At 31.6% G+C, this 144,179-nt stretch overlaps 10 protein-coding genes and 1 long non-coding RNA gene across 32 annotated transcripts; 7 read left to right on the top strand and 4 right to left on the bottom strand.

Moving 5' to 3' along the window:
• The first annotated feature begins 5,648 nt into the window (after window positions 1-5,648).
• LOC106764200 (heat stress transcription factor A-2) lies at window positions 5,649-8,799 on the top strand. 5 transcript variants are annotated; one of them, XR_002668299.1, is made up of 3 exons: window positions 5,649-6,303; window positions 7,442-8,306; window positions 8,547-8,799. XR_002668299.1 is itself a non-coding variant. In XM_022782493.1 (2 exons), the coding sequence occupies exons 1-2, from the start codon at window positions 5,986-5,988 to the stop codon at window positions 8,225-8,227; spliced, it is 1,104 nt and encodes a 367-aa protein (XP_022638214.1). In that variant the 5' UTR covers window positions 5,649-5,985; the 3' UTR covers window positions 8,228-8,799. The 5 variants fall into 5 exon arrangements, 1 of the variants encoding a protein (XP_022638214.1); XR_002668297.1 differs by having other exon boundaries at window positions 8,389-8,799; XR_002668296.1 differs by having other exon boundaries at window positions 8,386-8,799.
• A 10,405-nt stretch (window positions 8,800-19,204) lies between these two features.
• On the top strand, window positions 19,205-22,118 carry LOC106764008 (cytochrome P450 711A1). 4 transcript variants are annotated; one of them, XM_014648201.2, is made up of 5 exons: window positions 19,205-19,540; window positions 19,777-19,929; window positions 20,308-21,097; window positions 21,188-21,283; window positions 21,476-22,118. In XM_014648201.2, the coding sequence occupies exons 1-5, from the start codon at window positions 19,326-19,328 to the stop codon at window positions 21,806-21,808; spliced, it is 1,587 nt and encodes a 528-aa protein (XP_014503687.1). In that variant the 5' UTR covers window positions 19,205-19,325; the 3' UTR covers window positions 21,809-22,118. The 4 variants fall into 4 exon arrangements, with proteins under 4 accessions (XP_014503687.1, XP_014503686.1, XP_022638212.1 ...); XM_014648200.2 differs by having other exon boundaries at window positions 19,774-19,929; XM_022782491.1 differs by lacking the exon at window positions 19,205-19,540 and adding an exon at window positions 19,556-19,691.
• Window positions 22,119-22,261: 143 nt separating this feature from the next.
• LOC106764012 (protein IQ-DOMAIN 1) lies at window positions 22,262-25,207 on the bottom strand. Its single transcript, XM_014648207.2, has 5 exons — window positions 24,718-25,207; window positions 24,412-24,615; window positions 23,993-24,220; window positions 23,274-23,387; window positions 22,262-23,190 (listed from the first exon to the last, which is right to left on the bottom strand). Exons 1-5 carry the CDS (start codon window positions 24,775-24,777, stop codon window positions 22,513-22,515), a joined length of 1,284 nt encoding a protein of 427 aa, XP_014503693.1. The 5' UTR covers window positions 24,778-25,207; the 3' UTR covers window positions 22,262-22,512.
• Window positions 25,208-33,067: 7,860 nt separating this feature from the next.
• LOC106763989 (cytokinin riboside 5'-monophosphate phosphoribohydrolase LOG8) lies at window positions 33,068-35,764 on the top strand. Its single transcript, XM_014648179.2, has 7 exons — window positions 33,068-33,243; window positions 33,718-33,815; window positions 33,967-33,997; window positions 34,478-34,577; window positions 34,752-34,822; window positions 34,894-35,037; window positions 35,519-35,764. Exons 1-7 carry the CDS (start codon window positions 33,130-33,132, stop codon window positions 35,609-35,611), a joined length of 651 nt encoding a protein of 216 aa, XP_014503665.1. The 5' UTR covers window positions 33,068-33,129; the 3' UTR covers window positions 35,612-35,764.
• Window positions 35,765-37,217: 1,453 nt separating this feature from the next.
• Window positions 37,218-42,674, bottom strand: LOC106763914 (probable magnesium transporter NIPA9). Of its 6 annotated transcripts, none has more exons than XM_022782487.1 (9): window positions 42,418-42,673; window positions 42,012-42,110; window positions 41,760-41,889; window positions 41,213-41,305; window positions 40,426-40,496; window positions 40,232-40,290; window positions 39,035-39,155; window positions 38,728-38,876; window positions 37,219-37,927 (listed from the first exon to the last, which is right to left on the bottom strand). In XM_022782487.1, exons 1-9 carry the CDS (start codon window positions 42,526-42,528, stop codon window positions 37,711-37,713), a joined length of 1,050 nt encoding a protein of 349 aa, XP_022638208.1. In that variant the 5' UTR covers window positions 42,529-42,673; the 3' UTR covers window positions 37,219-37,710. The 6 variants fall into 6 exon arrangements, with proteins under 6 accessions (XP_022638209.1, XP_022638211.1, XP_022638208.1 ...); XM_014648093.2 differs by having other exon boundaries at window positions 37,220-37,927; window positions 40,426-40,482; window positions 41,277-41,305; window positions 42,418-42,672; XM_014648092.2 differs by having other exon boundaries at window positions 37,221-37,927; window positions 40,426-40,482; window positions 41,217-41,305; window positions 42,418-42,671.
• A 6,595-nt stretch (window positions 42,675-49,269) lies between these two features.
• LOC111241891 lies at window positions 49,270-50,894 on the top strand. Of its 2 annotated transcripts, XR_002668294.1 has the most exons (3): window positions 49,270-49,991; window positions 50,184-50,239; window positions 50,834-50,894. It is a non-coding gene; the product is annotated as an uncharacterized LOC111241891 (long non-coding RNA). The 2 variants fall into 2 exon arrangements; XR_002668293.1 differs by having other exon boundaries at window positions 49,271-50,239.
• Window positions 50,895-52,575: 1,681 nt separating this feature from the next.
• Window positions 52,576-62,485, bottom strand: LOC106765272. 3 transcript variants are annotated; one of them, XM_014649840.2, is made up of 13 exons: window positions 62,385-62,485; window positions 62,177-62,292; window positions 62,041-62,102; window positions 61,814-61,864; window positions 61,705-61,731; window positions 61,274-61,378; window positions 55,617-55,724; window positions 55,367-55,438; window positions 55,234-55,284; window positions 54,569-54,631; window positions 54,359-54,483; window positions 53,923-54,130; window positions 52,576-53,554 (listed from the first exon to the last, which is right to left on the bottom strand). In XM_014649840.2, exons 2-13 carry the CDS (start codon window positions 62,265-62,267, stop codon window positions 52,838-52,840), a joined length of 1,680 nt encoding a protein of 559 aa, XP_014505326.1. In that variant the 5' UTR covers window positions 62,268-62,292; window positions 62,385-62,485; the 3' UTR covers window positions 52,576-52,837. The 3 variants fall into 3 exon arrangements, with proteins under 3 accessions (XP_014505326.1, XP_014505325.1, XP_014505324.1); XM_014649839.2 differs by having other exon boundaries at window positions 62,381-62,433; XM_014649838.2 differs by having other exon boundaries at window positions 62,177-62,426.
• A 7,990-nt stretch (window positions 62,486-70,475) lies between these two features.
• LOC106765131 (guanine nucleotide-binding protein alpha-2 subunit) lies at window positions 70,476-77,919 on the top strand. 5 transcript variants are annotated; one of them, XM_014649639.2, is made up of 15 exons: window positions 70,476-71,043; window positions 71,377-71,437; window positions 72,066-72,239; window positions 72,332-72,404; window positions 73,137-73,174; window positions 73,261-73,350; window positions 73,515-73,592; window positions 74,378-74,485; window positions 74,591-74,692; window positions 75,194-75,249; window positions 76,214-76,348; window positions 76,683-76,776; window positions 76,932-76,991; window positions 77,073-77,152; window positions 77,418-77,595. In XM_014649639.2, exons 3-15 carry the CDS (start codon window positions 72,153-72,155, stop codon window positions 77,593-77,595), a joined length of 1,179 nt encoding a protein of 392 aa, XP_014505125.1. In that variant the 5' UTR covers window positions 70,476-71,043; window positions 71,377-71,437; window positions 72,066-72,152. The 5 variants fall into 5 exon arrangements, with proteins under 5 accessions (XP_014505125.1, XP_014505124.1, XP_022638205.1 ...); XM_014649638.2 differs by lacking the exon at window positions 71,377-71,437 and having other exon boundaries at window positions 70,478-71,043; window positions 77,418-77,919; XM_022782484.1 differs by lacking the exons at window positions 70,476-71,043; window positions 71,377-71,437 and adding an exon at window positions 71,065-71,187.
• A 3,071-nt stretch (window positions 77,920-80,990) lies between these two features.
• On the top strand, window positions 80,991-86,969 carry LOC106763995 (fatty-acid-binding protein 2). Its single transcript, XM_014648187.2, has 10 exons — window positions 80,991-81,673; window positions 81,980-82,202; window positions 83,942-84,017; window positions 84,112-84,214; window positions 84,524-84,592; window positions 85,218-85,254; window positions 85,351-85,425; window positions 85,513-85,564; window positions 85,711-85,755; window positions 85,860-86,969. The coding sequence occupies exons 1-10, from the start codon at window positions 81,219-81,221 to the stop codon at window positions 85,955-85,957; spliced, it is 1,233 nt and encodes a 410-aa protein (XP_014503673.1). The 5' UTR covers window positions 80,991-81,218; the 3' UTR covers window positions 85,958-86,969.
• A 5,981-nt stretch (window positions 86,970-92,950) lies between these two features.
• Window positions 92,951-94,788, top strand: LOC106763046 (chitinase-like protein PB1E7.04c). Its single transcript, XM_014647207.2, has 2 exons — window positions 92,951-93,250; window positions 94,045-94,788. The coding sequence occupies exons 1-2, from the start codon at window positions 93,048-93,050 to the stop codon at window positions 94,565-94,567; spliced, it is 726 nt and encodes a 241-aa protein (XP_014502693.1). The 5' UTR covers window positions 92,951-93,047; the 3' UTR covers window positions 94,568-94,788.
• Window positions 94,789-95,450: 662 nt separating this feature from the next.
• Window positions 95,451-132,812, bottom strand: LOC106764636 (myosin-15). 3 transcript variants are annotated; one of them, XM_014648937.2, is made up of 38 exons: window positions 132,376-132,811; window positions 132,154-132,300; window positions 131,109-131,254; window positions 130,847-131,003; window positions 130,679-130,737; window positions 126,838-126,994; window positions 126,517-126,666; window positions 126,262-126,398; window positions 118,839-118,985; window positions 118,646-118,747; window positions 117,783-117,840; window positions 117,559-117,660; window positions 116,990-117,027; window positions 116,779-116,905; window positions 116,518-116,691; window positions 116,232-116,363; window positions 115,772-115,881; window positions 114,589-114,649; window positions 114,316-114,493; window positions 109,653-109,858; window positions 108,339-108,458; window positions 108,151-108,249; window positions 107,531-107,752; window positions 106,320-106,459; window positions 106,102-106,213; window positions 105,929-105,976; window positions 105,758-105,847; window positions 104,661-104,831; window positions 104,334-104,486; window positions 103,181-103,357; window positions 101,727-101,867; window positions 99,586-99,656; window positions 99,377-99,476; window positions 99,252-99,308; window positions 99,107-99,163; window positions 97,122-97,202; window positions 96,951-97,033; window positions 95,451-96,143 (listed from the first exon to the last, which is right to left on the bottom strand). In XM_014648937.2, exons 1-38 carry the CDS (start codon window positions 132,493-132,495, stop codon window positions 96,020-96,022), a joined length of 4,554 nt encoding a protein of 1,517 aa, XP_014504423.1. In that variant the 5' UTR covers window positions 132,496-132,811; the 3' UTR covers window positions 95,451-96,019. The 3 variants fall into 3 exon arrangements, with proteins under 3 accessions (XP_014504423.1, XP_014504424.1, XP_022638204.1); XM_014648938.2 differs by lacking the exons at window positions 132,154-132,300; window positions 132,376-132,811 and having other exon boundaries at window positions 130,847-130,986; window positions 131,109-131,224; XM_022782483.1 differs by lacking the exons at window positions 95,451-96,143; window positions 96,951-97,033; window positions 97,122-97,202 and adding an exon at window positions 98,403-98,570 and having other exon boundaries at window positions 132,376-132,812.
• Window positions 132,813-144,179: the final 11,367 nt, after the last annotated feature.

Raw genomic sequence — 144,179 nt, 5'->3', positions numbered from 1 at the left:
TATATCTTCATACTACTAATTTAACTTTATGTATTTAGAAAAATCAAATTTATTTGCATTAGTACTAAGTGTATTCAATTTGATTTGTTGTCATTCCTACTTCTATGTCAATTTCTATCAATGTATTTGTATGTAATTCAATTACAACAACATAAATCAGTACAACAATACTAACTATGATCACAAGTTTATTTCATCCATACATAGAGTATGTATATAATTTTAATAATATATATCTAAAGATCTAACACTCTAATCCATTTATTGGTATCTACTCTAGGTTTGTTTTAGAACATCTAACACTTATATTAAGGACATTCTTAGTATGATAGAATGATGGGACGGACTTTTGAAAGATAACCCTCTTAGATAACATTCATTAATAACCCTTAGAAGGATAACTTGACCACTGTATCATCAATCAATGTACTTTAGATCCATTAAAAACAAAAATAATTTGAATAATGCATAAAGGATATTAATATAATAAGAGTGTCCATGGCCTTGGTGTGCGGAAGCGACACTTATCACCATGCACGCACTATTATTACGTATAAGACTTGTTTCGTGTCTGGAGTTAGTATCAATTGGTATTTTATATCTCGTCCAAAGTCCACATTCTATTCAGCAAGGGTTTCTCATGTGTTAAAACCGTTTGGATGGTACCTGCAAAAAATACTTTAATATCAAAGTTATATTGACAGATATCAATTAATGTTATAATGAACGTTTAACCTATTTTTTTATCTCAAATATTTATTTATATATTTTATTATAAATTTTTTTTATTAAAATCAATCTAATTACGGTCTAAACACGAATAATCATGTTTTAACCTTGAGTTAAGTGACCTTAGGATTAATTTGACTTTGGTCATGTTCAAATTAATTGATTGGTTACAAATGATCGTGTGACATTAAAATTGATTTACTTTGATCTTGTTTAGATTATGAAATCTAATGAATGATTGTAAGTTTGTTAGATGACTATTTAGACTTTTTAATTTATCATCCAAACTTATAACTTGTTGTAAACTTGATAATTGAGTAACTAACAAAATAAATTGACGATTAACCGAACTATTATCGAGTAAGTTACCTAATAATATATTATTGTAAAAACTTCAGTATCTTTAATGGAGATAAAATAGGAAATTATATAACGTTGAAGTTGAAGTTTATATTAAATTGATAATAATAATTTATTAGGAATGAGTTATAATGCAGGGGTGTCGGCGCCGCGGAAAGGTTGGAAGAAGATTGATTTGTGTGTTGTGTGTTGTGTTTGAGGTGGTTGACTAAGGTTGATAGGGAGTGAGACACGTGGCTGACGTAGGCTGAAGTCAGCCTGTCATGTCATCTTCTAAATCTCTGTCACTCTTCTTTTCTTTTCTCACAAGGAAATCTCTTCTTTTCTATTTTTTACATACAATATCTCTCATTGCCTCTTTCTATTATTAATACAACCAAACAAAATTTTTTATTTTTAAATATAACCCAATTATTTTTATTATATAAGTCTATGGGATGTGCCTCCAAAATTTTCTCATAATTGGTAATTAAACTTTATGATTAAGGGTTATAATTTGCTTATCTAAAAACACTTCCCTTTTCTCTAAGATTCTCTATTTATAAATTCTTCTAAGTATAGTAAATAAAATTACCTATTTTATTACACAACAACACACAGAAAACAATAATTGTACTTTGGTTGTTGTCTCATGATAATTGATATATACAGAAAACAATGAACATGTGTGGTGTTTCCCTTTAAGTTTCTGAAACATCTCCGTAATCATATTAGCACTGAATTCATTCAAGATCCATTTTTCGAATTATTTTATTTTTTTTGTGGGATGAATTTAATTATTTTTGTGTTTTTGGGTGGACAGAAAAAGTAAAGGTGAGAAGCAGCAAAGGAATTGGTTAGCATGAAAAGGGACATGTCATGCCTTAATTAGTTGAGCTTTGTTCACCACTCATCTCTTTCTCTGTTCTTCAAAGGGCTAACACTAGCATCAGATTCTTAATTTCACCAATCCACAACCTTCAAATTAATATTATTTATTAAAAGAATTAATTTTGAGTTATTATTAACTCGATTCATTATGAGAATTCAAATGTAAGAAATTTAAGTTATTATTAACTCAATTTATGATAAAAGTTCAATTAAGTGTAAGTTTCATATCAAATAAAGATGAGAAAGTTGAATCTTTTATAAAACTTTTATAAAACGAAAATTAGTAAATTCATTTTAAAAGTAATGATATTGTGACATATTATATTTATTTGACAAAACATCTTGGGAGTACAATAATAATGAAAAGTGAACTTTTGTATTTATAAGAGTAAAGGATAAAAAAAATAGTCTCAAATGAAATTAAAATGAGTATAAATTTGTTATGTGCCAAAGTATGGATACACTTATTTCATGATTTTGGATTAATTTCATCTATTCCTTTTCTTAATGCACATAAATTCTAAGAGAGTGAAAAATGATAAAAGGAAAATATTTTAAAAATTTGATATTTATAACTCAATATAACATTCATTAAAAATTAAAAAAACAAAACTTACAACTTCAAAAGTAAAATAATGTTAACAATAAAGTTTGAAAGGTGAAATTAATAAAACATTACATTATCTTTGAGACTTATTCAAATAAAAGACATTGATGGACTGACATAGAAATAGCAACGTAATATAAAAAAAATTCAATCTTTATTATTCTATTCTATGCAGAAAGTCTAAGAATGTTGAATATATATTAAATATATTGTACGAAACGAAAAAGAAGAAAAAAGAATTAGAGTCTGGTAACCCAGTAACAATAAACAAAAATATCTAGCCAGCTAATATAACAAGTATAACAAAAAAAGGGGTAGAAATGATATTTCTCACACCCTCCCTCAAGATGGGTGGTGAATGTTCAACAAACCCATCTTGCACAAGTTGATGTTGAAAGGCCCGAGATAAAGTGACTTAGTGAACATATCTGTCAGTTGATGCTTCGAAGGAACATAAGAAAGAATAATGAGCCCATCAAGAACCTTAGCACGAATAAGATGACAATCCACTTCAATATGTTTGGTACGTTCATGAAAGGATGAATTCTTAGTCAGTTGAATGGCAGATTGGTTATTACAAAATGTAGGCAAAGGAAGTGGAATTTTAAGGCATAAATCATCTACAACATAGTTCAACCATTACAATTCACAAGCAACAGAGGCTAAAGCTCTATATTCAGCTTCAGTAGAGCTCCTGGACACGATGGATTGCTTCTTTGATTTCCAAGAGATGAGACAATTCCCATAAAATACATAATAACCAGTGGTGGATTTTCTAGAAATGCAACAAGTAGCCCAATCTGAGTCAGAAAAAGCTTGAAGTTTGTGAGGATTGCTGGAAGGATAAAAAAGGCCTAATTTAGGACAACCTTTGAGGTATTTCAAGATCCTGAAAACAACATTGAGATAAGAGGATCTGGGCTTGGACATGAACTAACTAACTTGCTGGACAACAAAAGAAATATCAGGTCGAGTGTTTGTTAGATACTGCAGCTTGTCAATTAATCTCCTATAAGGAGTAGGATCTGGAAGAAGATCATCGTCATCATCCTTAAGCTTATCGGTAGGAATTAAAGGAGAAGGTGTGGTTTGCAACCAGTGAGACCAAATTCTGCTAAAATTTCTAAGCAATATTTTTGTTGATTCAAGATAAGACCCTGCCATGATCTAGCAACTTCGAAACCAAAAAAATATTTGAGATTGCCCAAGTCTTCGAAACCTGGCTCTGATACCATGACAGAAAAATGATAATGTAATATAAAAGAAATTTCAATACTCATTATTCCATTCTATGCAAAAAGTTTACGAATGTTGAATATATATTCAGCATATTGAACAAAACAAAAAAGAAAAAAAAAAGAAATTACAGCTTGGCCACCCAGTAACAGTAAAAAAAATATCTAGCCAATTAAAATAACAAACATAACAAAAAAGGAGTAAAAACGATATTTCTCACATGGACAGTATGAATTCACTATAGACAATGAAAGGTCCATTAAAAATCGAAACAATTAATCCAAGCAATGATGGAAGAACCAAATTTGCACAACAATTTGCATAGTTTATGTAACCCTTGGACTCGATCACCATAGAAAAATATAACAAAATCAAAAAAATGTTACCTAAAAGATAAATCAAGAATGAAATCCAATAATGACAATTTCAAAATAAAATAATGTTAACAATAAAGTTTGAAAGGTGAAATTAATGAAACATTATGTTATCTTGAGACTTATTCAACCCCACAAAACTGATTTATAAGATGAGGTTTGTACCTCACTTATATATTATAAATTAGCCTTATTTCTAGTTGATGTGGGACTTCCAACAATAACTAATAAAAATTTCATTTGTATTATATTTCTCTTTATCAATTCATAAATAATATAAAAGAGCAATATTTAATCTATTTTTCACCATTGTGGTAGTTATTTATACCCTCCACATGGCTTGCTTTATTATATTAGATGAAGAAGGAATAATTACAAAAGAATACATGCATGGAAGGTACTAAAATTATTATATGGTGGGAGATTTTCTTTGAACTTTTGAATGTTCCTTTATTTATGTTTATGATCATTGTTTAATCTCTAAGGAATATAATTATAATAAGTTTAATTTAAAAATAATTAATAAATTTAGCTGTATCACCAGATTGAACGAAATAACAACTAAGTGTGAACACATTTTTACTTACTTCATAGGCTACCTCATTTTAAAAAGCATTATATTTGTGCTGAATATAAAATTGAGTTATGCACATGAAAAATTAATGGCACCACAAAATAAAAAATCGTTTTCTCGATCTACTCCACCATACTTTACTGTTCTTCAGCTTAGTTCTCTGTGTCAACTTGTCACATATCATTAGAAAATTTCTTTGTCAAATAATAAAACAATGTTTTCGTGTGAACATGATGGATCCAACGTAGGATCATGTGGATGTACTTCTAGGTTGCTACATCTGCACCCCAATTTTTTCTTCCTGCACCTTAGTGATTCTCAGAATATCCTTCATCAAAAATATAATAAAATTATTTATATCTTCTTATTTTTAATATTTTCGGATTAAAAATACTTTCTAAAACATCTCGAAATATATAAAAAAAACATATTTTGAAATCTGAAAATACCTTTCGAAACACTTATTTCAAAAAAAAATATTTTAAACATATCCAATCTAGAATATAAAAGAAAAAATCAAAACAAGTGTTACGGAAAATAATTGGGTTTTAATTTGAAAACATGGGTTCGGACTAAGCCCACTTAATTTTAAAAAAGGAATTAGAATTTTTGATGGAGTGTTGGACACTACTATTGGAACCTCCCACGTCCCACCTTGATTATTCAAACTCTCCACTAAGTCAAAAGACGTATCTATCCTCACATCCCTCACAAAGTTCTTTATAGATAGATTCTGAAAATAATACAACATAGACAAGTGAGAAATAATTTTACTTTATTATAAGTTTATTTTCTAGAAGAAAGTTAGATTCATACACAAATTATTTATAATAAAATTTTCAAATTTTACAATAATTATATTTACTCTAAACTTTAATTTACTTATAACATAAAAACTTATATACTGATATGTATAAAAACAACATTAATGATACCTCTCTAGAATTTTCCAGCACAATCCGAACATGTTCTGTCTCTAGCATCTTCTTCACACAACAAACCCCACCAACTAGTCTAAGCTCATAACTCAACTTTCCTGCAATATCATATGATTCCATGGCACCCTTTTGCAGCAGCATGCATCTTATCCAAATGCAGTGACAAAGTTAAACATATTCTTCACTTGAACAACATCGTAAAAAACAACCACTGACCATACTAGATTATTGTTTAGTACTTGTGCTTGTGTAACTCAAAACTTTCATCATTTTCCTTTATCTTCTTGTGTATGAAACATGGAGGGAATTGTGGTGAAGGAGGAAGAAACAGTGACGGGTGGTGGTGGTGGTGGTGGTGGTGGTTCATCATCATCATCTTCTTCTTTGAGCTTTACTCCACAACCAATGGAAGGGTTGAACGAAGTGGGTACACCACCCTTTTTGACAAAGATCTATGACATGGTCGAAGATCATTCCACAGATTCTGTTGTGTCTTGGAGCACTTCTTGCAATAGCTTTGTTGTGTGGGATTCTCACAAGTTTTCTACTAACATTCTTCCTCGTTACTTCAAGCACAACAATTTCTCCAGCTTCATTCGCCAGCTCAACACCTATGTAAGTAGTAAGTACTATGATGTTTGTGATTGCTTTTGCTTTCTGATTGTGTTTGAGTTGTGTCAGATCATTATTTTGTTCATGAACAGGTTTTCCTTCATTTTGACTGGTTTCATATGTTCAGCTCTTTGTGTGGTGGAGAATTTTCTTTTAAGGGAAATGTTTATATTAGGTCCTGAATTCAATTTTCTGACAAAACTTGTGGGATGTTAAACAATTATACATTCACATGTTTCTGGTGATTTCCATAACAGTATCATGTTATTGGATAAAGTGTTTGATAAGGATCTCTGGGACACCATTCCTAAACAATCTGAAAACATTTTTAGGTTGATCTGATTCAATGAGACTGGTGATATAAATAGATAATTAGATGACATATTATTTATATTATTACAGGAATAAATTCTCTCTTATGAAATGCACTCTAACAAAAGTTTAAATGGATTGATGTTCTTATATTTTACTGCCCCAGTAACTTCTTATCTGTAATTTGTTATCAGATTAATTCCTTGAAACAAATGCATATACTAAGAAAGTTACTTCACAAAAATTGTTCCAAAGAGTGGTATATTCATTGTTATTTGTGTAAAACTCTTAAAGTATACTTGTGGGACGAAAGTGACAATAAATTTACTTAAGCAATCTCTAAAGTTTTGGCTATCTTTCACCATAGTTCAGAGAGTAATCTAAATGGTTTTTCATTATTTAACAGACTATTTGGTCAATGTTTTTAAGACTATTTGAATAAGATGTGCATGCAATAATATCTCATTCAAAGTGTGTTAAATAAGATGTTTTTAAGACTTTGAATAAGATATTATTATAACATGGTTTCTAATGTTTTTAAGACAATTTGAATAGATTTTGATGTTTTGAAATTGGTTAGCAAAAGAAAACAATGCTTCAAGATCAAATTACCAGCCATCCTTGAATTAAGTAATCAGATCATTTGTAAACAAACACCCTTTTGACTTATGGTTTGGCCAAACATATTCTGGCTCCTCAATCTCTTGTCATCGAATAAGATGTGCATGCAAACTTTGAATGAGATATTATTGATCATTTATCAACTTCCTTGGACTAATTTGATTCATCTTTGAATTCTTCCATTTTTTGTGTGTGGAAATGAACACAGGGCTTTAGGAAAGTTGATCCTGATAGATGGGAGTTTGCAAATGAAGGATTTTTGGCAGGACAGAGGCACTTATTGAAGAACATAAAGAGAAGAAGAAGAGTGTCACAGAGCATGCAAGAAAGAGGAGTAGGAGGAGCATGTGTTGAAGTGGGGGAGTTTGGACTAGAAGGTGAGTTGGAGAGGTTGAAAAGAGATAGGAACATTCTGATGGCAGAAATTGTGAGGTTGAGGCACCAACAGCTGAACTCAAGAGACCAATTGAGTGCCATGGAAACCAGATTGCAAACCATAGAGAAGAAACAACAAAAGATGACCATATTCCTTGCCAAAGCACTAAAAAATCCATCTTTCATGCAACAATTAGCCCACAAGACCCCCCAAAGTAGAGAAATCTTGGATGCTGAAATCAATAGGAAAAGGAGACTAATTGCTGCCCAGAGTTTGGAGAATCTGCAACAAGATGATCCTGTAACATTGATGGACTATTCAAACCAACAAGATTTGGCAACTATGGAGCCTGAGATTAACACTTTTTTCTCACCAGCTTTTGATAGTGAACTTGGTCATGAAATCAATGAGTCTGCACTAGATTCTGATATAGCAGCTAGTCAGAGTTATTTTGGAGATACAATATTGGAGGACTTGCTCATTGAAGACTTGGTCACTGGGGATCCAAAGGATGAAGTTATCATTGGTGATTGTTCCCAGATTGATGTTCCAGTGGAGGATTTGGTAGCAGACCCTGATGATTGGAATCATATGGACCATTCAGGATCAAAACCATAGGAATGAAAAGAGTGCTGTCATCCTCAACTAGTCATATCTCTCTAATTTCGTTCACACTGCATCATGGTGGCACAGTTTGGTAATGTTGTGAACTATTTCTGGTTTTGGTTTCAGTTTTATGTGTTGTTTGATGATTGATATGAACTGGTTTTATGCAGCAGGGAAGGTGGTAGTTGCAAAAGAAGCCAACAGATACTAGATGCAGCTCTTATTCAGATCATTTACTAAGTTTTCTATGAACATTCATTGTTCTAATGCTACAAATCATTTCATTCTTATTTGGATGACCTATTCTTCGTTTTCATTTTATGTTATGCAGGAGAGATCAAATGGAGGTGCTAGATCGTTGTGGTGCAAATAGTTTGCTGAGAATTGCAATTATCATTCTGCTACAGAAGATTAATGGAATGAGTTTCATTGTTGAAGAAGGTGAAAATTATTATCTAGTTCTTGTAAAATTATATATCCCATGAGACATGAAATACACTTTATTATTATACAAACATGTATCTAAAAAATAAAGTGTTTTTCCTTAGCATTCTTCTGTCTAAATGAACAAGTTACGAGAGGGTTCAACACTTTATTTATCCTTTTCTTTATTTCTCTTACATTTTGTTTAGTTGAGTTGAAAAAAAACAAAGATGAAAGAAACATAAAAGTATGTGACAAAAAGTTTTGGAGTTTTAGAAGAAAAGAATAGATTAAACATTGCATTTTTAATACTATGGTTGAAATTTAATAATAAAGAATAAAATCAAAATACATACTCTTTAAATAAGAAAGAATATAACATCTCTAGAACTATTAAATAAAATGTTATTAACAAGAAAATATAGAGATAGATTTCTAAAGAAAAAAGTTTATACATGATTGATTAATGAAAATTTAACCATGTTGTTGTCTTATTCACTTTCATTTTGTACATAATATTGAAAAACATTTTTATAAGTTTATATAATTTAAGGTGATTTTTATAAAAAAAAAAAAAGAAAAATAAACACAAATACATAATATAAGATGGATAAACTAATATTATAGAAGAAGAATTAAATCATATAGTTATAAAATAGTATACAATATAATTTATTTTTAAATTAAATCAAACTTAACTTTGAAGATAAATTTTAGATTTGATTAATCTGAATATATTTATTGATAATAAGTTGTACACTTATAATGGTAGAATAATTGGCTTTTTCCAAGTTACTACTCAAAAAAGGACACCAAATTATAGACTAAGACATTATGCTTCTTATTATATAATTTTCTTTTCTACCTAAGTTGAAGTGATTATTGAAGTGTCAGAATAATTTCCAAAGTTAAGTTTTTACATTAATACAACAACACTCGAGATGAAACAATCATTAAGAATTTCAATTTAAAAACTTTTTTCAAACTATGTTTCAATACAAACATAATCTCATACATAATTAAATCATTATAATATTCAATATTATTACCTACAAACTTTAAAATGATATATCTCTTTCATAAAAAATAAAAGAAAAGAAAGTAATAACTAAAACTGTAACCAGAGTGTCCAACGTCAAAACCCTAGCAATCAGTGTCATATCTACAGTAGACAAGTGGTTTAAACATTGGAAAATAATAATTTTAACACTAATTTTTTGACATCATTTTGACACTGTACACGTGTCAAAATGTGGTTGGACGAATGGTTTCAAAAAATGGTGTTAAAATATCATTTTCTTTAAACATTTGTTGCAAAACTAAAAATGGTTTAAGCATTTGTTGCTAAAACTAAAAATAATTTGTATTGTGAGTCTTCTCCAACGTGTTACGTTTTCTTGTCTTTCTTTATCATCAACCTTGCATTCTTTTATCATAACTTTATGAAAAATACGAGTCATTATTTTTTATAATCATTACCAGTTTTATAATCGACACTCATAAAAAATAATTTGGTTTAATTAAAGTATTAATGAATTCTAATTTATTTATTGTTTGCATTTTATGTTATCCCGGATGATTTAAAGGTTTAGTTGAATTTGGTTGTTTAAGAGGGTGAAAGCTATCATTTAGTTCTTCTTAGTAAAATTATCATTATGATATTTCTTTTCTTACAATAAAAATAGAAAAAAAGGATAAGATAACAGAAATAAATAAATAAAAAAGCAATCACTTGGAAAAGAAAAACGAACGTTATGTTTTATTATTTTGAATGAAAATATTTAAAAGTTTGATGTAAGAATGAAAAAGAGAGACAGGATCTTGGTATGATGTGAGTAATAAGATCTTGATTTGAAACAGTGGTTGACATTCTCTTCTTCTTATTTTTAATATAAATATCTGTCGCTTATTTTCTGCTTTCTTTTTCCTTAACCATCTTCTACTCATCTTCTACACTTTCATATCTAAATATATATATATATATATATATATATATATATATATATATATATATATATATATATATATATATATATATATATATATTCTTTTATAATGGCTATATAATTTATTATTGCATGTTTAATTAGAGATTATCTGAATAGGATCCGTTTAAGTTTGATAAATAATTTTTTTTATCATATCTTTCTCTTTCATGGAGAAATATACATGCTTATATCATGTTAGTATCCGCTTTTCTATTGTTCAAAATATTAATTAAATAATTTTTTCATTAAATATAAAATTTTAAAAAAATAATAAGATATTATCAAATATTTAATGTTAAAATAATATACTTCTTTTTTTAATTGAGAAAAAAATTATAATTATATAAATATAATATAAAAGTATCAAATAATAATTGCATAAAAAGATAATTATAAAAAAGAATAAAATAAAATATATACTTTAAAAAATTTATGAAACTAAAGATAAAAAAATTAATATATTTTTCTTATATTTCTTAACAAATTATATATATTTTAATAATTTAAAAAATATATATATATAGATAAACACGTATTAGAAATAAGTTATATATATAAATATAAATAAGTATATTTAAGCATGAACATTAAAATATCTATTATTCGTTATTTATGAATAATAAATATACGTAGATTAATTAGTAGTAAAGTCTTACCTTACAAAAGGTGTAAGCAAATAAAAAGTTAATATAATTTTTTTATATTAACAAATTAAATATATTTTAATAATTTAAAACGAAAATAAATATATAAATAACATAGATATTTTTGTTGTAAATACGTATAGATACGAATATTTTTGTTATTTTTAGTGGTTTGAAAAAAAAATTGTAATTGTTAGTGGCATGAAAATGATTAAGAAAAGAAGATATATATAATTGAGCATTTGTTATTGGAAAATTCATTATTTGAAATATTTATGTGTAGTACTATTTTTTGTTTAAATTCGTCTACAATACAATCATTGAATTCAATTTTTTATATTACTTTTGATGCTTACGCTTAAAGTAAAGCAATTTGCACACACATAGCATTGAAAATGCTCTTGATTCAATGGCTTGTGATTATTGTTTTTCTTTTATTATCATTTACTTTAAGTGCATTTAGTTCCATTCTCTCTGCAATTGGTTCAAATTTTAGTTGTCTTCCAACTAACTTCATCAATTATTAGAGATTATCATAAAACTAAATATTCAAGCTAACTACTAAAACATAAGTTCAATGACTTTTAGTTAAAATTCTTAAATAAATGAATTTTTGAAAATTGTATATATAATTCATTCCGCATCGAATATAAATATTAAATAGATTGTTGTTTTTAAATATTCAATAATAATTGAAGAGTTGAAATTTAAAGTAGTTTAAATATTTTTTAAGAATGAATTTATAATAGAGTTTTATGTTTCAAAACAAATAATATTTGAAAAGTATAGTGTTTTGGTTATATTGGATCGATGGACAATCGTCTCATTCTGGTTTGTCTTACGTTTTAACCGTTCACGTCCGTTCCTCAATTCAATTTAAGCCGATCGGGATGTTCAAGTCAAATGTCTCTCACAAAAACATCTAAATGTATTGAATTATGTCAAAATAATCTTTACCTCGACATCAAATTTATACTTATAGGTTTATAGTAATCAAACCTATTAACTGGTTATTAATAGCTATTAAGATGTCTGTTAATCTTTCATTAATGATCGTTACCCTATTAATAAGCTTTTAAAGAACTTCAATACTTGTAATTACTAATCTGATCAATTATGAACCATTGATAATCGACTCAACGGAATATATGTCAGTCAATATATCATACCGTGTGTAGTAATAAATTCTAATATCATTTAACAAAGTTGAGATCAAATCACCTACCAATTTAAATAATGTTAAGAAAATAATGAACGATAGCAAAAATTTAGTTATACTATGAAGAATTATAATTAGTGTCCACCACGAAAGTAAAGCACAAAAGGTTATGCAAATGATTTATCTGTGCAATTTGAGTGAGGAGAAACATTGCCCCGTTGATGTCATTTTCCAAGTCATTGACTCCTATAAAGGAAAAATAATTGTTAAACATTACAAAATGCCTCTCATTGTAGAAAGATCAAATTAGGTTCCATTTTTGTCAAAAACACTTTTGTAGAATAAAGAAAGAATTAAAGTTCAGTGTCGTATTCTAAATAAAACAATATATAACCAATAAGTCCTTCATTAAGGATCAAGAATTTTCCACATAAATAGTATACTCTTCCATTTTTTTCTTCAAATTATTTATTGGAGCTTCTATTTATACAAATACCAAGTTTTATTCTGTCACTTCAAGATTTTATTTTCTGAAATCGAAATATATATAAATATAAAAGTATTAGGATGAGAAAAAAAACATATATGATATCAGATAAAATTTATGACGAATATTAAATACATATATTTAATAAATATCATAAGTAATAAAAGAAATATTTAATTATTTATTTGTTAATAAACAGGAATGAGTACTATGGTATCTAATTCACACATACCATTTATTTAATAATAATTATTAGTAAACTCTATTTTAGTATTTTTCTAAATCAAGTGAACAAAATGAAATTATTGGTGAATGAGATATTAGTTATAAAAGAATTGTTTAAAATTTAAACTTCATATACTTCTATTTTTTTTTTTATTTAAGCCTATGATGTTAAAGACATTTTGTAAAAGATTAATCTTTCAAAATTTATATTTTTTCACAACTCATTTAAATTTTCTTTTAAAAAACTCAAATTTATTTACATTAATATTTTATTGAATAATTTAACTTAAATTGTACTTCAAATTATTATTTTTTATCTATGTTTATATTTTTTAATAATTTTATTATATATATATATATATATGTGTGTGTAAAAAATAAAAACTCATAATATCTTTCACCTATATACTCGACAAGTAATAGGCAAGTTATAGAATTTTTTTTTTTTTCAAATGAGACTGGTAGATAGAAAATGGATGATGATATTTTGACAACATTTTAATATTATTTATGTGTTTTTCTGTGATTAGTCCATGTTGAAGTTTATGATTATTATTATTGATTGTGTAATAATTTTGTACCAATCATATAATAACATAAATAATGTTAAAATGTTGTCAAAAAAATATTATAAAAATTTTACTATATTGATAGAAAATAGGCACTGCCATTCCTGAAAAACACTAAACATTCGATTTCTATGAATCAATGTTGAACCAACATGGTAAAAATCTGTTATTTTTCTAAATAAAACCTTTGATATGTTATACGGGAAAATAGGGTAATATACTCTTTGTGTGAAAAAACCGAAGGACTAATTATTTAATATTTAAGAGAATAAAAGTTGATTCAGTCTTAATGCAAAAAAAGCAATAACTATAGTTAATTATTTCTTTAAAAAAAAAATTAATTTCAACCAACTTTCTTATCCGATTAGGAATTAGCATACATATCATATTATTTGTCAGCTATTTGTAAAATGAAATTGCAGATTTTTTTTCTATTCATGGAAACTTGTAGATATGTTTTCTTTCTTAAAAATAATTTTTAAAATATAAATTAAGATTAAAGAAATAATTTTAAATATAATTTAAATAAAATTACATAAAAAAGTATTGATGTAAATAATTTTAGTTTTTCTAAAAATAAATTTAAATAAGTTGCACTCTATAGTATAAATTTTTAACACATTTTTTAAAAATAATTTCAAATTCATAAGTACAGATAAAAAATATTAATATATAAAATTTTAAATTCTAAATAATTATTTAATAATTAATATATCCTTTTGCAATAACTTATTTAACCACTTGATTGCTTTAAATATTATTAATAGAAAATGCATAACATCTCATTTTAATAACTAAAAACTATTAAATAGAAGTTATATAAATGATAATTAACATGCAGCTGAGACAAACATATCATTTATATATTATTATCTTCCTCAAAACATGAGTATAGGAAGTTATATGTAAATATTAACGGAGGTTAGAATATTTTTCTTTTTTAAAGATAAAAGATTTACATGATAGAATAAAATTTTAATTATGTTGCTGCTTCTCCTCGTCTTATATTGAATCAACGAAAACATTTTATCCCCTCACATTATTATAATGATTATTGCAAACAATAAAAACAAAACAACAAACAAATAAGAAAGGGTAAACTAATGTACAAAAAGATTTAATCTAAACATTTATAATGTAACAATTTATCAATCACACAATCCAAACATCCAACATATTCATACATTCATACAACATTTGACACTAACTTGATTATTCGAATATATGTCTTTGACAACATAGATGTGTACTTATAGTAATATTTATATTCTGCAGAATCATAAACAAAAGGGTTATAACCCTATCACCTATAAGGTTAGTCCCCTTCACGCTTAGTCACTCTCACCACATAACTCATTCTACTTTATTTAAGTGTGAATAGTTATAGAGTTCAAGATATCTTGTTTCTGACCTCATATGTCAATGCATGCACTAACTTTACCACATCACAAATTTTTTTCTTGAAATTATCTCTGTTAGAAGTGGGACTTCCAACAATCTCAACAACATCTTAAATCATATTCTCCATATATAGAAATAGCACCGTACATATTAAGCATGCATAAGCACTATAATAAAATCTCAAATCTAAAATAAACATGCATATAATCCAAAATAAACCACTTCAAACAGACAAAGAATCAGAAAATCACATTTGTGCTTAAACTGATGCTCAACGCAAAACCTCTCACAATAGGGAGCGTTCAATGCCAATTATGGTGTTAAACGCTAGAGTTCTTACAAATTTTCTCACTCACCGAAACCATCCCGCCACTTAGCGAAACAAGATGAAAGTGGTTCCAAACTTGTAGAGTAAATCAACGCTTAACAATACTTTGTCACCGCTCAATACCAGACCATTGACACATTTGGTTGCTCAACGACACAAACCTTGTGCTTAGCGGCTTAAAGCTAAATGCTTACAGAACTTCACAACCAAGTTTGCGCTTAGTGTCACACCAGTGTGGCTCAACACCATATCAGAAATCAATAACTTCAACTTTATGATTTTGGGAAATAGAGACCTATTTGGAGGATCCAATTGATATTCCTAACTGAGTGTTTGGTTCAAAAACAGGTTTAGGTGTCAAAATAAATATCAATTTGCTCATATGACCAGATCTTCAATTTTTCAACTCAACATCAATTTCAACCAAAAACAAGCAATATCCAACAACAAACACATCATAAACTCTACATGTCAAACTACCAATTTCAAACCAAATCAAACATGCAACACAGTCCATCAAATGAACAACTTTAAAAAGTGGTAGTTAGCTTCCTTTACCTAACAAATGACCAAAATGTTGTAAAAAGCATAAAACAACTCGAAAAAACATAAAAACCTTTATCTACTTCTACAATCAACAAAAACATTATCAGAACATATTGTTAAAACTATTAATAAACAAATACTCAAATTAATGACTCGAAAGACATATGCAAGATGAGTGGAGCCCACATGCAACATATACAACAAAAGACCAAGAAAAAAGGGTTGAAACTTAACTTACTTAAATGAAGCAACTGATTGGTCCAAATTGAAGAGTTTGTCATCAAGATCAATCCTACAATTTTGTTCTTTAATCAGACAAATAGAAAATGAGAACTCTTAATGAGAAATATAAAAACTTTTAAAAAAATAATTTATAAAAAGATAATGTGTTTTAAAATTGGATAATGATATTTAGACAATTTTTTGACAACATTTGAACATTGATTACATGTCAATCTGTGATTGGTCAAAAATTACTCCACAATAAATAATAATAATCATAAAAACTATTGTGGAGTAATTTTTGACCAACCACAGATTGACACGTAATCAATATTCAAATATTGTAAAAAAAATGTTATCTAAATATCATTATCCTTTAAAATTATAAAACTCATTCCTAACAAAACTATTTATATTAAAACTTTTTAATATTAAAATAATCGAGTCTCATTAATTTTAAATCACTTCACTTTTAAAATATCATTTTTTAAATCTTTATAAAATGCTAAAATATTAATTTCTAGATCTTACGAATGTTTATGAATTAGATATGAAAACCTTTATATTCGTGAACAATAACAAATGAATAATTGAAATATTCACACCAATTGTTCATGAATTCCGTATATCTCTTACAAACCACAATATTGTTTTCTTGCCTAACCTTTCCATTTCAAGATCTTCAGTGCATCTTTCACTTTCCACCTGCATTTCCCACTCTTATGTCTTATTATATAAAAGTATTTCGACCACTATTAAAACTACATTTTCACTAAACTTATTCCCAAATAATATTTCTTTCGATGATGACAACTTTTTCAAATAATTAATTCCATATAACAAAAAGATAAGCTTTTATTAAGAATTACTCAAATTACACTTTTTTAAGTTTCAAATTCTTTATACATATTTTTATATTTTTGAAGTTTGGAAAACATATTAAAAGTGTGTATGATGGTTGACTTACATAAACCTTGAAGCAATTAAGAAGTCTTAGGACAAGAATCACAGAAATATTCCACCATCTTATGCTTTTTCTTTCTATTGGTTACATTGCTGTGGAATGTTCATCATGGATTCCACTACAAATTCTCCATGTGGATACAATGGATCTTCCTTTCCTCTACCCTCAGACAATATCAAAATAAATCATTAAATTATTATTATTTTAATTATTAAAAATAAAAATAGATTTTTGTAATGATAACAATAAAAAAATTGTAAATTATAAGTTTGAAATAAGATTATTTTAATACTGCTACTTGAATTTGAATGGTTTGAGTTTTATTTAAAATTTTGTAAAAGCTTGATGTGTTTAACATATACTTTAAAATCTATGTTATATACTTATTTGCTTTATATTATGTTATCATTGCATTCTATATTTAGCATATACTTTAAAAATGTAAACATTAGTATATTTGTGACAGGGAAGTTACAATATAGACCTCATAATCAACATTATAAATTGTACTAATGATCTTTGGCCACTCCTATTGTGAAAATCCTAAAAAAGAAAAAAACTTGTGGTTTTGCTTCATTCAGTTTCACAAAATATGTTATCTTCAATTTTAATTTTTAAGAACTTTATCGTATTTTATTTTTTATTTTTTTCTTTCAAGGTTTTTATATTATTATTATTATTATTATAAGCCTGTCTTTTATTTGATAATATTATGATAATTTTTTTATTATTTTAGTGAATATACAATTTAAATTTAAATTTTCGTCGATTGAATAATTACTGTAAAGTACGACTTTATCCATATATGTATATATAACTTAGAAATTATTACGAAAGAGGAAGATAATAGAGATCCATTTTATTGTTAAAAGACATCATATTTCATAGACAAAACAAGTCCTTCTTTTTAGGATTCTTACGAGTCAAATTCTGATTGGGGGACAAAGTTTGGACAATAGATTTTAATCCTATCCAAAAAGATTCTCACCAAAAAATCTTCATGTTATTTCTAAATTAAGTCAAAACTAATATATATTATAATAAAAGTTATTTATGATCAGAAATTAAATTAAAATAAAATATAAATTTAATGTTTGATAATTAAATAAAACTGTATTTAATGAATAAAGTAGTATATGATATCCTCACTTTCTTTCTCACAGGAACCACTATGTGATTATTGTGGTCAATTAATTCAGCCTTAATATCCATTTTTCATTTCTCAGATTTTCTAAATCATTGCCACAACCATTAACTTTAGTCGGAAACTTAATCATACATATCACGTGACATTTCATCGACCAAATTCAATTTTCTTATTTAATCATTAGATTGCCGGTTCATCTCGAATATCATTAGAAAAAAAATTATTTATAAAATATTAAAAAAAGCTTTAAACCTAATTTAATTTTATAAAATTAATTTATAAGATAAAATTTATATATATATATATATATATATATATATATAAATGGATTTTATCTCATTTAATTACAATCTATAGATCACACTAATCAAAATCAAGTTTAATTGATGTTTATGAATTATGGATTGATTTGTAAGGTATTGAAAGTTTTATAATGATTATAGATAAAGTCAATTTATAATATATAAGTGGGTGCAAATTTTACTTTACAAACTGATTTTGCAGAGTTGAATTAGATTTAAAGTTTACTTTTATCATGGTATCAGAACTATGTTAGAACGTATCCTAGTGATATTTGTTGTTTGTTAGGCATGTTATTCCACCTGTTATCCGGTCATTATCGAACCACTCATTAAAGTCTAGTATCACGCTTGAGATGATGTCTATACCTCAGTATGAAGGAAGTATGTTAGAAATCTCGTCGACTGGAGATAAAACTGATTTTATAGAATTGAATTAGACTTAATAAATTTATAAGCCGAAACATTTTTTTTACTTGTATTATATATATAAAATAAAGAAAAGGTAACGTATATTGGGTACAGTGTATGTAATTGGGAATGATGATTGACTAAGGGACAAAATGGCATCCCACTCTTGTGGTGGTGTTGATAATCGATAATCGTTTGTGAGTAGCAGCAGCAGAATATAAAGCAGAACCCCACCATCACCATTCCTCCAAATTCAACAACCAAAACCTATCTCACTTGGTATCTACCAAAATCAAAATGGTGTTCATGCAATTGGAATGGCCATGTGTAGCCATAATCACCCTCATGCCTTTGCTTGGAGCCTTATTGGGTTATCTTTATGGGCCCTATTGGGGGCTCAGGAAAGTTCCAGGCCCACCTTCTCTCCCTCTTCTAGGACACCTTCACTTGCTCGCCAAATATGGCCCTGATGTCTTCTCACACCTTGCCAATCAATATGGCCCAATTTACAGGTTTCTTTCTACTTTCTACTCATTCTCATTTTCTTCTCCTTCTCTCAATAAACCTGTTATTCTTCCCATTATATCCAACTTCAATATTTCAAATTCAAAAGGCTCAAAATTCTGTTATGGTGGTGGGGCAGTGCATATTACCTGGGAAGAAGTACATATAATGATGCTTAATGTTTTTAAATTAAAAATAAAAAATAAAGTGGATGATGTTGTTCATTCCCTGTTTAATGTAGCAGATTTCACATGGGAAGACAACCACTAATCTTGGTAGCAGATCCAGAGCTTTGTAAAGAGGTGGGAATTAAGAAATTCAAAGACATTCCAAACAGAAGCGTTCCCTCTCCTATTTCTGCCTCACCTCTTCATCAAAAAGGGCTCTTCTTCACCAGGTATGCATAAACAATAATAATTAATTTATGACACAAGTTATTATATATTCAATAAGGTTTTCAAATATATTATCCTATCAGAAAATTGTTGATGTCACACTTGAGGGACACAAAATATATATCAGTAGATATTTCAGATAACTACATTTCTTTCTTAAGCAATTTTCTGGATTTATTTCTTTAGAATTTTGAGTAGGATAGAGTAGGCACCATGTTAAATATTCCTATTTTCTTTGAATATGGTGTCTTTAATTTGAGAACAATTGAAGATTCCTTGCAATCCAATGGTTTTCCGAGATCTTTGTCCTCTGGTGAGAACAGTGTTTGATTTGCAATATCTAACTATGAAAAAGAAATTGATAATGCAATGATGTGTAGGGACTCACGATGGTCAACCATGAGAAACACCATATTGTCAGTGTATCAACCCTCACACTTGGCTAGTTTAGTGCCAATGATGCAATCATTCATAGAATCTGCAACAGAAAATCTTGACACCCCAAATGAGGACATGATCTTTTCTGATCTTTCCCTAAGACTAGCGACTGATGTGATTGGAGAGGCAGCATTTGGTGTCAACTTTGGCCTCTCTAAGCCCCATTCAGTTTGTGAATCAATCAAGAGTGTTAACAGTGTGAAAAATGGTGATGATGATGATGAAGTATCAGATTTCATCAATCAACACATCTACTCCACAACACAACTTAAGATGGACTTGTCTGGTTCCTTCTCCATTATACTTGGTCTACTTGCTCCAATACTTCAAGAGCCATTTAGGCAGATTCTAAAGAGAATACCAGGCACAATGGACAGGAAAATAGAGAGTATTAATGAGAAACTGAGTGGTCGTCTTGATGAGATTGTCAAGAGGAGAATGAAGGACAAGAACCGAACTTCAAAAAACTTCCTATCACTAATTTTGAATGCAAGAGAATCAAAGCTTGTATCAGAAAATGTGTTTTCACCTGAATACATTAGTGCTGTTACTTATGAGCACTTACTTGCTGGGTCAGCTACCACAGCCTTTACTTTGTCATCCATTGTCTACTTGGTTGCTGGTCACCTAGAAGTTGAGAAAAAGTTACTTCAAGAGATTGATGAATTTGGTCCATCTGACAAGATTCCCACTGCCCAAGATCTGCATGATAGTTTTCCTTATCTTGATCAGGTCAGCTCATAGTGAAATTTTGGTGAAATGTAAGATTCATATTTTGAGTTTACAAGGAGTAAGCAATCATGATGTCATATTCTAATGCAGGTGATTAAAGAGGCCATGAGGTTTTACACTGTCTCCCCATTGGTTGCAAGAGAAACATCAAATGAGGTAGAGATAGGAGGTTACCTTCTTCCAAAGGTAGTAATACATCTTTGCCGCAAATATAACTTTTCTATAAAATTGGGAGGATAATATGTAATGAGAAAACAATATATGCAGAAACAATGTAATACACTGTCAATCAAACAAAAAAAAATCATATATGTAAGTTAGTTTTGATGGAGGGTTTTAAAGTTATATAATCATTGATGTAGTTTTGTAAATGAGCAGGGGACGTGGGTATGGTTAGCTATTGGAGTTCTAGCAAAAGATCCAAGAAATTTTCCTGATCCAGAGAAGTTTAAACCAGAGAGGTTTGACCCCAAATGTGAAGAAATGAAACTAAGGCATCCTTATGCATTCATACCATTTGGAATTGGTCCTCGGGCATGTATTGGTCAGAAATTTTCCCTACAAGAGCTCAAGCTTACTCTGATTCATTTGTACCGAAAATATGTGTTTCGGCATTCCCTAAACATGGAAAAGCCTGTAGAAATGGAATATGGAATGGTTCTCAACTTCAAGCATGGTGTCAAGCTTAGAGTCATAAGAAGAACACAATAAAGTGGATTTGATTTGATACCAACTAGATTGTACTTGTGATTGTAAACAAAGCAGAATATACGCTAATTCAAACTAGTATAATATGCTCAGATCTAAGCAAAACAATGTTTATAGGATATTGAGCTTTTAAGCAGATTTTATAAAAGAAAAATTATATTCTAACAAAACAGATTCTCCCACTGGATTGTGGGGTTGTACAATTCAAAAAACCAATTCATTAGACACAATCTTCAAAGCTTTAAGTACACCAAATTGGAACTTGACATTGTCACCACCTTAAAAGACCGAGATCCAGGACAATTTCTCTCTTTGAAACATCTTCACTTATACAATATCCAATTTACACCTTAATCCAACTCCAAATAAAAACATCAATTATTAAGACTTGAACATAATAGAAGAGTCTAATTTATAAAACTAGTTATTAAATGGAAGAACCTCAAGGCTTCAGTATAACAAATCTCACTCTTCAATTATTTTTCTTCAATCTTGCAGTCTCTTGACATACTTGTATAATCATAATACTACCCACAAAAATTGATCACACAAAAATGCAGATTTCTAAAGTAGAGTATTCTGGAGGGAAAGCACAAAAGCTACTGCTACAGTTGAAATTAAATTCAGAGATCGTTGAACAACAAGATGTTGAAGTGTTGAACTTCATGGAAATAAATACATATGAACAATCAATTGAATCGTCCCTTTCACCGCGGCTTCTTATCCATGTAGGAGGGTAGGTAAAGTGGCCTAGAAAAGTTGGTTGAAGGGTCAGAAGCACCAGTGCTTTTGGCATCTCCATTTGAGAAAACCGCTGTTCTTTTGAGAAACTGGAACTCATCCATGGACTGTTGCCTCTGGGATCTGTTGTATTGATGACTGCTGGTTTTCTGCTTTGCCTTGGTTGACTCGGTCAGGTTCATATAACTAGGCCTAGTAGTATTGTTGTTACTATCCTCTGTCCTCTCACAAGGCAAAGAAACACTCCCAGATATTGGTGTCATGGATGTGCATATTGAAGATGAATTAGAGCTCTCATCGTAGTGAAACTCAGAACTAGGACTAGAGGACAAACGAGTGGCTTGGCCAACATGAGGAGGTCTAGCTGAAATCCTTGTGGTGACATTGTTCTTTCTGACTTTGACACTGCATGGTTCTGAAATATTTTTTGAATTTGTGGGGTCCACGCCTTTCTTTGGAGGAGGAGGAGGAGTTTTCTCTGTGGCATCAGCATGATGACGAGTTTGTTCCATCAATCTACTCTCCCACGGCTTTGCTGCCATCCAACGTTCCAACCAACTCCATCCCCAGTTAGCCTTGTCTATCTCTTGCTTGTTCGAAGAGGTGTTTGCTCTTGAATTTGAAATGGGGGTTGATCTCCATTGCTGCAAAAGTCAACTCTTAAACATGTTTCCTAATAAGCAGGAATGATAAAAGTTGCATATTTTCCCAATCTGTTGGTACCTACCTTTTGGGCAAGAGAGTATGCAATTGCTCTCTCCCTCTTGAAAGCTCCCTCTTGCCTCATTTGTAGTTTTGTCTTGACATCTTCCAATGATCCTTTGCTATCACACCAACCATCCTGCACACAAGTTTACAAAACAAAGTTTCTAACAAAATCTTCTGTACAGGTAAGGTGTGCAAAACAATTTTGTATTGCACGGATGATGATTTAGGAATTTGAAAAAACTTATATGCAATTTCTGAAGTGCATGTTTAGATGAAGTTTGCAGACAATTATGAGTGATGGTGATCCTCCCTTCACTCCACTTGAATATTTCAAGGCCAAATTGCAGTTAAACTCGATTATAATCAGATCCAATTAAAAACCAAACAAGAGGTCTTTTCAATTTTACTTTTTCATTGACCCCATCCGAAAATAAAGCACATGTTAAGTGTTTTTAGTGTAGTTCTCTAATTAAAATTGCATTTTTATTCAGCAAAGGTTATATAAAACAACACTTCCGATTGAAACAGTACCAGAAACATTAAAGAAGTTTAGTCTAGGTAATTCCTTACATGCTTTTGGAAATCATCAGTGATTATGATTAGTGTTTTACCTTGGTGAGGATTCATGTAATAAAAGTTTATTTTTTGAGATGAATCTCCAATTCTGATCGGTGAAAAACAGTGACAACATCTCAGAAATTGTATGTAAGTTTTGTGTGAAGAAATTAGGGATGGTACCTCTGCTTCCTTGTTGAGTTCAGCCTTGGTGCGGCGTTCATTTAGCATGTTTTGCACTGCTTGCCCCTCCATGGACATTCGCACGCGCCGTGCCCTCACACGTGCCTGGACACGAACCAAGGCCTGCATGCACCTCAGTGTGACTGCAGCCTGCTTCCTCACAAGTCTACCCCTTACAAGAGCTTGAAGCCTCACCACTCCCTTCAACGCCCTCAATGCCCTTCTTGCCTACAACCATAACAACCCAATCATAAAAATCCAACACAACAAGCATGTTCCAAGAACAGTCAAGTGTTCTGAATTGCAGAACACAACAACACCTGTTCCAGCAATCATATAATAATGCATATAAATTAAGTGAAAATTGTCTCATGCAAGATGAATTAGCTATTGGAGTTGAGTTATATCAGAATTCAAACCAAGAAGGCACGGAAAGCAGTTTGAACTCGGGTGGCAGCCCATTCTTGCTTGAGGAGTTTGAAATCCTTAGGTGGAGCTCTGACAACTGTGGCCACTGCAGCGGTGAAGGAATCCGAAGCCACACTGCAATACTCGAAGTCTTGAGATCTGTTCTCCCCTGCAGAAGAACTCTTCCACAGCCTCCACTTCTTCTTCTTCCCTCCCTGAAACCACCCAAAAGTTTTTTCCTCATTCAATTGTCACCAAAACAGAAACAGTAACAATAAAAATGGTGGCTTGGTAGCAAGAAAGAACAATCAACTTACAAGTTCATTCTTGCTGTTGAGTCCGATCAACGCCTTCACCCATTTTCCAGATGCACCCATTTGGCTGGTGAAACTGTTTGATGCTAAAGATGCAAGCTTTGGCCTCCTTTATGGGTGGGGTAAATGGAATTTAATGAAGAGAGTTTGGTTTTGGGTTTGTGATTAATGAATTGTGATTGAAACTGAGATGGGTAATAATGAAAAAGAATCGTGTTGGAGAGAGAAGAATGTGGTTTTAATGTTTTTGATTGGTCGTGGGTTTGTGTCGTGCGTGCCGTTTTCCGAGATTTGAAATTCAAACATGAAACCAACAATGGACATGTTCTGTTATCTCCCGCTCCATTGGGACTACGTCGTTTCAGGGTTGTGAATATGTGGTGATGTTGTTGTGTGGGACCCATCTTCATATGGGAAAAGAAAGAGAAAGTGAAAAGGTTTTGGAATGCAGAAGAAGAAGAAAGTGAGAGAATAGTTACACCTCAAAGTTTGTATATACTTTAATTCAATATTAAAGAGTCATAATGAATGAGATTAATAAGATCTGACTTTTGCCTTTTGAATTCAAATTATATGATTCTAATAAATTCTGCTGGTTAGTTATTCTTAAGAATGATTTTATTTGGCTTAATTATATATTTATATATTTGGTTCAAGTATAATTATATATTTATATATTTGGTTCTTGTATTTATTTGATTAATTAATTTTTTTTAATTTTTAAACAATTCAATTTAGTATTTTCGTTAAGTTAGCGTTAATTCATATATATTGCTTATCAATTTGTGAAATTTTTTATTTTTTAATTACTTTTAATTTTTTATTCTATTCTATTATAAATATAAGAAAAAGATACTAAAAAGAACATATTTAAGACCATAGTCTTCACTACAAATTAGAAAAGATTGCGGATAGTAAAGGTCTTTGTAACATGTTCAATTATCTTTAAGGTAGAACTATCTTTTATCTGACAAGTCTCAAAAGTAAAGGTTATAGTGCAATTTATGTCTTTGGTTAGACTTTGGACACATATAAGATTAAAAGAAAATTTTGAAATATAGAGTACATTAAAAATGATAAATCTTTTTGAAAATTGAATGATTGGGTTGTTACTGTAGAATTATTTGGAACTCAAACAAATATAGGTTTAATTTTATGAAAATTAATAAAGTGTTTTCTTTTATGGGTCACATGATCATTGGTCCCAGTGTCTACAATTCCGTTGGATGTTTCCGGATGTGTTTCTTTGCACTTGACTAACATTGTGTGAAGGGTTATCAATGCCCTCTATCATTTTTAGTAGTTTCTACATCTTAGGAGTAAAAGATTTCAAAAAATTATTTTTGTTGTCCAGTTGAGTATTCTGTGTCTGGGTAGAATCAGAATCATCCATGCAGGTGTTGGCATAACTCCATTCATTATGTCTTCCCTTGTATTGACTGTTGTGGCTGTCATTCTTCTTGTATCATGGTGGGTATCCATGCTTGGAATAACACTATGATTCATCTTGTGGCAATGAGAACATTTTTTCCTTTAGGATTTCTTCCTTTTCCTCTTCCTTGTCCACGTGAACTAGTGTTACGCCCTTGAGGTTTCCAATTTGGCTTGTCAGTGGTGTTAGCAAAAATTGTGGAAGCATCATTCTGAATAATGGCTCCAAGATGTTGTCTTTCTTGCTGCATAAGGAGGGAGAAGACCTTCTTGATGTTGGGAAGGGACTCCATCCAGAGAATCTGTGTTCTCACAGTATGGTATGTGTCATTTAAACCCTTTAGAAAGCAAATAACGTGTTCCACCTCTCTGTATTTGAGAGAGACTCTAAACAAATCACAATTACAGGAGACTTGACAAGTGGGTATGAGTTTAAGAGACTCTAATTCTTTCCAAAGAATTTTCAAGCCAATGAAATATTGACTCACATCCCGCTCACTCTATTTATTAGAATGAATATCTTGAAGTAAATATGCAATCTTGAAGTACATTTGCAATCTTGAAGTAAATTTGCAATCTTGAAGTAAATATGAAATTTTGAAGTGATTTCCTTTAGAGAATCTTTCTGAGAGTTCTACCCACAAATATTTGACATTGTCAACATATATCACACTTTCTACCATTTGATGAGAAAGGGTCTTGATGATCCAAGACAAAACCATCATATCACATTTCTCCCAAGCATCAAACATAATATCAGTTCTTTGAGGGTTTTTTATGCTTCCATCTATAAAAAGAAAAGATTTTGGCTTTCCAATTTCCATATTGCGCAAAGGGAGAAAAAGAAAAGAGATGGAGTGAGTGGACCATTTTATTCGAAAGGAGAAATGGCTTTTGTGTTTAAACTGTTGATTTGACTTGAAGGGTTCAGAGAAAGAGAAAGGTGAGAAAAAGAAAAAAAACAAGAAATTTGAATGCTGAATTATAGAAACAATATAAAAAAGAACAAAAGAAAGATAACTTAACTGATCCAACGACTTTTCACTTTCATCCTCGGATTCTCCTACGCCACCACACAACTTTATATTTTGTCTTTATTTAAACGTGAGAAGGGTAAAAACAATAGATAAAAGGAAGTACTAATTATAGGTAAAAAGGTGAAAAACGTGTTTAGGTTATTTTGCATTAAAAAAAATTGAGAAAAAAAAAAATAAAAAGGGAATTCTTTCTTTATTTGAATAATTTCATTTCAAATTATATTCGTACTCTTCAAGATTATGTTTCAAAGTAAACAACTCAAGCAATAAAGTAAATAATACATGATACATAATACATTATACATAGATGTAGAAACATATAAAAAATATTTAAGTAAACTTAAACAAATAAACATGCAAAATAGATGTGGTATACACAATCAAATTATTTAAATAGATGCAAAATCCATTTTAGTAATGCTATATTATCCTCCCTAATTCTTATATTTAAATAGATGTGGTAGACACAATCAAATGATTACTAAAACACGTAAATACCAAAATGCATTGTTATTGTATATGTCAAAAAAACCCAACTTACCATAAAATTTTCATTTTCAACTAAATCCTTGCTTAGACTTTTAAAATAATCAACATAATTTAAATTTTTTTTTATGTACAGTAAATTATAACATTTTATAACTTACAATACATTTAAGATTAAACACATATATGTATACATTCTCATAAATAATATACAGCCACGGGATGATCACAAAATCTATTACCTTTTAATTTTGAGTGTCATTTCACTTATTTTTTATTATGCTTTTTTAGCAATAGTAAATTTTTAAACATAATATCTAGAATTATATTAATCCTAAAAATTTGTTTTTTTCTTGTTTTAAAACTAATATAATTATTTATAATTTTTATGTTGATAAATATGTCTTAAATAATAAAAAACATAATTTGAGTTTTACACATTATTTTATAAAGAAACTATTATCATTAATTAGATAATATCTACTGCAAAAAAATTTATGAAAATTATAAATTATTATAAAATAATGCCTAAATCGAAATTTATTTCAGACAAAAAAAATATATGACATAAATTTCTTTTTATATATGAAATCCGAGATTTTTTTCTTCATTTTTTATTATGTAATAATAGCAAAAGTGTTCTTGTGAGTTAGGGTTTAATCTCCATCTATGGAATGGTAGTGGTTTGCAATTTACTGTTGTGTCGTGTTAGTTTTACTTCATCGTCGAGGTTTTATTTGCTAATATTTACATTTTCATTTATGATTGTGACTGTATATTAAAGAAATCAATCATAATTTTGCATCAATGTCTTATTTATTTTATTTGTTTAAGAATAGATTGTATTGGTAAAAGAGTTTGCATTTTTTTTCTTTCATACATTTAAAATCAAAACAAAATCTTGATTCTTCACCTTGATATAATAACTTTAAGATGATAAAATTTTAATATATCTTTAAAATCTAGGCTTAGGTTGATTATAGGAGTAAAATGAATTTTTGTCACATAATTTAAAAGAAGAAACCCCAAAATGAATAAATACACATTTTGAATTATATTCTTTTAAAAATAATAACAAATGCACATAATATTTAAAGATCATATATAAAGCAATTATTAAAATATAAATTAGAATTAATCATGTAACTATTATCGATAATTGTTTTTCTTATAAAAACTGAAGTTTTAACTATTATTTTTATTTTGTTAATTAAATTTTTTTTCCAACAGTTTTCTTTTTCTCGTTTCTTTTTACGCCAAAAATCACTTAAATGTGACAGAAGCTACCTCAATAACCTTAAATCTGTTGCTTCTGATAAACATGGAATGTCGTGATTTGTGCTACAAAATTGATTGTATTAATTCTAGCCATGCAGAAGAAAGAAAAGTTTGTTCTAAGAATACAAAAATAACATAAAAGACATAATAATAAGATGAAAATTGAATTTATTTTCCTACTCACATGTTGTTTCTTGAGAGGATTTGTGTACAGAGAGAGCATCAGGGTTATCAGGATTATCAGGATTATCAGCATTAATGTAATAAGAAGAATGACTAGAAATGGAGGAAGAGGTAAGCTTTCTAGGATGGTATGCTGAGATTTTCTTCCCTTTCTCCTCATAGATGACAACATCATCTTCTTCATCAGGAACACACTTTCCACCAAGTATGATCGTTTTCATCCACACAGAATCATCTCTTTTCAACTTCTCTTTGGTTTTCATCCACACAGAATCATCTGTTTTCACCTTCTCTTTCGTCTTCATCAACACACCCTCATCAATTCTCAATGCCCCTTTCTTCGATGCCACTGATAAACTCCTTGGCATCATCCTCCTGCTCAGATTTAAAGACAACCTTCGTTCAGAAGTTGCTCTTTTCACAAATTTAGGGTTCACTTGAGGGTGCTGCTGCAGTGCTGGGGGAAGAGGTAACACCTTTACCGACATCTCATCCTCCAACAACGTTGCTCCCTCTGAGGTACCAGGTTGTTCCTGTTCTAACGAGGTTGTTGGTGGGATTGTAGATTCGTTGATCAAAACATTATGCTCTTTATCTAAATAATGTTGAGAGATTGAGGTAGGTGGTGATGATTTTTTTCGAAACCTCACAATGCACAGAGCTGTGATTATAGTAATGCTGGTGGCCAATCCAGCCATGCAGAATGAAACATAAAGAAATGGATCTATCAATGTGATGATGTTATTCTCATTAGGGACTATTCTTCCCATAACTTTGGAATTTGGTCTCAGATTTCTTCTACCACTAGATCACTATATGCTCTCTTCTTCCATGGTGATGATAATAATAGTAACTATTATAATGATTTTGCTTCTTGCCAAATGTTGTAGGAACTACTGTGATAGAGGAAACCGAATATGATTGCTTGGATATAGGAACTGAGGGGAAAGAAATGAAAATGAAAACACAAAGACTAAACATGGAAACTCTCTTTCATTGGTTTAGCTTTAATCTAATTTCTATTAATTTTCCAAATAAAATTCAACTCTATATGTATATTCTTATATCATTCACAACTTATAAAAATTAACTTCTTTTTCACTTTATGTAAATAATTAATATTCCCGAATTTTATATATATTACTTTATGTAAAGTATCATAAAAAATAGCAAATGCTTTTAGTAAAGTGTTTATGTTAACAATTGCTCTTTTCTTTTTTATGATGGTAAACCAATTGATTCGTGGAACAAATTAACCAACCTTTCTTCCCTTTTGGATGCTCAAAAGTGACACGGAAAATTGAAAATGGACTAATATTGAAATATGCAATACAACTTTATACATAACTAATATATAAAGTAAAATCATAAACCACACAAGAAAAAATAAATGCAGCATTATTCCTTTGAGATTATTGCTCAAAGCTCTTGACATGTAAGATGTTTTATTTCTTTATATTCCTTTTAGACTATTGTTCAAAGCTCTTGACATATAAGATGTTTTATTTCTTTACTTAATTCTTCGCATTAAGTAATTAAGAATATATTTTTTTAACTTATTCTAAACTACTTACATTATTTCTTCAATTTGAAGATTTTGCATCAGTCATTAAATACAAACTTGTTTCTTTTTTATTTTCACTTGTGTTGTCTTCTTTTTACAATTACTAATGTAGAAAAACTTTTAATATCAATTTAAAAATGTTTTATATATCAGTTCTAAAATTGGTATAAATACACGTGTTATATAAAATTTTAATTTTATATACTTTTTAAAGTTTTTTCTTTATTATAAAAATGTCACTGCATCCATTTTCTATACCGATTATAACTAGAACTAGTATAAAATGTTTTCTTCTATGTTACAAAAATGTTACCACACTCACTTTCTATATCAGTTCTATCTCCATTCGGTGTAGAAAGTCTTACAACAGTTATGTCACCTTACCACTTTTCATATGGATTATAATTAGTACAAAAAGTTGCTATAGAAAGTAATTTTCGCATTAGTGAATATTGACTCTTTTCTTCATATTGTAATTCTTTATTTCCTTATTTTTTTCAAATGTTTGTTTCAATTTCAAGGAAGGATAGTTAAGTTTAATGTCACTTTGCTTACCACATTCGTAGCATGTCAATTGTTTTAGCTCTTCTTTGGTGTCAAAGACTTGCTCTCATTTTTGTTCTTGTATTTAAAAAACTTAAATAACTTCTTCTTTAGTAAATTGAGATTTTCATTATCTAAATTGTCCATATCTTTTTATTCTATACATCTCTCAATTTTTGTAGCGTCAACTTTAAGAGCTATATTGTTTTTCATTTCTCATTTTTCTTTCTCATTTAATCTTTCTAATTTCAATTTATACGCTCTCAACTTATCAAACAATGTGGTTATATTTATCATAGTGAAATCTCTACAATTAGAAATAATAATTACTTTTGGTCGGCATGACCTATTTAAGTTTTTTATAATCTTGATATTGATTTTTTTTTTGACAAAAGTCTTTCTAAAAGTAAAAAAATGATTTACTTTACGAGTGAATCCTTTTTCAACATCTTTAATCCTACGTCCTAAACATCTCATACTTTTGTATGATAGTATTGTTCCTTACTTTCATAGATTCATCACTTTCTTATAAGTGAGTTCCACCACATCTCCTGTTCCTTTAATCGAATAACATGTTAAAATTCTATAAAACTTATTAAGAGTTAAAGTAAAAAATATAATATCCTTTCCTCTTACATAATGTACTATTTTATTTTTCATCTAAAGAAAACTGCTTAAGAACCACAACATTTTCAACAACTTTAGTTTGTTCAAAGGAAAAATGACCATTGCACTCTTTTTACTTCATAGTGTAGAATCTTAAAATTATAATTTAAGTGTGACTTAACCTACCTAACTTTTGCTGCGTGACAATTGATATGCCCTAGATTAGTCAAGTCTTTGGTCATCCACATTAAACTTATTATTAATGTATAACAAGAGGCTAATTTGAATTAAATTAAATCAGATTTGGTTATCAAATAATCCAACCCAATGAAGATGAGCATTACACTTAAATAATTAATTAATAATTTAATATATAAAATGTTAAAAAAAATAAAAAATAATGTAAAAATGTATATAAAATAATATTATTATTAATTATGATATACTTAAATATAACAAACTCAACAAAGAAAAAAAACTGTGTGAATAATTAAAAAAATGTTAATAGATTTTTAATTTACATTATCAATTAATTATAAATTATCGTCTACGACAAAAATGTTAATTTTTGTAATAATCATATTAAAAATATTATTTAAAGTTTATTTTAATTGAACAAAAATTTAAAAAACATCAATAAAAAAATAAGAATCCTATACTTTTTTTTGTTTCTAATAAACTATTAAAATTTGCTTTTCGTTGATATATTTTTTATCTTTTTCATTAATAATACATTATTTATTTATTTATTTTATCCTGGAGTGTAATTTAAAACATTTTATTTCATATAAAAAAGTTTTAATAAAAAAAGTAAAAAATTTACTGCAGACAAAATAATTAAAAAAATATATATAAAGGAAATAAAAGTAAATTCCATGATTTATTAAGACCTAAAACATATTTATTTAAAAATAATATAGACTGCGGCCTCAAACATTTTAACTTTATTGAAATCATGAAACACATGGGTTTTAAATAGGACCAACCACCAATTTTAAAATTTTAAACTAATACAATATCGATCACATAATTGAACAATCGCGAGATTATTTAGCTTAAAAATTTTTCTAATCTCTTACCTATTCTAATTGCAACTACAATTAATTTTTTTTTCATTTTTTATATATATCATTATTTAAACAAATAATCTATTTTTACTACTATAAAAAAATATAAAAACTAATGTATCTCTCTTTGTTATAAACAATAGTTGTCTTTCTCCATTGTCATTCCTGTGGTCTTGGATTTCCCATCTTCAACATAATCTTCAAACTAACGCAGAAAGAAATGGAACAAGGTTTCCCCAAAGACATGTTCAAGAAGCTCTGTGTCTTCTGCGGCAGCAACTCCGGTAATCGCCAAGTGTTCAGTGACGCCACCATTGAACTGGCCAATGAACTGGTCAGCTTTCTTTTGGAACACTCTTTTTCTTCTTACCTTTCTCTATTTGTGAGAAAAAACTCATCTTTTGCCATAATGGGCATTTGGGTACGTAGTTGTCAGAACATTTTTTTTTCTTGATAACAACCTTCTGCAGGACATTTATTGCTCTGGATTATTGGTTTCATAAAAAGATAAAAACTTAGATGCATTTCTTAAAGAAAAACTCAGTACTTTTTTGCCTATCAATATTGAAAGTTTTACAATCAATACAGGTCAATATAAATTACAGAAGGACAAATTCAATTTTGATTAAAAGGTTGTAAGTTTTGTGGGGTTTTTTAAGTGTGCTTGACTTTTTGGTGTGGCACATAATGACAAAGTGTGATGCTCAAAACTTGGTATTTTTGTTTTCTAATATGTGGAGGGAATACTAGAGCTTCACTTTTGTCTTTATCTGTGTTTTTGTGTTTTATTCTTTGGAATAAATTACAGGTTAAGAAGAAGATTGACTTGGTGTATGGTGGAGGAAGTGTTGGGCTAATGGGCTTAATATCCCAGAAAATGTATGATGGAGGCTGCCATGTTCTTGGGTATGCTAAAGCAACATACTTTGTTTTGTAGTGTCTGTCATGGATGCTCTATTCATTCACTATGCAAGCCAATTGTTATTGTTTTAATCATTTTGTCTCACTCTTTGTTTATTTGTCTTTTCCCTTATTTCCCCCTTCTCTACATATACAGGGTTATTCCAAAAGCTCTCATGCCCCTTGAGGTATTTGTGCTACTACCTGTTCAACTGTTAACTTTAATATTCTGTGTCAGATTACTTGTTTTATATTTATGTGTACAGTTAAGTTGAGCATTGGAAATGAACTGCTTCATGTTTCATATTGATTTATGTTTGCGATTTATGTGATGATTTGAAGTCAAAGATACCATCTTTTTGAAAAATTAATCTGAACTGGAGTCATGAAATTAGAAAAAAGTTCTTTTATTTTTTGAGGGATGAGGTTATTATTGTGTGCTAAGCTATGTTTTCTAAGAGTCTGTTCGGTCACAAAGTTAAAATGGTAGCATCTCTGCTGGAAAAAAAATAAATTCCTATATTTCTTGTTGAGAAGCTCTTAAAAGCAGTTCTAGCTTATGTCCAAATAAGCCCTTAATAGCTATTCACTTCTTTTACTTTGTATAATGACTTAGTTGGGAGAGAATATGTTGTTTATTAGTACGTTGTAAATGGCTATTTTGACAGATATCCGGTAAACCAGTCGGTGAAGTGAGAATTGTTTCAGATATGCATGAGCGTAAAGCTGCAATGGCTCAAGAAGCTGATGCATTTATCGCTCTACCTGGTAGTTACAAGAACAGCTTTCAAATAGTTTTTAAAAGATTGGTGATTTCATATAAGTATTACTAATGATGTTCTTTCGTATACTGAAATTTACCATTTTGGTGTACTGTATTGCTGTACCGAATGCATAGTAGTTGCTGTTTCTTTCTTATATCTCTCCTTGACTTATAATTAGGAGGATATGGAACAATGGAAGAGCTGTTGGAGATGATAACTTGGGCTCAACTTGGAATTCATAAAAAGCCGGTAAGCTGAATAGTATAAAATCTTTGGTATACTAATACAATCATATGTTAACTCAGTACCATCCTGCACAGGTTGGTCTACTGAATGTCGATGGTTACTACGACTCGTTGCTTGCATTGTTTGACAATGGTGTTAAAGAAGGCTTCATTAAGCGTGGTGCTCGGGATATTCTCGTTGCGGCTTCATCAGCCAAAGAACTTATGATGAAATTGGAGGTCTAGGCCTAACTGTACTTTAACATGCGAAAGGAAACACCAGTAAATGTCTAGTACAAAAAATGCATTAATATTGTAAACTGATGAATTGTCGATTGATTTACTAAATTCGTGAGAAAAAAATTAGCTAAACATGTTTGATGGTACAGTATAGGAGTTCTTTAAGGCTGTTGTAAAATAATCAGTTAAAGAGTTGCCTTTGGATACCTAAAATAGACCATTGAAGGAGAGCCTTTAATCATATTTTGTTCCATATTTCATCATTTTCAAGGCATTTGTTTGTCTGATCATTGACAAATTGGACTTTTGAGCTTTCCGTCTAATTGTAAACATAGATAGTATAAGTATCCTTTGGCCATATTCCAACTTTCAAACTCTTAAAAAGTGCTTGTATGTAACTTTGGTTTTGAAGTGCTGTGTTCTTTCTTTCTTGGTTACCGTGTTGATTATAGCTCTAAATGCTAAATTCACTTTTTTGCAGCAATATTCTCCTTCCCATGAACATGTAGCCCCTCATGAGAGCTGGAAGACAAAGCGATTGGGTAATTATGCAGGACTGGAGAATACAGAATGAATCTTTGATTGGTTGAAGACCTTTCAAAAAAACGTTTTTTATGCAACTTTTCATTACTTGAAATGTATACAAGGGCCATGTGTTTTTTGTCACCGTGCATTGATTTTTTGAAGTTCTGGTATACGTGATTTGCTGTTTTGCATCATCATTTCATTTAATGGTCAATTGAGTAACTGTGAGAAAGTCATATTTTCTTGTTACATAACACCGTTTAAAGGGTAAAAGTGCATTGAAATTGCAAATAGATGGTGACTAGCATTTTTATGGCAAAATCTCAGTTGTGTTTATGGGCTGGCATGAGGCTCCACTATGCAGTGCCAAAATTTGACAATGTAGGTGAATCATGGACAACCTACACTTTTTGTGAAACCTGAAGACTTTACTTTATAATTGACATTTTATTTGGTATAGAAGAAACTATAGTCATTTATTTCCTGAACAGGCAACCGTTATAGTCTCTTTTCTTTTAAAAGAAAAAATCACCTCAAGTTCATTTTCTTCCCCTTTCTGGGCAGAAAAGTCTTCAAATGTCCACCTATTAACATGCTAAAAGGAAGCTGCTAGGATAACTATTGCATACTTTTGGTTTAACTAAACTTATATCTTTGGAACACAAAGATATTCAAATTACAACTTTAGATTATTAAAATCTATCCAGAAAAAAAGAGAGTTTATATTGGCAAAATATAAATGGTGTTTCTGTCTATTGCATTACTGAACTCATATTAACAGAAAGTGTGTTTAGTGTGTACATTTTTTTATAAGGTAAACTAATTGAAAAGTATCAGAGATTTGACTTTTAAAGTAATTTAGACAAAACACTGTAAATTATCTTGTACAAAACTTAGCGTATAATATTGCTGATTTTGTATTTTGCAGTTGATTGTAGAACACTCTAAATTATTATATTATGAGTGTATTTTAACCAAATTCAAAAAATGTCACTCTTGAGTGCTGAAGCAATCTTGCAACAGTCTTTCGCCTTGACAAATGTTGTGCTCTTCAGTGCAAGTTGGCCATATTTGAGGGTGCCAACAATGTGGAACAGGAAATTGTATAGGAACTATTTATAGTATGACCCTTGCTAGTGATTCTTTACTTCTGGTTACTAATTAATTTGGTCCAGATTTCTTCTGGATTTTTTACAGTACTGTATTTCCTCTTGTCACTGCTTGTCATGGTGGACAAATTGCTTTGGCTAAAGCACAAAGTTCAGTGGAGAAAGCTGGTACTTCCTAAAGGAGCACTTTTTTCCACTTATGCTTTCCATAACCATAATTTAGACATGTGCAATGTTTCCAAAAGGTTTTCACCCCAAAGTTATGCATAAGTACAATTTCAAAAAATTAATAAATAAAGACTTGATTTATGAAAATGTTTTCCTCTTTTTTTAGTTGTTCAATTTTGCAGTCAATGAATCATGAGATACAACATCTAGATGAATTATCAAATGTAGGAAATAAGAACTTTCACTCCTTAAATTTACCTATATAAACAGTGGTTTTGAAGCAATCTGTTAGAATACATTATTTCCATCAGACTATTCTAACAAGTAGAAGTAATAGCAACACACTCTTCTATTGATAAAAATATATTGAAAAATACAATATCATGTAATTTTGTTACAACATTTATTGATGAAGATACACATTTTATAATTTCAATTTCTTTTTTTGCCAACAGTAGAATGTTCTACAAGAAATATATTATTGACATTTCTTTCTAACGAAGCAACACCTATATATGCAAAGAGCACCACTGCACCACTGCACAAGAATAAACTTTTCTTCATCAAAATATGTTTCAGTGCAAATAAAACAAATTCTGTATGTTGGTATGCTATCCACACCACTGTCATATAGAATCCTTGAAAACAAAAAAAAAATAATGGAACTTCATGAAAAGTTTCTACAAGGAGGCCTCAGATATTTCATCCATAATGTGTGAATCATAAATGAATGATCACACCAAAATATCCTCTGATGAAGCAGCCACTATACTCGTACAACACACCCTGCCCTTGCCAATCGGATTAGAAAGCAACTTAATGCTCAGATATTCTGCTAACTATGAAGGAACGTGACCCAGCACATGTCAGCTCAAGCTTTTTCTTTGGATGATGATGATAGTAAATGATTTAATGTTGCTGCTTGAATGATAGCACTTGGACTTGGTTCCCTAACACGGGAAGAAGTGGTTCTTCTAAGGCCAAAATTCTTATCCACATTGCTTCTTCTTTGACTCGAGGAACAAGAAAGAAATCTCACTAGCCGTGTTGAGCCAACAAGTAAAATCACACCCATAATAATAAGCAGCCTGCAGCACAGTGTTTCATGAGTATAAGAACATGAAGATTTCCATTTTGTTTGCGAAACACGAATTACTAAATATTAGAGTCTTTCTAAAATAGTTTCAATCTATGTTTTCAATGATGGTTATCTAGTTAAGTTTATTCACCAACCCAAATAATTACTCGCTGAACAAATTAGATGAAAACCACCAAATGTTTGTAGCAGACAACCAAATATGATGTAGCTTCTTCTGGATATTGATCAACTGCTGATGTTTGTTTCTGCATTGTTTGACGCAAAGAATATTGGAAAACAATGAACGTGAAATCTTTTAACTTTAAATCCATTGGTAAGATCAATTAAGATGAGAACCACAGTTTCATTCTTGTTTTATGGAATGAGGAAGAAATTGATAAGAACCATTATAGAACCACAACAAAAGCTAATTGTTGCAGTCGGAGGGCAAAAATCCCAGCCCAGAATCCCATACTTCCAATGCAGGACTCAAGTTTTATACCTTACAATTGGATCCTAACATTGTTGTAGTAAAAGAGGCCTAGTCCTTATATCTTTCACTCCAGAACCTCATACTATTCCTAAAGCATGAATATTATGGACTCTTTCAATCTAAAAGTTCAACTTGCATACCATTCCAAAAGCATGAATACTCAGGTATACTCCTGAGTCCTCTTTCCTTTGACTAGCATGCATATTTATTGTGTATAGAGAAAAAAAATGGAAGGTATGCATTTTCATTTGGCCTTTTCCTTTGTTCTGAAAGAAAAAAGTAACCAGCAAAACACAAAGCATGACATCTTATATTACCATCCAAGAAGAAGTGCGAGGCGAGCTTTCGGTTCTGAAGGAAGTCGCTCACCCAAAGCAAACATCCCAGCAAGTACACCGGTCAAAATTGATGCCACAGCTGCACATGTAGAAACCACAATAGCTCTCCCATGCTTTAGACCACGTGTCTGCAGGAGAAGGGAAGATAGTGATTATTTCAAGAGTTTATCACCTCTGAAATTGAACAAGTTCCTTAGTGGTTTTATATGGGTTAATTTCCCTCCATGGCATGCCTCAAGGGTGTAACAGTCCTCGTCATAGTATATAAAAGTACTCTTCAGAATACCTGGTAGTAAAAGCCTGTGCCACTACAGCAGACACTGATCAGGATGCACACAGGAGCCAACAGCTTGGGAAAACCTTGATCCAGGAATATAAATCCTATCTTTGATATTACAGATGACATCCTGCATTCAGGTGTAAAGAAAAGTAAGAGTGATGTAAATGTTTTGTTATCTGTCATGCAAATAGCAATGGTGTTCAATAAATCTAAATTTCCAATTAAGCCAAGTTTAGCCTCCAAGAAAAAAATGTTGAAATCATAAGCTAAAAGAAAGTAATAATAAGCTATATAAATGGCTTCAGTTGAATATTTACAACAAAGAAGTTTCTGGTAATATTTTTCAAAGGCTTCATTTGCCATGACCAGTTGCCTTAAGTGGTTGCAATTTCAAGTTGACTTAACTGGTTGCATCTGTCTTTATATATACTATGGCATGATGACTGTGGCAACCTCTAAATAAAAGTAAACTACATAGAAGAGGCACACATATGAGAAAAGATGTCGTCAGGGTAACAAAAAAATGTAAAAACGACACTATTGGCCATAATTTCAAGTTTTTAACAATATAAAGTTGGGTTTAGTTCAAAATAAGATGTGGAATGTGATAGGAAGTAGATTTTAAACCAAACTCAATCTTCTTGTTGTGAGATTTCCAACACACCCTCTAACACCAAAGACTAGACATCTTAAGCATGAGAATAGATATTTATGGATGGTCTGACAATGACTCGATAGCGGGTGATACGATAAGCTCAACAAACCTCATTGAGATAGGCTCTAATACCATCTTATGAAGTATATTTTAAGTCTAACTCAACCTTATAAAATTGGTCCATAAGGTGATAATTGCATCTACTTATATCTTGTCATTTAGCCAAATCTCTAATTGATGTAAAATTTTTAACAAAATGTCAAAGCACAAAAGTGTTGGATGTTATCAATCCCTTAATAACACACACATATTATTCTCCTAACTGCGTTCCTCTCCTTTCTATCTAAAAACCTTCTTTTATCCCAAAAATGAAACTACCAATACACGAAAATAATAATTGTAATGCTTAATTGTTTTGCATTGTGCAACTATTAATTCAATTGTCAGAAGTCATCCTGGTCTTAAGCAGTTGAGGTATAAGAACAAGTGAGAAGAATGTGAAAATGAATGGAATACATAGAAAAGAGTGAATAAGGAAACAAAAGTACCCAAACAAAATACCAGATTCCAAGCCATAGATGATTTCCTCAACGACATCATATTCCATCTGAATAACTTAAAAAATGTCAAGTGATAAAAGAGCAGAAAACAACATGGCTCATAAACCACCATTCGTTGGTGTTTTAGATGAAAATGTATACGTAAGTCTAAAGGCTATCCAACATGTATAAATCATGAATACCATTTCTTGTTCTCTTCGTTGACTCTTGCATATTCGAACCCATCCATTAAGCAGTATCTGCACAAATTTTTCTAACAATTAAATTCAAAACATTGTCTGGAAGGCAGTAATACCACTTGATTGCACAGGTGATTGGTGAACTCATAATCTCATACAGATAAATCATTAAATCATATGCAAGCCATTAATAAATTGCAGAGTAAAAAATAGTCTTCTAATAATTCTATCTGCAAAATGCCTTCACATTGTATTGACTTAGCAAGGAAGTTGGTGAATATGACATGCATAGATTCAAGAACAAAGTAGTAACGTTTAGTTAAAATGACTATGAAAATGTGATTGCCTCGCAATCAAATAACAATTTTACTTCAAAGACATTTATAAAATTATCCATTAAGGACGGCATCTGAATTCTGCATTTTAGATGCACCAGATAGAGATAGAGAGGAAAATAACATCCCGTAAAAATAAGTGGTAAAACCAGTTTATAAGGTAATCAGATGACGTTTTTCTCATACAAGTAAGAATTATGATTTTAGAAATATATACAAGTTCATGCATGGATTATATGCCTCTCGTTAAGCATGATGTAGGTTTGGCATCGACACCATGCATAGGCTTGCAATTAATACTAGAATACCACTATGCTTCTTTCACAGTGATTTCAAGTATTTCCTCACACATTTTTACTATATCAAAATCAAGTGATACAAACTTATGAATGCTAAATATCTCTGTTCATAAAGCCACTTGACTATAAAATAAGTTGATTCATAAGACAAGGTACCTACAAACAAGATGAAAACAACAAATGCCAACGCTGGTAAGCGAAAAATAGATAGAGCAACCACCTCATGCTTCTCACCTCCAGCACCAACTCCTAATCATAGAAAAAAACGCACGATACTTAACCAATTAGTATTTTGTAAATACAAAAACACATTAATACAATGACCCTGCAACACAAACTTAGTTTTCTGAGCAGCCATGAAATAAGGAGGAAAATTCCAGAAATTTTCAGTCCATTGCTCAGGTGCACAAGACACAGGAGTTTAATACAATAGTACACACAAATAAATCATACAGCAAACACTTAATTCTATGTAGATCTGAATTCTGAACTACGCCAACTGCTAAAAAAATCATCACTCAATCAAAATGAACAGAATGAACTATAAAAACTTATATTTTGTTTTCCTGATTTCTGTACACTTTTTCTATTGCAAAGTTATCCCCCTCCCCTACATCAACCTTGCTTGTCGTGGAGTTCACATGAAGCAGATTATGGTAAACAATAAACAAATTGCTCTATGGTTAATATAAACTTACTTTACCTATTGTGCCAAAACCTGCCAATGTAATGCCAACCCAATCAACAGCATTCATGACTTCCTTGAGATAAAAATGGGAAAAGAGTGATAGAATTGCTAGTCCACAGCCAGAAACTGGTTGGATGACAGAGACCTATAACATATTTAACATAAGAAAATTACCATAACATTGCCAAAAGCCTAAGCAAAACAATAGACGAGAGGATTACAAAAAGCCCTTCAAATTGAGTGTCAATTTCTTTCTTCACCACTTACTGGAGCCAAAGACAATGCCCTTAACATCAATAATGCCCCAAATATATCCACTAGAAAACCAATCACCCAGGTTCTGTTTGAAGCATATGACCTTATAACCTGCAAACACAATGGAATCAATAACCAAACATTCACTACAAGCCCACATAATCTTAAATGAAAAAGGACAAAGAAGAACGTAATCTTGGTATTTATCAATTGCCACTCAATCATACACATTGATGGAAAATGTTAAATTTTACACTGACAGCAAATAAACGCAGGAATAGAAACTCAGAACAGTTTCAAAAATTCAAAGACACCCACATGCTTCAAATGGCAATTTATTCAAAAAAAGGTGAGATCTTTAATAAAAACCAAATCATACCAATTTAAAACACACAAAAAAATGGAACTTTAGACATGCCTTGAGTTTGAAAGAAAGGGGTGGAAGAATGATAGTGCCCTTCTTCTGAAGGATCTTTCCAATGTTGTTGCCGGCGGTGGCAGCCACCGTCAGTAGAATAGATTCCCACATGCCACTGTCTAAAATGTTTCAACTTTCCTTCCTCTATGTTGCACTGTTGCTAACTCCTTCAGGATCTGTTAGACTGTTACTTTCAACTTCGAGTTTCAATTAGTTCTACAACCTAGGCTACCAATTACACTATTTCTTGTTAACATTATTTAATATATCTATTAGTGGTTGGATTCATAATTCCAGATGAAATTAAAAAATATTGGTAAGTTAAATCAGTTAAATCACAATTTCTTTTTATCATATTTATCTATACTGAATAAGATTGGTAAAAGTTAAGCTCATCTTATAGTATAAAGTGTAAGTTAATAAACGTGAGGGTCTTGTTAATAAGTAATCACATATATTTTTATAGATACCTTTACAAGCATTCATGGAAATTTGAGAATTAAAAATAAATAATTTTTTAACATGAAACACTACAAAATAATCGTAAACCAAACAGGACTTAGAATTTTTAGTTATAAGAAACTTCATGCAAAAGCAATGCTGTGTTCCAGCATCAGGTTGGTAGGTTGGTGGTGAGGAGTGGTCCCATCCCTCCTTAATGTGTTATGTGTATCCAAACAGGACTTAAGTGATTCGATAAAAGTAATACATCCATTTATCTTAATTTGTTTTTAGTAAATCATGCTCATTGTTTCTTGTTTTATAAAATTATATGATTTTAGTTTCTTATTCAGATTTCTTACTCTTTTTTTTTTGAAAAATTATTGTGATACATTACATTTATCATTTTAATTGTTTAAAAAGTAAAGAATTTGCATAATGTTGTGAAATCTTAGAAATAATTGTTCCTGTATTTTTTTAGTAGGGTGGACGTGTAACCACTAGTAAAAAATGATATTTTTATGACAGATAAAATCATTTTTTTATAATATATATTCTGTTAGTATAGTTCTGATTTTTATAATGTAATGAAAAAATTATCAATTTATGACGTATTTTGAGTTACCTGTAAGAAATTTATTTTCAGTTACTTATCATAAATTTTATTAACTATTAATAGGAATTAAAGCTATACGTATCTAAACATGTTTTCTTCTTTTTTCATATTAGAGACTACAACAATGAGAGATCTGATATCAGTGTTAACAGTTCAACGTTGACTATATATTGTTCATTTTTTTTCTGCACCACATGTTAGAAGCAAATAAACAAACAATGTTGTTGCTTATAATTGTTAATTTAATCAACAAGTTGGCCCAATTTTCATGTTTATTCTTGCACCCCCAATTGAAGTCAGCTTTAACTTTCCACACCCTTATAATTTCTAACTGCAACTCGATAATTCTTAAAATGATCATCTTGTCTTTCGGCTTCCAAAACAAAACAATCTTTCACCTTCTTCTTCCTTTTATGTTTATGTTTGACTCGGTTCACACGAAGCTTGTGCATTCTCCTAAATTTTCACATCTCTGATTAATATTTTTTAAACAATTCTTAGAATCTACTCACCAAGAATTTACATTTCAAGAAAAATAGTAATAAATAGAGTGATAAAATATATATAAAAAAATACTTTAAAAGATTAGAAGAGTAAATATAATAAAATGAATTGTTTAAAATTACCACAAAAAAGTTTTTTAAAACAATACAAATATAATAAAGAACTTAAAAAGTTGTAAAAAAATAATTAAAATTACTTAAAACATTAAAACTAATTTGAAATTTTAATAAAAAAAATATTTGTAACACCAAAATTTAATATTAAACAAACAATATCTTCTAACAATTCAGTTCACAATTTGCCTCACAAAATAGAATTAACAAAATAATAAATGAACATATAAATCAGACCCAATCTAGTTAATTATTTATTAATTATCTATTGTAAAGTCGAATTTAGAATTCATATTTTTCACTATAAAATGTTAATATGTGTGTGAAAATGAAGAGAGAAAGAAGTTACGTATCTCATAAAAGCATGAAGGAATAAAATTATAATAGTCCATTTCAAGTATATATAGTTAAAATTCATTGCTCTCACATACATATCTTAATAATTCATTTTAATTACATGGTTAATTATGCTTTCATTATATGGCCAACTAAAAGTATAGTACATGCATGAGTTTATGGGTTTTGTTACTCTCTCACATAGGATATATGGTTGAAATCTTTTCATCTATATATATACAAGAGACAAATGTAATTATATACAATCAATTTCATACATAATGAAATAGTAGAATCCTAAAAAGATGTGTTGGACGAATGACATAGAAATGGAGTACCATATTTTGTGCTCAATTATTATAACTCCAAACAACCTTGTCTCTCTGTGTCTCATCCATTAATTTTCCATTCATCATGCAACCCATTGATCATTACTCTTGAATTAAAAATACCAAAAAGAATAAAGTGAATTTTCTTTTAATCACACCACACCAAAATAGGGTAAAGGATGTTGGACATTCCATATATACTAAAAGAAAATAAAAGGCATGCAGACTACTTGATTTTCTGTGATGGTTTTCCCTCATCTTACTCATAAATATAGAGAAATTCTGAAGGCTATACCAGAAATGCACTGATACAATAATTTTTTATATAGTTCGCTGGGAAGAGATACAAATACCAATTATTCTTTCACATTGGTACATTCTTCCTCTAGCGGAAGTATTCCCAACCAACCACAATCACAACTGTTACTAACAATAACCCTTCCACATTGATACACTTCTCCAGTGGAAACATTCCCAACCAACCACAATCATGAATAAACTTTCGTGCTGTTATCAAGAAAAACCATCGCTCTAATATTACTGTTGGGTCTTTTGAGGAAGAAGTTTACTCGAGAAATACAGATACCAATAAGATATAAGGTCAATCACATAAAGAATTGACATTACTCTCTACCTAAAACTTTAAAACAATAAATTAACGAGTCTTCCACCTTTATATAATACTCTATTTTTTTGGTTTCTATGAGCATGCAAGTTGGACTTGAATTCGTAACAGAAAAGTGAATAGAAAGGTTTTATTGGATAGAAGAATTTGAAGAGTAGATTAAGGCATGATATTGAAAGAGAGTGGTGAGATAGTGCAGGCCAGAGTGGGTAAAGATAGTGCAGTGGTGGGGATGACTGCAACACCGCCACAGTGAGCCAATACACATCGGCGTGCAGAGAGCAGGAAATCAAAAGATGTGTGGATGAATGAATGAATATGTATATTTGTGATTGATTCTAGCACATGGCTCCAAATCCAACTCACATGCTTCACTCTTTTGTACCCCACCACACTTTTTTCTCTGACGCCAAATTATTAATTATTTTCCAAACCAATTACTTAATGCTGGAATGGAATTATTGCTCCATTGGTTTCTCAGAATTAGGGCTAGCCATCAAGGGTTCTGCTACTGCTTTTGTTGGCCAGTTTCCAACACAGTTTTTCATTACGACAAGTGTTACATGGCTAGGGTTTATCATTTCAAGTCAATGGAATCAATCTCCCACTTGCACCCTCCATTCCATTTCAAACCAACCCCATCCACACAATCTGCTTTCTATGTCTCAATCACAATTTCTTCATATACAAAAAAACTTATATTAAATGTACAAAACAATATTATTTATGTAACATACACTTCCCATATCTATTTCTTTTTTATTATTTGATACATCCTACGAGATGTATGTAGGTATTCTATTTTATCGAGTCAATATCGAACTATCCATTAATTTTACTTTTAAACACAAAATATTTATAACTTGGTGTGTTGAAAGTTTTACATCGACTACAAATAAAATCACATTATAATGTATAAAGTGAGTGCAAATTTCACCTAAAAAAACTGGTTTTATAGAGATCAATTAAGTTTTGTTTAGATTAATCATAGAAATTGAGCTACTAATTAAAGAAAAAGTAAAAATGAGTCAAAAGTAAAATATGTTTGTTTATTATTTTTAATTATTTATTTATTATAATAATAATATACATAAATATTAATAAAATATTTACTAGGTGAATCACTTTAGGAAAAAAAATCTCAGAAATAAATTGATTGGAAAATGATATTTTTATCTGTTTATGCTATTGTGGTTTGCGTAAAGTAGAAATGGGGGAATGTATCTAAACTTTTGACAGAAAAAATATTTGATATATTGCTACCTTTCTTTCATATCATTAATTTTACTTCATTTGTTCATTTTCTTTACCTTTATACGTTACATTTTATGATTTGTTTTTATCCTTAATCTCTTTCTCTTTTAGGAAATTGAATTGTGATGATTTTTGGATCTTAAAGGATAAACGTGCTACTCCAAAAAGATTGAGATCTTTTCTTTTCTACCCCTTACCCAAAAAGTAATATTGAGATCGAGGAGTTGCCCGTGGTAGAAGAAGATGCTCATCGTAATTGGTGTAGATGGTGCAAGTGGCAATTGTTTTTTATATATTATCCACAAATAAATAAATAAATAAATAAATATTATTTGTTTTATTTGTGTCACTTCATGTCTCTTCAAACAATGGGAATCTACAACCACGTAACCATGTCCTTCTCCTGTCCACCAAAAAAGGGCAAGTCCAAAACCTTATTTCATAGGGCACTTCCCTATTGAGGAAAGTTTTTTTATTTATCATACCCTTTGTGGAATCCCACCTCGTATCATCATTCCAAATGCTACTATATCTACCTACAGTTTCTAGTATAAGATATGATCATTATTAGGTTCCCATACCCCAAATATGACCTCAAAATTTGTTCACCGATCATGCATGCTGCTGTTCAAGCCGTGAAAGTGAAACACCCTATCATCTTAGGGCACTATTACCTTAACTAATTAATCCATCTTACCAACAATCATTGGCTAAACTTCCTCAAATCACGAGGTTGTATATATCATGGGATATGTCTTAGATTGTACATCTTGATTCAACACCTGAACAAATCAAACTCGTTAGTTAAATGCTACACACATATATAGATAGCTAGCATAAGGAAAAGAAAAAAGGGTAAGAATGCATACATAAACACTTTACTACTTTTATAGTATCTCACAATTATCCTCTTTTTAGTGTTTTTATGTGAGGCTTCCATTACATCCCTCACGTCGAGATATATACATCTCAAGTCCAATCATGGCTCTGATACCATGTGAGAAGTGAATTTTAAGTTTAACTAAACTTACAAAACCAATTTATAAGATGAGATTTGCATCCACTTATATACACTTAATGGCCTCATCTCTAGTCGATATGAGACTTTCAACAATTTTCTTGGAGCAAAATATTTCCTTCATAGACTTTAGTTAAAGAATTCTACACATTTTAAGATAAATATATATTATATATATTCACTTTAGTTGATTATTTTTTTCTTTTTGAATTTATGTTAGGTGTGTTTTACGTATACCTTTATTCAGAGAAAGTTACAATCTTGTTAGCTACATCTTCTAAAGATTTTGGAAATCAACCAAGAGAAGCAAAACCTCAGAATTGTTTCAAACATGTCAGCTCAATCTTTCTTCGTATCTCACACCAGCAAAGATTAGCAAACTTGAATATTAACTATGATTCAAAGACATAACGTTTGAGTATGTTTGGAACATCCTTATCTTAAAACGAGGATAACAGAAAGAAAGTGTGAGTGAAGATCGAGCAGAAAAGGGTTTAATTTTGATGCAGGCATGTGTAAAAGTGACATAAACTAAAATGTTACAACTGGGGCAATGTGTTAAAGGCATAAGAGTAGCAGAAACACAGATCATGCACTTAGTGAACAGCGATATAGGTTCGAAAATTGACGTCAATGATTTACTTTGCATCAATAATTAATTTGTTAACTAATGTAAAGCATAAAGCAAATATACTTTAAACTGCTTTAGCGCCGCATTAGATTTTTGCGTTTGTGAGTGTATTCAGACGTCGAGCACTTATTGGCTGGTTTAGCTCGTGAACAGCATTTCTACTTTTTTAATTTTCTCCCTTAATTCCTTCTTTAATTAAAGGAAAAAAGGAACCTGCCATTATACTTCCATGTGTTCATCTGCACCATATTCTTCGTAATTAAAACCATGAATATTCCTACAAGATGGACAACAATAATGCTGCACTTGAATAGTTTTTGACATGATAATTCAGAGCAAGAACCTTTCTCATTGACTTTCTGTCGTTACAAGAAAAGAATCGTTAGATATAACTCATCGTTTTTTGAATATATGCTTAACCATACAGTGACATTAATTGCTGTAAATACTATATATATAATATATATATGTGTGTGTATGTACATGTATATGTTTCTAGCAGCTTTTATCACGTGTAGAATTCATGACTGAACTTTCAAAGATGGAGAAGTTAATCCTAGCTAACAATCTCATCAATGGGAAACACTCACTAACAGGCACTTTTTCGAGGACTAATAATCCTGCAGTAACTAGCTAATTATTATTTAAGAAATAAAGAAGAAAATAAAGGTGTAATTAAAGGATTAATAATGGATAAATAAATAGAAACAAAAGCTTCTGGCAGGATTTGATGAATAAATAGAAAACAGATGATGGAGTAATTAATATTCGTTTTCTGCATAATCAATTCTTGAAGAGACCTGAGCAACATGATTAGAGGTAATTTAGAATGTGAAGATGCCTTTAAGCTAGGGCTTACAAGATAGAAGGTAGCAGCAAGGAATAAAATGAACTTGTGGTTGGGGTTGATGCATAGGGATGTAGAGATCATAAAGTTATTTTTTTTTCTCCTTTTCTAATTTCTTTTTCCATATATAAATTAAAATGTTATAGATCAATGAGAAATGAAGATAAACCCACATTTATTCCGTGCATACGTGATGCAACATTTCCTCTTTCCCTATATATACCCTGCATCCCCCTTCAGTTCTTCACACAAGGGCAATTCAAGTTCGTCATTTGTTCCATGAGAAAGTGAACTTGTGTTGAATGTTTGATAAAAAAAAGGGTGTTGATTGTTAGAGAAACAATTGAATGTTTTTTTCTCTCCCCTTAACCCTCATCCAACCCATTCCAGAAGTATTATGCAGCAATGATACACATCAGATTTCAGTAAATGAATGCAGATTAGGGTAAGGGAGGTGACAGAAGAGAGTGAGCACACATGGTACTTTCTTGGATGATAAGGTTTCATGCTTGAAGCTATGTGTGCTTACTCTCTATCTGTCACCCCATCTCCATCTCTTTCTTTCAATCCTTTATTTTCTTCACTTTCTGTTAATATATATGTATCTGATTTTTGTTTTCACTTTCCCTTCATATGCTATAAGTTACCCTATCCCTTAGGCTTGTGTTGTCATATCATTCAGTAGTATGCTTTATGGGCATCTCATTCCATTTCTCAGGTATGTATTGCTGCTTTCCACATATGGATTATTCTTTTATTAGCATGCAGATTGAAGTGCATCAGTTTCCTCAAGAAAAGTAATTCTATTTCTGCTTTGTCTGAAGTATATGTGTTCGCTTATAGAGAGCCTATTTTCACAGGTACAAGTATCTGAAGCTCTAATTAGTTGATGAATTTTGATCTTGTGTTCTCTCAGTTAGCCTACGTTTAAGAGGTTTATGTTGACTAATCACTGAAAACAGCTTTATGTTTGCATCTGATGACAGTTTAGACATAAGATTCTACTTAAAACCCATCCTAATTTTCGTTTATTTTACTCCTGAGTTTACCAGATTAACTGCTAGGGTTTTGGGGATGCTCGGTTAAGAAGAAAAATTGATCAGCAAAGGTATGGATTTTGTGACGAAAAATGGGATTCTTTGTAGTAATGAACATGGTTTTACAGAAGCATAGATTTAACTGGAATTAAATATTGATTTTGGTTAGGTTTTATCTGGTATGTACTCGTCTCTCTTTTCTTTATTTTAAATTTTGGGATTGAACCCAGAAGTATTTTTAAAGTTGAATTGAAAGTTTTGAACAACAATCTTTCAAAAAGGTGATTTTTTTTTTTGTGTGTTCTCTATGCACATACTCATGGTGGATAGTTTATGCATTTTTAACACGCATAGTACTCTATACCATTCATATCTCTTCGGTATTATCAGTCTTTCAGACTATTATATCGGTTATGTCAGAATCTGACTTTTGTGGAATGTTGATTTTTTTTGTAATGGTTGGAGTAATCAATACCATGGACGTAGTTAATTTCAATACCATGAGTTACTTACTTCAGTTAATCCTATGCCATCGAACTTAATTCTACGTTTCTGTGTTGAAACTAACTAAAGTATATTGATTGTCTACCTATATATTAGATACTTTAGGGTTCTTAGTAATTTAAGGAGTACAGATTTTCATTCAAGTTCTATGCCAATTTCAGGTTCTAAAGGTCTTGTTGATGAAATGGAATGCAGACGGTTGAAATCCTCCAGAAAAAAAAATGATGGGAAATTAAAACAACCATGTTTATTTCCTATATATTTAGGGTTGATAAAAAAAAAGAAAAAAAGAAAGAGCTATGGGAAAAGGGTATGTCTAAATGATAAGTGTCTGCATGTTTGATTTTTACCTAAAATCTGCACAATCATTTAATTGTAATTAATACTCTGATCAAATATACAAGCATCAGTGCATGCTAAAATTGTACAAACTATGCTAATTGCGTATAGGGTTTGCTTTTATATATGTGTATTAAGGGTACGTGAAAGAGCAACAGTTATATTCCTTTTTTCTGCATTGATGTTTGTCTAAATACATTTCATTTCTCTCACAAAAGTAAATTATTATTAACATAATTCCAAGTTAAAACAGAAGTATAAGTAATCTAGCCTTATTATTACATGCATAAACAAAAATTATAACATAAAATAGAGACATAATAAAAATGAAAGTAGTGGAAGATGTATCTATATATAATAAAAAAATTTCTGAGCAATTAGCACCATTAATGGGAGTGTAATTCTTTGATTTGAGCTGCCATTTCTTTCTTTTAAGCATGAATTCTGACCTGAACAATAAACAGTAAGGCTATACATGTACTTCTTTTTGGTTAGTAGATTAATTAGATTATCAATAATAACTATATCTTACACACAATGTTGAGCATATATATTGGAAGTAACCATGTGAGTTTTTAATACTATCAATTGATTATAATACGACATTAATGGCATAATGTGGCCTTCAAACACTATAACTGATTTAGTTAAACACTTTATGATATTAAAACTAACAGATATTTAAATGATGAGTAAAAAATATTAAAATAAGCCAATTTAAATACTTTTAGATTCGCATTTGCTCTTAAGAAGCACAGAGAAAACTGACATACTTATTTTCTTGTCCCTTGCCTACTATTTAAACAAAGAAATTTTCAATAGAACAGTACTGCTCCCCTAATTGTAATGTAAAGGTAACCATATATATATATATATATATATATATATATATATATATATCCAAAGAATATGTGTGCATGCAGCCAGGAATAAGCTGTTCATTGAACATGATACTTTTTAGTCTTTTCATAACAAAAGAAATATTATATGCTTTAATTTAAATAAAAAGTGAATGTGCAAAGTGATGAATTCAATGGGCAGTTGCTTGAGTGGTCCTTGTTTACATTCTGAAAATTCAGCCGTACGAAACGAGGTTTTCATCAGAAATTGTTAGAACTTTAGTAAATATATTCTTATCATGGATGAACAATTGGTCATTTTTTGCTCTGATTTATTCTTTCTAAATTTGAATCCGAACAAGTTCTGCCTGAATTTATCAAGCTCATTCTAAGCTACTCTTAAGTAACAATGTTGCCAATGACATGATAATTTTTACTTGTTTACCAGTGAAAAATCACTGACGCTAGTTATCATAAAAATGAACAATCTCATTGTACATAATCTATAACTGAATTAAAAAGAAAAAAAACTTGTTCAATGTCAGTACATTCGCTCTAAATTCAAAATAGAATGCTTAAAAAATCATTTGATCTTTCAGTTTGTGTTACATGTAGAATCAAGAAGCTTCAACTTGGAATTTAGAACTGTATCATGATTATTGTCGCCAATTTTGCTAATGAAAAATCTTTGCCTAATCTGTAATTAACAATCATGATCACTCACGAAATGTAATCCTTTTGTAATTCCAAGAAAATGATGCAGGGTACATAACCATCATGTGTCCATGTCAATGCCTCCATGTGGGGAGCACAACAAAAAAAATATATATAAAAATTAAGAAAAAGAAAACAGAATTCTCTCACAAAAAATAAAAAACTTGTACAATGAACACAGACGGATTGTCAAGTAATGAATCAACTTTTTACTTGTAATGAAGGGAAGAATCAAGAAACCAATTTGCACTCAAGCTACTGCTAAACTCATTATCAGTCCTTGCAGAAGAGCAAGATGTTCAATGCTGTACTAGGAAGATCATCTTTTAAACCATTTTCAATAAACCAGCTGTCTATAATGCTATGTGACAAATTACTTGAAGTTTCAGCAGGCCACTTGTCAACTAATCTAAACCCAAAATGCGCTGCAGCAGAAAGCAAGGTAGGTTCGTCTACTCGGCGAAAGATGTGGCAAAGAATAAGTGCAGGAACATTACCATCTTCATGGCTTCCACCAGTGGCAATCAGTTCATTGGCAGTCGCAAACAAAGGCAATATGGCTTCAGGAATGTATGTCACATCTGTGCCAATGATGACATCAAACCCTCTATTGCTCACTACTTCCTTTATGCTTTCTATGTGGTCTTTGTTTCCCCACTCCAACCTTTTTGTGGTTAGTTTAGTCAGCAACGATGGCTCAATGTTGGATGCAACATTTTTGGCCAGGAGATCAAGTGCAAAACCATCACCATCGGTTGCAACCACTAGATCAGCATCCCTTGCAGCAATCATTGAGCAGATACCTCCGCTGCCACACCCCAACTCCAACATCCTCTTTCCTGCAACAATGCTGGGATTTTCTGCAAGGACAGAAGCCATCAACCGAGCTGATTCCCACAGCATCAAACCCGTTGACTTGCAGGTATGTTGGTACTCTTTTGAAAGCAAACTGATCTTGAAATTCCAGCCTCTAAGGTTGATCTCAATAATCTAACAGGAAAAACTCAGGTGATGAGAAGTGGAAACACTGATATGTTGAAGAGATGTAGATCTCAATAAAAACATCAGTATAAAAAAAATAAGCCAAAAATGCTTTTGTTGATGACACATATACAACTAATAAATCAAAATTGAGAATAACACTGAAGGAAATTTTAATAAAGAAGTCATGCAAAAATTGCTAAAAGGGTAAAGGAAAAGGCCTTCTCAAATGCCAACAGATATCCAATTTTGTACATCTGGAAGAACTAACCTCAGATGGGATAGTTCAGATACTAAGAAAACGATTCCATGAAATCTGATTAATTTCTGTTAGAACTAAAGGGCCAGTAATGATTTGGCAACGGTGAGAACCTTACCTCGTACTCACTGGAAGGTAAGACTCCAAACATGTCAATTGCCACGCCCTCAGACAAATCAACTGCAGAGTCATTTAAACCACCATTGAAATTATTTTGCTTGATTTCCTTGTCGACATTATCACCATCAAGATTATTGGCCTCAGCTTTTTGGCTTGAAAGCAACTTGGAACTATCTGATACACGAAATACAGCTTGGACCCATCGCCTAAAACAAAAAAACGAAAAGGGAAAACAGAAGTACATTCAATGTGTTTGAATGTGAAGGAAAACAAATTGAACCTTATATCTTTAAAAGTATCATATATGATAGAAAGCATTAGAAGTTCAAGAAAGCATCCTATACGATAGGCTACCTAATGTAAAACACAACTGTTTTAACACAATTAATACCATATAAAAATGACCAAAATGAACATGCCATAAAATATATTACCGATTCATTATCAACTCCCTTGAGCGGTTCTCAACTTGTTTGCAGTATACATGAAGTTTGTCAACATCAAAACCATTTTCTTTGAATAAATTTGTCAAGAACTCATTTGAAAAATAGTAAGCACGCTGTACAGGAAACAAAGTGAATACTACTTCAGAATGAAGAAAGTTGCTAAGTTACAAGTTAAGATGGATCAAGCTGAAAACTTACAGTGCCGTCACCTCTAACATAAAAGTTATCACTGATCTTTTGATCCTTGGTAGAGAACCTTTCCTATAGAACACAAAAATAGAAATAGAAACTGTCAAATAATCAAATAAAAAGAAATTCATCAACCAAAATTTGATAGTCAACAGTTTTCCTTTCCAACACCAGAAATGCTAAAATTGAAATGGTAAGTAGTTTGATGATTCACCATATTTTTGTTAAGGAATACTGGTCTAAGAGTTTTACACTCAATGAGGAAGATGTAGCATAGAATTGCCCCACCTTGTTATAAAAATAAGTAAAACCAAAAACTAAAGAGCTTAATATTTAAATCATTTTAATATTGAAAGTTAAAACGATAATAAGAACTATCTGGATTTTTATTTTCAGATCAGTATCTCTAGTATCACTATGAGTATCAAATTGGTGTAAAAATTTAATAAAAATGGGTACTCTTTGGCTGTTCAGGATGATCTGAATATTCTTGATTCTTTTTTCCATCCAGTTGTTCTAATTTACCAATAAATTTGTGAGACCATTTCGTTGATTCCAATATTTTTATTTACTTGGTCTTTATGAATAATTATCAGAAGAAAATAAATTAGATAATAATTGTGCGCTTTTCAATTTTCTGAGTTAAAAAAAGTAAAGTGCAATAATAAATCCACCTGAGCAAGGTCCCCAGTAGCATAGTCTCGGAACAACACATGTCCATCTGGCTACAATTGGAGAAAAGGTATGACTTTTATCACATGCAAACGAGTTATCTCCAGCAACAATATATAATTAATTCTTTCATACCTTGATAACTTTTCTAAGATTTTGTAAAACTAGAGGCATCTTCTCTGGGGACACTGCAGACAACATAAATATCTGCTTACCATGTCAGCTACATAATTAACTACTAATTGCCAATAATAAGAGTACAAAAACTATATGAAATAAGGCAAGAAAATGAAAGCTTGCAACAAACAAAAGCAAATCTGATCACATAATCAGTTCGATCTATGTTAACTTAAAGATTTAAACTGCCATTCAGAATTTCAGATACCATTGTAACAATATCAACTGAAGATGGAAGAATCTCTTTGCACAGATCATCAGCTGTCAAGTCAGAGACAAAAGCACTAACATGGGATTCCTTGTAGTCTTCGTGTGTCTGAAAAAAAAGAAAACAAGATTGTTCTCACTAGATGTATCTAAATAAAAATTACTACAATTCTTATTTTTATAACAGAATAGATAAGCAATACAAACTCGTTCTTTTAAACCAAAATAAAGAGTGCCTTTTTCCCAAAGAAAGAATTAAGAACTACGAAGGTTTAAAGTTAGCTGATTTGTAGAAGACAACCACGTTGAACACTCTAAAGGGACAAAAGTTGCAAAATTCCACCAACATCCTAATGAATGACCTGTGTAAAAGAGGATGTCAAAATTTATACCAATAATATGGCATTAAACTGCAGATTATGATGATTCCTCGGCATCAGTCTATTTGGAAAAACATGATTTGTATTAAGTTTATTAGATATATTGTGTTTTATGTTAATAAGAAAACATAGACTTTTGATATTATTTGATGTTGGTAGATATTGTTGATATTGTTTTTAACAATATCTTCTTGTTTGGTTGTCATATCTACTTGTATCATTATTCATTATAAATATATTACCCTAAGTGTGTTATAGACACGAGAAATTAACACAATAACTAGTTTTTCTCGATATTCAACATGAGATCTAGAGCTTAGGTTGTTTGGCATTTTTTTGCGTCGCCTCTGCCATTACTGCCACCGCCATCACCAAAGTGTTCTTTCAAACCGACGACCACACGGTTTTGATCGCCTCAACCAAGCAACCTCCACGCCACAGGAATCGCCGCCATCAGAGCAGTCACGCTCCCTCACATGTCGTTCAAAGTCATGTCACTGTCAGCTTTGTTGTTGTGCGTGGCGACACATCACAACCCTTTTCCGACATCGATCACCTGCGCTGGCTTTGCCTCTTCATCCTATTTCTGAATCTGGCCTCGTTGATCCAATCGGACTCCTTTAGTGTTTTAGGGTTTTCTCTCTCTTCTTCCATGGCGTCTTCTAGTATCTCTTCTGCTACCCGTGTGTCTGACCTGTCAGTCTTTACTAACTATATCAATGTCCATTACAAGAAAAAATCGAATTACATACAGCCAAAATCCATACATAAGGCCTAAAATCCGTATATAATACTTGGTTATATACGGATTACATACGGACAAATATCCGTATATAAAACTATCGTAGCTAGGTTATATACAGATATATCCTTATATAACTTATATATCTGTATATAACTTGTATACAAATTTATCCGTCTATAATGGTTTAAGAAGACCTAAATAAATACCCTGCATGTCGCAGTACCCCTGAACATGCAAAATTCATACAAGCAGACCTAGACATTATACTGAACATTCACAATTCATATAAGCAAACCTAGACATTATACATTGACATATAAAAGCAATAAGCTTTTCACATACACTTAATCCACAAAAGAAACATTGTACATGAATACATAAATATTGTTTACATCAATATAAGTGCAAGAGTAAACATTAGGTAAGTTCATAAACTGGTTTTGGTTTTAAATAAGTTCAAGAGTAATGGAAATAAGTTTTATAAAATGCCTAATAATCCATATAATCATCATTTCCATCTTGTGGTTGTTGATCTGGTGGTTGCTGGTCTGGAGGTTGTTGTTCTGGTTGGACATCATTGGGTGCATGATTTTGAACTTGAGGATTTTGGAGGTTGAAAAAGTCTTGTGCAGCTACAGCTGCCAAAGCAGGATGGCGCCAATAAAGCCTTCAAACTTTTGAAGTTGTTGACCATATTATTGTAATTGCAATTTAAGATTAACAATTTCTTCTTAACTTTGTTGCTGAGTAGAAGAAGATGTTTGTGTCTATTGGGTGTAACTATCGACACAGTAATCTTGGGAACTGACATTTCCAATGCCGTATACGTGTCCCTTGTATTTTCCACCAGCAGCCTCTAACCAACATCGATTTCTCAATCTTTCCTCCTCTGTAAGGTCTAGGGGACTACATGCTGAGGCACCAATAGATGCAGTCTCAGATGTTATTTGAGAAAATTTTGCTTGAAATTGTTCCTGTTAAATGAATAAATATTATCATTAAACGTAAGGTTTAAAAATCTTATACATAATACACAATGTATAATGTCATAGAGTTAGTAGAAACTAACATGGGTCTGCCTAGACCTTTCGTCCACATATTCCCCTGTTGATTGACAAATATGTGTCAGCTAAAATATTTCATCAACATGCACTAACCAACCAAACTCCTGTGACTGCAAATTAAGAAAAGGTAAAAGCATTCCGTCACAGGAGCTTAGTGGATCAGTGCATGTTGATGAAATATTTCAGCAGACACATATTCGTCAATCAACAGGGGAATTTGTGGATGAAAGGTCTAGGCGGACCCATGTTAGTTTCTACTAACTCTATCACATTATATATTGTCTATTATGTATGAGGTTTTTAAACCTTACGTTTAATGATAATATTTATTCATTTAACAAGAACAATTTCAAGCAAAATTTTCTCGAATAAGATCTGAGACTGCATCTGTTGATGCCTCAGCATGTAGTCCTCTAGACCCTTCGGAGGAGGAAAGATTGAGAAACCGATGTTGGTTAGAGGCTGCTGGTGGAAAATACAACATATACGACATTGGAAATGTCAATTCCCAAGATGACTGTGTTGATAGTTACATCCAACAGACACACGCATCTTCTTCTGCTCAACAACAAAATTCAGAAGAAATTGTTAACCTTAAATTAAATCACAATTACAACAATATGGTCAACAGCTTCAAAAGTTTGAAGGCTTTATTGGCACCATCCTGCCATTCCTTCCGCCTTCGGCAGCTGCACAAGACTTTTTCAACCTCCAAAATCCTCAAGTTCAAAATCAAGCACCCAATGATGTCCAACTAGAACATCAACCTCCAGACCAGCAACCTCCAGATCAACCACCACAAGATGGAAATGATGATTATGTGGATTATTAGGCATTTTATAAAACTTATTTCCATTACTCTTGAACTTATTAGAACCAGAACCAGTTTATGAACTTACCTAATGTTTACTCTTGCACTTATATTGATGTAAACAATATTTATGTATTCATGTACAATGTTTCTTTTGTGGATTAAGTGTATGTGAAAAGCTTATTGCTTTTATATGTCAATGTGCAATGTATAATGTCTAGGTCTGCTTATATGAATTGTGAATGTTCAGTATAATGTTCAGATCTGCTTGTATGAATTTTGCATGTTCAGGGGTACTACTACATGCAGGATATTTATTTAGCTCTTCTTAAACCATTATATACGAATATATCCGTATATAACCTAGCTACGATAGTTTTATATACGGATTTTTGCGTGTATGTAATCCGTATATAACCAAGTATTATATACGGATTTTGGGCCCTATATACGGATTTTGGTTGTGTGTAATTCGATTTTTTCTTGTAGTGTCTATTTAATTTGTGTCCATCTCTAAATCTATCAGTAATGTCTTAGCCCGTCCTAGTTGTCGTCAGGTCATGCTAGATGAATTATGTGTTCTTCAGAACAATGGAACTTTGGAGCTCGTCCCATTATCATTTAGGAAATTTGTTGTTGGTTACAAGTGGGTTTTTGCTATCAAAGTTGGTCTTCATAGTACTATTGATTACCTCAAAGCTCGTTTTGTAGCCAAAAGCTACACAAATATTTTGATTGGATTATGGAGATACGTTTTCTCCAGTGATAAGGATGGCTTGTGTTCGTTTACTTTTGGCCGTGACTTCTTTTCAACAATAGGCTCTTTATCAACTAGATGTCAAAAATGCTTTCCTCGATGGAGATTTTCAAGAAGAAATTTATATGGAGTAGCCTCCCGGATTTGTTGCTCAAGGGGAGTCTTTTGGATTGGTATGTCATCTTCTCAAATCTTTATATGGCCTAAAATAGTCTCCTAGGGTTAGGTTTGGCAAATGTACCAGCATGATTCAACAATTTGGTATGACTCGAAGTTACGCAGATCATTTAGTCTTTTACCGTCACTCAAGTGCAGGATGTGTCTATTTGATAGTATGTGTTGATGACATTGTTTTTACAGGCAATGACCACCATGACATCTCACAGATGAAACAACACCTTTGTCATCATTTTCAGACCAAAGATCTTGGCAAACTCATATATTTCTTACGTATTGAGGTAGCACAATCTAACTATAGTATTGTTATATCTCAAATGAAGTATGCATTGGATATTTTGGACGAAACTGGATTAATGAATTCAAAACTTGTTGACACACCCATGGATCCTAATACCAAACTCCCACCAAATCAGGGAGACCCTATTTCAGATCCTGAGTGGTATAAAAGATTGGTTGGGAAATTAAATACCTTACAATTACTTGCCTTAACATTTCCTTTGCAATTAGTGTGATGAGTCGATTTTTCAATTCCCCATGTGAAGATTATTGGAATGCAGTCATCCATATATTAAAGTACATTAAAGGATCTCTTGAAAAAGGTTTGTTATATGGTTCCAATAACCATACAAAAGTTGTTTGCTATTTAGGCACTAATTGACCAAGATCTCCTTCTGATAGAAGATCTACCTCGGGGTACTGTGTCTCCATTATTGGTGGTAACTTGATTTCTTGGAAGCCAAGAAACAAAGTATTGTGATAAGATCTAGTGCAGAAGTATAATATAAAGTTATGGCCTCAACCACTTGTGAACATGTTTGACCTAAGCAATTGCTTAAAGAGTTATAATTTAGAGATGTCACTCAAATGACTCTTACATGTGACAATCAGGCGGTTCTTCATGTCAGTTCTAATCTTGTCTTTCATAAAAGGACTAAACACATCGAGATTAACCGTCATTTCATTCGAGAGAAGATTGTATGTAGAGACATTGAGACTGAGTTCGTTAACTCAAATAATTAGTTAACAGATTTCACTAAGTCTTTAAGGGAACCGAGAATTGATTATATTTGTAATAAACTTGATACATATGATTTATATGCACCTACTTGAGAAGAAGCATTAGATATATCGCGTTATGTGTTAATTAGGAAAACAAACTTTTGATACTGTTTGATATTGGTAGATATTGTCGAATACTGTTTTTAACAATATCTTCTATTTACCATATTTATTTTTTGTTGTCATATATACTTGTATCATTACTCATTATAAATATATTACCCTATGTGTGTTTTAGACACAAGGGAAATTAACCTTATACCTAGTTTTTCTCTATATCCAACAAAGTTAATTACAAAAACTTGTGTGAATATACATTTCCCTGCATAATGAACCTGATCTGAAATATTCACACTGACAGATCTGTTAAGAAATTCGAAAAGGGTAAAAGGAGAAGGGAGATCTCCATTATTGGACCACAAGTAAATCATACAAGTGAAGTTGATATCATATATAACCCAAAACTTTAAGACATTACATTATATCACTCAAATTGTCATTTTTACAGCATACGATACTTCTTACTAACACTTGCACAGACTGAATAAAGATGCACACGAGATAAAGACTGAATAAGGAAGCACACAACCAAGTCAAGTCACAGACAAACACAGAAATAGATGATGATTGGACAAAGAGATTACAAAAAGGAGGTTTCTAACCTTAACCAACTCAACAGCTCGTGGTGAGAAATCACATGCATACACAAAAGCATCTGGATATGATGCTATCACAGGAAAGATAGTATTTCCAGCTCCACAGCCAACCTGTTTAGCACACACCATCACTTGTTAAGAAACTTACTAGACCAAGGACCTCATGGAGAGAAAATGAACTGTGTCAATAAATAACCAGTACAAATTTCACATGTGATAAGTAGAAGTGCAGAAAATAAATGCAGGAAGGTTCTATCTGCACGATCACATTATGGTTCACGCAAAACATTAAATCAGAATAACAATCACATTAATCCAATTATAACATTGTGGCATGCGTGTATGCTCAACATTATAATTCCTGAGTAATTTAAACAATAATAAAGGATAAACTAATAAACCACAGAAGCATAAAGAGTATGATCAGGAATATACACCTCCAAAATCACTTTCTTTCCTCCTCCCTGAAAATTAAAAATCACTTAAGCCATTACAACACAATCCAAATTGCATAAATAAAGAAAGATGGTATTTCCTTTCACTCACAGAAAAGTACTCGCCCCATTCCTTATCCAAGTAGTGCCGATCTTTGAAAAACTGAAGAAAGGTATTATTACCAGAGTCAAATTACACAACAAAACTCCATGAAAAAGTTATCCAGTTACATCAAAAGACATCACCAACAAGAGGAAACCATGTATAGTGGATACACCAAGTCAGCAAAAAATTTGCATTAAGAGAGAACATAAACATGAGTACTAAGAAAAACTAACCCTGTCCTTGTGGCGCTTGTAGAAAACATCCCAATACCTCTTGGCCTCTCTTTCATACTTTTCTGCAAAGAAAAACCAAAAATTTAAACTTTATTTTTCATTTGGGTGGAAAAATTTCAAATGGATAGATAATTACCTCTCCAGAAAGGTGAGACCCCAGAATTTGTATTGGGATAAATTTGCAGCCTTTGGGTTTGGGGTGGTGACTTTTGCTCCCCTGAAGCCATTGGAATGCCTACTTTGTGAGGTTTGCTTATACACAAAGAAGCGTTAGAAGAACAAGTGAGATCAAACATCTGTTTCAATGAAACTGGATTTGCGCATACACTTCAAAACCTACCTACCTATTTGCCTTTCTTCAAGCACTTGGTAGCGGAAAATACACTTTCAGGCTTTGGGTTTATACATTTAATTAGATAATCAATTATTTTATTATTGAATTGAGATTTAAGACGTAAGAACCCCAGGGGCCAAGGTGACAATTTTTTTATATATCACATTTACTTATTTTTATTAAAAATTATCTGTGTTACTTGCAGTTGTAATATATATATATATATATATATATATATATATAGTAATATTTAAAATTTATTTATAATAATGTATATTTTAAATTTGACTAAGATATTTTACATTTATAATTATATTTTAAAATTAAAAAGAAAAAAAAAAGTGTCTAAATGTTAAAAGTAGTACACATTTCAATTGTTTAATGTATTATAAATCATTAAGAGTATTGAGCAATTATAAACTGTTTTTTTTATATAATTATTGTTATTAATATTGTTTTTTCAATTATATATAAAGGTATCAAATATGTTATTCATTAATAAATTAAAATATAAATATTGTAATACGTGAGTGTTTTAAATAATGAATTAAATTATTTTAATATAAAAATTTAAAAATATAAATAGAATTTTTATTAATGAGTTTTATTATCTAAAAAAATACATTATTTCATTAAAACTTTTTTTCTAAAAACTCCTTATCTTCTCTTTAAGTTTTTTAATCTTTCGTTCATCTGTCTGACAATATGATACGAGATCTTTAGGTTTATTTGATCAGTTTCTGCAAAAAGTAAATTGATTTTTGTTCTTTTTCTTAATTTGTGTGTTTTTTCGTGAATAACGCTTGATTTTACGAATTTTTATGTGTATACTTTTATGAATAAATCGACTCCTTCATAATTTTTATCTTGTTTAGTCCCAAGTTTAGTGTGCTTTTATGTTTTCTTGTGTTTTAGTTAATATATGTTTGGTTTACCTCTAATATCTTTTTGAGTGTGTGAGATAAGAAAATAGGTACCATTTCTGGTGGAGAAAAACAAATCGAAACTCAAAGAAGCATGATTGGACAAGAAAGAATGACTTTTAGACAAATAATCACTTCAGGGGCTTTAGAATCGCACCCAAGGCTGCAAACATGAAGAAAAGACTCGCCTGTAGGGTTATTTTGCCATGAACCACCCTCAGACAACCAGAAAATCACCATTGGGGGCCAAGTTGACTCGTTGGGCGAGCTAGCTGCTTGTTGGGCGAGTTTGACAACCTAAACCTAAACCTAAAGTATTTGAGTTGTTGGGTGCAAAAATGACTTACCCAACGAGTTACAAGTCAGGGAACATTAGTTTTTAGGCCTCACTGGGCAAAAATGAAGTCGTTGGGCGAGTTTGTCAACTTTGATACATGAAAGTGGGTATTTAATAATGTTTCCATGGGGGTTTTCATAATTCCTCATTCTTACATTAATAGAATCACCAAGGGTGCTTGGGAGATGCTTTTGGAGGATGCTTGGAGTGTTGGAAAGTTTTCCCTCTCCTACTTAGGTTTCCTCCTTCATCCATGGTGGTTTTCCCCCTTTTGGGGTGCAGGAGGAAGATAGGTCACAAATTGGAGGTGTAGATGTGAAAGGGAGACGCAATTGGAGCATGGAGCAATTTCCAAGAACCTTGAGAAGAGGCGTGTATCTCTCTTGGGTTTTAATTTCTTCCTTATCTCTTCAATATGTAAAACCCTAAGTTCTCTACCATGGAGGACTATTCTTATTTATTGAAATTAGATGTAATAAACTGAATCTTATGTATTTTGTGATGTTAATGCATATGTTTTTCCATTTCAAAGTTAATATTTGATTTTTATGCTTAATGTTTGTTGTGGCTTGATCACTCATGACTTGATTTGTGGTTCTTAATGTATTGGAAAATACAACTTGAACTTAAAACTAAAATTGAATACCTAATGAAGCTTGTATCTAGGGATAAAATTGACTCGTTAAGACTCTTGAACTTAATGCATGATTGCTTGTTGAGGATTCAAGGAATTAGAACTCGATGAGTTATCATAGGCTCAAAGTTTTTAGGGATAAGATTTGAGTATGTTAGTAAGTTAATGTTGACTTCATTATGGAATTAAGATGTTTGTGAATGTATGAGACTAAAGTGGATGAACTCTAGCCTTAACAATTTGTAAATAATATATGTTACATTTCCTTGCACACCAACTATTTGATGAAAATACCAAAAAGAGTTTCTTGTGTTTTTAAGAACTTTGTGGTCTTATTGAGTTAGAATGCAAGAGTTGTTAAGTGTTGCACAAGTCCCTTGGAAGAAAACAATATTTATCACTTGCTACGTTGCGACCGAACCACTTGTCGTTGGTTTTGCAGCCAACAAATTTTTGGTGTCGTTACCGGGGACTTGTATTCCAACACGAGACAATTTGAGCATATTTTACTCTTTTAGGCTATGTTGTGTGTTTTCAGTTTTTGTGGTTTCTTGTGTGTAGTTTGTCACCCACTACAAAAAAGAAACAAAACACGTATATGTAATACAAGTACCTTTTGTTGGTCATATAGATAAATGTGCATGACCGATAAACTTCATTACCCCCGAGGTCTTTTATCAATAACTCCAAAAACCACATCCATGTTTCTTTGTTTTCCACCCACATACGCTAGTGGTAACATATGGTCATCAGGATCCCTCCTAACAATAGTTAGCAACTCTCCCTTAAACTATCCTTTCAAAAAACACTCATCTAAACCGATAATAGGCCTACAACACATAAAATTATCCTTACAAGCTTTCAAACAAACATAAAATCTCTTGTCTCACTGTTATCACTATATATTTTAACCTTCATTGTTGAATTTGGGTTACACCTCAACAACTCATGTGCTTAGTTGTAAATTATTCTGAAATGTTCTTTAAAGGAACTTTCAACTTGGCATGATGCCATCATCCTTCCCTTGCGTGCTTTAGAAATTGTGACATTGGTATTCCATTTCCTTAAAGCTTTTGAACGTATTCCATTCACCCTCAGATTTGGATTTTCTTGTAACGACCTATCCAACTTCTCACTCAACCACTCAGTGTTCATCGTTTTAATTTTGAATTGTTTGTTGCAAGTATGGGTATCAACAATTTTCCTCAATTGCCAAGTTTTGCATGAAAGCAAAAATGCATAGTACATTATCCATGGACACCTACATTGGGCACCCACACATTTCACTCTCACCCTAAGTTTATCATTCTTAACAAACTTCAAATTCCTCCCCCGTGCACTGCATAACTTCGAATAGCTTCCTTGAAGTCATGTTTATCCGTGAAGATTGTTCCAACTTCCCATTTATACTCTTCCATTGATTTTTTATTTTCAAATGTACGAAAGGGACCACAACTTTGTCTTTCATCACTTTTAGTGTCTTTTGGACTTACCAAAAATTCATACTCTCATTCATCATCAGATAACCCCCTAACATGTGCTTTTGTTTGGGTATCACTCTCTTCAACCCTGTATTCTTCATCACTCTCTTATGCGTTTACATTAACTTCAACCTCCACAAAACCTTCTAAATTGTTATGTACACCAATATTAATATCAATATCTACATCAATATCTACTAGTCCTTCACCCAATACTCATTCATCCAATACTCCTTCATCCACTCTGTCTGCCACCTCCATTTTCTCATCCTCACTTGGCACTTCCACTTCATTCACACTCTACACCTGCACATCATCTTCTCCCTACATTTCAACCTCTCTCTACACTTATAACTCAGGCTTACTTTACACCTCCACTTCAGGCTCACCATAAACCTCCACTTCAACAGCGTCCTTAACTTTTAATTCTTCTCGACCCTCATTTTATACTACATCATCGCCTACAACTTCCAATTCAACCTTAGCCTTAACATTACCTTCATCACCACCCTTATACTCCACTTAAATATATGTCGAATCACTAACACGACTACCCTTTCCACTTTCTAAAGGTGTTTGACACACATGAACAACTTCATTCAATTGATTTTCTATAACCTCTGGCTCATCCATGTTGTAAACCACAAACAAGTGAACTTGTCAATTATATTTTTCCATATTTATCATATTCATTACACCTCTATCATCATACAACTTATGTAATATAGTTTCAATACAATAAAACAACTCATTTACTTCAACATAACCTACATCCTTAAGGGCACCTACCACTTTGAAATAACTCATTTGTCGGGGTCAATGTTCCAATGAGTAAATTCCCCACCAATATATTTAAATGGAACCTCATTTACTAAGGTACCACCATGGTGGACTACAACTTCAAACATATCGTCACACATCCCAAATTCAACCTTGCAAATGGAAACCAACAAAAGACCACTAGAAAAGCTTAAAGTAAAAGCTAGAATATGAATCCTAACACCAAAAATTGACAAGGGACCACTACAAAACAATTACAACATTTTAAACACCAAACCCATACACACTCACACCAAAAATAACATTTTACACATTTCTCTAAATCATAACTACACGAAATTTAAAACAAACAAAATTCAATTCAACACAACAAAAACCTAATACCTCAATACACAAATGCAACCTCAGATTAAGAACACATGCTTGACCTAGGCTCCTCCACTTCCAATTTCAATGAACAAGCAACCTAAATTGAATGCGAATGTGATCTAGCTTTTGTACCTCCCCTTCAACAACAAAGTCAAATGCCTTTCACCACAAAAATCACTTTGAAATACCACATATCCATGTTAGCCCTTGTTTAAGTTGTCACGTATGTGAAAAAGTTACACCTCATTCACTCATGACTCACATAGACAGTATATCATCAATGATTTAGACACCATCATAGAAAATGATCAAATTGAATAAAAATTACAAAAATTAAAACCACTCAAAATCAATAACCGCTTTAAACAAAACTAAAAAAATATATAATTTTTTTAACACAATAAAACTATTTTTCTTTTTATAGAATGTAAGTTAAGATTTTTTTTTTATCACATTGATAAAAGAAAAAAAAAATCTAATTAATATTATTGAGATATGTCAACGGTAAAGCTATTTTTAATTATTTTTTTTACCGATAGCAATGAAACATTTTTTATGGAGGCTAATAATATCTTTTTACATGAATTTGATAGTAATTAATTTTTATCATGTTTGTAAAAAATATATTTCAATTTACGTTACAAGAATTATTTAATAATAGTACCTTATAAAAACATAACAAGTTAAATTCAATAAACTTAAAATATCTCATCTAAATATTTTAAATCAATTAATTCATTTTAAAAATTAAACATTTTGATATTTAAACAATTCAGATATAAAAAATTATAAATTATAAATTTTGATATTAATATATTTGATTCTTGAAAATTATAAATTCATTGTAAAAAATATTTGTTTTTATTTTATAACACTCTAAATTAAAAGCTTATGTCCAAAGGTCACTTAAAGTTTCTGTTTGAGTGGGGAATATATATAATATATATATATATATATATATATATATATATATATATATATATATATATATATATATATATATATATATATATATATATATATATANTATATATATATATATATATATATATATATATATATATATATATGGGGTTTGCTAACTTGCATACACCTATTTTTCAGTACATTTTAGTAATGTGTGCCGTATTTTAATAAACAAAAATACCTTAATATATCATGGATTTTAAGTTTTAAAGTTAAAAGTATTTTAATAATTTTCATTTTTAAAACTAAAAAAGAAACTCCTAAACCTTTGTTCATCTCCCTCGTTCCTCTCAATCATTTCTCTTTCATATTTTTCACTCCAACATTTTCTCTATCATCGCTACTGTAGCCCCAACTTTCTCTATCATCGCTATTGTAGCCCCAACTGAAAAAATCAGAAATACTCACTGGTAAACAATTTCTTACAAAAAAAAAAATGATTTTATAATGAATTTTCATTTCATAATTTTTGTCTTGTCTAATTTTATCTAATTTTCACAAGCATGATGACATCCAAAGGAATTGGTAATTAGTCTGGAAAAAAATCAGAAACACTCACGGTTAAACAAATTCTTATAAAAAATGATTTTATAATGAATTCTCATTTTATAATTTTTGTCTTATCTAATTTTATCTAATTTTCACAAGCATAATGACATTTGAAGGAATTGGTAATTAGCCTGAAAGTTTTTTTAGAGATGATGATTCAACATCCGCAGATGATGAAATTAGAGAGGTTAGTGAAGATGATCAAATTAAAGAGATTTTGAATGAACCTTTTCTTGAAGGCAAATATGCTAATGACTCAACTCTCCACAAAAGCAAATTGTTTAAAAGCGAGTCTTTTTTCAGTTGGGACTAGCGTAGGGATGATAGGGAAAATGTTGGAGTGAGAGAGATGAAAGAGAAAGGATTGAGAGGAATGAGGGAGGTGAGCAAGGGCTTTCGGGGATTCTTTTTAGTTTTGAGAATGAAAATTATTAAAATATTTTTAACTTTAAAACTTAAAATCTATGATATATTAGGGTATTTTTGTCTACTAAAACTCGGTACACATTGCTAAAATCTACCAACTAAAAAACATGTGTACGCAAGTTAGCAAACCCATATATATATATATATATATATATTAAAAAAACTAAGAAAAAATAAATTATTTGTTTCCATAATTATTTTATATATTTATATATATTGGATAATTTTTTGTATAAATATTTTTAACAACTAAGAAAAAAAATAAAACAATTGTTTCCAAAAATAGTTTATGCATAAATTTAATTTGTAATTTTTTTTATAATATAAACTTTTTATATTTTATTCTCTTATTTATATATAAATTGATTTTACCATAAGAAACTATTTTATATTTCTTCTTATTTTTTTTTTCAAAAATTATTTATTAAAAATGTATCTAAACATACACGCATTAATCGAAAACTTATTAAAGATGCACTAGTCACCATTTCTAATTACTTTGTGACTTATTCAGTAGTTGTTAATTATCACATGTTTTACTTGAAAGTGAAGAATAAACTCACAATAGTCTTTCACTATATGTAATACAGAAACAAACTTAATAAATTTATTGCGAAATAAAAAACTTAATAAATTTCAATTTTGCCGCATCTAGCGTACCATGTTAGCAAGGGAATGGAATTTTTGTTACAAAAAATGAGTCAAACTTTGACAGAAATAATGATTTAATAATAAGTTGGCATCAAATAATTTAGAAAGAAGCATGTAAAGAAAATATTGAAAATGAAGAAAAAGGAAAGTTCAACAAACAAAGACCATTGACCTTTCACTTTGAATTTCCTTTCCAATAAGCTTTGCTCATAAAGTGCAATCTAATATTTTCCTTTCACATTTATTTTCTAAACTTAACTTCAACATTTTATTTAATTATTATACTACTCTAAACATTCTCTTTTTTTTTTATCTCATTTTATCTAAATATCATGTAGGAAATTTTATCCATATCAAATTATTTTCATTTATAACATTTACAATAATTTAATTTAAGAACTTCTTTACCATAACTATATTTTCTCTTGTCTTTAATATAAATAACATAACTACATATACCAAGTTAATTAATTATTAAACTTTTTACATACTAAAAAACAAATGTTTTTTAACAACTTTTTTTATACATTTTTTTTACAATAGTAATATTTGATAATTAATCCGTTTCAAATATACGAATTAATAAAATAGTAATATATATATAAAAAATTGTTAAAATGTCTGTTAACATACTCCTTATATTATTTAATGTCTTCTTAAGCTTATATGTCAAAGTAAAAAACATTATTATGTTATAAAAACTACTAATTTATTTTTATATAAAAATTTAAAACAAATAAATTTCAATAAATATATTAAGTCTTTAAATTATGTTAATATTTTTTTAACATTACATTAATTAAAAATAAAATGAATTTATAATATATGATTAAATAGAAATCTTATTTATAAATTAATTTAGTGGAATTAAATTACACTAATAATTTGTTTATTTTTATAAAAACACTTAAAAGATGTTACTAGTTTACACGGTGAAGGTTATAACTATGCACAGTGGGGATAGTGTATTTTCCCAAGAAGACACATAGAAAAGTGTTGTAATCGTTCTGGCCTCGCTGTTTCTGTCTTTGACCGAACTGAATCCAAAGAAGAGGAAGAAACCTTAGCAGCTTTCGGCGCTCTTTTATCTTTAATCTCTATGTTTCCTTCCCTTCTTCTTCATCTTCTTCGCTTCACCTTTTTTTCATATCATATTCATCCCTGTCTCTCTATGACACACTAGTACTTCTTCTTTTCTGTACCCATTATTACCCACACACCCCAACTACTAATACTATATTATAATCCACTATTTTATTATTATCACTACTATTATTGTTTTTATTACCTTAAACTAAACAAAAACTACTTTTTCTTTATTGTTCTTCTCATTTTTTGTTTTTATATACTAGAGTCATGTATCTTCTGGTTTCTACACTATGTGCAATGAACAAACCAACTGAAGTTGTTGCCTTTTAGCTTCAATCTCTCAACTCCACCAACGCATCATCCAAATCTACCGCCATATCTCAGCCTGCACTTTCACAACTCTGCCAAAGAGAAAAAGGAAAAAGTAAAAGTGAAACAAAGAGAAACCCTTTACTTGTTTTCAGGTAACCCTCTTGTTTTTCTCTGTTGTATTCCCAATCTCTCTCTAAAGATCGTTCCTTTTCCTGCTAAATTGAGACGGACTGGATTTTCTTTTGGCCGAGGAGATTTCTGTAATTGATTCTGCACTTGCGTATTCAGATCGAGATGTGGGTTTGTTCCTTTTTTTGTTGTTGTTGTGTTGATCTTGCATTTGGTTTGTGTACCATTTTGGAATGTATTTTTCTTTTGTTTGTTTAAGTTTGATGGGTTGATTGGACTTTGCATGGTAATGGTAGCATTTGAGGTGCTGAATTTTCTTGCTAAGTAGAAAGAAATTGATTTGTTTCTTTTTGTAGGTATGGCACTGCCTAGCTGACCAATGATAACGTTAATAGAAGCAAGAAAGGAAAAATGAGTGTATGCCCAAATGAATTGATTGCTTTCTTCTTGTGTCTATGAATTGAGGAGGGGAGGGTGTTAGCACATCAGAGATTTATGACTTGATTATTTTGGTAAACCCAAAAGGAACAGTCTTAAGGCACAGTAAAACAATGGTTCGTGTAAAATTCTGTCAGTCCTAGGTATCTTAGTTATCTTCATAACCCTGTCCTCAACACGGGGGGTACTTGTAAGATTATCTGATTTGTGGGATGTATGGTGAAATTCTTGGTACATTGCTGTTTGCTACTACCTTGGACCTTTGTGTCACTCGTACTTCATTCCTGCTTGATTACTAAATTGTTCCCAATTGTGAAAAGTGGGGAATTTCCTATTGTCCATTCAAAATGGCATTTTGGCCTTTTGGGAAAATAACTTATTCATAATATTCTCAACTTCAAATATAACGTGGCAAATATTTTGGCACATATAGGTTTTAGTTCAACCTGCAGTCAAGCTGTGCTTGAGTCAGTTTTACTTCATTCAGCTGTCTTATTATGCTGAGTGGAATACCAACTTATGAAGTGACTTAAGATCTTCCGTTGCAGGGATGGTGGTTTCTGGTTGTCTTGTTTTGGCTGCTGACACTATCTAGTTTTTTTCTTAGGTGAAATCAAGCCGGTTAATGCACGTACCATTAGAGACGGACATTGAAACTCAGTGATTTCTGGTGGAGCTTGACTAGTCGTCTTCTATGCTGTCTTGTGTAACAGAAAATATGGGCTTACTCTGTAGCAGAAACCGGCGTTATAATGATGCTGATGCTGAAGAAAACGCACAGGTCAATAATAGTAAAAGAGTACATGTTTTTTAAGGTCTTAATCTTAAAGTGTTACATAGCTTTTAATTTGGTAAATTTGTGTGAATTTGCAGACTGCAGAGATTGAAAGAAGAATAGAATTGGAAACAAAGGCTGAAAAGCACATTCAGAAACTTCTACTACTTGGTACAATTTATTCAGGCAGTTTTCTTATATATCTTTTGCATATATGTTTAGACACACTTGGAATCAAGTATTGTATAAGTGTTGATGATGCTACCATATTTGAAGGAATTACAAATATTTTTTGCATCTAGTATCTGCTGGTGATTGGAGTGCTGCAAAAAACACTTGATCCCAGACGTGTCACTGTTACATATGTTACCATTTGTTTGTCTCCGATATATGAAAAAACCTGAAAACTCTGTAGTTTAAGGTCTTCTACTATTAAAAAAATGAAGGTTGCTTATCTTCTGATTGAGCTTTACAGAATTCATAATTCAATATGCTTTTGAGATATAAAAATCATGCGAGATTCACCTATTATCTCAAGTTTTTGGGGGAGTTGGTGATTGACATGATAATATAATTTAGAGCTTCTGTGACCTAGTTGTAATTCAATCCTTCCAGCACTCATTCTTTTTGATAAAAATTTGTTGCAAAAAGTGTTTTAGTTTCGATTGTTCTGGAAAGTATTTGATAATTTGTATACTCATGATCATGGATCAGACCTTTAAGATTTGCATTGAACAGGATACCTTGGATGATTTCTTCTGTTAGTTTAGTGGTCTATCCCCTTCCCATTCATTTAATTGAATCATGTATGATGTATGCAATAAGTGCTTAATTTCTTCCTTAGTTGCTTTTCTTATTTTTCTTCTAGACTTATTTGTATGTGTTGAATTTTCTGTTCTTTAGGAGCTGGAGAGTCAGGGAAGTCCACAATATTTAAGCAGGTAAGAAAAAGCATTGCTGTCCTTGTTTTAGCTTTGTACATACTTGCTTGATTGTTGATATTTACTCGTTTGTCTTTACTATGCAGATAAAACTTTTGTTTCAAACTGGCTTTGACGAGGCAGAACTAAAAAGCTACTTACCAGTCATCCATGCTAATGTGTATCAGACAATAAAAGTACGCAATACTTGAAAGGGTGTGTTAATTATTTTTCTCTTTAAAATACAGAGTTTGCAGTGTCCACTGCTTATAGTTTGAAAAAGTTTTTATGTGAATTGAGTTTTATTGGAGGTAGTTGAATATATTGTTTTCCTTAATATGCACTTGATGTGTTTATACAGTTATTGCATGATGGATCAAAGGAGTTTTCCCAGAATGATGCTGATTTTTCCAAGTATGTTTTATCCGATGAAAATAAGGTAGTTTACTGCCACCATCTCTATGATCCTCTACTACGATATGGCCAAGAATTTTAGGATGCAGTCTTCAAAGTATTGCAACTGTGTAAATTTAGTTCCTATATCAGTCTTCAATTAAGTAATTAATAGATTTTGCTAATGTGGCACTATATGAGGACATGTCGATGACGTGTCAGCTAACATGGTCAACATTTCACATGACTTAATTACACTCTTAGAACCTTTGGAGCCACAATCATTAGCAACAAAAAATGCAATTAAGCCACTGTTAGGTAACATGTCATCTACCATGACATTGTCCAATATAATAGTAAAATCAGATGAATGTTTGAGAGAGGAAAAAATAGCATAAGTATGGCTCTGAAAGGACCCCCAACTTGTGCAATTGGAATTCTGGAGCTCAAAGTTGCACAATTCCGATATTTGGGGAACCAAAAGTTCAATTAGGCAAATTATTTGTTAGAAGTATAATATAAAACAATTCATAGGTCTTTAGGCCATAACTAAAGTTTTTGGAATAATTGAGATATTAAAGTCTCTACAAGTTTTAGAGTTTTATCTTAGTCATCCCCATTCTTTTGATAAAAGGCTGAATTTTTGGCACAAGGTAGATGGACCTGTGCATCATCCATACTTCAAGCCCAAATGGTTATTGCATGAAGAGGCATGTTAGTAATATAAAACCATTCACCTGTCTTCATCCAACAGCTTCAGCTTTTTGGATAGTGATCTGTGACAGGATTTTTGTCTAAATCCAAATGAAGCTTTCTTAATTTTTCTGTCAGGAAATTGGGGAAAAGTTATCAGATATTGGAGGAAGGCTGGATTACCCATATCTCACCAAGGAACTTGCACAGGAAATTGAAAATCTGTGGAAGGATCCTGCAATTCAGGTTGCAAGATGTCATACTTTGGTTTCTTTTACTTAATTCTTGCTATATAGTTTTTTTTTGGCATAATCTAATTATTTTATGGATCACATATTTTACTTTCTGTAGGAAACATATGCCCGTGGTAGTGAACTTCAAATTCCAGATTGTACTGATTATTTCATGGAAAATTTGCAAAGGTTGTCTGATGCAAATTATGTTCCAACAAAGGTAGCCAAAATCTATCATACTTTTACATAAATTTTAAATCTAATTCATAATTTTATTTTTATCTGCCCTTGGCACATTACAGATCTGATCTATTTCTTGGTTGATTTAGTAGTTTTTATTTTCTAGATGTTTTGGGTTTGAAGGCCCAAATTATTTTTATTTCTCTTCTTACTGTATTGGCGTTAGATTTAACAGGTCCGACTTACAGATGCATCTATTTTATTACTGATAAAAATTGTGATTAAAATGGGTTTGAAAAAAAAGAAGATTTGCTTCAAATTTGTAAAAGATCAAGTAATATGGTTTTATTACTGTTCTGACCGGCCTTATTTCCTTAACTTATTTTTGTACTTAAATCAACTTATGTTCTACTTTGCCTCTTCTTGGTATATAGTTGCCATACTATTCTACAAAAATAGAGGATCTATCTCAGAAGAAGTTCACCAAAATTTTGTACATTCATAATTTTTATCGTAATTTCTCACTCTTTTACAACTGCAGGAGGATGTTTTGTATGCTAGAGTGCGTACCACTGGGGTTGTAGAGATCCAGTTCAGGTAAACATGCTGTTTGGCTTGATACTTCTTACTATACTTATTGGTGGTGCTTTTTGATGAAGAATGAAGATATATCGCCTGCATTAATTTGCAGCAATATAATCTCTATATTTAAACACAAATCAAGATTCGGATAACAAATGCATAAGGGAAAGTATGGTAGTACCTATTAAGGATAAGATGGTAGAATCTTCTATATGATGATTTGGTCTTGTGAGAAGAAGACAAATAGAAGCAATGTAATAAGAATTTATCAGATGATGGGGATAATATGTTGAGGTAGAAGAATAGCAATAAAAGGTTTTAATGAAACCATTAAGACAGACTTAGATCTAAATGACTTTTCTACCTACTTGTTCAACACAATTGCAAAGTTTGATCCACGTAACTTACCCCAGTTAGTGGTAAATGACTTTTTATTTTTGCACTCTTTCCATGTAAGTTTCACAATATTCTCCTAAGAGGACATAAAAAACTACATTAGAGTTCAACATTTGCTGAATACTATTATTACTTGGACATTGTTAGAATGATGGCCCTCAAGTAATACTTAAAATTATATAAGCCATCAATTTTCAGTCTATACTTTGAGCTGCCTAATTCTCCTTTCTTTTGTTATCCTAAACCTATAGTTCTTTTGACAGTTATTGCATTGTTCTTACATTTTGCTATAATTGGCTAGCTCATGGTTGTATGTTATTTTCTGTTCTTGTCCAGACAACATGATATCCATATCCACCTTCTCATTTCATCTAAATGATTAAAAATGATCAAAATCTGGTTGCATTGTATCTTTTGTTTTTGTTTTTCAAATGATCTTTGTTATGCTTGTCTTAGTGTGCTTGGTGACTGACATATGTACTTTGATATTCAGTCACTTTTTTTATATTTCCTTAACATAATATGCCGTACAGTGTAAAATTACTCAACAACATTAGTTAATATATCTTTGCTATTTTGACAGCCCTGTTGGGGAAAATAAGAAAAGCGGTGAAGTCTATAGACTCTTTGATGTTGGTGGCCAGAGAAATGAGAGGAGAAAGTGGATCCATTTGTTTGAAGGAGTTTCAGCTGTAATATTCTGTGCTGCAATTAGCGAGTATGGTCTTCCATCTGTCTCTTAATTTTAAATTTTAATTTTACATTGTCAACTTCCAAAACACAAGATTTCTGCATATATGATTACTTACTATTTGGTAGTACTTTGTCACTTCTTCAGTAGTTGTTTGATTATCATTCACACATTGCAATTAAATGAATGAATCCACAATTGTACTCCTGCTATGTATGTTTGCTTTGGTTACTAATAAAAACATGCCGGTGTTCATAAAATAGTTGGTGCTAGGACTAAAAAAAGTTCTTGCATTCTTCCAAAATTTCTGGCAAGAGGACATTATAAACTTAAAAGGTATTGACATCAAACTTGCCTTCAGGTATGATCAAACACTTTTTGAGGACGAAAACAGAAACAGAATGATGGAGACTAAGGAACTTTTTGAGTGGGTCCTGAAGCAACCATGTTTTGAGGTTTCCTTTTTTTTACCTTTAACTTTCTACTACAATTACTAAGAAATTTCTTATGTCAACCTTTTCTTTTTCTGGTTCCTTTATATTTTACATTTCATGAGTTGACATTTCTACCTATCTTAGCAAATAATGATGTCCTGCTCTTTTGTACGCAGAAAACATCCTTCATGTTATTCTTAAACAAGTTTGACATATTTGAGAAGAAGATCTTGAAAGTAAGAACCATCTGAATATATTGCACATTCTTACTGGAGAGCTTATCACCATTTCAATCTCTAACGTTTTGCATTGTGCAGGTCCCACTGAGTGTATGTGAATGGTTCAAAGATTACCAACCTGTCTCAACAGGGAAACAAGAGATTGAGCATGCATACGAGTAAGCAACTTCTTTATACTAAGGCATATAGAATAATGCAAGTTGCTGAAAGCAACATGCCAAAATAGTTTATCTCTGGCATCCAAGTTCAGCATTCTTACTTTGTTGTGTAACTGCTGCATGATGAGCCAAAACAATCTTGGTCGTGCTGTGTTTCCATCGTAACCATAATATGAAAGGGAAAATAGGAAATTCCAAGCACTTGATGATTACTTTTTCATGAGCAAGACAACAAGTTGACTTTGGATACACTCTTTGTTTTCAGGTTTGTAAAGAAAAAATTTGAGGAATCATATTTCCAGAACACTGCTCCTGATCGTGTAGATCGTGTGTTCAAGATCTACCGGACCACTGCCCTTGATCAGAAGGTTGTGAAGAAGACTTTCAAGCTTGTTGATGAGACTTTGAGGCGGAGAAATCTCTTTGAGGCTGGCTTGTTATGAACAGTGAACCATATATGTCACCAAAAGGGATAACAAACACAATATTTTAACATTGAAGAGTTGATCAGATTTTGGGTATACTAGGGGTCAGGTATACTAAATATTAAAATCGATTTGTTGATTTGTATTTTCAAGTTAATCTTGTTGAATGAATGAATGAATGAGTGAGTGAGTGGAGAAAAGGAGCCTTGTAGTTGATTTCCACATCCTTCTTCACAAAATTTGTTACTCAAGTTTCAAGATTTGATGATACCATGATTTGTGATCATGTTTTTACAGATTGAAAGATATATTTCATATTTCTGTCAGGGATCATACTTTGCATCCTACTTGTGTTGTGTTGCTGTGCATGCATGTTCCATGCACACGTGTAAATATTTGGAGATGTTGTGTTGCTTTGTGGAGTTCTGAATTCAAACCTATGTTCATTTACTTTTGAATTCTTGTTTCCACCATTGGTCGGCATTGATGTTCTTTTCTACCATGTTAGAGATATGTTTTAACACATGATTCACGTGTACACGTTCTGTTTTGCTGTTGCTTACATGACTTGACTTGTGTTCTGTTTCCGTGCTGCATACATCTTTCATAATACAAACATAAATTTGGTCAATGGCTAAGTAAGATTCTTTTTAATAATTTCATTAGTTACTAATTATATATCTCTTTTTATATTATTCAAATCCTTTAAAAAAATCAGTTAAATTAGTTGAAAATTTCTGTTGGTATTGAAAATAATTCTTAACGTCTTTCAATGCTTTTATTAAAAATATTTTTTACCATGTTATAAACTTATATAATACTTTGGATTTTATTTTATTTTTGTTTTGTATTCTTTTACTCTTAGAATTAATTGTGTATCACATAAATTCAAGGGCTAATTTTAGTTTTATTCTGCCGTGGTGTTTTTCTTTTCGTATTCCTGGTTTATTTTTCGCTATCATTTATACTTGTCCCTACATAATTAAATACAAAATTCAAACACACATGAGAAATACGAAATTTGTTAATAAAGTGTAAATATTGATATTAATATAAAATAATTCATATGTGATGAGTATATCTTTAATACTTGAAGAGCTGTCTTTCCATTTAAATTAATTGGTTGATCTAAATAGTATCATAAAAATAATACAAACGTGATAATATTAAAGAATAAGTAATGATTTTATGAAAAAAATATTGTCAACAGATCCTAATTTTTTCAATAAAAATAATATCTAAAGTTAATAATTAATGACACGCTAAACACGTCAAACACGAAAATAATGTTTCGATACAAACTATAGATAACGATATTATTAATTACAACGATTTTATAATTTTTTTCTCAAAGGAAAAGAAAAATAATGATGATGGAACACGAATTCATATAAAAAGCATAATGGTGGGAATGTGATTTTGGATCCCTTTAGGAAAAGTAATGAAAAAGATGCATACAAAGTCAAATAAAGATTACAATAACAATATATGATAAGATTTTTCTTTTGATATATAAAAATTGTTTTTTCATTTTATTTTTAATGACATTTTAAAATCATTATCTAAAATTTGTCATGAAAAGCATCTATCTAAGAAAAATAAAATAAGAAAAAGGAACAAAACCTCATAATATAATACATTTAATTATCTTTATTTATATAATAAAAATCACAATATATATATATATATATATATATATATATATATAATATTATAAAATTTATAAGATGAATAATAAAAAAATACCAAACATCCAGATAGATAACACCCAGATAGATAACACACGACTTTCTGTTATTATTAATTAATTACTAATTATAATAATATTTTTGAATGGTTTTTCTTATTTTTTAATTAAACAATTTTTTATATGGATATAATATTATATTTTTAAAACATATATTAAAATCAGAAATAAAATATTAAAATCATATATTTATTTTTAAAATATTAAACATGTTAGTCCACATGATAAACAAAACTTATCATGAAAGTCTTAAAATAGGTTTATATCATAGGAATAAGCTAAACATGATTTTCTAAAGTCTAACCAACCTACTTCAACACACATGAATTGTATTATATCTATTTTACAACCTATATTAGGTTAGACTTTCCTAAAACAAATACGTCTATTTCCATTTATATATTGTACAAATAATAAACGAAAACGATAAATAGCCTTAACTGATCTTATAATTACGATATTTAAAGAATGTAAAAAAATTTCCTAATTACATAGCAATGTTAGTAAAGGATTAAAAATAATTATCAATATTATTAATGATATTAAAAATAAAGAAAAATGACACTTTACTAAAAACATCACGTAGTCACAATGTAAAGATGTTATAGAAAATGCATCTATACATAAAAATTATATTTCAAGAAAACAAACAACCATATTAAAAATTTAATGCAATCTACTGAAAAAAAATCACTTGTGTTACATTTGCTGAAAAAACAAACTGATTTTTATGTTAGTTATATTAAATATGTAGTTTGGTGTCTATATTTGTCGTAAATTCCAAATTTAATTTCTACTATAGGAGAAAAATTAAGATAAAATTACATCTATAAAAATAAAAAATGTTAACAAAAACAGCAGTGCGAAAAAAAGTAATATTAACGTTTAGGCTGTATTCTTTTTAATGGACTTATTATTTATGAAAAGATGTGTGAGGATAACATGTTTGTTTTTTTAGGTAAATGATATATAATATTTGAGAAAAGGAAGAAAAATGACTTTTAACTTTTAACTGAAATTAATTCCTATAAATTAAGTATTACGGGAAGCAAGAAACCGACCTCAATCGATGCCATTAATTGCCATGTCATGACTTGATATAGAAAGAGATTCTAAAAGGTCATAAATGTCATTCTCTCCTTTTCAAAGATCATTTTGTGCTAAAATATGTACTTTTCATACCTTTGCTATTTATTATTTGATTCTTGATAAAATTATTTATCCCTTGCCTGTTTTATTATATGTTGAATGTCTATTTAAAAAATATAGTTAGTATTTTAAAATTTAAAAATGTTTATAAAAATATATTTTATAAATTTTTAAAATAAAATTTAAATTAAATTACAAAAAAAATTATATAAATTAAAATTTAATTTTAATTAATTTTAACTTAATAAAATATAAATTAATTTTAATTCTTGACCAGTAATAAACAATATGATATTACATCTATTTATTTATAAATAGATACTAAAATAGCGATTTCTCATAACTAATAAATATCCATTAATAAGCATATTTTATGTGTAAAAAGAAATGAGTCACAACTTTGGAAAGTACAAAAAGTGACTCCACAATTTCCACCTTTTCCATTTTTACCCTCAGAAAGATGGCTTTTGGGTTGAATCCTCCTTGACTTCTCTTTCCCTGTCCAAAGCATATTCCCCTCTCTTATTTAATTCCATTTTCCTTTTTTTTTTTTTTCTCTTTCATTTCCTTCAAACATAACAACAACGCCAATATTCACGTCGCCACTCTCGCCAATCGCTTCGCATTCAATTATTCTCCGATCCCAACCAACAGAATCTTTTAGTCGCTCTCCCTTTGCCTTTTCTCATTTCCCTCTCAAACGCCGCTTCGCAGGTTCTTGAACTGATCGCCGTTGTGCATCGCGATGAATAACGATTTCGTTTGGCTGCCGTCGCTGTATTCGGATCCCGAAGTGTTCACCTATTTGGAGCCATTCATGCTCCGCAATTCTGTGAGCTCGCGCTTCATGCATTCGCTGGCCAACAATCCCGGAAGTTTCGCGATCGGAGAAGCCTTCGGACACGTGTCGAGGTTCGCCGGCGCGTTTCTGGTGTGGCTCTCACGCGCGTCCACTTTCAATGTGCCGTGTTCCCTGCGCGGCTCTCCTCCACGGTTTGGTAGTGCGCAGGTTAAGGCCGTGGCGACGAATGTGAGTCTGTTTGGGTTTCCGTTTCGATCGAAGAGGAAATCGTTTGAGTCTGTCAAGTTAGGAAAGATATCGAGTTTCGCGATGAAGATGATTTGGAGTGAAGCGAAGAGGCTTCGGTCGTTACCTATTCTGTCGCTGGCTGCTGCGTTGGTTCCACCTTTTCAAAACTTGTATGTAACATTATGAAAACTGAGATGTTAATTTTATTGGTTTTCTTGCATATGTTAGATGTTATATGTTTAGAATTTAATTAAAATGCACTGCTAATTACATTGCAACTCAATTACAGGATCTGATGATGAGTTAAGTTTTTGGATTTTATAGTAATAATTTTAAAATGATATCTAAGATGATTTGTAATTTATTCTATTCTTCAATTCAAGCCTAGGTTAGCTTTGCTTGTCATTTTCTTTCTTCGGTTTGTGAAATGTAAGTTTGTTCTTCTTCTTATTTTTTATTTTATTTTTTGCATATAGGTCATCGAATGTTCTAGCTAGCCCATTGCAGAGTCCTGATATGCAAATGTATGGAACCATTGACCAAGTGCCCAGGGAGGTTGAATGCCAAGGGTGTCCGTTCCTGTCCTATCTCGAGTTGAACCAATCCAAACCTGCAGTTGAGCCTAAAACTGGCATTGAATTTCCCTTGGTTCTAGACAATATATTTGCTGGAGAGAAGGATTTTGGCTTCAACTCTGAGGTTAATATTTTGTTTGCAAAGTTCTCTTCTGGTCTTTTGGGCCTTATGCTGTTTTGTATGTAGGATTTTTTATGCTCCATGCAACTTTTACACTTTTAGTTAAGAGTTTTTTGCTAGATTTTTGCGTGATTGATGTCTAGTAGTTAAAAAAATGCTGGCTATCAAATACATAGGAACTGTTCAGGTAAATCTTTCCATAAAAACTTATAGGACTAAGAAAGAAAAATAAAATAGACTTCTTCTTTATAAGTAAAAGTTGGTTTATTAAAAAGTAACTTCTTGAGAAGCTAATATGAGAAAACTTCCACAAATAAATTATACATAAGCTAATTTTAGCTTATAGAGAAAACTTCACCATTGAACTAACTAAACTCAACCAATGAACCATATGCAGTACATCCCAGGTGGAGGATGTGTAGCATTCCAACTTTTGGGATGAACAATTCATCTCATGTTAATAAATATAAAGAACACTAATTGAAAAATGTAACTATTTATGCTGTATTCACAATTGGCTAACAAGAATGAAAATCTAAAATTCAATGCTGAATAGAAGTTTTAGTAGAATTTTCTTTATGCATATTCTTATTCCTGTATCTCAATGGTTTATGACGCAAGAAAAACAAATGTTGCTAAAATAATAAGTGAAATGGAGCTGAAATTTTTTATTTGAAATAAGTTTCACTAGATTTATTGTTAGGTCTGTTGCCAGAGTAATCCCTGATCACCAATCACTTTACATTGGGGCTCTGTAGGCCACCAAACAGCATTTTATTCTGATACTAATCAATCCTAAATGTAAGTCATGAGTCAGAAATAGAACAGGATTTTATAATTTGTTGGAAGAGGCTGAGGGTAAATGAAGGAAAATTTTGGGTTTATTTTCTGTAGAAATGAAAAGATGCAGGAAGAAAAAATGAGAAGGATGAAAATGGCACTGCTATTTTATCGTTTCTGGACTGACAGAGTGAATTGGAAAAAAGGATCTGAAATTTACATTGGGGGCACCTTAAGTCACCAAAGATCATTACATTGTGATACTAAACAATCGCAAATGTAAGTCATGAATAAAAAATATAACAAGATTTGAAATAGAATTTTGAGAATGATTTGATGGAAAAGGCTGAGGGAAAATGTTGGAAAGGATCAGAAAATCTGCTTTGATACCATGTTAAATATAGTGAAAATTATATATTGGAATTAATTCTTTTTGTTAAATACACACATAGGATTCTCTATTTATAATAAAAGAAATATGGGCTAAGTCCAAATACAAATGAATATGTAAGAATAAAATAAAATAAAATAAGAACAATGTTTTCCTAATAAACATATAGGGACTATATTTTCCTATTTAACATAAACACAATATAAACTAAATATAATATCTCTAACAGAAGAAGAAGGATCTGAAATTTATTGAGTCACTTACTGACTTATTATTGTGGAAATAACTGATAACTGATTATCCATCAACTTCTATCCTATAAGCCAAAATTCAACCACGAGCCACATGTGGTGATTTACGGAGTAGGTACTTGGGTGTAAGAGTATCCGAGTAGTATAAGTAGTATCCGAGTATTGGCAGTGGTGTGATCTGGTAATTTGTTTTAGTTTCTACTTTCCAATTCCTTTTGAATTAATTTATTTGCCTATTATGGTATTACCACATGCTTTGGTTGAGATTCCATTTTTACCTAATATTTTTTAGATAAACTGATCAATTAAATCTGCTTCAGGTCCTGGTTGGAACAGGATCCAGAACCATGACAATTGTTAAAATCAAGTCACTGAAAGTCTATGCTTTTGGAGTTTGTAAGCTTTCTCGATTACTTGAATATTTTCTACTTCCTTTTAAACAGACAGATTATTATTGGTGCATCTTGTGTAACTCTTGGTCTTTTAACAGATATTCATCCGTACTCCCTCTGTAAGAAATTGGGGCCAAAATATGCATCAATATCTGCTGATGAACTGAATAACCATCACGAATTCTACCGGGATCTTCTCAGGTCTCAAACATCATATCTTTGATAAATCTATAACATGTTATTGAGGAAAGATTTTTCTTATCAGTGATGGAAATTAGTCATGCATTGATTATTATAAAGTACGTATGAAAGTTTGGGAAGGTCTTTACGAACATTTTCGGTAATTTATAAAGCTAAGTTGATTTAAGCAATTGGATATACTGAAGCTGGATTTAAATAACTATTATCTACTTCTAAGCTTTGCTAACTTAAAGAAGCAATTGGTTGGTTTCGTGTTTATGGTATTTAATCTTAATTTTGATGGAACTGTTCTGTTTTCTACCATTGCAGGGAGGATATCAATATGACTGTTAGACTTGTTGTAAATTGCAGGGGTATGAAGATTAACAGTGTGAGAAAGTAAGTAATAGTTTTATCTTCTTAAAAGTATGATTTTAAATTTTATTTTCACAATTAGATTTGGCTTTCCTTCACTTTGTTTTTGAAGAAATATTCTCTTCTGTTTGTTTTCTATTTCTTCTGTCTCGTATAAAATTGTTCAAATCTCAGTTTTTCCTATTGCTGTTGTACAAATCTCGATGTCTCAATACTGAGTAATTTTTTCCTTTTCCCAGTAAGAATTTGCTGAAACGTGTTTGCATCAGGAATGATTTAGTTAATTTAGAAATGAGTAACTTTTCGGACTACAGGATGAAGTTTATAAAAAAGCCTGGTGTGATTCTCTTCTAATTACAAAATTTTCATTTCTTCATAACCCAAATTACAAAAGAACAATAACCCTACAACTAACCTAATCGGATGACGACCATACAATTGTCATCATCAAGCTTTAGGAAATAAAAAGAATATTAAATAATTACAATAACTTAGTCCCATGCGATATGATCTTTTTGGCCACTTAATTTTGGGTCTGGAGCCCATCCTACCAGGTGCTGCTATAGAGATGTTAGGCTATACAATTGATTACAAAAGTACATGGTAAAGCAACATGCTGCTGATTTGTTTTGGTATTTTTTTATTACAGTGCTTTTGAAAAATCACTTCGAGCTCGTTTAGTAAAGGTACTCTATCTATGTAGGATTTTTTATTTTTTTTTTCTTGTTTTAACACCGTATCAGTTCTAATTTTAACGCCCTTTGAACCCCATATTTGGTCAGACAAATCCTTCCACGGACTTTCATTGCCTAGAGACATTTGGTTCATACTTCGAAGAGAATATCTCAATACCTTTGGTAAATAATTTATCATTATGTTTCTTTTCTGCTTTACTAAATTACTAATGATATCAGATTTACATTAGATATATTACAATGTTTCAGGGAACAGTAATTGAGTTCAAACAAACAGTTGATGGGCGTCTGATCACTAAAAGTGAGTTATATATTTCAAATCGTATGACTTCTGAAAATATATTTATTTATACTTTTTGCCTCTGGGAAGACGGTGATTAAACTCATGTTTTGTGTCTTTTCTCTGTGTTCTGTGAACTGAAAGTGTTCGTTTTTTTACCTATGCAGTTGGTGAAAATCAGATAGGAAGTGTCCACAGCAAAGATTTGTGCCGTAAGTCATATTCAAATACCTGTGCTTGCAGTCCATCAGTTTGAATTTGTATTTCTTTTATCTTCGGTATGAAACTGAGCTCATGATATCATTTTAACTTATAGGGGCTTTCTTTGACATGTACATTGGAGATGTTCCTGTGTGCGAAGAAACTAAAAAAGAGATCGGCACGAACATAGCGAGTATCATTAGGAGGTGCTAAAAAGATTCGTTTTTTACCCAGTTGGTTGTCCTACTTTTAGAAAGGACAATTGGACATGGGTAAATGGCATATACCCTTAACTTATACTAGAAGCAGCGGTTTCATGAAATTGATTTAAATCGGCTTTAAATAGTCATTTGCAGGCATTACTTCTCAAGGTTCGTCCTTTTCAAATCATAGAATAGAAGTCTTTAGGATAGCTTAAATTTGGATTGTCACGGAAAATTCTCTGTTCCAATTGATTTTATCATTATATTCATCGTCTAGATGCCCTTATCCCTCGTGTTAGATGTACAGTCCTTTTAGAGAACGAAAGGATAATCTTTCTTCCCCTTTGCTCCAGCAAATAAGTTGTCACCTTGCGTTCAACTAACATTTCCCGTTTGACACAGTTGGGAAATGTTGTACTTAGCAGCGATTAGATTCGGTTGACTTAGCACAAGGTTGATTTTATGGCTATTTTTGGGCTGGATAACGTGTTATTGTTGAGGTGTAATATTTGAATGATTGTTGTTTTACTCGTTTTCACGATTTCTGATGATTTGTCATTATACATTACAAATCAACCAAACCAATCTTGAAATGGAATTGTTTGGAGTGGAGGAGAAGGTTGTTGCCATTGCCAAACAAGAATAGTATAAATTGTAAAGTCCCACAATTGGCCAGAGAATGAGTCACGTTATTTGACTCCTTACCAGCATGAATGAACTCTCTTGAGTAGATCAAGAATTTGATATACAACATGTGAGGTAAAGATGTGGTGCAGGAAGCAATTGCCAAAACAAGCTGGTTATTATGTGAAAGAGAAACCCAATAGATGGGTTGAGTTGAGTTGGGCCTTGATTGAGCATTGAATAGGTTGAAATATGGTAGCCAACAGGCAGCGTGAAGACTGAAGCGTAGGTAACTTAACCATTCATTTACCTTTAGTTGATTATTCAATTCCTTTGTACTAGACAATGCAAAACCAAAACTTTTCACCTATAGGTAATAATTATAATTTTCTTTGGTAGATAAAATAATTAAAATTTTAAATTTCAGTATAGTTGATTTTTTAATATTTAATAATTTAAAAATTTATGTTGGATAATATTTAACAACTAAAAAGTATATATATTTTGGTAACAGTCTTTACTGAGTTTTTGGAGCATCTGTGATCGTTTTGTCTCTGGAATCATTACACCATTCATACATTTAGCTGCAATGATAACGAGCAGCAGTATGCAGTATTGAAACCAAATGAAAACGATATCACATGAAATGACGTGTATTCTGCTAACCTTTACTTTTCTCTCCTTCACCGTCCTATCACTTTATCCTCCTATTTTCTTTTCTTTTTACAATATTCTCTATTCACTTTTTAAAAATTATGACTCAACATTAGATGCTATAATAAACAATTAACTTATAACTCATATTTTCAAACTTAATGTATCATTAATCTCTAAATCAAAATTATACATTAGAAGAAGTTATACCAACGTAAACTATACTGATTACGATATCTTCAATAAGTTTATATTTAATATTTTATAATTTGGCCGTGTAATATAATCACATTTTAAATTAATAGTATGGAAATTAAAAAAATAACAATAAGATAATAATTAATAATATATAATGTATTTAAAAAGCGTACCCTTGTATTCTCTTAAAAGCTTATTTCACTACGTGTCAAATATTTTTCTCTATCTTAGGAATCATTAAATTAGTAGAAATGTGGACCCCACCTCACTTTTATCGTTGTTGTGGATAAGCTTCAACTCTCACCACCTTATCTCATTCCTACGTCACTGCATCCGACGTTGTACTATATTCCACAAATAAAATATATATATATATATATATATATATATATATATATATATATATATATATATATATAGAATTAAATTTCTAAAATAAATAAAAAAATTTGGACAAGAATTTCCTTGTTTTGGAAGGAATAGATTTTTGAGTTTCTTCTTCTTTTTGTATATTGAATCTCTGTTTCCTTGTCATACATGGGAGACTTGTTCCATGGAGTCAAGTTTCTTCCAACAACAATACTCAAACTATATTTCTTTATGCTCCACATAAAATAAATAAAATACATGAAAAACAAATCCTAAAACTAAATACATAGTTAAAATTTTATGTTTAAAAATAATTAAAAATATTTTCAGGTTCGTTATTTTTTTTTATATTTATTGATTACCTTCAATTCTTTTTACAAATAATAACGTTATTCTCCCTATCTTTATCTAGCACTATACTGGGGCAGTAAGTTTTGATTTTTTTTTTTTTTTAAATAGAATACTGAATTTCAGTTTATCTTAGTAGAGAAAAATGTGATAAGAAAATATTAATGACTATTAATTTTTTATTAAAATTAATCATTGTTGAAGTCCATAAAAATTTCTTATGACAATAAAAAAACTTCTGTCCCTTATCCCAAAATGTGGAATTTAATTTTTTTTAAGCAAAATCCTTTTCAAGTTTTTTTCAAAGTATTTTAAAAAATTATCTCATGAAGTTATATGTTTTCACGAAAATTGTCAAATTGTTAAAGTTTCTTCGTTCAAAATGGATGTTATGATGCATTAAACAATGCGTTTATTTATTATAAGAACACAAATAATTTATCTTCTCTTTTGTATTTTGTGTCTAAGCAAAAAATGTAAAAAAAATCATATTTGTGAATATACTCTCTATTTTCTTACTGCAATTTCTCCATGCTTACTTTTCTTTCGATAGAGATTTTTTTTTCTGATATAAGAGTTTGAAAATTCTATCTTTATGTTTCTTCTAGATAATTTTCAAATTTGCAAGATATGCGAAATAATTTGAAATGTCTAAATGGTATTCTTATTTTAAAAACACCCTAAGACCATTGACATGTCAAATAACATCTAATGAATAATTTAAACTAAATGGTATCAGAAACAACACTAAAATTCAATTAGCACTATTATGCGTAAGTTATTTACAATCATAGTATTATTGTTTAGAAAACATATTAAAGATTGGAATTTAATTACTACCTTTAATTGTAATTAAAAATTATCCAAGATCTTAAACTACAATTTCATAAACTTTATAATTTATTTTATGTTAAGAACACAATTAATACAAACTTCAATAACTTTATATATCGTAGTTAGAGTGAATATTAAGCATAAATATTAAACTTTAACTTTAAAGTTATTTCATACTCTTATTTATCATGTAAAGTCACACTCGAACAATAATAATAATATCATAAGTACTTTAAAATCACTTATCTATATCTTTTAAAATTTTAATTTGGTTTTCATGAAGTGAAAAAGAATCTTATTTTTTACCATTAAAAAAATACTTTTCAAATATAAAACTAGTATTTTGAGTATGCACACGTTTTTTTAAGTAGGGATAACAAAATGAATCAAGCTTGACAGACCAATTTGACCAACGCGTATATCCTAGTTATCTTATCAACTCATAGTTTTTAGTCATCTCGTTAGTCCGGTCCATCTCAACCATCACATTAGTTTGTCCATCCATCTTGGTTAGTTTAGCTAGTTTGTCCATCCGAGTCATCTCGTGAATCTGTCCATTACGTTAGTCTGTCTAGTTGACTAGCCCGTCCATTTCAGCTATCCCATTAGCCCCTCCATCTAGTCCACCTAGGCCATCGTCAACCCATCTATCCTAGCCAGCCCGTTCAACCTATCTAGCTCGTTCATAATGTCCATCTCGTTAATCCTAGCCATCTCATTAGCCCATCTCGATCATCCTAGCCAACCTAATCAGATTAGCTAACCTGTTCATCTTATTAACCCGTCCATCCCGACCAGCCCGACCAAATCGATAAGCATGTTCATCCTAGCCATTCAGTCAACCTGTTCAATCCCTACCATCTCATTAGCCTGTCCATCCCGACCAGCCCATCCATCTCAATCATCCTATTAGCTCGTCCATTCTTGTCCATAATGTCCATTCAGACCATCCCGTCAGCCCGACCATCTTGATCATTTCTCCATCCTGCCAGTGTAAATTATAGTATTAAAATATTAGGAAGCAAGAATTACCCTTCTTTCATCATAAAGAAAAAAAAAATTGAGATAGTATAAAGAAGAAAGATACTAACCTAACATGTTGGAAACAAAATTGAGAATTTAGAACCATCATAGTCCATTTTCACCTTAATAGTGTTGTTGGGAAGTCAAATTTTCACATTTCATGTTAATGATTGTAAAATGAATTAAAAGAATGTAACTTGACATTAGTTATAATATTATATCTAAATGAATAAACATTTTTAGTTACTAAAACAAGATGAAAATGTAAAACTTGTGTTGTCACTAATGCAACAACTCCAATCGACAAAATTGAATGTGACTCAACCAAAAAATGCAAGAAGATCCACACTGTAATAAATATTGATGAAGTACTAATAATAAAACACATATATCATCACCATAAAGAGAGACATGATATCTTAAAACTTGCAAACTTGTTTTAGATCTAGCTTTGTCAAAGGATAAGAAATAAATAAGTTCATTAAGGACATTAATGAGTGAGGAAGGAAACAATTCTAAACTAAATGTCTCGAACAATCTACCAACATTCATCGATAACAAAATACCTCACCATTATAACAACATTTCAATCTAACATAAGATATGTTGGAAGTTTCACATCGACTAAAGATAAGTTCAATTTAGAGTATATATGTGGTTGCAAACCCTACCATACAATCCGATTTTATGGAGTTCAGTTAGGCTTAAAGTCCACTTCTTAACATGTTATATATCAGAGTCATTATTAGAACCTATCCTAGTAAGATTTGTTGTTTGTTGGACATATTGCTCCGCTCGCTATTGGACCACCCAATAATGTTTAATCCCTCCCATGAGATGTATATACCTCGACATGAGAGGGGGTGTGTTGTAAATCTCACATTTACTAAAAATAAGACCAATTTAGAGTATATGTATGAGTGCAAGCCTCACCGTACAGACTAGTTTTGTAAAATTGAGTTAAATTTAAAGTTCACTTCTTAATATGGTATCAGAACCATTGTTAGAGTCTATCCTAGCAAGATTTATGTTTTGTGAGATTGAATTAGGTTTAAAGTCCATCTCTTAACAAGCCATATACAAAGTCAATCATCAAGGCACAAGCTAAAAGAAATAAATGCATTTTCATATTCTAAAATCAATCATCAGCACAACATAATATCAATGTCGGACAACAAAACAAAAACCCTAAATACCAATAAATAATAAACAAAATGAACTGAAACAAAAATATACACATACAACCAAAACACATGCTCAATCAAGCACAAAAACAAAAGCAATTAATACTTACTTCCATTGATACAAGCATTCCCAATCAGAAAACAAAAAGCACTTACTACTAAAGATTTCAAGTTATAAAAAAGCTTTGTAGTTCCTTGAATTTTATAATTTCATAAACATACAGTCAAAAGGCCAAGACCATGCTCAAAGATTTTGGAATCCTACCCGTCCAGCTGGTAGCCTAGTCATTCCATTAATCTTGTCAACCCGTTCATATTGTCCATCCCGTCCATCTCGCCAGCCCATCCATTTCGTCTAGCCAACCATATCATCCATCCCAACCATCAAGTCATCCCGACCATCTAGGCTTACTTGGCTAGATCGGCCAACCTAATTCATTATGGCTATCCCGTTAGCTTGTCCATCCCGATCAATCTGTCTATCCTGATCACCTTGTTCATCTCAATTAGTCTGACCATCCCGTCCAAATGATAACTAAAAAATCCTTTACTATGAAAACTAAAAAATGAAAATAAGAAAGACAACATAATAACAATCTAAAACAATTTCTTTCATTGAGACAAAAAGGAATGTAATTGAAGAAGACCTAACTTTAAAATTGATACTCACAAACAAAAAGTTATAAGAATAAATTTTGAAAAAAAAAATGAAGTTAATAATATAAGTTCACATACCTAAACTTTAAAACTTTAAAGTCATTGTAATCAAATAAGAAGATGAAAGATTAAGAAAAAAAAACAAAAAAAAAAAAGTTAAATAAAAGAGGAAACATCAACAAACAAATAAATAAACAAACATAAAAAAATTAGACATGTCATTATATCAAACTAAGTGTTTTTATCATTCCCAAAAATATGATTTTCTTATATAAATATTAATTAGATAATTACTTTTAAATATATTCTGCATCAAAATGAAATGTTACAACTTCATATAATCCTCAGCATTCTTAATCAATTTTTTATTGATCTTGTCTTAAAAATTTAAAAATTTCTATTGAATTTATCAATACACACTTGCTATAAAAAAATCCCTCGTATATTCATTTTCTAATTAAATTTGTTATCTTTGAAAAATTAAACTCAACTTTATTTAACAAATTTAAACTGAATTTCAAACGGACCAAATAATTTTCATGAAATTTAATTAATAACTAACAAAATTATAACTTTAACCATCTTCTAATTCCTAATACGCGATTATCTTAACATTGTTTTAATAATTAGAGTTTCATATTCACACATGGAAATATATTTAAGTATTTTAACAATACTATTAAAAGAAAGAACGGGTTAAATTTAGAACTTAATTAGTCCAAAACAAACACAATAAAGGCATTAAAAATAGAGAATTGGATGAAAAATATAATTTTATGATAAAAAAAAATGTATATTAAGAAAAAGGTGTTTGACTTTGTAGATAAGAGGCGTTGAGGAGAAATTGACAGCTCATTTCCAAGTAAGAAAAAAAAGAAAAAAAGAAAAATGAAAACGTTTTGAAGTGGAAGAAGAGGATAAGGCCAAGTAACATAAAAATTAATACAAAAACCCAAAACAATTGATACAACGTTGTTCCAAACCTTATCCATAACATTTTTAACCTTAAAAAAAAATAAAGAAAGAAACACGTAAGATTCTAGAACCCAATTACCTTTTCAGTTTTTCTTGCCCAAATTATAAATACGCCAACAAATCTATAAAGATCGCTATGTCGTGTGCTTGTGTCTATCCATTCCATTTCCAACTCCTTCTCTCTCTCTCTCTCTCTCTCTCTCTCTCTGTGTGTCTCTCTTTGGGGAGTTGATAATGATGACGCGCGCCGTATTGTTGGACGCGCCGGGGGGAGGTGCGCCGGAGGAGGAGTGTAGTACGTCGTCGTCGTCGTCGATCGGGAGGAACAGCGACGTGTCTTCGGAGAGATCTGTGGAGGGAGGAGAAAACGAGGTGGAAAGTACCTACCGTGGACCTTTGCATGCTATGGAAACTTTGGAAGAGGTTCTTCCAATAAGGTAAAACTACATGTCCGTGTCCTTTTTTTTTTCTTTTTTGATCGGTGCATTTTTTTTTCTTCCAATGATACTAGATTTAGATCCTTCTTTTTTATTTTTATAATATTATTTTTTTTTTTGTTAAGTAGATTCATTTGTATGCTTATTGCTGTCTTTTCTGAGATGATAAGCATCCACCCAAATTGGAATGGGAATAGGAGAGATGGGAAGGAAGAAAAGAAAAATAGAGAATAATGATCTATATAATAAAAATAGGAGAAATAAGATACAAATATATTGAGCTGAAGGTGAAGATGAGTGCATATTTATGATTTTTCTTTTTCTAGGAGGTGGGATGCCAAACTGCCAGTTGTATTGATTTGTTTTCTTCTTTGTCCATTGAGTTTCTGCCTCTTTGGGTGTTGGATTTGAATCTGGTCTTCCAGGAAATTGTTGTATGTAAGATTTTGAAATAGTGTTTACAGAACACTTTAGGTCACTTTTAGTTGTCCTAAACAAGACCATTTCCATTTAACTTCAATGCCCTTTTGAGTGGGTTATGTTTTAGGTGCATCTGTAGATTTAGGTATAAAAGGAAAAGTTATTGGAGATCTCTCGTGTACTGAAATGGCCAAATTGTTTATTTGTCGAAAGTCCATTTTCTTAGGTACTAGAGACCAAACATTCCCACAACGTAGCTTCTCTCAAGTAACTTTTTAATGTGACAAATGTCTGGTTGCTTACATTTCATGTATCTGTTGTTTGTCTTATTTCAAATGATGTTTGGAATTAATGAATTAGTTGTGGTTGTGCAGGAGAAGCATCTCAAAGTTTTATAATGGCAAGTCAAAGTCATTCACCACTCTGGCTGATGCTGCATCTTCCCCCTCAGTGAAAGACATTGCAAAGCCAGAGAATGCTTACAGCAGGAGGCGTAGGAGTTTTATGGCATTGAATCATGCTTTGGACAAGAATAATCGAAGCTACCCTCTACGATTTAGTGGTGGTGGCATTTGCAAGAGACCAATCAGTTTGAGTAGGAGCACTCTGGCTTTTGCTGTTGCCATGAATAATTCTGAGAGCAGTAGTAGCATTACAAGTGAAGACTCTGGTTCCAGCTCAAACTCGATACCATCGTCCTCATCGTTATCATTACTACCACCTCTTCATCCGAGAAATGGAGTGGCTTCTGGTGCATACCCATCTTCTCCTTCGCTGCGAATTCTCTCTTCCTGGAGATCGTTTTCCCTGGCTGATCTACAGCAGCATTGTGCCATTGCTGCAACCATGAAGATTTCGAGTACCTCCATCGGGAATAAAACAGCTCATCCATCATAAAGATGATAACAAAGCTGTGTTATCATTACTATTTAGGTTATTTATTTCAATGAATGTCTTGCTCTTCTATTTGTTGGAGGAAGCAAATTGTCAAGAAAACATGTCTTTGCGTACGATATCTTCAAACTAACTTCAGTAGGATATGATGTGGATTGCCCTCGGAGCACTGACACTTCCCTCTTCTGCTTTCCATTTTGGTAATAATGGTAAATCAACACATATATCATAGTTAATGGTCATCTTAAAACTTAGTACTTGGAATTTTTACAGAACGATCAAAGCCCAAAGTGACAAAGGAACCAATCCTTGAAAAAAACATGCATATTTTTTTCGTGGCATTGCCAATGTTATAGAAAGTTGAAACCAAAAGAAACATCTTGTAGTAAAGACCTCGGTTCTTTAAATATTTAATTTTTCAATTATTAAATGTACACTCACAAATTTTCCTTTCTGATTTGAAATTTTATTGAATTTTTGTTTGAAATCTTAAATTTTGAACTTTACAACCTTTAAAATCACCATTTTAACACTTGTTTCAGTATTGGTAGCGTGGCATAAATATTTAAAAGTAGGGATGAATGGTAGCCAATTCATTTGATTTCTATTATTGTTTCCATTACGTGTGGCGTTGTGTAAAAATGAAAATTGAGCACAAATATGTAAAGAATATTAAGCTATATTAAATTAAAGTACCACAAATTTTCTTCTTTCATTTTCGACAGATATAAACCACAAGATAAAGGATGGATTAACCTTATATGTTTCTTATACAGGAAGTAAAATTGAAAAAAGGAACTAAATAGTTTAACCATAGAAAAAAAAAAAAAAAACTGTGTGCTAGTTTGTCATTCGCTGCCAATTTACGCAATAATAAAACCAGAACCAAAACAATTATCATCTCCATTCCAATTGGAATAAAATCAAGGTATTTACAAAGGTTTAGTTAGTGGCATTTATGGCACGAAATGTCCGCACCGTGCTTAAAAACACAAACAAATTGCTCAAGGTGAAACTAAATTTAGAACTCGAATGAGCAACATTAAATGGTGTTAATATTTACATGAATGAATGAAATTTAATTTTGGGCAAAGCCTAGTTACAATTGCATACCTACATAGAATACAACATCAAAATCAATAATAAATATAACTAAGTGGGTGGGAGCCAAAATAATAGAGGCAGCGTATCAGGCTTGCAATGTCATCTATATACTACGGGTAATTACAAGACGTTGGTTGAAGTATGTAATTTAGAGGGGGAGATTACAATCAACCAAGAGAATCACTCATCTATCTCTGGCATCATATACAGCAAGCGCACACTGTAACGTGAGAGAAACTTGTGTTTCCAATGCAGATACCGTATTAGCATTCTCATGAAAATCCAGAGACGAAATATTGAACTAAACTGTCAACCACGGTCAGTTGTTGCGATCATGAAATCGTAGACCACTTACTTCTGATGTGAAATAAGAAACTGAGCACAGGAATATTCGGACACAAATTCTGGTAGATGAATCTCATCAAGATCTATGGCAGGGATAGCCATATCTATGTCTTCAGCAGAGAAAGGGATGCTGCAGCAAAAACAATAGGGTTAAATAAGACAAAGGAATCACAAACGGGTCGCTGTGACTCTTGAGATACAAAATACAGTTCCTTATCACTAATTTGGTGCAATTTTAAATTTCCATTTCCGAATGTGTAAGGAATCACAACCGCAAATTTTTATGCACAACCTATATGCAGGTTTACATCTTAATTTTAAAGTTGTAGACTAGCGCAAATTTATCCATTTATTTTAATTTTGAAGTTGTAGGTGCGGGTCAATGACCAGCCTACTTACCTCTCATTTTTATTCTAACTGAATTGAATAAAGTCCATATTTCTCTCTCTCCCAACACGCCACATCAGCATTTTGTTATGCATGCATTCGTTTTGATTATTCCTCGCGGGGTCAAAAGTATAGGAAATGTCTAAGAGCCAGTAATTCTGATAAGCATTAGATATTAGCGACCGTGACTGTCACAGTACTCAATTGAAAATTCTAAACTACAAGACAATTTTTGGCTTATTCGGCAAGTAAAAATGCAACCGACCTAACTGCAAAGTACACCAGATAAGAGTTATGCTGCTTGGCATACATATTAAGCTTCATTTAACAATAAAATAGCTGGTAAAAAAAGTATCCACTTTTATAAAAAAACGTAAAAGAAGACCTTGCTTTTTCGGTATTCTAATTTCAATTTAAAAAAACTGGAATAAGACTCAAGTCCCATTCAAGTAAGAACTGGCCAGAAAAGCACAGAAGCAGGGAAACCAATCGTATTGATTCACACAATGCTACAAGTGAAAAAGAACTTAGATGGGAGAAGGTAGTGTACCTCAGATCATCATCCAATAAGAAAGAATTTGAGGTCAGGTTCTGATTGTCCTTGCTGACAATTTCTCTCATTACACTAACCACCTGTTTACCATATATTGCTCAGAACTGTAAAGAAACTACAATACTAAAATAGTACTTGTCCTTTGAATCAATTAAGAACAAAACTTGCCTCATTGGACACACTTTGGGTTCCATACTTGTCATCCCAGTACATTGTACTGATTCGATAGATTTGCCTCACTGTCAATGCCTGATGAAGAAATGCATTAGCTTAATTTCCAAATTTTATTTGCTTAGACGAACATTATATCAAGAATTTTGTATTCAAATCCTTACACAGGCAGGACCCGGAACGTATGCTAATTGTTGAGAAGAGAAAAATTGAAAAGGCATATAATGAATTCTGTTGGTTTAAACTACAATAGAGCTATTGGATTTATATGATCAACTACACTATTTTTAATACTCTCTCAAGCTGTAACATACAAGTCCAACTAGATAAAAATAATATCATCAACGCAAGATCTGGAGACTTGTTGTTGGATCCGACTAAGTAAATAATGTCAAATCTTCACACATCAATTTGGTGCGAGTGTGTGAGGATGATGTGTTGATGAGCTGGTGGCACATAGTGGATGCCAAAAGAGGATAAGTCCAATTATAGGGTCAACTTAGAGGTTAGAGGACAAGGTGACTATTGGAAAGTAAAAAAATATGCTCAGAGTGCATAACTGATAACTTACACACTCATACAAAAACTGTTTAGAGGAAAAAGGAACAAACTAATATTGAATGTTACGTATTTTCTTACACATCTCAGCAATACAATACATAGCCTTTATATAAGCCACACAAAGTAATAATAAAAACAAAATGGAAAAACTACGCAAACTTTCTAATGATCCATAAATAAAAGAAAAAATAAATGTCTTCAAAGCATAAGACTCGGTAACCAATTTGATTTAATTCTATTAATAACAATTGCGGGAGAGCAAGAAATTACTTAGAAGACACAAATGGTCCTAATGCACAACTAGTAACGTAGATAAAAAATACTCATGAAGACATAGCAACTACCGGAGAGCATAACAAGGATAGCAAAAAAAATGCTCAGAGTGCAACAACTGTAGAGGAGGAAAAAAATGGGAAGAACTACTAAAGAGCAAAACACTTGCACAACAAATACTGAAAAACAAACATGCTTGCAGAAAAATGACTACTGAAGCGTCAAAGGGTGTGATGGCAAGAGTGTACAATGATCGAAGAGAAGAAAATTATTAAAGGACACAAAAGCTACCAAAGTTGATCATTGCACAAGGTAGTGATAGTGGTGGCGGTGGTCGGATGCAAAATACTTGTCAGAAAGTCTCCAGTGGTGGATAGTGAAATACAACAGAAAAAGAAATGAACCGAAAATTGTACATGTTCACCATTTCTAAAAAATTTACACCTATGCACAGTGGGCCCACAGGAAAAGCATGGATTAGAATTGTCTTCTCGTGAAGAATAAGAGGACAAAAAAGGAGCGCATCTTGAAGCGTCAGCACTATCCTCGTTCTTTCATTACTGAGTGATCTCACGAAATGTGTAAACACAGTTGTTTTCGGCATTCTCATACCTATCAACGTGAGTATAACAGGGATAGAATCTTCTCTACAAATTCATAAAAAGTAATCTATTTCAAGTGTACTATCATATTAATCTACTAGAAATAACAGTCTTAGATGTTTGTTTTCAGACAACACGTGGCATCTTTATTTGCTTTATTTTTTCTGTTTCAGTTGTTGAATAAGGTCTAGTCAAAATAAGTGTTCCTAAACTTTAGGAGAAAGTATCTCAATTAGTTTTTTTGTTACTGTAAGCATTATAAATGTATTTTAATCGGCAGCCCATATTAAGAATAATAACAAACAATTTTATATCAAGTCATACTCTTTCTCTTTAAGAATTTTATTCTCTCTGCTTTGCTACCTGCCTTTATTGTGTAAAACAACACTGGCTCAAGAACATTGTGATTGTAACACAAAATTACATCTAGAATGATAACTAAAAATTGATACAGGAAAGACTATAGTTGGATAAATAGCATTGCAACAACAGATTTTAGAGAATATGATAATCATACTGGGCAGTCTCATAATATAACAATCATACCGGACAAAGATCTTGCCGAATCTCTTCCAAAGATTTCTTTCTTTTCTGATGTATTACCTGCATAATTCAAAGGAAAGTATATATAAGCGATAGCAGCTCCGCTTGACACCATTCAAGTCCAACCAAAGTATGACAGTTTTTGTACCAAGAACCCAACAGCTTGTCGTATGTAATTGAGCTCATGCCAGGATGTCCCTGCATACTGCATTTCACAAGTACTTAGTAACCCATGAAGCTAAAATTTCAAAAGTATAAACAATGTCAATCTACCTCTTCCTTTGCATTAACTATCCATTTCTCCAGTTCTGCTAGACCAGACTTCACATATTCACCATTTGAGAAAGTACAACATTCCCGACGCAAGAGAAGACTAAAAAAATGATGGAATTTTAAAAAGAAATGAAAAAGCTGAACAAAGGAAAAAATAAGCAACAAAGTAAATTAGTGATTTTAGCTACAAGAACAATCATGGGTTTTACCTGTTGAAGAGTGTAATATTGATGAAGGAAAACACTTGGGTAACTAGTTTACGGATGAAGAAGGATGGGACCTGATCATGTAAATTTTAGGCATGACATATTAGATACCGTGAATGGTTGAAACTTATTAACACTAATAGAACAGTTATGTTCACAACTACATAAGTCATCATTTATTTATACTCCAAAAGTTACTACGTATGTTCCAAACCACAAAATAAACCTGTAGAATGCATCAAATGCCATAGACTGCAATCAACTGTACAATCACCATGGTAAGTACATTATTAAATTAGATTTAAAATTCACTTCTTAATATGATATCAGAACCACTTAAAAGTCTATGATAGCAAAATTTGTTGTTTTTTGAACCTATCATCCCACCCGCTATCCGACCACCATCGGATCACCCATAAATATCTAGTCACATACTTGATATGTGAATGTCTTGGCATGAGAGAAGTGTGATTGAAATTCCACATCAATTAGAGATAAGATAAATTCACATTAAGTCCAAATCTCATCTTACAAGCTGATTTCGAAAGATCAAATTTGGCTTAAATCCACTTCTTAATATTAATATTTATAAATCTTATGATTTACAATACGAAACAATTCACAATTCAAAAAATAGCCTCTTCAATCCATGATTTGCATTTTGATTCAACTAGAATGAATTTACTGCTTACATGTTGATTAGAAATTGTTGTTTGACATAGAAGCCAAATTGTCAATTCAAAGCTTCAATTGATCAAACAGTTGTAATAACTCTGTTAAGACGTAGTATATTAATTTGTCACACTGTGTTCCCAACTTCCCATCATTCCATTTTAATTTTTCCATTTTCCCTTGATTGACTTTACTAGGACGTAAGAACTTGATAATCTACATACAAAACCTCCAAGCAATCCTATGGTTTATGCATCCCTCTATTTCCAATTATATGGTGTGGTGAACTCAACAAATAGCTAGTCACTCTGTCAGTAAGCAGTATATAAAATGATCAAAATTAATTTCCAACTTCTGATCATTCTATTGTAATTTTTCCATTCCAACTTAAGTCACATTACTAGGAAATAGGAATGTACTCTATTCTCTGTCATGGTATGATGGACCTAAGAAGTGACTCTTGATATGACAAGTGTTGGGGTACAAACAAAGTCTCACATCGGATAAAAAGAAGAGTTGAACATAGGTTTATATACATATAAATAGTTTCATTGGTAAGATGTCTTTTGGAATGGTACCAAAAACAAATCCGTGAGAGTTTGACCCAATCCACCACCACTGCCACCACCACCAACACCACCACCACCATCGTTGCCACCACCACAAAAGGCTTATGAAGAAGTCTGTCTAAAAAGGCCTTAATTTGACCCAATCCACATCCATGTAAAAAAGGACAAAATTGGTTAGGATTCCTGAAACCAATTTAAATTGGTTATAAAACTAGTTGTTTGGAGCATAGTTAAGATTTAAATTTGGATGAGGCCAAGTTAATATTGCCCTGGCTAAGGGTTGACCTTGATTATGGTCAAGCAGATGACGTCCCAGTTGAGACTGAGTTAACAACAGAAAAAAAACGAAAACGAAAACCCAATTTAAGTTGAGCAAATGACTTCTTGGTTGAGGCCAAGTTGATTATTACCCGACCAAGGCCAACTGAAAAAATGTGTAGACCAAACGATGTCTTTAGATGAACATTGATTTTGAATATTTTAAAATAAATATTGAAGTGATATCCAAGTAATAGAATTGGAATTAAAATACAAAAAAAACAATGGATTTGGATATGAAACCAATCTATGAAAATGAACGTAATGTGACCTGCTTTGGTTTGGTTATCACATACAAGTTCACCGGTCAAAAGAAAATTATAAAATACATATGCTAAGCGCATCTATCAACATGAAACTTCACTTTATTACACTACCACTTTCAAGTTTGTAGAGCACTAGCAAAGAGGAAAGGAAGATTTCAAGAAAAACTGAAAGGTGCACAACAAATATACATGGAAAACTTACCCTCTAGTGCATGAAAATAAGGATGCACTGTAAAAGAATACAACAAATGGAGAAATGTGTACAAAGAATCAGACACATTAACAAAGTCAAAGAACATTGAAAACATATAAAACGTACATGATTTCCACGAAGTTTGCTCATGAGAGAATCCAAAAATTTGATAATGTTATCCCACTGACCACCAGAAGATGGCTGGGGAATCCCACCAGGAGATCTAGACAATTTTGCCCCTTGCACTCCTCGTCCTGTTTTGGGTGACTAACCAAACAACAATAAATTATAAAATTAAACATAAACAAAGGTAGAACACTTAAATAAAAGATTTGATAATTAAAAAATGTAAAATGGTGCAGGATTTTAAGGCCACCAAATCTGATGAATCTTCCCTAAGTTTGATGAATCTGCTGATGGGAGATCAAGTCTTGCAGCAAGGGTTAATCCAAGGGCAGAAAGGAAGCCTTGAGACAGGCATGGGGAAGTTGTTGCAACAATTAAGAATTAGTTGTTAGACTTCAACCTTGAAGACAACGTCGTTTTTGCAGCCGCGTATGTAAGGAAACACATTAAAAATGTAGTTGCTAGTTGGGTTGTTAGGATAAGTGAATATTTCTATATATAGTTGAGGGTCCTGGTATGCGGAGAACTTTTGGATGTTTTGGAGAATTGTTGATAGGATCATTGACATCCTGTGTGAAAGGGAAATCTTTGGAAGAGAGAGTGCTCTCCTATTTTGTGTTCTTTTTAGTCTATTCAATAAAGAATATTACTCTTGTTTCTCTTTCTAATTCTGGGTTCCCAACAACTTTGGTTATTTTATCCTTGTTATATTTTTAATCTTTATTACAGGTTTATGTTGCTATTAAAACTAAGATTATGTATTTAAAAACAATCCCATAATTACATGGATTTGTTTCCTTAGAATTAGCTTTCTATATTTCCTAAAATAAACAGCAGACTCATGTATTCATTGAAGGACTGGTGAGATCGATCAATTAGTTTCCAAAGTGGGGAGAAGAAATTTAAGTAAAAAAAAAAGGCGTGAAACACATTTCTCTCTTTCCCGCCATCACAAAGACAATGAAAAAACCAAACACTGAAATCAAATTTCATGGTTCATTTTACAAAAAGATAATCAGCTTCTCAGCCACGACCATCACAGTATTATATATAACTGTTTCTTCACATTTCACTATAAACTCCAACTCCTAGGTGCCCCTGTAGACCCTTAACAAAAAGAATTCACACCCAGCAACAAAATCACAGAATATCCAACATATAACAATGTTAAATGGAAAAAGGATTGAAAGTAAATGGGTGAACCACTGGTACCGTTGAAAACATTAAAGCAATTCAAACTGACTCCGGAAACAACATAGTTAGAAATTTTGATAACTCCCTCTTTCTCAGACAAAGAAAAAGGTGTTTGAGAAACTGTCGTAGAATTATATTCACTTAATGATATGGCCACAAGAACCAAGAACAAACCACAAATTCAACATCTGACAAGGTAGTTTAGCCAGAAATAACATCTCCAAAGCCTATGACTATAAGCAAAGAGTAAGAAATGTCACCTGAATACATGATCCCAGCAGTGGAGAAAGTTCTTTTTTCAAATTGTCACGCAACAGACCAAAAATCTTCTCTACACAAGCAGTTAGCTGTTGTTTAAAAAGTATAGCAGGATATCTTGCCTCCACATGTGATACACCATCATNATACCCTATAAACTGCAACGGAGATTTTGGTCCCTAGAAATACCACCAAAACTAAAATCAGGGGAAAATACAAAAACAAGCAGGGAACCTATTACAACCAACCTAAAATGGAAAACACAAACACGCTTCCCAGATTTTAGTCTCAATTTTCTCCCATCACCCAAAAAAGAAAAACACCAATAGCAAAGCTTCCTTTCATTATTTATGTCTACATTTAGGTCTGGCTTAGAAACAAAGCACTTGAGAAATGAGAGGAAATAAAGAAATATTTTTTTAATTAGCTCATTACATTCTCAACTCCTTTTTTTACAACAATCACATCCTTGTAAAAAGAAAATAAAATGTACAGGAATGAATGTATAGAGAAGACTGAGACAGCAGCTGACAACCAACAGCAAAAGATAGTGGATACTACACTGGAGAAGACCGAGACCAACTAGAGACCAACAACGCAGGACTAACCTGCTCATATACCAACTTCAGGTAAATAAAAGAGACAACATTTTAGAGGGCTTGATCACGCCTCTCTTTTGTTTTATATTTAGATTGATAGAATTCTCATACAAAGAGTAGAGGGAAGAGCAAAGATCAAAAGCCAGAACTAGAGTCATAGGTTTAGAGTTAGGTAAAACTCATAGGTACATCATGTAACGGTTTTCCAATTCAACTACTACCTATATTCAATACCTATTCTAAAATCTGCAACTTTATTTTTAAGCATTTATACATATATAAGCTATAAATTAAATGTCAAGTATCCACAATCCTTGGTGAAGCTACCATCCTGCTACATCAGCCACTTTGCACTGTGAAATCTAGTTACACTGCTCGAAGTTAAATCTCAAGTAACAGGTCACCTATCTATCTTTCTATACCATTTTCATCCACTGCAGCCCACAATTTAGTCAAAACGAAATGCAACTTAAACTATAGAGATTTAGTCACAGAAAATTAAATATATAGTGAAACTAATGCACAAAGAATTCAAATTTTCAGCAAGACAACTCACATGTCCTGTCCGGCTGGTTAAACCAGATGATCCAGGATAACGCTGANCAGTGGCAGTTAAAAAACCATTTGACCGTAAGTTCCTCTGTAAAAGGCATAGAAGCGCAGAGGTATTGGACAGCCAATATGGCAGGACAATGTCATCCTCCCTAACCTGATGTAGAATGCACTCGGATAAGTTTCATAAAATAATTACATATATCCCTCAAATTGAATACTGGACTATAAATGAAAAAATACACAATAGAAATAACAACAAATTCTAAGTATGAGACAAGCAACAAAACATATAGACAACAAGTTTTAAGAATAAGAGCACAAAATTTACCTTTAGAACCTCATTTATACCTTCGATGATGGAATCAAAAATTGCTGTGCGCTCATTTTCAAATGAATGCCAATGAAGCAGACATTTATATATAATACGAGCAGCAATAGGTTTACCATTTTTAAATCCCAAATTTTCTTTTATACACTTGGAGAGGAATTCATAGTTATCCTGCAAAACATAAGGTATCTATCAACTTAAGGTGCACAATCATATAGTAAGAAACATGTTGCAGACACTAGTTTATTATGGAGATGGGTAGACTTTTTCATCTTCATTTTGCACAATTTTTTATTCTGTTCCTGTTTTTTCATCCACGTCAATTGACTTATTCAATTTTTCAAACAGGTAATATAACTCTACCTTGTCACTGAACTTCTCTCTCAAAAGGATGGCTGAAACACTAAATGTTCCTGGACCAATAGCAATTTTTCCAACCACAAAAATCAAACCCACAATAACCAGTAAAGTAGGATTGGAGCAGACAATTAATGAAATTTTTGGAAGTGATATGCATTTTCCAGATCACAATCAAATTTTGCTTCCATTCAATTGCAACAATTAAAAATGACCTTTACTAGTAGAAATTTCTATAACTACATTACCTCAATACTAAACTGATCCTGCCCAGTAAATATTTTTTACCCCCTTCTCAGACTGCGTGTTCAGCTAGTTGTTCTCACAACTCTCACACTAACTCTCAATTACAGTTTTCTTTTTTCAATAAAGTGGTCCTGCCCAAGAAATATTTTTTACCCCTTCTCACACTGCATGTTCAGCTATTTGTTCTCACAACTCCAACGCTAGCTCTCAATTACAGTTTTCTTTTTCTTCAATAAAATGGTAGTGTAAAAGGATTCCAATGTTAATTTCCATCCCAACTATGTTTGCACAACAATTGACAACAATCATATGTAGCACCCCAATCAATAAATAAAGGAGAGAAAAAAAAAACAAAAGTGGGGGTACCTCCCATTTTTATATCAGGAAGATGAATTTTCCTTCTTTTCTTTTAGGTTGAGGATAAACTAAAATAGCAGGATGCCAAATCTAAAGGTGTAAAATTTAGGCCAGAACAGAAATTAAACAAGATCTACCTGGTGCTTCTCTGCTGTTAACTTAGATCGACGAGAGTCTGACAAGCCTACTGTAAAAGGGGCAATAAGTTTTGTGGGCGTGGGTGACTCCTGAATAAGAGCAAATTAAAATAATTATGACTCTGTTTATGATTATTTCCAAAAGAGGAAGATGAGACAGTAGGAGCTTACAAATATGGTCTTTCGATCAGTGTGAGGGGTAATTGCAGTTGAGAATTTCTGCAGCAGAAATAAAAAAAATGTAAAACAATTCTAAGACAAAGCTATTAAGGAAGATATTTACCTAAAAATGAAACATAATAATAAGGAATGAATAACAAAAGTAACAGACAAAACAAACTTACTTCTGACACTGACTTGGCAAAACCTGGACGGTTACTCTTAAAAGGGGTACTTAATGCTTTCTGACGAAGCACGTGATTTTCATTCTCTAAACTCTTTAACTTTTCCTCAAGCCTACATTAAAGAAAAATAATTACAACTAGGATTACAGGCATAAGTGTAACATCATGCATTAACTAAATCATATTGCAGGATGAGAAAACAGGGAAAGAAAAACCACCTTTTTTCATTTTGCTCGAGTTGAGAACACTTCTGTTCAAACTCCCTCAGTTTCTCCATGGTTTCATCCCGGCCTTTTTGAGCATTCATAAGCTCAAGCTCTAAGGTCTTGTACTTCCTTTCAAATGCATCCAATGAAACCTAGAAATCCAAGAAAGGGAAATGAATCATACTATATAAAAAAGTTTACAACAGAAAATAAGCAAACGAACAAGTTCATGAAAGAAGGTATTTCTCAGTATTAAATATTGATTTTGTCCCTTGTTATGTATATCTTCTTCCTTAAAAATAAGAATATAAGGTGTACAGAACACACAATTACAAGCAATCTTTTCAATATAGATAAAAAGTTAAATTCCACAACAAGGATCAAGGGTGAGCCTTTGCTTGTACATGCTTCAGGCCCAAAGGGTTAGATTTAAAACAAAAAATAAGTATTCATCAAACAGATTAAGATGTACGGATAATTTGTTCATAATGACTGCCTTAACCATGGAAGTGTTACTATAAAAAAATAACAGATAAAAGGTAAGATACTATTTTCTCTTAATATTAGAAGAAAAATCTAAGAACCAAAAACAGCCTCAACCCTCACCTACAAGCAAAAGCTTAGATCCGGGAGAAGGTACCAAGTGTGGTACTTCTCTCATGTCTTTGAACATAAACAAAAAATTAATTAATGGGAAATTTTCAAATTACCCGTATCATTCCATTTAACCTTGGAAACTCAACAAGACACTACCGTAGGTTAATCCGCCCATCCAAAAACCAGTGTTTCATGCTTCTACCATTTTCTTTGATAGTAATGATGATTAAACATCTTGCAAACTTGTCTCCATCTTTAACTCTTCTTTTGACATTTAAATCCAGATTTTCTCATACAGTTCATCAATAAACTTATCTCCAATTAACATTCACAGTTCATAATACCAACTTCCTTGATTTTTCATGATATCATCTCATAAACCATGTCACTGGTCTATAAAACTTAACATGCCTCAGTAAATAATAAAAAAATGGAAAATTGTATAACAAGAAAATCAAGAATGTGAAACAACAATTTGATGTAACTCTTATTCAAACTTGAATTCATCCCACAAAGAGAAGTTCCAAAAATCCTGCCCAGGATTTATATGGAGAATAACCAATATTTATTATCCATCGCAATCAAACAGAATTAAAGGAACATATCATTGAGCATTAATGAAGCACCTTTAATAAAGCATTTTCCTTTCGCAATTCATCCACTGCTACTAGCTCCCGTTTCAAAGCAGACTTTTCCTTTACTGATAATTCTAATTGATTTTGCAGAACAGCATTCTTGTTGCACTCGTTAATTTTTGCCAATTTAGCAGCATCCAATTCAAGATTCAAAGCATCTAACATCTTTTGAAGTTTGGAAATCTCTGTTTTTTTAGCCTCTTCATTGGAAACCTGCACAATGAAGCAGAATCTTGATAAGTTCAATAATTTTGTTTTCAAAGCCTTTGTGCCAGATAAATTCAGTACAAATTTCAGATACAAGTTGAAAAGTAAAATAAATATAATACAACCAGCAAAGAAACAAGCAAAAAAAAAGATAACTGATGGTTTATTTATGGAGCAGAAAACACTAGCTAAAATTCTCCGCTAGTCATCTAAAACATTTCAGCTTATAACAACCAAATATCAATACATATATATAGAATGTTGGCATCAACAACACATAAATATGTAAGAGAATGTGAAGCAGGAAATAAACCTTTATATCTCAAAAAGACCTATGTATCAAAAGGATTCAATTAATAATATACAACCATTAAATAATATCATCAATTTTCTGGAAGTAATACCCTTATTTTCTTTTCAAGATGCAAACGCCATGTGAGATCTTCCATTTGCTTCTCCAGTTTATTCTTGGCTAATCGAAGAGCACCAGCTTCATTTGCCTCCTGATAAAGACATTTAAAAACTACAATAAGAACAATTTGTCTACTTTGGATGGGATCTTCCACATAGCCTCTGAAGGTAAAAATGTTACTTGTTTAAGTCTCCGTAACTCTCTTTTTGCTTGTCTGCACCGCCAAAGGCATTGTATTGCCACAATTGAAGTTTGATATCGTAGGAAAGATGACCTAACCTTGGACATCCTCCAATAGGCCTACAATGTTATGTATGATCAACAAAACAATATAACAGAAGAATGTCATCCAAAAGTAACCAGACACAAAAAGCAAGCGTGAAAGTGAATGCAGCAACAAGTGAAACCAAAAAAAAATAATTCATTGTGCCATTCCACTGTAAAGTAAGAAGAGATGGAGATCAAAATCGTATGTTCTCCTCTGAAGAATTCTCCACTAAATAGGGATGATACAATATTTTGCAAGAATGCTATCATGCAGCTTTGCCATCTGTGAAACAAACTGAACAAGAGAGAATTTTAAACCTAACTTAATTGAATGCATTTCATTAACTTGTGAAATAAGATAGTTACAAGAGTAATTATAGCTAAGCTCCAATAGAAGAGAAGGGTGTTAGCAATAACGAACAGCTTTATTCAATTGATACAAGAGATAGTTGTTAGCAGTAGCTTAACAGCTCAAGGAAAAGTTTTTTCAAAAGAAAAACTCTTTACATTGAATTTGCATGAGAAGAAAACTGAGAAGAAACGGGGTCAGTCAACACATTTGCCCACTAATCCAGAGGTGCAATGTGATAGAAAAAATAAATAAAAAAAAAAAAAAAGCTGTTTGACCAGAACCTTTTCCCACACAAGGAAAGCATTAATCTCTATTACATATAACAGGCTTAGACTCATCTCTTTGTATTTTATCATTTATAAATGCATAACCCTAATTGTAAAGAGAGAAAATTTTAAATCAAACAGAATATTATCTTGGTTCACAATAAAAGTACTACTCCCCCTCGTCCCATAAATATAAGACATTTATATTTAATTCCCACCTGTTAAGAAAGTACGTTTAGTTAATGATAAGAACTTGGTTATTAAGGAATGCCTACTTAGCATCCATTAATAATCAAATCCCTATCAGTTAGAAGCATTATATTTGTAATTGTAATATTTTTCAAAAGTCACCCTTAATTAATGGAGGGGGAGAAAAATAATAGCAGCAGTTGTTAAGGGTATTTATCAAAATAATTAATGCAAGAGAAACAGAAAAGAATCTTATAAAAGGGGGCAAGGAATTTTCTAATCGATGTCTTGCATCTAGGGACAAAGACAGTATTTGTAAACTAGGATGATAAATACCCAAGGAAGTCTACTTTATAATAGTGATGAAGACTTTCACCGTCTAAAATTTCTACCACACATAATACATCTTGAAAAAATTACCTGAACAAAAGTAGCAGCGCTATGTTCTTTTGCATGTAAGAATCTTTGGCGAGTCACAAAACCTCGAACATGAGATTGAATGATAAGAGCAGAAAAATACAGTTTTAAGTGAGCATGCCTTGTAAGCCACATCCGAATATATTTCTGGATGGAGATAGCCGCTGCTGTCTCCCTTTTAGCAGCATATATCTTTCGGGCAATGTGACCTACAAAATAAGTACAAAAAGCTGATGACAGTCAAGCTAATGCAATATTAGCGTGATCCCCATATTTAATGCATTTTCAAATTGTCAAATTTAGGGGAAGACAGAGAAAAATAGAGAAAGGAGAGAGAGAAAGACTGTGCTACTGTATCAGTGTTAGAATATACCGTGAATGCATGATTACATAGAATTCATTGCACAAGATTAGAGGATACTATGTTTCCCCTAAAGGAGATATTCAAGCCATGGCTATAAACCAAATTTATAAGATTCAGAACATTATGATTTGGTTCTTAATATGAAGTAGACCTTTGTGAGAGAATAGCTTAAGATACTTAAGAATCAAAATAGTTGCATCAAAGTGCAACTAACAAGGTGAATCCAAATAGTTGACTCACCATGCTAAATGCAAAAGCAATATCTGGACCAATGACAATAAGATAATTGAGTTTTCCAACTAGCATTCTATATATCCCAAGATGTGTTAAGCGCACTCCTTGATCAAGTAGCAACATTACAAGAGTGTCTATTGGCTTGGCAACAAGAAGGCAACCTTCTTCCAAGAGGTCAAGTGCATACTAACTTTTGTAAATCACCAAACCATCCTTGGATTTAGCAATTTCAATAACTAGAAATTACCAAAGCCGACCAAGGTCCTTAATCTAAATATCTCAACAAATATATTGCTTCAAGCAACTAATGTCATACTAATCCCTGGCAGCAATGACATTAACATAGGTAATTAGGTAAATGCATCCCTGACGTGCATGACAATAGAAAACAAAATAGCCTGCTTTAGAGATATTATGGGTTGAAACAATTTCACCAACCCTTTGTCAAATCTGTCAGATTTGTTTTTTGGGTGCTTTGATGAATAAGAGCTCATTATGATCTTCTACTTTCACGGTCTGTCATCAGCGCGCCGTCATTTCCGCCGTTCGTCGTGAGAGGGAGTATGTTTCCATCCAGGTTTCAGGCTTTCAGACTCCACTAGTCAATGATAGCAGTCCTTGCAGTTTTGTCACTTTTAGCCACTACAGGCCCCATCAGTCAGTGATGGAATTCCCTGTAGTTTTGTCGCTTTTAGCCACTACAGGCCCCATCAGTCAGTGATGGCATTCCCTGTAGTTTTGTCGCTTTTAGCCACTACAGGCCCCATCAATCAGTGATGGCATTCCCTGTAGTTTTGTCGTTTTTAGCCACTACAGGCCCCATCAGTCAGTGATGGCATTCCCTATAGTTTTGTCGCTTTTAGCCACTACAAGCCCCATCAGTCAGTGATGGCATTCCCTGTAGTTTTGTCACTTTTAGCCACTACAGGCCCCATCAGTCAGTGATGGCATTCCCTGTTGTTTTGTCACTTTTAGCCACTACAGGCCCCATCAGTCAGTGATGGCATTCCCTGTAGTTTTGTCGCTTTTAGCCACTACAGGCTCCATCAGTCAGTGATGGCAATCCCTGTAGTTTTGATGCAAGCCCGAACCTTACTTGATGGCAATCCAGTCCCTGGAGTTTGTCATTGTTCTCCTTTGTCAAAGTCATCCCACTTGAAGTTTCATGGTGCTATTTGAAGTTTCGCAATTGTCTACTACTGTCCATAAATTGTTGTTAGTTGTTCGTCGACATGTGATTGCGCATCTGTTTGTCGCACACTCTTGAAGACCGATCATATATTTCAAATTGAGTTTATTTATTCCAAGCTTGGTCCATACAATCTGTATGCTCCAGCTTGAGAGGGAGTGTTAGAGATATTATATTTAGTTTATATTGTGTTTATGTTAATTAGGGAAATATAGTCCCTATATGTTTATTAGGGAAACATTGTTTTGATTTTATTTTATTTTATTCTTACATATTTATTTGTATTTGGGCTTAGCCCATATTTCTTCTATTATAAATAGAGAACCCTATGTGTGTATTTAACACAAGTGATTAATTCCAATATATAATTTTCACTATATTTAACACAAACCAAGCACAAGGTGACTTTCAATCAACATAAAGTGTGGGAAAGTCAACATTTATAGTAGATGATTCCCCTAAAGCAACAAAACATAGTAATTGTTCCATACAAGCTTCCTGATCAAGATTGCCAAAGAGCCAAAAGACTCAGTTTGAAAAAACTCTCCCTCTAAAGTTGAGAACACGTCTAAAAAGATTAAGTTTCATCAAAAGTGACATTCATGGAGGTAAAAAAACTTGACTCAAAGGATGGTAACAACAATATCCCCTTTTATTAGATGCATAATCAAAGAATATGCATTTAACAACTCTAGGATCTAAATTTAAATGGAACTAACTATGAATATGGACAAATACAACAATCCAAACACCTGACTGTGAAAACTAGAGAGAAAAGAATCGGATGGAAAAAAAAAAGGAAAAATGGACTCAATTGGACTTAAACCATCTAAAACCAAAGGGTGATAGGTTAATAAGATAGGTAATAGTGAGGATAGTCTAACCCCAATAAGATTCAGGGACGTACATTTGGAAAAGAAGTGTTGTGTCACCTCAAGAGGATGCCTATTAGCAACACCATTACGTTGTGGTGTATTCACACGTGAGATCATGAACAACACCATTTTCGGAAAAGAAGTTAGACATGTCATGATTTACATATTTTCTCCCATTATCAAAATGTAAGCATTTAATTGACTTTCCAAATTGTATTATCATACCACAAGAATTTGATGAATAAAGTAAACTTCATATTTTTCTTTCATGCGGAATATTTATGGAACAAAGGTACACACCTCAATTAAAGTGACAAATCATTTAACACCAAATATACTAGAGTTTGATGCAGCCACCAAGCATCAAAATGAACCAAATCAAAAGGATGAGACGAGCACGTTTTGTATTACTAGGACAAAAAAGAATGCATGTCCTAGGCAGCAGTGGAGAAGCCAAGAGGTAGTCATTCTCTAATAATACTATTCTTAGTTCCCAAGTTGGTAAAGCACTACAACTCTCCCTGTTTTTCTATAGTTCCAAATTCCAATAGTCCTTCCTATGACGAAATCCTGAAAAACACAATGAGTGGGTAAAAAGATTACAAAACAATTTGGATCATGGGTATGTTTTTTAACAAATAAGGTGATTAAAATGTTTTGGAACATAAAGGACATCTTTAAGGAAAGGGATGGCAAAAGAGAAACATTACTACGTCCAGTTATTGGGATATGAGTCTCATTGGCTACAGTAATGTGGTTACTAGAAAGAGAAACACAAGATGTTAAAAAAGATGAATGAGGGTTCATATTGTCTGCCACACCAAAGTCTAAAACTCAAGAGTCATTACATAAATTTTGAGAAACATTAAAAAGGAAATGGAGTTCCTACCAATCATGATTAGAGAGCAAATACCAGAAGGTGGCTTACTGATAAACTCCCTGAGATTTTAGATGTTCAATTGTAGCACGAAGTATAGGCATTCCTTTTTCAATTGAAGAGGACAAAAAAGTCTTACTAACTCAAAGTATAGGAATTCCTTAACCACCCCTCCTAGATAAAACCCATAAGTAAGACAAAAAGTTGGACGACAACTCCAGCAAGGACAATGGCTCCGACAAACTGCAGCCGCTTGGGCAACAGTGACAGACCCACAAGTTTTGTGCACTTCAAGCAATCCCAAGAGTCAAAGGAAATGGGTGCACTTTAGGCAACCCTAAAAAGAATCATAGCTAATAAAGAAGAAATGCAGAAGCAAAGCTCCAAAGATGGGGAGCTCTAACATCAACTCCAAAGGATTGATCAAGAAAGAATATTTGTATTCAATTGATTGATTTGAAATAGTACATTAGTCTCTATATATAGAACTTTAATCCTATAGTAACAGAGAATTTGGAAATTCGGAGGCATTTCATTTAGGAAAGTGCTTAGGTGAAGTTGATTGTGTATGATATGCTCAATATTTGCACAAATAACGGAGAATTTTACTAGGCAAGCGATTATTGGGTGCTACTTTATATACTTTAGGCAAGCGATTATTCTAACAGCAATTTTGAATGAGTTGACTTGAAACAGAAGCCAGCCAATAAAAGCACAAATGTCTTGACCGTTTGGAAACAAGAAATAAGTTAAGGATTGACTTCTTACTGATTTAATGAATATCGAAAATTAGACAATTAAATTCAACCCATCCTATATAATTCAGAACTACTTTATAACAATCTGTAAATTCACACAAATACAATACCATGAGAGATGACCATCTCATAGTAAAAATGTGGCCAGGTGCACTACCATCCAACCTCGCAGGATTTAGGAGGGTAGATATATGCAACCTTGCCCCCACACAAGTAAATAGACTTTTCCAGGATTTGAACCCATGTCCAACAAGTCACAGCAGCAACTTTTACAATTTCACCAAGGCTCAACCTCAAGTGCAAAAGAAAAGGAAACATGTTAACAAGAGTAGTATACAGTTTTAACTGCATAAGGAAAGATGAACTGACCCCTGCAGCCTGCCTGAAGAGAAATCGCAGCGGATCTTAAAATTATAAAATCCTGATGTGTAATAAATGTCCTCATGCGGCGCTGGATACACTTTGCAGCATTGTCTAAAACCTCAGCACGTCTCTGGTCTAAAATACCAATTTGCCCAGCTCTGAGAAATACTTTGGTCCTACCCAACTGAACAACAAAATAAAAACATTACTAACACACTTGTACATCCCTACTTTGTTGGTGAACAATATCTGCAAAACACATTTCTTAGGGAAGCATACCTGAAAATTCTCAAGCTTAAGCTTTTGCAAAATTTTCTCAGTTGCAGATTTATCATCATAACTATCAACACAAGAATAAAGTTTTTATTAAATAAGCACAAATTGTTGCACATGCATTCAAATGAATGACAATGAGAAAATAATAATCCATGTCATGAACAAATAAAATCCTTTCATTGACCACAGATTTTCCACAATTCCTTACCAAATGTGATCATGGTAATCTCCAAATGAGCAGCAGATGTTAAAGCAAAGTTTTACTATTTCTTTCTCTTTCATCTGAGTTTCAGTTCAGCTAATTACAAATTTACAATTGCCCACAAGCTATATTTTGTAATCAGAACAGATTGGCAAGTTCTTTGGGATGGCCCAGTAGTTCCATAGAACTATTTTAGAAATTGACAAATAACCAAGTAACTAGTCAATTAGGACCAAATTTGAGAACCACAAGCAGTTTTGACACGAGTAGATCCTAGGCTCCCACTTCTCTCCATCAAAATTGAGCACAGGGACAGTGTAGTTGTGTGTGGACCTAACTCCTCAAGGTCAAAAAATTATTACCCAGAAAATATAATGCCACACAGCTCCTGGCCATGAAAATGCAGGAGTAGGATAACCACTGCTCTGATTTTTTCATGTAGCTGTGTGATAAGAGAAGAAAAACAGTTTTTCCTCAGAAACCCCTAGAAACTAGGTTACATACAGACACAACACAAAAACAGCTTTTCCTCAAGATAATATAAACTATTCTAACGATATGTATATACACACACATATATACTATTTCTTAGATCATAACCATAGTTTCCTTAGATAGCTTGATTATTAGGAATTGAATCAGACTTTGTATGTATAAACAGGTGTACAAATTGCTAAGCAATATACAAGAAAAATAATCTAAACAGATATATGAAGTGGAAAACAGAGAACAGGAATACTCAATCAGATGGATGATATTGATATGATTTAATGATGTTAAAGAAGGTGTTATACAACTCTAGCCTAATAATTCCATTTATACTAATGAGTACATGTACTACTAGTACAAGCCCAATAAAATAAACTTCTTAACAGATATAGCTTCACCAGTTAGCTTTGAAAACCACAGAAAATCATGGAATACAAGCTATGGAGTCATTTAATACTTAACAGGTAACTCCGAAAATTAATTTAATGAACTCACCTTCCATCCATAAATTCAGAAGCTATCAACCCAAAACGATCCACAAACTCTGAATAAGTTCTTCGAGTGGGATAACCTGCCAGACTTATCCGAACAGCCTCAAGGACACCCTAAATAAAATAGAGATATGCCAAAAAAGACTTTATAATGGGTGGCAAATCTGGAAGTAAAGCTATTGAAGCCGAGCCATCTTATTTCAAACAATTTTTTAATCACGTCCACTATTTCTTTAACACACATGTAGTTAAAAAAATGACAAACTATTATGTTATACCTTACCATCAACAACCCAAAGAGCCCAATTACACCCTATTGTGTACTAAGAAATTGGCTAACGAACGAATTTTCACCACATTGATTAGATAACACCCAAGATAACAATTTACAAATAAACATGATGGCAACCTGTATCTCTTTCAACAGCTTGAATTAAAGGGTTTAGAACATCTAAAATACTAACCCCACAGCGTAACTGGTGGATGACACTTGCATTTTCAAATTGTTGCGGTCGATTCAAAGAATTTGGTTTCACACATCGTATGTAGTGAGGCTCTGTTGAGTTTAGGGTCTCCATGAGTGCTTGAAGTTGTTGCTGAGAACACAGACACGTAACCCAGGCCCCAAAAAAGATCAAACACACAAAATTCATTATCAAATATATACATTTACTCACCTGAACAAATTGGTCTTATTATGCTCTCCCCTAGCTCCAAATAATATAAGTTAGAAGATGGAATTCTACACACCTTAAATCTAGCAGCCACTGAAGAAAACTTGTATGATGATCTTGAAGATTCTTCAGATAGCAAAGGAAATAGACCAGAAACAAAAGGGCATTTTGAAGAAGATAAGAGATTGCAATGTTCTACTACAACATAATCACGATTTTTGTCTAAAAATGTATCTGTATGATACGTGACCTGCATAAACACAGTAGAAGATCTCCTTAAACATTGGAAATGTCACTTGTGTCTGAATCAGGAGAAAGTCCAGTAACACGTACTCACCTTTCCAGCATAATGAGAAATAGTAAAATCTGTTTGTGAAAACTTTTCTTTTCCCAATCTAGGGTGAGATCGGAAATGCTGAAACAACTTGGTTGAGAATGTTTCATGAGTCGACTTTGGAAACATACTGCAATAAGAAGCAATTCAGGATGAATGCTGAAATTACATAAATGAATATATACCAATTCATATTGAAGAACTCAAACTGTACCAAGCTTCATCCAACAGAGCAATAATACCAATGGGTTTCTGCAAAAGAATGCAGTAATGAATCCACAAGAAACTGAAACTAAGGGCAAACATATCAAGTGAAATCAAGAGAAAGCAATGTATATATCAATAATATGCACACATTAGCATTGCACCACCACATGAAACTATATTACTTTATTTTGACATAATCATGATTATCTGTACCCTATATAAGATAGTCTTAGCGTATTGATTTGTCAAAAAAGGTCTTGAGAGACCCAAACAAGAGACCTAGAGGGCATAGGATCAGACAAAATGGTTTATATTTTGACAAATTTCTGAATAGCTGAGTAGCACCTTTCCTAATATAGATTTTCTTACAATTTCCATATCTCTAACCTCATGTACTTCATAATTTCTCATATACCATTATTATTGAGTTCTATGCCACACATTATGCATGAAACCAGCAATCATGTATGAAAATGTGTAATAATACTAAACAGCAATGTCAATACATAGACTAAAGAAGTATTTGCATCTAAAAAGACAATAAAAATATTAAAAGATCCAAAACAAAATACAAACCTTTTCAATTAAATCTAAAACATCTTTGTTATCTACAAATTCAATGTAACTCCAGTTAATTTCTTCTTTGCCATACTCATCCTGTTCCATCTTGAACACATGCTGGAAATAATAACAAGACAGTAAACAAAAAGAGAAAGAAAAACAACAAGATTCAAATTAAGACAACAAAACATTTCATAAATTTAGTGAAAGCTAATTAAAATACAACAATATATGGATACCTCATTAAAATGTTGCTGAAGCTTTTCATTTGCAAAATTGATGCAAAATTGCTCAAAACTGTTGGAAGTGAATGTTATTGAGATGAGAAAAAAAATCATAAAGAAAAGGTCACTAAATCAACAAAAAACTGAAGCAAGCAAATCAAATCAAATCAAATAATGGGAATACAAAGAAAAAAAATCCATGAATACCTTTTATTGAAATGTAATGTTATTTTATTATTATTTCTTTTGTACATACCCAGCTTTAGGGTGAGGGTTTAAGGTAAGTGTCTTGGCTCCTTTTGTAACTATACAATACATATACAAATATATATTACACACTTGGAAAAATTATTTATCTTAGTTCGCATCCTTGGAGTTATGGATCCTAGGCCATTTCAAATGAAGAAAAACCTCAATTGCAGAAACTAAACTTCAAATTTTGTGTTGTTTTATGGCAATCAATTGAACAAGATGTGTAGAAATTATAAGATCTTATAAGGCATGTTCTTCGTTTTTGAAAAAGACGCAAGATATTTTTGTCAAAGTCATTCAACATCTCTTTAATGCAACTCAAAGAGTAGCCTCTCTCACTGCATTTTCTCAATAAAGAGGATTGCACAATTGATTGTCTTACTCCTTATCATAATGCATGGGAAGTTCATTATCAAATGTGACTTGTTTGGCTTCAATCTACTCATGCTTAATCAATTCTCTCATGTTCTCGGATGGACTCACATGGGAAGTTCGGGAGAAAACTCCCAAATACTGTGGTCTTCAAGTTAAATCACTTGTGTACATATAACATTCCACAATCCATATATAAACACAAAAAACGAAAAGAGCTCCTACAAATGACAAACAATTGAAAGCCAACATACCTATTATCCTTAAAGCACTCAAAACCATAAATATCCAAAACTCCAATTTGCATCTTGGAATTGATGTCTTGCCCAACAGACATATTGATCTTATCAACAAGCCTGTTAAAACAGCATAAACAAAAAGAAATTGTTACTCTAAACAATGCATAATAAAAACTACATCCCAATTTTGCATTCACCACATGTCTACCAATCAAATAAACGAGCGTAAACAGTTTTCGCCAAAGCATCACGGCCAGCAACAGCAGCATTGCAATCAAGGGCCTTGACAATACTTCCTTCACGAGTTTGTATTGAACGAGTACATAATGTTGCCAACAGTAGGTCTACATCACACCTATTAAAAGAAAAGTAGAAATGTATAGAAAAATGAAAACTTTGTATTTCCGTATCAAAAGATGGAAGTGTTAAAGTATCATTGTCATCCTAACTATGTCGGTACACCAACTAACAACGATCATTTGCAGCATCCAAGCAATTACAGAGAGTTTAGAAGTGATGAGCTCTTGTTTACATCAACTATTTACAAACTACAGAAGCTCATCTAACTGACAGAATCATATATAACAAGTCAATCAGACTTGTAACTAACTGACCAATAGAAATCAACAGATAATAATAGTTGTAACAAAGTAATAGATTACATGTGGCAAGTTTGTTGGTGTACTTGTTACGGGTTGTTAATGTTCATTTAGTCATTGTACTGTTGTACTGTGCGTTTATGCTTTGTAGTATAAATATATACATGTACACATTTTTTCAATGAGTTCAGTTTAATAAAGTCACTTCAGTCAAACATGTCCCTCATCTCTCTTTATTTAGCATGTACACATTTATTGTTTCTTTATTTAGCATATTATAATTATAGTATATGATGGGCATATCTCTGAATCATAGGATCTGGTTGTCTGGGAGCTATTATTATACTTCCTAAAATATCTTTATAGCCTTGTATATATAGATTGTATTCTTAGCATAATAAGATGAATCATTCTACCCTAAATTATAACATTACATAATATGGGAAATTAGGATGATTGATTCCTAATTATTAGATGTATTTATTATAATTGATTTTGTATTATGCTATGAATACATGTGTGGTCTGCATTAGACACACAATTCATTTAGAACATATAAAGTTCTATATTGTATCAAAGTAGGTTCTTTGAGTTTCTTCAACCACTATCTTTGCCACCCGTCATAAATTTTTTGTGTTTCAACACTTATGTCGGAATACCTAGTCATGCTCTCCTAATTTTAGTTCTCTATAGCACCTTTTTCACTTTTGTCCATGTTGGTAGACCATGCTCCAACTTGGCCAACGTGCTCCAACCTAGCCAACCATGTTCCAAGGCAAAGCGTGTTCCAACCTAGCAAACCGTGTTCCAACTCGACAATACGATTGAGTACATTTTTAACAAGCTTAGTACATATATACTCCAGCTTGAAGGGAAGTGTTAGAATAAAATCATTTGTTACAGATTTCTAGAGAATTAGACGTTACATAATCTGGAAAATTAGGATGATTGATTACAAATTACGTGTATTTATTATAAGTGATTTTGTATTATGCTATAAATACATGTTGTGTGGTCTGCAATAGACACACAATTCATTCATAACATATACAATTCTATAAATTACTATAAATTAGATGATACAAATTACCTTCACCAAAGACAAAATGTTGAATCAGTGATTAAATCTCACAAACTTCAATGATTTGTCGTAAATCCTATTATTCCTTCTAGGTATATCACTGAACATGATAGAACTCTTGACAATGTTAATCCTGATTATGAAGCATGGGAGGTTTAGGATCAGATCTTGTTTGGCTAATCTACACTCTCAACGTCTGTCATGTCACGTGTGCTTGGCACAACACATTCTTATGAAGTTTGGAACCAAATTCATGAATATTTTGGATTGCAAACCAAGTCTCGTGCACAACAATTGCACACTGCAATACACGCTGTCAAACTATAATCCAAAGCTAGATAGAAATATCTACATAAAAATAAAGGTTATGTTAATGAACTTGGTGTTGGAATGCCTGTTAGACATAAGGAACAAGTTGATGCTCTACTCGAAGGTTTACCATCTGATTATGCTCCTGTTGTTTCCAGGATTGAAAACAAAAAATGTCCTCCTTCCATTGCTGAAATTGAGGCTTTATTATATGAACATGAAACTCATCTAAATCGTTATGCTCAAGAGTCACAGAATGTAGTCTCCCCTTCATTGAATTATACACAGGCTTCACTTGGTTGTGGTCGTGGTAGTTCCAGATCCACTTCCGGATCATCTTTTGGTGGTGGTAATTTTGGTAGAGGCTGCAGTGGCAAGTTTGCCATTTTTTAGTGCCAAATTTGTCTTAAATTTGGCCATACTACTAACGTCATGTCATTTTAAAGTTGATGTCTCTTATCAACCTCATAACTCTCTTTGCTTCATTGATCCAGCCACGCAACAATCCATTCCATACTCCTCTAGGTCACAGAGGACTTTTAACACATGGATAAATCCCAATCTCAAGTCTGGTAGTACTGGAAACAATCAAACTAGCATTATGATTACAGAGACTACTTCAGGGGACAATAGGCAATGGTTAAGCAAAGATTACCAGACTCTAGGGCAAGCTTTCATGTTATTGGTGAATCTCAAAATATCAAACAGTTTCAGCAATTTGATAGTCCCCATCAAATATTCATAGGCAATGGTTCAAGTTTCAATATTTGTGTTGTTAGTTCCTCTTCTTTTTCCTCACCTTATAATCCTACCGTTCTTTTGAAATTAAACCAATTATTGCATGTTCCTTCCATTACTAAAATCATGTTAAGTGAGTCAGTTTTCCTAAGACAATTCAGTTTTCTATGAATTTCATCCTAACTATTGTCTTGTTAAATTTCAGGGACCAATAGAATTCTTCTTCCCGGTGTTGTCGGTGCTGATGGGCTTTATTCCTAACAAAATGTCCAATTTCATTCTTTGTATCTATCCTTCTTCACGGTGTATATCTTTCTTCTATTCCTCTTGTTGTATTGGTAAGGCTCATTAGTTACCCTCTCATCTATCACATTCTGCATATTCACCTTTAGGATTGGTTTTTACTAATCTTTGGGATCCTGCTCACTTCACATCTTTTGCCGGATATAAATATTATGTCTCGTTTATTGATGTTTTTTCTAGATATACTTGGATTTTTTCCACTAAATCTAAAGGTGACACCGTGTTTCTTTTTCAAACTTTTAAACAGTTTTTATTGAGTTGCAACTTGGTTTATATTAAAAGTGGGTTTTAGGCCTAACTCAACCTTACAAAACCGGCTTGTAATGTGAGGTTTGCACCCACTTATATACACTTAAATGGCCTTATCTCTAGTCGATGTGGGACTTTCAACACACCCTCCTCACGCCGAGGTATATACATCTCGAGCGTGGGATTAGACTTTTTAATGGGTGGTCCGATAGCGGCCCGAGAGCGGGTGGAACAACATGCCCAACGACAACAGAATTCGCTAGGATAGGTTTCAATCATGGCTCTGATACCATGTTAGAAGTGGATTTTAAGCCTAACTCAACCCCACAAAACCGGCTTGTAAGGTGAGGTTTGCACCCACTTATATACACTTAAAATCCAAAAATGTTCAGTCTCATTGGGATGGGGAGTACAGTGCATTCACTAAGCTCTTAGCTCATATTCATATTAATCATAGGCTTATTTGTCCTCATACACATCACATCAACAAAATGGAGTGGTTGACAAGAAAAACCGGCAAATTGTTGACTTGGGTTTAACTCTCGCATAAAGCTTCTCTTCTAAAATTTTGGTATTATGATTTTACTACAGCAGTTTACATAAATAAACGGCTTCCTACTGACTCTCTGAATTTTGCCATTCCCTATGTTGTTCTCTTCAATAAAGATCCATATTTCTCTTTTCTTGGAGTTTTTGGATGTGCCTGTTTTCCTCTTTTAAATTCATAAAAGCTATAAATGCTTATCCCAAAGTGGTCAAGATTACATTTTCAAGGATGTTCGTTTCAATGAAGATGAATTTCCTTACTAATAGGTTTCTGATAAAGAAATCTGATCCAAACCCAAACTAACACACAAGAATCGATTCAATAGCTCTGTATAACCTCCGCTCGGTATTATTAGACAGGAAAGAATACAAGAATTGTGGCTAATATGGGAGCCTAACCTCCCCCAACAGGAATAACAGATCCTGTTTAGAATACACCAAGAGTCAAAAGTGTCTTCTATTACTAACACTCAACTATTTATACAAACCCATTCCCACCCTTACCTAACTGTCAAAAACTCAGGCTACTAACACTTCCTTCTCCTCTCATACACTATCAGTCTCCTATCACTTACTCATTTTTTTCCAACATTCCTAATACTGTTCCGAATCTAGATCAATATTTTATTTAAATCCCAATCTTACACCCGCTTATGCCTCTCCTACAATGTCGCCTACTCCGGTGGCTGTTAATTCTTCAGAGGTTCCAACATCATCAGAATCTGTTTCTTGTACTGCAGCTCGTATTGCTAATACTGAAGCTGTGAACTCATCACAGATTTCATCTTCATCAGAATCTGTTTCTTGTACTGCACCTCATACAACTAGTACTGAAATCTGCCAAGAAATTGCTGTTCCAGTCAATGTTCATCCCTTGCAGACTTGGTCTAAGTCTGGTATTGTTTCCCACAGAATCTGTCCTGTTACTTTCTCATTCTGAACCAAAAACTGAGACAAGCTCTAAAAGATGCTAACTGGTCTGCTGCTATGCAACACGAAAATGATGCTCTTATTAAGAACCATACTTGGGATTTAGTTCCTTTACCTTTTAATAAACAACCTATCGGGTGCAAGTGGATATTTTGAGTCAAGGAAAATGTTGATGGCTCTGTTAATAAATACAAAGCTAGACTTGTGGCCAAGGACTTTCATCAAATACATGATTTTGATTTTCATGAGACATTCTCTCTGGTAGTCAAACCCGTAACCATCAGAGTGATTATTACTCTTGCCGTTACCTATGGTTGGAAATTATTTCAATTAGATGTTAATAATGCCTTCTTATATGGCTTCCTTGAAGAGATTATTTGTGGTTCAGCTCCCTAGTTTTGAAGTAGCGATAAAACTCTTGATTGTAAATTGCATAAAACTTTGTATGGTCTTAAGCAAGCACTTTGTCAATGGTTTCACCGATTACAGCACAGTCTTCATGAACTTGGATTTGCAAGTAGTTCGCATGATTCTTCTTTATTCATCTAGTGAAACCAGTCACAAGTGTACTTTTTGGTTTATCTGGATGATATTATCATCACGGGTACATCAGCTGCTCTTGTTCAATCTGTTGCGGTGAAACTTCATGCTGCTTTTTCTTTAAAAGAACTGGGACAGCTGGATTACTTTATGGGTCCTGAAGTCAAATATTAGTCTGATTCATCTCTTATCATGACTCAAACCAAATACATCATAGATTTACTTCACAAAACCAATATTATTGAAGCTCATCCTATTTCTTCACCAATGGCTACCAATTGCAAAGTTTCCAAACATGGAGCAGATTTATTTTCTGATCGAACATTATAAGGCCAGTTGTGGGTGCTCTTCAGTATATAACTATAACTCGTCCAGAAATTAGCAACTCTGTGAACAACATTAGCCAATTCATGGGCTCTCCTCTTGAGTCTCACTGGACTATTTGAAGCATATTTTGCGGTATCTTAAGGGTACCAACTTCCATGGTCTCCATTTTTTCAAGCTGCTTCTCCTTACTGCTCCTTTCCTCTCAAAGCCTGTTGTGATGTTGATTCAGGTTATGATGTTGATGATAGGAGGTCTACATCTGGTGCAGCTATTTTCTTTGGTGCCAATCTCATTTCTTGGTGGTCTAGAAAGCAACAAGTCGTTGTTCGCTTTGGTATGGAGGTTGAGTACAGAAGTCTAGCTCAAACTTCTGCAATTGGATTTCTGCACTTCTTACAAAATTACGTATGGGGGTTGAGTACAGAAGTCTAGCTCAAACTTCTGCAATTGGATTTCTGCACTTCTTACAGAATTACAAATGACGTTTTCTACTCGGTTTGCTTTCCTACATGCCAAACTCAATGCGAAGAATTTCTCTCTTGATAATTCTTTCCCTTGAGTTTGAAGGGGGTTGTTGTAATTTGAGATAATATCTTTAGAATCTTCCTAATTAGAAAAAATAAATACATAATCTTTTATTAGAAGGTGGGTTTAAGCCTAACTCAACCCTACAAAACCGGCTTGTAGAATGAGGTTTGCACCCACTTATATACACTTAATTGGCCTTATCTCTGATCGATGTGGGACTTCAACACACCCCCTTCACGCCGAGGTATAGACATCTTGTGCATGATAGTAGAAATTGAGTGGTCCAATAGCAATCCGACGATGGATGGATACAGAAATGTCCACTTAGAACTTGCTAGGATAAGCTCTAACTATGGTTCTGATACCATATTAGAAAGTGAGTTTAAGCCTAACTCAACCCTACAAAACCAGCTTGTAGGATGAGATTTGCACTCACTTATATACACTTAATTGGTCTTATCTCTGATTGATGTGGAACTTCCAACAGGGGGCTGTTAGTGTACTGTTACAGGTTGTTAATGTACACCTAGTAATTGTACTATTGTACTGTGCGTTTAAGCTTTGTAGTATAAATATATACATATACACATTCTTTCAGTGAGTTCAGTTTAATAAAATCACTTATGCCAAACATGTGTCTTATCTCTCTCTCTCTCTCCCCTCCATGTTCTATCAAAGTTGTTATTCGCTCACAACACCTAGCAAAGTGAAAAAAATTAAGCCATTCAGGTCAGAAATGAAAATTTTAAAAAAAAAAAAAAAAAAAAACTACAATATGGGGCCAGTTTACTTAGTTAAGAATAAAATAATACTTGCTTATTTAAGTATGCAGAAAACTGCTTGTACTTAAAAGACTACACAAAAAAAATGTAAAAAATAAAAAATAAAGCACAAACAATCCAGCCAATCATGACCATCAATTACATATTAAAAGAGAAACAGAAATAATCCAATTTATTTGGTATGACTGCTGACAGTGACAAATACAAGCTAACTGACTTAAGGAAATCATCAACTGGTAATGACAGCTCTAACAAACTAACAGAATAAAACAGATAAAGGAGTTACTCACTCATAACACATAGCAAAGTAAAAAAAGTTAAGCCATTCAGCTAGAGATGCCAAAAAAAAATCTATAATATTATGACCATAATACAACTTAAAAGAAAAACAATAATGCAATTCATTTGGTATTCCAGTCGTTTCTCCAATACTGCACAGAACAAAAACATAGAAAATGTTAACAATTTTTTTTCCATTCACCTGCTGTTCTACCAGACTTCACTAGCATAAATTGTCTATATATACTATACATGATCATACTACCAGAAATTAATAAATCAATATCATAAAATGTTAGCAGGTTTAAAACTTGTGCATTTGAGTTGTGAGCGCAAATGCTTGAATCAAATGAAATTCAACCTAGTTATGACTCATTTTATGACCATAAGATTATAATAAACAAAATATAAATCACCTACATGAAAAGATCAGAAGCCATCTGCATATGAAATCTTGATTTGTCATTCTTGACTGCCGATGAGTCATGCTCTTTTCCAGGAGAAAATTCAATGTTTCCCAAATGTAAAATTGCTGCTAAGACACGAAATATGGCTTCCTGATAATAGGAAGAAGGGATGACTATTAGAAAAGCACTGGCCATCAATAAAACTGTCCATTGAACCACAAAAGCATACAGTAAAGCAAGAAATACACTGAAAGAAACAGTATTACACCTGATCCTGGTGACTAATGCCAACAATATCCATTGCTCTCCTTGTCTTGAGGTATTCTTCTGAGTTGCTTACACCATCTAATTCATAGATTTTACTTTGATTTAGATAGTGGAAGTGACTCGGATGTCCTAACTTATACTTCTCTGCATCCTAAAATGAGGCATCCCAATTATAAACTATAACACTTAATGCTCTGGCCATGATATATCAAAATCATAGCCTGCACACGCACAGTGCAAACAATCGCACTATGCTGCAGTACTAACCCACCCCACTACAACCCAACAAAAAAATATAGTATGCCTCAAAGAAATTAAATACCCTTTCAAATGAACACAACTGATAAAAGCAGTGATAATTTCTCTCTGGATCCGTTATCTGCACTACTCGTGATCTTTCCAGTAAGTAAGTTCTAATTGCAGCACCAGATATTCTACCATTTGAATCAAACTGAATTTCAACAAACTTCCCAAAACGACTGCAACCAAATAACATAGAGATAATGAGAGGCTATGAGCAATAATATAAATGGAAGAGTAGATTACAAATTCCACTCCTTGACTGTAGATATGTTTAGCACATAAAAAATAAAATGATGTCAAAACAACCCAAAATAATAGTTCACTAAATATGTTTCTATTCAAAAGTCTGTTTCATTGTTATAAAGCTCAAACACTCCTTTTAGCATTCCCATATCAATACCTCCCCAACACTAATACAACACGTGCAAAACCATTTTAAAATTTTTATTAACTTGGATATTTAACCTCACACCTCTATAAGGCTGAGAAACTTGAGCCAACATCTCCGAATGAATGGACATTTCAAAACAAAAGTATTATAAATGTAAATAAATATATTCATATACATATTTCTTTAACAATTACGAAAACCCAAATTAAAAAGAATATTAAATTTTAAAATATGGTGAAAAATGGAGTTCCTCTATTTTTTTCAATGTCAGGCTTTTAAATGACAAAAAAAAATACAAAACTAAGAAAACTATTTCAGGATAGGTGAACATAACTTTATTCAAAGTATATAATTCATCTTGTTATGGTGAAAAATGGAGTTCCTCTATTTTTTTCAATGTCAGGCTTTAAATGACAAAAAAAAATACAAAACTAAGAAAACTATTTCAGGATAGGTGAACATAACTTTATTCAAAGTATATAATTCATCTTGTTTGGGTCTCTTTTCTTTGCAAAAAAAACATATAAAGTGCTTATGTTGTAATTTGGGGAAGTTCCATCGGTAATTGGTGCTCGCAAATAAGGAGGAGGACACCAACACTGATAAAAATATACAGGATTCAAGAGTGGTGTTTTCAATGGCACCCTACGGCAATGAGACAAAAATCCTCCTTTCACATATGGAGGATGGCATGGCAGCATATGGAAGACAAATAAAAATTACATTCACTAAAAAAAAAGAAGAAAACAATAAAAAAATAAAAGTATGAACAATATATGGATTAATTCAAAAAAAAAAAATATCATGTCTCCTAAGAAAAATATCATAAACTACTAACAACCTCATTTTCATCAAATTCAAGAGTTCAAAGAAATTAAAAACCAGAATAAAAAAGCAGCAAAGCAATCAAAATAGAAATAAACAGAATAAAAAATAATTAAAAAATAGAAGTAAATAGAACTGAAAAAAGTTGGAATTCAAAATATTAAGTAGAAATAGAATAATTATAATTTAGCAAAAGTATTAGAAAAGAAGTATAATTGTTAAAAATATATTAAAAAGACAGAATTGAAAGTAAATAATTAAAGAAAACAAAACATAATAATTCAATAGAGCAGAAAAATAACTAACAGAATTAGAGAAAACCAAAAATAATAATTAAAAAGTAAAAAAAAAAAAAATTATAAAATATATACGAAACAAAAACCCAAAAAGCGAAGAAAAATTTGTTCAAAGGCGAGAGTAGGACAGTAGTTGTAGAAGGTTGGAAATCACCAAAGTGTGGGAGGTTGGATGCCTGGAGGAGACTAGGTCATCGTGACTCGTGAGGGAGAAATGTATCGTCACTTTCTGCTTCTTTTATGGTTTTAAACCCTTTTCCGAACCACATGGTCTAATTCCTTCTGTCTAGTTTTTGGTCATTTTTGAAAAAGCATGACCACCATCCCTCGTGTTACCAACATAGCCATCATTAAATAATACTGCAGAGAGGAGGATCATCTGAAATATGATTATATGAGGCAGCTCTGGTGAATGATACTGAATAGGAATAGGATGGAGGGGTAAAGACTTGAACACAAACTCAAAAGATAAGGAAATGGAGACAGAAGGGAAGAAACTCAAGGAAAGAAATATCAACAAAAATTAGATAATGATGAAGAGTCAGCAACATTTATGACCCCTTTGACATAGAGTATAACCTAGGAAAACCATTCATGAGTGCAAGCTGAAAGTAAGAATAGCCAACTAGATTATGGATAAAAAAGACGTGAAGGGGTAAAAAAGAAAACATAGAGAGGACACGAGTGAATGAGGTAATTGGTTGACAAGAACATTAGGGAAGGCACCCAATTGATAAGATAAAATGACATGAGTACAAACCCAGAGCTAAAGTGGAAAACTACCATGAAGTAGGAGAGTTGAGTTATTTCAACAAATGTTGTCAAAAAAACTGTTATGATCATGTCATACCAGTATGGCATTGAAGTTTTGACTTCCATTATCATCTGCTATATGAAGCTTTTTGGCATTGTTTATCACAGTTCCTGACATGCCACTGCAGTTTACAGCACCCATGGCAGAAATTCATAGGGTTTGATGTTTTGTTTTACAAAATCCGGTTTAGGGTTAGATCTTGGCCCATTTTAGAAAACATTATTTAGAACTCCCTTTCTGACAATATTCAAAGTCTGCGCTTCCTATCTCACCTGCAAACCACTGAAGCTGCTGCCAAGCAAGTCCAACTAGACTTCTCCAGTAACCACCCACGCCAGAAACCTTAACCACAGCGGACTGATCTCTATTAAGATTTTCCAAAAACATTTTCCAGCAACCAATTAATATTGTTTTTTGTTCTTCCTTAAACTTCTTCCTTTTCTTTGTCATTCTTTGTCTGTTATTTATTTCTTCAGATTTCTTTTTCTCCATCTCTTGTTCTCTCCCTTTTTGCTGTCTATCCATACACTATGTTGCCATTCTTGCTCTTCATCTATTAAAAATTTATGTGTGCGGCTCTTTTTTAAAAGTTTCAAAATTATAGTTCTCGTTTAAAAAAAAAAAAACCTATTCTTATGGTTCTATCTTTTTGTAGGTTTTTTTTCTGAACTGTTATGTTTATGGCTTTATGTGAAGACATTATGAAACTTCAATTTTAGTTTATGTAAGCTGTTGATATATATCTACGTCATTCTTAATTTATTTTTTTTTTCTGTTTTTGAACATGTTCCTTTTTGTCCACCACAACTTCTGCCATAGGTTGCCACGCCATGTGTATGTTGAATTTTTTACTTATCACCAAAGACCATTATCTTCAACTGATGACCTTAGTTTCAATAAGGTGTGTATTTTTATGAGTTTTAACATAAGACATCCATCCAATTAATAAGATAACATGTATGCCTTTTTATAGGCATTGGCTGCAATACCACAAAATCAAAATATTGTGTTTCTTTACATTAAATTGTACAAGGCTACAAGCTATAGGTCCCTATTATATAATACATTCAGTGCATGTTGGATTTAACTTATTTTGGAGAAATAATCACCTTTTAGAAAGGGGTTCTAAAAAAGGCAATTCTTTCCAACAAAATAATTTTCCATAAACAAGCACTTGGAGGAATAAAACCAAAAGAAATCCCCTAAAAAACAAATCTGCCAATCAGCCTAAGAACTACGTACAGAAAAAGAAAATAGAAATAAAGAAATATTTTCAAAACACTCCCCACTTGATGGGATACTGATTAAAAAGATGTCACATATCGAACATGTTTTCTTCAACAATTTATTTCCATAAAATTTCACCCAAGCTAAGGATGCTCAGGAGATATACTATTCGTGAGCCAAATCCTAAAATCCAACACACTAAACCAGTCTTATTTCTTAAATAACCTAGAGTATTGCATAGGATAAAAAAAATGCAAGAAAGAGAGTAGAAAAAAATTATAAACACAAAAAAGAAAAGAAAATTCACCTCGAATTGTCATTCCTAACAGTTCTTGCATTACCAAACGCCTCTAGAAGTGGATTGGACTGAATCAAGTAAAAACGAAATTAGCATCCCAAATTGATTTAAAAGCAAATGAAACTTAGAAATAAATATCTATGAATTCATGATTAATTGAGTTCAACAATTGTTTACTTCAAGAACTTGTTGTTCAACTGTTCTATCATCACCAGCAGCACGTCCACCAACAAAGGTAAGATACTGCATGATCAATTTTGTTGTCTCAGTTTTTCCAGCACCACTTTCGCCGCTAACCAAGATAGATTGACTTTTACCTTCATTCATCATTGCTCTAAATCATGACCAACAAAATCTCACGCATTTACAACATAAATTGGCAAGTAGCAAATAGGGTAAAATTTGCAAATATAATCAAACACACCAAATGCACCCTCACCTGTATGATGCATCAGCGACAGCAAAAACATGTGGGCTAAGCTGACCCAATGGAGCTCCCTTATATTGCTCCATCATATGGGAATCATATAAATGTGGAAGCTTTGTGAACGGATTAACGGCTATTAAAATGCTGCCTGTATATGTCTAACAAAGAAAAACAAGTCAGGAAAAAAGCATAAAATAACAGTCCACAAACATCAAAATGGTTCACAGTTAATATTAGCAACTGTGAATGCATTAAAATCAAAAAAGTTCATTCACTGAAATCCCCTGCAGTTAATTTATATTCGTTTATAGATTTGAAATTGATTATTCTAGTACGTGATCATTAAACAGTGCACTCGTCAAAATCATCAATGCAACTCCTCATAAGCAAAAGCAATAATGTATTATGAAAAATATCAAAACAGTATATACTATGGATATGTCTATATATCCTTCTTATTATTTGGCAAGAAGAACATTATTTATACAATTCTACACTATTCAGTAATCAGTTTCTCAACCAAAATTTCTAATAAATTTTGGAAATTGTTTCCAAAACAAGTATTTTGAAAGCCGGAAAACCAAAAAGTTTGGAGATGTTTCATCGTTCCATTCTTCTGTTTTGCTATCCAAGTTTAAGGGTGTGTATCATCTGTGGCGGACTTGGTGAGGGTGGAACCTAGTCCAGAGTTGGGTTGTGCTGTACTGGATTTGCATTCATAATTTCAAATACTTTAAAAAAAAAAAAAAAAACATGAAAATCACCCACCTTACATGCTATCACTTGTCATGCAATCCAGTGTCATGGAATATGATTAATTAACCTCAGCTACGCGTTTTACACTCACACACACGTCAAGTTGTCCGGAATTGATTTTACGTGTAAGCCAAACAATCAAGTAACCATACTCGAGAAATTCAAAGCTACTAAAACCTAAAAACAATACTTCCGTGTGACCACTCCACTTTCCAATAATAAAAATATCTATCAGTCAAAGCCTAAACGTCTAGTCAACGGCAATTCAACATCTACCAACTATCCAAAAGCAAACACTCACATAGATGTCATTGAGCGCGTATCTTCTTCGAAGATTGAACATCACTCCAGGCTCGTTCAAGTACGCCAACCGCGTCATGTCTTCGAATCCGCCATGCTCCTCTTCGTCAGCATCCCTCGGGAACAGTTTCTCCTTGGAAGCAAACACCTGCACATAAAACCTCCTCAAATTACCAAAATCATCACCAAATTCAAATTCGCACCATCACGTGAACTCGCTCACCTTCTTGCCGGAATCAGTTAGTAGCAGAATCTTGTTACCGTCAGAATCGAGCACTTCAGCTGGCAGCCAGGCAGAATCCCGGTCCTCGACCCAAACCTTGGAGCCGTGGAGCAGATTCATGGCGTTGGTCACCGCGAATTGCAAAAGGAAGAGCAATTCAAAACCCTAGGAGCAGAGATAAATGCAGCGAAAGGAGATAGGGCGAGAGAGACGCAAGAGGTAAAAATGTCGTGTTCCCGCTCGAAGAAGAGCGGAGGCTGTTGAAGTCAAAAATCAAAAATCAAAAATGGGAACTGGCAGACTGTGTATTTATATAGCGGTAGGTACGACACGTCATCAGTGTGCGTTGGTGTGAGAGAGTTCGTTTTCGACTATTCACTCTCGTTTCAACTTTCCTTGCCTGCCTCTAACATTACGGTTCAAAATTTATTGCAGTCGCATTCCGAAGATTTCGAAAAAGAACAAACACAAATCGGTAAAAATTATAGCTTAAATTCCTTACGAACGTTACTAAATGTTTTTAAAAGCATTAAGTACATACTTTTAAGTATAATATTTTTTAAAACATATAGTATAAACATTATTTATAAGTATATTTTTTACAAGTATGAAGAATAATATCAAAACTTTTAAAATATATTATACTAAAATATAAAGACTATTTTATATCCTAATAGTTATTATATAAATGATTTTTAATTTAGTAAATATAATAGTTGATTATTTTTTGTTTTTAAATTTAATTTTATTCAATGATATTTTTGTAACGTTATCATGTTTCACAAATATTATTCTCATAACTTTATTGTTATTTAAACTTTTGTTGATATTATTATTCAATTATGATTTTAAGGTGTTAAACGTTTTTTTATACAAACTCGTTCTCGTACTTCTTCTTGTTTGATACAAGTGATATGGAAATTTTTACTTAGTCATTATATTAAAGTGTATATGATAATACAATAAAAGGTTGTCCAAATGTAATTACTCGTGATGATATTTTTAGAAATGGCAAAAAGGAACATTAGGTAATTTTTATCCTTTTTGTCGACCTACAATTTTTATGCAAAACTTAAGAGAATTATATATGTTATTTAGTATGTTCGGAACAAGAGATTCTCAAGTCTTTTATTATGATGTGATTTAGTTTTGATGTGCCAATCTTTTTCTTCTCAAAATATAATTTTTAGATATAGATGGAAAAAATGTTTAAATCTTTATAGAGTTTAGAGTTTTATATATTTTCAAAAAAAAATTATTATGCTAATAAATTAGCTAATGTGGGTTTGATAAATAAAAAATGTTTTAAATGATATTATGTTTTATCCTTTAGTATTAATTTTGATTTCTTTTTCATAATAGATGTCAACTATCAATGGATGGGAGGGTTTAGTTTTAGTTAAAAACTTGTGATGCATTCTTTGTGAATGGATTTAGTTTGGCCCATGATGGTGGAAGTAACGATAAAGAATAAAAAAAAAATTCAAGTTTTATTTTGAAATTTTTTAGATTCAATCAATAAATTACTAAGACAAATACAATTGAATAAAACTCAAAAGTGTAAAATCAATTAGAAAAAACAATCATAAGCTAACTTAAATAAAAGTTATGGTGTCATATCTAGCTTCCATGCAACCGCAGCCATAGTTTATTATCAAACATAACCTTAAAATGAAATTAAAAACAAAGATATCATCTCCTACCATTAATTATCATGCATTTCACACTAAGTGTAACAAGAAACCACTTACTACATTGATCATCTTAAACATATAACATAACCTATCCAATAACTTTGAGACATATACATATTAAGTGTGGAACTATATATTAATGGATGAACTATAGTGGGTAAAATATTAGACCTAACCAATTAAACAAGTTTGAGTCAACTTTCCAAAATCGGTTTGTAATGTGAGGTTTGCATTCATTTATATATTTTAAACATGTCTTATTTCTAGTCGACGTGGGACTTCAAACACAAATTCATCTTTTACCCCTCCCAAACCTATTCTAACCTTGCACTTTATGATGCACTAGTATTTCAATTTATGTCACGAATGTTTCAATTCGTAGTAAAAGAAGAAAAAGAAAATAACAATGCATAAGAAAGTGAACAATAAGAAGAACACCCAAAAAATGCATTGGAATAAATCTTTTAAGGCATGGTTAGTGATTTGAGGAAAGCCACAAATCATCAAATGAAAATTTGGACTTTTGTTCAAAAGTTTACAAACTCACCTCAAGCACACCTCTCTTTAATGCGCCTTAGAGAGACAAACAAAAAAGGATTGAAAACATCTTTTTTCTAACAATTCATAAAGAATCAATCAATCATCATGCCACCTTTCTATGCATATATCAGACAAGAAAATTTTTAAGGTATCTCCTGACATTGTTATCCCTTTGCCTCCCTCGGATCAACCTCAATAGGTCATATACAACCAAAGAAGAGTTTATATTGTTATTCCTCAACTAATATCTCTTATAATAGTGCATATTCCATACAACGGTTTGTGTTTGACAAAGAAAGCTTAAGACGACCCTTCAAGAATTTGAAGCAGCTCATGCTTAGGACCTAAAGACTTATGCTAACTCCATCTTCTAAGTCCTCTCATGAACAAAACTACACGATCGCCTCTAAGCATCTTTATATCCTACTTGCACCACCATGACATTATTTATTCAAGAACTAAATTTCTACCTCGATAAGGAGTTGTGGATGATTAGAAAAGGTATCCAAGGTTACCACAACACTTTTGAACCCTTTTTAAAATGTTTTTATATTTGGATTCTAGCAAAAGATAAAAAAAAATATATTTAAATTATAAATTTACATTACTATATACATACAAATGATTTTTTATCCATATGTTATAAATTGATTCAAAATATTGGTTGAAAGTCACTTTGTTTAATATGCATTAAAAAAATAGCTAACACCAACAATCACAATTCATCAATAATGGATGAAATTCATCACTAAGTATTGTTCTAAAACATATTATTTATGACAACATTTATCGATAATTTGGTCGTTTGAAAAATTTACCAACGAATTTATGAAATATCTCAATAATTTCCACGACATTTGCTTTGTCGTTAAGATCATATTATCGACTGCTGTTAGACTGTCAATAATGACTTGTTGTAGTAATTGAATTACATACACATTGTACCACCAACGTAAATGTATTATATATTGTCAGTGTAAAGATCTTAATTCACTGCACACAAACAAAACCTACCAATAATATACACAATATATGATACAAAAGCACATATTATAAATTATTCAACTAATAATATTATGTAATGAAAATTTTTATACAATGAAAAGTCCTACACAATGAAAACTCCTAATAATAAAACTCTTAATATATATATAACAATGAAAACTCCTAACAATCGAAACATAATAATGAAAATTATCAACAATTGAAACTTCTAACAATCAAAAATTCTAAAATTGAAAATTCATAATTCACATGAAAACTCCTAACATTATGGGACTTACATACTACCACCTAAGACTTCAATACAAAGACCATTGAATGTGTTTGAGATTGGTATAGTGTCCTCTTTACATGTAATCGTCTAAGATTTTTCTAGTTTAAAATAAAGAAGTCAATTGCATCTTAACAATGAAAGAATTCAACGTCTTAAACCCAATAAGAATGACATATCAAGTTCATGATGTGTAATTTATTAAATGTTTTTCCATTTCTTTACAATGCCTTTGGCATCCGCTTTCGAGCATGTATTATGTTCACTCTGAACTCATGTTACAAACACTCATTGTCAGTTAACAATTTGTGCAACTTAAGTTCAATGTGCACATAGTAATGCTCACAAGTGAGTGTCAAAGGTGTTGCAAAAAAAGGGGAAAACAATTAATCAAGTAGACACTTGTGAACTTGATATATTATTCTTATCGGGTTAAGATATTAAGATGTCCAATTCTCTCATTGTTAGGAGTTTTCATTTTTAAAATGCAATTGACTTTTCTATTTTAAACTATAAAAATCTCAGACATTGATTAAACACATTCATGGTCTTACTTTCCCCAGTCTTAATTAACAATAACTGAAATAACGAGTTCTTAGCACGAAAGTATGAAGATATGCAAGTTACTAACACATTCAAGCATTGGAGACAAAGGCATGAAAATTTCAAATGAACATGTTAGACATATGATTAAGCATTTTGATAAGTGCATATTTATGCCCTCATTTATCCTTTAATCTTGGGTTTTTAATTGGTTTTTGTGTTTTCATTTTTTTTTAATTAAGATATGTTATATTTAGGTTTATTGAGCATTATTAGATACAAAAATATGTTAAAAATAACTTTTTATTTGCATAAATATTCTTTTCGTATTTTGAGGCATATTAATGTAACTGCAACTAAGTTGAGTTCATGGAGGTGTGAAAATAAATTGATTAAAGATTCATGACACCTTGAATATAAATCAAAAAATAGAAAATAATTAAAACCAAAAAAATTCAAGCCAAACATTATATGAAGAAGGCAAAAAAAAGTATGAAAAAGTGAAGAAATTTTGGTTAAGTCAAGAATAGGGAACGAACAACAAAAATTAGACCTTGCATTTTTTTTCAAAAAAAAAAAGTTTTGATGATTCAAAATATTTATGATAAAAGATAATTTAAAAAAATATATGTTTATATATTTTAGTTGATATTTTAATTATATAAGTAAATATCCAAAGGTAGTATTTACCAAATCTTATTTAATATGGCAAGATATCTTTTTATATATTCATAACAACACAATATATAGAGAAGAAATTGAGTTATTTAGAAGATAATTACATAAGATTAAATTATCAGAAAGGAGATTTTATGAACAGAAATACTTGGGAGAAACACATGAAGGGAGCTTATCAACCCTTTGAGGGGCCTAATTTCGTTCTTTCTCTCATATTTCATGTTTTTCACCCTATCTTCTTATAATTTTATGTTATTTCTACATTTCATCGAATGATAAGCCTATGAAGTTGATTTTATTGTAATTTTTTAATTGGATTATGAGACTAAATGAGATCTATATTTATTTATATCTTTTGTCTCTTAATCAAGTATAAATAACGATTTTAAAATCCTAGCAAATTAGGATAGTGTTAAATCTACATAATATAACAACACATGAGTCCAATGGTTGTTAATTATAATTGATAAGTTATTTTTATTAAAATTAAAAACTTTCTTGTAATTAAATGAGTTTTTGCAAATAATTAAAAAGTTACATTGGTTATAGGTGAAAAATTTAATTAAACTAAATCAAGAAGTTACTTTAGTCAATTAGTTTTTTAATAGATACAAAAGGTTAAAAAAAATAGTAATATTTAATTGAGAAGTTATTTTGGTTAAATTTGTTATAGTTAATCCAGAAAAAAGTCAATTGGGAAGTTACATTAATTAATTTGAAATTCTATAGAAAATAATAATAATGAAAACCAATGATGAATCTTACTTTAAAAAAAGCAATGGAATTAACCTTTGCTTTTTATTATTTTTATCTGTTTTTATCTTTATTAAAATTTAATTTCTTTCTTTCATTTATTATTATTTTATCTAATATGTTATTTATTTTGTTTATCTTAATATCTTTATACTAATTTTTATTTTATTTGACCAACCCTTTTGTATAATGTTTATAAGGACTAATTTGTTAGGAATCAATAGATGAATTTAGGTTATCTTTATCCATTGTAATATTTTTGCTACTTTTTTTTTAAAATACTAAATTTGTTACAAATAAGTAATATTAATATGATCGTTTCAATGACATCGTTATCACATTTGCAACTACCAATAAAAACACTCTAACATGTAACTATCATACATTTTAACTCAAGATTTTGTATCTTTATGACTTAATAAACCAAGACTCAGAAGAAGCAACTTTTTAAGCATTTAAAGACATGAAAACAACAACTCAAACATGTTGTCTAGACCTTAATTTCATGCCTAAATAACAACACAAACAATAGCTCAAACATGTAGTCCATACCAACAATTCAAGCTCAAACAGTAGCACAAATAACAACTCAAACCTCATTGTTCCAACCACCAAAGCATGCCAAAAACAACAGTCAGGATGTAGCTATTAATAGAAACACTCAAACATGTAGCTATCATACATTTTAACTCAAGATTTTGTAGCTTTATGACTTAGTATACCAAGACACACAACAAGCAACTTTTTAAGCCTTTGAAGACATGAAAGAACAGCTTAAACATGTTGCCTAAACCTTAATTTCATGCCCAAATAACATCTCGAACCTGTAGTCCAAACCAACAATTCAAGCCCAAAAAGTAGCATAAATAACAACTTAAACCTTAATGTTCCAACCACCAAAGCATGCCTAAAACAACAGTCAGGATTTGACAAGCTTTGAAATTTTAAATTTTATAAATAATGTCAACTTAAAAAAAAAAAGGAAGATAACAACATATCTAATGATTCTAACCTTAAAAGATCCAAGAAGAATAATGAAAAATAAAGAATAAAATAAGGACATCCAACAAGGATGACCATTATTGAAAAATGGAAAAAGAAAGTGATAAAGTTTACATGGAATGAAGAGAACCATAAAACCTTTGCACACCATCCTCCAAAGTGGGGGTTGAACGTCACCCATTATCGGCACGACTAAATCCCTATCATCGGCTAGGTTCCACTCTCTTATTGTGCACACTGGGACAACCTTGATGGTCTTTGTTCATTGCAACAACACAACAATAATCGACGAGGGTGGCAAGGCATTGCAAATCAATTGCTCGGTTGAGAGCACCATCAGATATCCTTGAAGATCCAACATGGAGACGTCAATGTCAACACCTATAATCACTCTTGACAAGGCCAAAAGCTCACTCAAAGTTGAGTTTTTGAAGACCTTATTGAGAGGGGAACAAAGTATGGAAAATTAGGAAACAAAATTTAAGAGAAATTTTAGAAACTCGAGAAAAGGAAAGATCAGATATGTTCGCAAATTCTCTCACTCAATTACCGACAACTAATATTCTTCAGTAAACAATCAAAACCAACTAACTAACCAAAAAAAATTTCTATCAGTGAAATATCAAAATTCATCAATAATAATAATTATACATTACCAACATATTTTCATTTTTCAGTAAATTTTTGTTGTCAAATTTGGTATTTATGATAGTGATGGAATAAGAATTACAATAGATAGAAGTTCTTAAAATAAGTTGAAATAAACGGAAAAAAAGAAAGTGAAAGATTAAAAGTATTTAGTATAGAAAACATAGACAAAAAGGTGAAAGTACGTAAAAAAAATATTATGCATTATACTATTTTATTTCACTTTCTCTTGTCATTTTTTTTCCTTTCTTTTATTCATCATTTACCGTTATATTTTTTTTTTCCTTCTTTCAAAGAGGTCAAAATATAAGAAAATCAAGTGTAATAATTCAATGAAACCAATATAATAAAGAAATTAAAAACTCATTTTTAACTTGAGTAAAATTAATTTCAATGAAATTTATTTAAATTAATTTTATTTATAAATTTATACCATATAACGTATTTTTAAGAAAAATAAAACACAAAAGTAGTTCGACATTGTTTTGGCTATTATTTTTAATATTTCTGTATACTTTTAATACACTGTCACAAATTATAAGACATAAGAAATATGAAAAATATTCTTCGAGTTTGGTTGCAACATTTGGTATTGAGTTATTTAAAAAATTCCCAGATATCATAATTTGAAAGTTAAAAAGTTAAATGTTGTTATTTATATGGTATAATTTAAAAAATTATTCTTTTAACAATGTTTAATAATCTAGATTGTACAATCTTTAATTGAAAAAAGTTAATTCTAAATTACATAATTCAGATTTTGAAACAATATTAAAAATATTATTTAAATTACACAATTCAAAATACAATATTTAACTTTGAATTTTTTAAATTGTTGAATTTAAAAAACTTTCTAACAATGAGCAAGGAAGGATGCTTTTGACATCTCTCACAATCATAAAGGTGTACAAGCAAACATAGAGGTTCGGAAAGTAAAAACCCACTTTTGGGTTTTGTCCATTGAATAGAATTAATCATAAGAGTGTTTCATCCTACACCTCTAAGCATTTCATTCTACACCTCTAAACTATAAGACAATTTCAATTTTATCCCTAATTAAAAAGTGTTTTAATTTTTAAAAAGTGTTTTTCTTTTTTAAATGTGGTCAAAGATTCCTAAGAGTCAGATTGAATTTCATAGCCTTGATTTTATGTGTATCAGATTTCATTCCACTTTCATTTCTCACAACACTATTACCCTTTTCTCCTTTTTCACCCTTGCCTTACTCTCCTTTCTCATAGAGCACAACACATTCACACAGTAAAATCTTTTTTTTTTGTTTAATAGGTTCAGAGGTCCTTATATTTGAGGGTTTGTTTCAATTGGGTCCTTCAATTTTGAAAGTGATCAATTAGGTCCCTAATTTTGTTAATTTGATTCAATAAGACTTTTTCCGTTAACTGCAGATAACGCCCGTTAAGTTTTTTACGCTGATGCTTCCAAGTGAGACAGTTTCAAGTGTATAGGTGGATTAAAAAATTTTAAAATTATTTGCAAATAAATTAATAAATGAAAAATTAGAGTTATTGGCTGGGTTTCGTGGTTCTTGGCTGGGTTCGTGGATGAAAGCAGAGAAAGAATGTTTTGCTAATCAGCTAAGGCCGGAGTAGCTTATCGTCAATGGGTTGCCCCTCAAGCCGGATGAGATGGTTGATTTCGCAGATTTCCCCTCCAGACCCAACTGGCCCAAACCCCTCATTGCCACTGTCACGGCCAACCACCATAACTACCCTGGATGCTCCACTTGTGCCACCAACAGCCACCACGACCCCAAACGAAGCAGAAACACCCTCCCCCTGCGAGATCGAGAACACCCAGAAACAAAACACAGAACAACTCACCATGTTCACGAGATCAATCCCAAAACGGAGAGAAGGAACCTCCGTCGCGCCTTCGCTGCCACACGCACCAAACCGCTCTACCTGCACAAAAATCCCAACCACCACACGAAGGAGAAGAGGAAAGGAAAGCTTTCCCTCCTTACAATGTTGTATAGAACTAGAAAAGAGAAAAGGGAAAGAATTTTCCTCTGCCTGAAGGAGAACCTTCTAGGGTTTCTGCATGAGCCTGAATCAAAGAAGGGAAGAAGAAGGTTCGTGATCCGAAGCTGGGTTTTCTTAATAAAATATGATTAAGGTAAATTACCCTTTTCGGACTTAGACTATCAAAAGAGAATTTAATTAAGGCTCAGGAATTTTGATTTGAAGTTAGGAATTTTAATTAGAGCCCAATTAATTAAAATATGACATTTAATAAGAACTCTAATTTTGCAGATCTTCTCTCTTTTGCAGCACCACTTACCTAATCCCAAATTAGGAAACATAGTTTTAATATTTAATAATTTCATTTATTGATTTATTTTCATTTATTAATTTATTTACTAATAATTTTAAATTTTTTTAATCCACCTATGCACTTAAAATTGTCCCACCTGGAAGCGTCAGTGTCACATTTTATAAAACTTCACAGCGTTATTTGTAGTTAACGGAAAGGGTCTTATAGAATTGACAAAATTAGGGACCTAATTGATCACTTCGAAAATTGGAGGACACATTTTATAAAACTTCACAGCGTTATTTGTAGTTAACGGAAAGGGTCTTATAGAATCAAATTGACAAAATTAGGGACCTAATTGATCACTTTGAAAATTGGAGGACCCAATTGAAACAAACCCCCAAATATAGGGACCTCCAAACCTATTAAACCTTTTTTTTTTCACACCACAGTCGGTCGCCTCAAGCTTTTTTTTTTTGCAACCCAGGTACAAAAACTAAAAATTGTTATCAATAAATGGCTATGATGCATCTATTGTTCCACTTTCAAGAAACAAATGTTAATATTCAGTATGTTGCTTTTAATTGCACAACTAATCGGATATTGATATCCAAAGTTTTCACCATCGGATCTCCACATCCGATTTGTATTAAGTATCTTTTTTAAAAATCAGTTTCATTAATTTTAATAAATCATAAAAATTAATTTATATTAATTATAAATTATATAATTACATTATAAATTGATACAAAATCATATATAATTTTAAAATTAACTAAAAACTAATAAAATAATTAAATAAAAATAGTATTAAACTTTTATATAAATTAATAAACATTAGTCGAGTTTTCACATCCGAATAGATTATCATTGGAAATCCACATATGATACTTTCATTTTAAGTTTTTTTTATTTAAAATTAGTTTTATTAATTTTAATACATTTATAATTTTTTTATCAACTACAAATTATAGAATATATTATAAACTAATACATAAAATTAAAAAAGTTTAAACTAATATAAGAAGTATAAAAAAAATTTAAACTAATATAAAAAGTATATAGTTTAAACATACAGAATAATTATAATAAAATCGTGTATCGGATATCCACATCCGAAGGTTCGTAAACCGGATATCCACATCCGAAAGTTTGTAAATCGGATATCCACATCCGATCCGCACATCGACTCTTCCAGTTTTTCATTTTATGCAAACATATTAACGAAAATAAAATACCTCTACTCCATCAATATCAATCTACTCCATCAATATCAATCCAATCAATAAGATGCAAACAAATTTTTTAAAAAACAAACTAACAATCCATCGATATCAATGCAATCAACAAGATGCAAGCAAATTTAAAAACAAATACTAGCCTCCCTCTTCAGCAAGACAGACAAAAATGAGCTAATAGGAAACACCCCAATACACCACCACAAAACAAGTCAATCACTTCGAGTTACACTCAACAATCCTTCTCAAATATATATAAACAACACTTACTCACAAATATAAACTTCAAAGTACAAAACCTCAATAAGAAAAATATTATCAAAGAATTGCATTTTAAAGATGTAGGGGGTGTAGGGTTTCTTTATAAAGATGAAATGAAATGCAAGGATGAAAGGGTGCAAGGGTAGTGCGTAGGGTGAAAGGGTACAGAAGAGAATGCTTTAGTGATTGAAAGAAAATGAAAGTGGTGTCAATAGTGGACACAGAAATACTCAATAATCAAAATATTAAACATTTAAACTACTTATTAATTAGGAATATTTTAGAAAATTGGAAATACTTGTAAGTGTAATCACAATCACTGAGCCCACGCTATTTGGAATTTATAAAGTACATATTTCAATTGTGCTAAAGACTTTTAACATTTGCAGAATTATTTTAATTTTATGTAATTTCTGCTTCGAACATTTCTACTTCAGGAAATTAAATGTTAAAAAGATTTTAATAGTTTGGATCAATATACAAATATCTGTTGGTAAAGTTAAAAACTATCTACTAATAAAATTCTAACACTATCACCGAAATTTAAACTAATGTGCAAAAACGGTCTCATTCAAGTAGATCACTCTTAATAGACAAACTAATATTTAATTTTTTATTGAACGCAAGTTATTTAAAATCATTTGAACTTAAACCCAGTTTTAAATACACACTATAAAGAACTAATATCGAAACTCAAGACATACTTTTAACTCAGGAAACAGAAACATGACTAAGATAATGTTTGCATTCAAACTCAAGACCTGAGAGACAGAAACAGTTCAACTTCCTAAAGTTTTCAAGCTACCTAAAAGCTCAAGTTAATTAATATTCTTAAAGATTCTCTACAAAATAAATTGTGCCTCTCGAGATTTTAAATTTTCAGGTAAAACCCATCAAAGA

Source organism: Vigna radiata, chromosome 6 (genome assembly GCF_000741045.1).
Source record: "Vigna radiata var. radiata cultivar VC1973A chromosome 6, Vradiata_ver6, whole genome shotgun sequence".
Lineage (NCBI taxonomy): Eukaryota > Viridiplantae > Streptophyta > Magnoliopsida > Fabales > Fabaceae > Vigna > Vigna radiata.
The sequence above is the reverse complement of the archived record's forward strand: the minus strand, read 5'-3'. Positions and strand labels throughout refer to the sequence as shown.

Bases quoted from the DNA above. Each gene is read 5' to 3' on its own strand.
- LOC106765272 (XM_014649838.2), bottom strand. From the start codon at position 62,336: ATGTTTGATCTCACTTGTTCTTCTAACGCTTCTTTGTGTATAAGCAAA. The intron at 61,732-61,813 runs GTGAGTGAAAGG...TTTAATTTTCAG, and splicing joins AATGGGGCGAGTACTTTTCT to GGAGGAGGAAAGAAAGTGAT. The intron at 54,484-54,568 runs GTAAGTTTTCAG...TTTCCTGTACAG, and splicing joins ATGTTAGAGGTGACGGCACT to CGTGCTTACTATTTTTCAAA.
- LOC106763995 (XM_014648187.2), top strand. From the start codon at position 81,219: ATGAATAACGATTTCGTTTGGCTGCCGTCGCTGTATTCGGATCCCGAA. The intron at 82,203-83,941 runs GTTAATATTTTG...AATCTGCTTCAG, and splicing joins ATTTTGGCTTCAACTCTGAG to GTCCTGGTTGGAACAGGATC. The intron at 85,756-85,859 runs GTAAGTCATATT...TTTAACTTATAG, and splicing joins CCACAGCAAAGATTTGTGCC to GGGCTTTCTTTGACATGTAC.
- LOC106764008 (XM_014648200.2), top strand. From the start codon at position 19,326: ATGGTGTTCATGCAATTGGAATGGCCATGTGTAGCCATAATCACCCTC. The intron at 19,541-19,773 runs GTTTCTTTCTAC...TGTTTAATGTAG, and splicing joins CAATATGGCCCAATTTACAG to CAGATTTCACATGGGAAGAC. The intron at 21,284-21,475 runs GTAGTAATACAT...GTAAATGAGCAG, and splicing joins GAGGTTACCTTCTTCCAAAG to GGGACGTGGGTATGGTTAGC.
- LOC106763989 (XM_014648179.2), top strand. From the start codon at position 33,130: ATGGAACAAGGTTTCCCCAAAGACATGTTCAAGAAGCTCTGTGTCTTC. The intron at 33,244-33,717 runs GTCAGCTTTCTT...AATAAATTACAG, and splicing joins TTGAACTGGCCAATGAACTG to GTTAAGAAGAAGATTGACTT. The intron at 34,578-34,751 runs GTAGTTACAAGA...ACTTATAATTAG, and splicing joins TGCATTTATCGCTCTACCTG to GAGGATATGGAACAATGGAA.
- LOC106764200 (XM_022782493.1), top strand. From the start codon at position 5,986: ATGGAGGGAATTGTGGTGAAGGAGGAAGAAACAGTGACGGGTGGTGGT. The intron at 6,304-7,441 runs GTAAGTAGTAAG...AAATGAACACAG, and splicing joins TTCGCCAGCTCAACACCTAT to GGCTTTAGGAAAGTTGATCC.
- LOC106763046 (XM_014647207.2), top strand. From the start codon at position 93,048: ATGATGACGCGCGCCGTATTGTTGGACGCGCCGGGGGGAGGTGCGCCG. The intron at 93,251-94,044 runs GTAAAACTACAT...GTGGTTGTGCAG, and splicing joins GAAGAGGTTCTTCCAATAAG to GAGAAGCATCTCAAAGTTTT.
- LOC106763914 (XM_022782487.1), bottom strand. From the start codon at position 42,528: ATGTGGGAATCTATTCTACTGACGGTGGCTGCCACCGCCGGCAACAAC. The intron at 41,306-41,759 runs GTAAAGTAAGTT...TTCTATGATTAG, and splicing joins GGCAGGTTTTGGCACAATAG to GAGTTGGTGCTGGAGGTGAG. The intron at 38,877-39,034 runs GTATTCTGAAGA...CTTCTCCTGCAG, and splicing joins GCACAGGCTTTTACTACCAG to ACACGTGGTCTAAAGCATGG.
- LOC106764012 (XM_014648207.2), bottom strand. From the start codon at position 24,777: ATGGGTGCATCTGGAAAATGGGTGAAGGCGTTGATCGGACTCAACAGC. The intron at 24,616-24,717 runs GTAAGTTGATTG...GGGTGGTTTCAG, and splicing joins TCAACAGCAAGAATGAACTT to GGAGGGAAGAAGAAGAAGTG. The intron at 23,191-23,273 runs GTAGGTACCAAC...TGACTTTTGCAG, and splicing joins CATACTCTCTTGCCCAAAAG to CAATGGAGATCAACCCCCAT.
- LOC106765131 (XM_014649638.2), top strand. From the start codon at position 72,153: ATGCTGTCTTGTGTAACAGAAAATATGGGCTTACTCTGTAGCAGAAAC. The intron at 72,240-72,331 runs GTCAATAATAGT...GTGAATTTGCAG, and splicing joins ATGCTGAAGAAAACGCACAG to ACTGCAGAGATTGAAAGAAG. The intron at 72,405-73,136 runs GTACAATTTATT...TCTGTTCTTTAG, and splicing joins TCAGAAACTTCTACTACTTG to GAGCTGGAGAGTCAGGGAAG.